Raw genomic sequence first — 144,179 nt, 5'->3', positions numbered from 1 at the left:
GACAGTGGTTCAGCTGTCATTTCGGGTGCTACGATGCGATTGGCCGGGGCTGACAGGTCAGGGGGGTTCATGTCCAACAGAGCAGTGTAGTCTGTGTGTGTGCTGTGGTACATAAGGGGACGCAAGGGTATTACTTCCCAAACGTCACAATCACTGAGCTATGTCTACCTCTCCACATAAGCCTGACATGCTGTGACCTTACCCAGCCCTGTGGTATTTGGGTGTAATAACCTTTTATTGATACACAGGGGAGAGTGGTATAATGTAAAAACAGTCCCTACATGCTGAAATTAAGTCTATTTACGTATGAAACCAGGGTAGCAAACTGCATAGGACCGTCTATAACTAAACAAAAAGCCTTTAGGCAATGTGAACTGTATGGCCCTCTATACTTTGTACTTCATTGGTACGCACTGATGTCCACTATGTCACCATGCAGCCTATACAGTTGACTCTTGCATAACTGAGGGCAGCTCCTAAAACCTCGGACCCATTTCTGAATATGTTACACACCTAACTACTACTCCCACGCATGTCTCCCCTAACACCAAGACACCATTTTGCCCTTGAGCCACTCTCAGCCTAAGCTTTTCCCAGTGTAAGTCCAAATGCCTCCCGCAATGCACGAGGTGACATTGAGAGGCCCCGGTGTCTCGGCGGATTTGGGGTATCCATCCAGCTGCCCGCACACAAATAAATAATGCAATGGCCGGCTAATGCAGTGGGCCCTGACGCAGTGGCTGACGTTGCCTGCAGCTACCTTTGGGCTGGAAAATAATTACCATGCAAAAGAGGGAGGAAAAAGGCCCCCATACACAGTGTAATGGGCTAAAATGGGGTGATACAATGCAGCTGCCCTCCACAATTCAGTGCTTCTCTCTCCCCTGCTCTTTCTTTTTCTCCATCACTGACACTCTACCTCTACCTAGCCAACCAGTGGCGTCCATTCCTCTAAGGAGCACAGAGAGATGAGAGGCTGTTAGTGGCACGAGCCTGATGTTTGTGGATCTGAGGTTTCCACTGACATAATGCCACACTTGTTGTAGCAGATACAACTATAGAAGATGTAAAAACAAAGGAGTGAATTTAAAGCGGTACCAGATGTCTTTTTGGATTCATCAGCAGTAGATTATAAACTTGTATGTCTAGAATATACAAGCACTTTAATGCTCAACAATTTTTGGAATGAAGAGAAAATTCTCTTTATTTTGATATTGGAATATATTTTTTTAGAGAAAAAAGTTATATCAGCCAAGTATTGGAAGTCTTTTGCTCCTGTGCACCCGTGTCCTGCAGTGTGTAATATTCCACTTAGGCCTTGGCATTGACATTGGGCTCAGTTTACAGTGGAGCAAACAGATGGGTCGGTATGTTGACTAATCCAGTGCAGGCAAAGACATGCTGATCATAAATAGAGGGCTGATCAATGCTCTGCTGTTTACAAAGGCCTAACAGTGTTTGCTGAGAAACCTTTAAACACCACCCCTCTGCTCTCACCTATCAGCATGATTATAGGGACCTGGAACAAGGGTGTCATTTATCTTGTCCCTCAAAAAGACATTAACTATGATGCACTCTTTGAGAGTTTGGCAGTCCTTTTTTTTCCTTTAACTGTCCTTTTTTGTGAATACAGGGAAAAGACACAGTGCTCCTCTTTTTGTAAGTGAGGAAGCACAATATTGGAGGTGATATAACATTCAGCCAATGTCCTGAGAATCAAGGACGATTTTTATGAGTCAAGAAACTGATGGAAAATTGGATTGGGAAAATCTGGTCATTAACAGAATTTGAGACTATATAACTTAAAAATGTGAATTGTCCCAGCCTCGACACTATCATACAAAAAGACTGCAATATTGATGCAAGTATACAGGGTGGGCCATTTATATGGATACACCGTAATAAAATGGGAATGGTTGGTGATATTAAAGTCCTGTTTGTGGCATATTAGTATATGTGAGGGGGCAAACTCCTCAAGATGGGTGGTGACCATGGTGGCCATTTAGAAGTTGGCCATCTTGGATACAACTTTTGTTTTTTCAATAGGAAAAGGGCCATGTGACACATCAAACTTATTGGTAATGTCACAAGAAAAACAATGGTGTGCTTGGTTTCAACGTAACTTTATTCTTTCATGAGTTATTTACAAGTTTCTCTTTGTTCACAGCCATTGACATGTCGAAGAGGTTAACACGTGAGGAGCGGATCGAAATCGTGTTGATATCTGGTGAACGCAGTAAACGGGTCATTGCAGCAGATTTCAATGAAAGACACCCTACGAGACCACCCATCTCCCATGCTGCAGTTAGCAAACTGCTTGCTAAGTTCCGTGAAACTGGTTCAGTGTTGGATTTGCCAAAATGTGGACGCAAGAAAACTGTCACTAATGAAGAAACATTAGTGGCTGCCCATCAATGTGCTGCATTTAACAGCCAAAAATCACATGATCGCCTTGTAAAAACAGTAAGAACAAGATCTGGAAATGTGGCTTCATCCTCAGTGACAATAATAGACAAATCTGATTTTAAATCTGGACTTACCAATGGTTGTATATTTCACTATAGGGGACCATATGTACTAATACCTTATCCAAATGCTGAAGTCAGATGTTCCATGTAAGGAGAGGAGATTGTAAGTGTAGGTTATAAAGATGCTGGGCAATGCATCAGTGACCTGCAACATGCAATTAAATCAACAACAACATGGCTGGGGAAAAAAGGCAATCTAGTTATAGATATGGCCAAGTTCTGACCTTAACCAAACTGCGATGCTGTGGCGGTATCTGAAGATGTTCCGTCAAGAAATCCTAGAAACCCTGACAAACTGAAAGCATTCGTCTCCACACTGTGAATGTCATGTAACATCTGATGGAGTCCGGTGGTCCTGAAAGATTTTGCTTATTATTTCTAATATGTTCAGCAAACAGTGTTATTAGTTTATTATGTTTTGACTGTAATTGGGGTGGTTTAGATGAATCAAATCAAATCAAATCAAAATTTATTTATATAGCACATATTAAAAACAACAGTGTTGACCATAGTGCTTCACAGTCAATAAAAACATGAGACAGTTAAAACAAACAATAGAAGAGGACAACAAACAATAGGTAACAACGCAACAAGCTAAAACAGCCAACTAGACAGAATCAAAAGCCAAAGTAAAAAAATAAGTTTTAAGATGTCATTTAAAAGACTGGATAGACTCGGCAGTGCGAATATGAACGGGGAGGTTATTCCAGAGTCTGGGTGCCACGGATGCAAAGGCCCGGTTGCCTCTCGACTTCATTCGAGTCCTAGGTTGTGCTAGGAGCCTATGGTTGGATGATCTAAGTGCCCTGTTGGGATTGTATGAATGGAGTAAATCAGAAAGATAACTGGGCGCTAAATTATTCAAAATATTAAAAGTGAACAAAAGAATTTTAAAATCTATACGATATTTAACAGGGAGCCAATGTAATTTGGCTAAAATTGGAGTTATGTGTTCATGAATTCTCGTACCTGTTAAAAGACGCGCAGCTGCATTTTGAATTAACTGGAGCCGGCAAAGAGAGGAGTGTTGGAGGCCCGAGTAGAGGGAGTTACAGTAGTCCAATCTGGATGTAATAAATGCGTGGATAAGCTTTTCAAGATCTTTTAAAGATGAAGAATGACATCATAATTTGTGAGTAATAAGAACTGAACATTTTCTTCTAATTTTCATTTAGAAGTTTAAAGGAGTCTTAAAGTTCTTCACGCTCACATTTCAAGGTCACAATACCATGAAAACTGAAGTCTGTAAATGACATATGGCTGCTCTTACACACATCTTGACCCCCATCACTTTGACCTCACTTTCTGATGAATACGGTGGGATGTGGGGTAAGCGCCATGGAGACGGCCGGGCATCCTGGGATTGGAGTATGCCGCCTGCTACCAGGTCCCCTTCACTCTAGGGGCCTGTCAGTCAAAGTAGAAAACTTCCCTTTGAAGCTCTGTCAACTCTCTGGAGTGTCTCATTGCCCCAACCCCAGCCCCCACCACATACTCCTTGCCCCTTCCAGGCTCCACACCTCCATCTCTCTCATCCTCCCATGTGCTCTTCTCCTCTCCCTCTGTTGCCTCCTCCCTTCCCCTCGTGACCCCCACTTGAAATCCTCTGTCCACTGTCCCCCAAAGTTATCCCCTTATCCCCCCTTATCTCTGTCTCAAGCTATGCAATCCAAAAATTAAACTTGGGGGAAAAAAAGAGTGGCACAGAAAAGAGCTTAGTTTCACTTTTGCAAACCAAATAAGGTTTAAAATGGTAAGGCGTTATGAGAGAGTAACTCTTAAGCCCTGAAACAGACACGCAGGGTGATTCCCTACGGCTCGCTTGGTTCAGTCGTGAGTGACACTGACAGCTCTGGTGTATTTTCTTGTTCCAAAAAATAGGAAGAAGAGAAGAAAAATGAAGCTGCATTCAAAATTCTGGCACACGCTGCTTGATAATCGCTTATTAAGACATAATTTTCACACAGATTAGGTGCCAGCAACAGAAACCATAGCAGCTGTTGGTGTTATCAATTAGGACATTGATTTTATAAATCCGAATCACAAAAATGATACATTTTGACTTATCAGCAGCGCTGCTTACGGTAGATGCATGACGCCAAGGTGTGAAAATGATGTGCTAAGTGCTGATGTTTAAGAAAATGGTTTGAAGGCACATGTATCACAGAGTGCAGCTCTCATACAGAACCAGAGCATTAGACTTGCTGATAGCTTGTTTAGGAAGTGATGAAATGCGTATTAGATTTGTTGCGACTCAAACAGCTGTGTTCACACCTCATACTGGCTTGTTCGTGTTGCCAGTGGATTTCACATAAGTGCTCATTGACTTCCCAGTTACCCACACTAAACTAAATGATGTGTGTGAAATCTCCTATGTCCCATGTATCTGCAATGTGTATTTACTGTACATATTTACGCGTGTCCACATGTATCAATCTCAGGAAGTGTATTAAAGTGTAGTGTGTCAAACCTCTAAAAGAATTAATTTAAAAAAGAAAGAGACCAATAGCTCAAAGTCTGAGGCTGCTGAATATGAAGTCTGAGGCTTAATGAAAAGTCGGAAGGGACAGAGATAAAGGTAGAAGACTGAACAGTTTTCTCTCTGAGAAGCCTTGGGCGCTGGTCAAAGAGACAGAGCACAATTGAGGCTTCTCCGTTACCTAAACAAACCAAAACTGACCAATTAGCAAACGCTGTTTTCTATTTATCTGTGAAGGTTCTCAGTCATCCAGGTCATCGTAGTCAAAGGAGCTTGCAAAGAAAAGCGTCTAGACTTCTTTAACTTAAAGAAGTCCAGACGCTTTTCTTTGCAAGCTCCTTTGACTGTTTTCTATTTAGCTCATTTTTTAATTAACACCTCTGGCATAACCACTTCCCTCTAAAACCAGTGGTACATCAGATCTGCTCAAGAGCACTTTACTCATTCTTATATCAACCTGCAGTGCAAGTTTAAAATTTAATGCTCTCTGTGATGTCACCCACAGCCATAATCGATTTGGGGGTCTAAGATTAGGGGCCTTGGCCATTAAAAAAATGACAAGCATCCATCAATCGACAGATTCTATGGGGGTAGTGAGTCACACGAAACACATAGACAGGCATTGTACATTTGACCCTGCGAGTGCATTTGGCTGCACAGCTTCTCTCCTCCTCTGCGACAGTGCCGATGTGTCGCCCCCTTCAATGCCGACACGTGGCTGGCAGGCCAGCTCATGGCCACGGGGTCTGCTGCTTTGAATAACGGCAGGTTAAGACATAATCATCCTCAGCGAAGAGAAGATTCACTTTGACCTCATCACCTCCGTTTCCTCATTCACAAGCCCTCAGAGAGATGAGGGGAGAGACAGAGACAAACAGACACAGAAAAAGAAAGAGAAAGAGCGGGAACGATAGAACAAATTACAGTGTGAACCCAGAGGCCAAAAAGAGACAGAGGGAGCGATTGAGGGTGAGGATAGTTAGTCCTTGCCTTTGATGCTTAACTCTTGTCGACAGTGCAAAGACTGAGAATCACAGAGATGTGCTGTGGAAAAACCTCTCTGTGGGTTGCCGCACTACAACCCCAAGGCTGCACAATCATTCTCACATGTTAATGGGCAGCCATTTGGTTACTAAATCATCTGAGGGCAGGAGACTGAAGTGAGCAAAGCGCAAGACAAATATTCAACTTATTACAGGAAGCCAGTAGAGCTCAAGTATGAAAACAGTAAAACTTTTCTGTAATAAATAGACATTTCGTGCATGTAGCCACACGTAGTAGTACATTCACAAAAGCACACGCATAGTCGTGCATGCGACATAAAGGGTTACACAGTAGGGAGTGCCACTGCAATTGATGAAGAAAATTCTTCTCATGTACCCCGTCCCACTTTTAGACCTCAAATTCTCTCCCCTGCGCTCTCTCTCATGCCCTATCTCTCTCTCGCTCATTCTTTCTCTCACTCTCTGGTCCACTAACCCAGTTTAAAAGCAAGCAGCCAGACACCTCCTCCTGCAGTTTGTCTGGGACAAGAGACAGCCCTTAGTAGGAACAGGCTTCTAATGAATACACCCTGACCGAATGTGTGCGCATGTGTGCGTACGTGTGTGCTTTTATGAGCACGCAATATCGCTAAACTCCTAAAACTGCTCACAGATTAAGATCTCAGTTTACACGCACTGGTCTGCAAACACAGCTGTGTCTGTGTTAGTAGATAGCAAATCCGAGCACTTCCTTCCACGTCTGAAATCATTTAAACATTTATTGTAAAAATGAGTGAAATCAATTTGTGTTAGCCGCTCTCTAGATTTAAACCGCAAAGGGCTAAATACTGCTAAACAAGCTAATGGGTTTTGCATTCAGTGGAGACAGCGGAGTTGCAGATAATGCCAACATGATTGTTTGAATTGCAAATCGTAAAGCAGTATTAGGATTCTCCTGGTCAAATGAGTTGAGCTGTTCAAAGTCTTCGAGTAGTACGTTGTTCACTCATGAATATACAACAGCCAAGCAGCATTTAGGATTCAAGAGACTTGACTTGGCATTTTATGTTTTAATTGTCTTTGAGCAGGAGGTCAATCGACACAAAACACAGCCGCGTTGTGGTGTGAAGCTACTGTAGGTAAGTGCATGATAGCTCTGTCGCAGGTGCGTGGAGCAAAATGCAACTCAGTCTCACACACACACGTGGTTGGCCACTGGATGATTTTTAAGTTAATTGATTTGTATCCTCTTATTAATTTCCTTAGCCTTCTCTCTCTCCCCTCTCTCTCTTTCTCTCTATCTGGCTTCATCAGCAGTCTGTCAATAGTCTTCGTAGCCACGCTCAATCCTTTATCACCTCCAAAACGCCTTAATCAAATTCCAATCAGTCACTCATATGGCCCATCAACACCCAACTCTGGCCAAGCACCGCACACAAACACGCACCCACACACACGCGGTTGATAAATGAAGAATGTAAATGTAAATGCACTTTTACTCGTACACTTCTGTTAGTCCTAAAGTCGCACTGGCCAATCAATAAATCTTATGATTATGTTCTATTTAGTCCTAATTACAGTAAAATGATTAGTTCTTGTTTTGACATAGTGGAAAAAGATATGAGGGCCGGTTTTATAGCTGAGAACCCATTTAATTAAAATTTGCCATGCTTCCAACAACGTAACATTCGTCAAACTGAACAGTTTCATCCGGCACATCAGTACTTAAGACTGCATCAACTTTTTCTTCATATGACATGATAAGGTATCGTGATTTTAATCGTCATGTTTTATTCAAATACTCTTTTTTAATCTTCCTCAATGCAACAGGATCCATTTTGTATAATTTAAAAGGTCAATCAATACTTTATATCCACACTGGGGAATTTAAGAATGTGCACGCTCAGAGATCCACAGAATGTGTAGACTACTGAACGTCGGATATCTTTTACTTACGTACACTTAGCTTTTGTGTTATAAATTCAAAGGAAAGTGGATGTCAGAGCTTGATCATCTGCTGTGCTATCCATACCTCAGTTGTTTTTGACACTGAGAAACTGAAAATGTATTTATTAATTCATAATAGCTTATTACAACTTTTATACAGACAGAAATTACTATTATCATTTTATCATTCAATAGATTGCTGCATTCTCTCCTATTTTACTATGTAAATGCATCTTGCAGACAAAAGGGCGGTCACCCCTCCCTCTCTAGCTCCCGCCTTCCCACCCTCCTTCTCACACATGTACCAGACGTAGTCCCTTCCCCAGTAAGCAGCCCCACCCATGTCCAGCTCACTACCCCAGCCGGCGTCTACCAGCCCTGTTTTGTCATCATTAAACCTCCCCTGCTTGCCCCGCTTTCCTTAATATATGTCACCTGCATGGGGTTGCCACTACCAGCAGTGGAGGGGTTAACTCTATTTTGTCCAGACCTCATGCCTGTGTGTGAATACGCGAGTGTGTGACTGAGCGAGTGTAGTAGTCCGCTTTGTGTACATGTCCACATAGGCATGTGTTCCTGTACGTGTGTGCCTGTTTGTTCACTTGTATGTGTGTTTGTGTGTCCATGCAGGACCATGGTCTTCTCAGTGTGTGTGTGTGTGTGTGTATGTAAAGGAGAAATTTGCCTGTCCTTGCCTAAGTGAATGGCTAGGATTAAGCTGACAGCCCACCTTAGTGATGGCGAAATAATTGGTTGTTCAGCTCTGTCCTTGTCAGAGCGCTGACAGTTCTGCAGATGTCCTGTGCGGTTCTCCAAAGGTTAGGCTCAGCTGGGGCCGCCATTCATTAATCATTCCGCTCTGACAGTGCACCGAGCAGCCTGCAGCTGCCACCCCGTCCCCCTCAATTTCTGTCACCGCCTTGCACCACCACCACCAATACCCCCCCCCCCTCCCCGCAAACCCCCTTCTAGGTCTCCCTCCACTCTCTACTTGCATGTTTATATGTTTGTGTTCCTCATTGTACACACAAACAAGTATGCTTAAACATAAATTTGCATGAAAAGTCAAGGGATGTATACAAGTAACAGCATGCTCCGTAAATGAGAAGTGTGGACCGGACAAGCAGTTCACACTTAAGCGGGTAAGGAAGTAAACAAAGCAAACTACCTAAGGAAGTCTTTTCAGCTAATGATCTAACTTATGCTTCCTTCAAATGTGTTACTGAGCATGGCAGCCAAGAAATGACCATCTCTTGTGTGCATGTAAGAAGACACAGGAATCCTCCTGCATTGTAATATTAAAGCACACCTGTTTTACTCATAGCTTTCCTTGCACCACTATCCCATTAAACAGCCCAGATATTCACCAATATTAACCCTTATGAGCTATTAAACTACATAGCATTTATCATAGATAATGGTGCTCCTGAAGCAAGTCAGCTCATGAATTGCATAGTTAGACTCCGGCGTATGACAAGTGATATTTTATGAAGTATAAATAGAGGCCATATGTTTTGTATGAACATGTCAACTTATTTAATTTAAAAGGGGCAACTGAAAATTACTGTTATGATGTGTGTGAGGGCAGACACACTGTAAAATTATCTTTCATGTGCAGTAAAGGTTCAGGCTGTGTCAGCAACATTCTTCTGACCCCTTTCCCTTGCTCGCTATCTAATGACCCTATCAACCTATTTCGTCCCTTGGTCCAACCCATTTTCGTCCACCTCCACAACTCTCTTAGGGGTGTTGGTGTTTGTATCCGAGCATTTGGTACAAAGGAAGGATGAGCTGAAAGGAGGAGGTGAGTGAAAAGGAAATATAAGACAACGGAAAGATGGGGAGAGAAGGTAAGGGGTGTGGAAGGGGGTGGGGGTGGGGGGGTGGGGGGGGGGTGCACTGGGCACTAAGTGGTAGGAAGATCTAAGGAAAATCCTCCATTATGTTCTAATTGCTCTTGAGTATTGAACAGCAAGCTACAGACAGGTCTCTAGCTTTGTGTTATCAAAAACAGATTCAGAATCAGAAATACTTTATTAATCTCAAAGGAAATTAAGTTCCTGTTGTTTAAATATTTGTGAAAGAAAAAATAGTAGCTACTGCTTCTAAACGACATTTAGCATGTTACTGAAGAACACTGAGAGAAAGCAGTAATCTTGGAACCAACTGACATTTTTTTCTAACTTATTAAATACATTTTTCATACTACTTTCAGAAGCATTAGATAGTGTAGTATATGTATAACTCCTTGGCAAGTTAAATGTGGGAGTTTGTGAAAGGAAATGCAGAGGTATTTTCAGCGGCTGGGCAGCAGAAGGTCAGATCAATAAATGAAAGAAATAAATGGGTGGGTGCTTGAAGAATAGGCTATTTCAGCCTCCCTTTTCTAATGCCTACTTTAAATGTTACAGCAACACCATAAATGCCTTAAGAACTTTAAGTTCCTTCAAAATGCTTTGGCCTTTTATTAAACACAGGTGTATGTCCTTAACCTTTAACCTAGAGAAAAAAGAGGAATGGTATGTAAGGACCACTTACATATCTCTGAATGTATATATTTCTACTACTTCTGAAGTTTATGGTGAGTTAAAAGCTAGTAAAATAGTTTGAGCAAAGATTTAGACTGTGATTACATATAAACCCGTGACCTCTGCAGAATAGCTCAATTTCACAAGTATAAAAAATGTCTATTAATAATACAGCCCACTGAGTAAAGTTGGCCAGCACAAATACATAAAAACTACTCAAGTGGTTTTAATCAAACTTTGTGGAAAGGCAATGAAGAGCACTTTCTTTACAATTACAAAAAAGGCCAACAGCCTTAACATGGGATCTGCTCTCTGAGTAGCTTTTCAGCTGAATATGATATTAGTTATGGTCAGCAAAATTCCTAACACAAAACCCATCAATAACATCATTTATTCGAGAAAACAATGTAGTAATTTCAGAACCCAGCACTGACCCTCCTTCTACACATCTGTGTAGGTTTTTGGCCCCTAGAATGATAATAAGCTGTGTGCTGACATCGGCAGAGAAACGGAGAGGACTGGATGTTAGATAGGTGAGGTGGATGGAGGCACCTAGTTGTGCAACTCTAAGAAAATCCCTCTCTTCCTTCATCAAAACATTATTTTTCCCTAGAGACAAAGTCAGCTACTGCCTCTATACATGCACAACAAAACAGATGTGGATATAAATGGTAGTCGGTATACAGGAGCAGAAGACTAGTGACAGCAGAGACCATCATTTTATAGCCTCTGCTCATAAAGTTCATTTTTTTCATAAATATGCAATTATGTTGGTTATACTGTTGGCCTGCTGGATGGGAGAGGAATGGAGATTTATAGCATTAATATTCTATACATTATGACCATGCCAATGGGTAATATTCTGGCAATTACACTAATGAACTCTCAGCACACAGTGCCCCATGTTAACATCACAGCTTGAGGGTGGACATTCTTTTTAGCTCTAATCTCTACCCAAGTCTACAACCCTACATCAATTCATATCAGTCACTGGTTACCAAGATATACCAAAGAATCTGTTTCCAGGTACAAGGACATCTAAAACTGGAAGACATCACCTCACCTCATGCGGTAATGGGCATGCAAAAATGATGCATTCTTCTTGAATTCAAAAGGAAACAAAGGTAAGAGTATCTTTGACTTGCGCCTTAGAGATTATCTATGTATTATAACTGTGTGTGGATCATCCATTGCAAACCCTTTTCCCCCCCAGTGACTTATAGTATTGGAATATGAGCGCAAAAAGGAGGCACATACAGTAGATGACGAGCTCTAGTCACATGGTAAAGGATCTCATCAGCCTCTATGTATGTAGATGTGTATGCAGAGTGAGTGATTGCCCATGGCTTGAAATTGGTGTAGAGGGTTTCAGGGGGAATTGGAGGGATGGGTTTTCTCTCTCAATCTTTCTCTCCCCCTCTCTCTTTTCCTCTCTCTATGTCATGCACACATAGGCAGACAGCAGCAAGAAAACGCTTTAACAGAAACACACAAATACACACAATTATTGGACAACATCCCCTGCAAGACATGCACGCACATGTACACACAACCTGCTCTCTCCCACAAATCTCCCTGTATGCACATGCACACTGAGCCAGGATGATTAAGGTCCTATGCAGAAGAGATTCTGAGTGGTACTGTACCGTGGCTGCCTGTTTTCCCTGATGAATACAAGCCACAAGCTCAGTATTCTCCAATGGGGAGGAAACCCGTCATCACAAATGCAAGATCAGGGGTAATTACGTTGTAATATGCCACATGAAATGTTTCTTTGTTGTAGATATGGGATTCCCTTCAGTTCAAAATTAGAAAAGATATATTTCACATAGCTATGACTATTGCTGCAAAAATATATTTAAATTTGCGACTTTTATTTTCAGTACAAACATTATAATGGCCAATAGTGCTCACTTTCAGATGTTTTATATCTCTCTACTATTTCTGTGTCACTGCCATCCAGTCCAGCTGGCATCCAAATCAATCACACCTCAGTATTGATCAATGATTCTGATCAAGCGCGATTATAGGTATGGCAGAGATATCAATGCAATGATGGATGATTGATAATGGAACCACAGTGATCGATCAGTGGGATATTGCAGATAAGATGCTTGCCGTATTGTGTTGCATGGAAATTTGCATTTACTGCAATATTCTGTAGGTTTATTTTCTTATATTCATATAACAAAACCAACCTGCAAACACTCGTTTCTCTTTGGAGTACACGACACCTAACAGCACTGCAGTATTTCGTGTAAGACATGTAAGACAATATTACCAGTTGATTTTTTTTATTATTATTCCAGATGAGCCTCCATGTTTGATTTATCAACCCTGTGTATCTCTGCTGCCACATATTGTGACCACTGGTCCATCATCTTCCCCCTTGGCGGATTAGGCCAAGGAGGGTGATTTGTTACCCTTTTGGGAAGCTGTCTTGGACGCTCATTTCCCCCTACTGCATATTCTGCCCCTCTGCTGCCATGCCCCACATCACCACTCGCCCCACCCCTCCATTTTGATGAATAGCCAGCTGCATGAAGGCGAGCAGCCGATCGCACCATCAAGGTTACCGTAACCTGGGCTCCACATCTGGGGGCTACCTGCCTCCAATTAGCACTGCAGAAAGAGGGAGAGGAAGGATGGGAGTGGAGAAGTAGCAGTGGGGAGAAGGAACAGTCCAAGGATCCTCCTTTATAGGCTTTAAATCTGCATGGCAATATCTGGAGACTGAGGCTGGATGGGATTCTGATTGCTCCTCCTCCATTGCCACAACACTCATCCCGCCAGCATCCCACCCCCCACCCCTTTCCCCAACTCTTCTCCAGCAGGTTGATGTCTCCCTGCCTAGCTTTTGTCACTGATCACCCAGCCCCTGTATGCCCTGATTACTGGCTGAGCAGCAATATGGATCGGTCTGAAGGACAAGGGGGACTTATTCCAGTGAATCTTTCTCCTGCTTTAGAGCACACAGGGGACTGGATTTTAGAAGTGGGAATATGAATGGATGTATTTATCTGTTGATTGGATGGATTGGAGATTGGTTTAGCAGCACATTTGAGCAATATCTACAGTATCTGCACACAGAGATATCTGAGGGAGGGAATTGGACAATTTCTGTAAATGGGCTGTGAAAATACATGGAGACAGCATTTATAATGTATCTATTCCGATACATAATACATGATGAAAAGTGAGAATACCTACTCAGAACACTTTCATAGAAGTACACATGACATGCACACTCAACAAAATTAAGAGGCTGAACTTGGACTGGTCAGTGGTTGAATTGTTGAACAAGATGTTTTCACCATACCAAAAACTCATTGTTAATATGATTATTTCTGTTACTTTTACTTTTAAACTATCTGAAATCGTCGGTTTTGCTGCAGTGTGTTACAAATGGCCAGAAAGTTGGGTGTAAAATTGCAAAAATTATAGTATACACTTGACCTCGTTCCCCACCGCTGAGCAACAAAGCCCAAAGAAATATGAAATTAATCAAGTTTCTCAGAAAAAATTTAGGCATAAAGACAGCACAAACAGCTGCTGTTACAATGTTCTTTAAAAAGTCAGATTTGAAGACAAAATTAAATATGAATCCTACCACAGCTGATTATCAACATCACAAGTCCACTCAGTTCTTTGACGGTGATCGTACTACTGGGATGTAGATGAGCATTCTAACAAGAATGACAGCCATCGGTAAAGGCATGAACTGCAAGGTTCACTTCATAATGCTAGCAGCTAGAGCAGGGCGATATGACCAAAAATATTTATCACGATACACATTTGAAAATTTGCAATAACGATATAACTGACGATATAATTGACACGAGACAAAATACTTTACAACTTCTCAACTTTATTAGTGCAAAAAAAATAAAACCCATCAATGCATTTTCACTTAAACAAGCAGCTGTTTTTTATGTGCATTAAAGTTATATAAAAATTTATCATTTTCCAAAAAAACACAGTAATAACGACAGCCCGCTAGCATGTTCTACCAAAAATAGTGCTTTGTTGTGTATCTGACGGACGGAAGCCAAACCAGTTCCACACCACTGAAGTTGCAGCATTTTTACAAACCAATTCTGGTTCATCAGTTTCATTCAACGATCCGCTTTCGCCCTTCTCATTCTCCGTCGCCGCCATGCTTTTTCCTCCATGTGTGTATGAAAACAAAGACACTGCGCACGCGCGTTTTACCCATATTCTATCGCGATATTTAATTTTCTTATTAGCCCAACATTACACCAGTATTACCGTGAACGGTATGATATGGCCCAGCCCTACTAGCAGCACAAACTTTTGCAGAAAAACCCTACAAAGGTCAACTTTTGTTGCATTTTTGACAGCCAATACAAAGTATTTCTAAATTTCAAAATTAACAAAATGTAGATCAAGTACCTGAAATCATGATCCATATCTGGCAACATTACATTACACGACTGATTTGCATATAAGTCAGTGAGTCTGTATTTACCTTACCTAACAAACGTATTTGCTTTTTCTTTCTGCTAATTTTGCCCATTGGATAAATAAAAATATATTTTTTGGCTGAGTAAATTAAGCCCTACTTAAAAATATATTTTTATTATATTTCTGGTGATTTTCCTTTGGAGGAAGGCCAAAACCTCTTGGCGGTGCCAGGAAAAGCCCTGAATTAACACTAGCGAGAGGATGCAGCCAAAAATGCATCTCAAGTGCATGAATCAATTAAGGAATTAAAAGATGGTATTTTTAAGACAATGTAAGAATAAAAGTTTAAAACAATTATACATAATGTACTCAAAATTACAACGGCTGGCACAGCTCAACGACAAACATGGCGTATCATCCAAAGTAGAATAGGCCAACTTGTCTGTGTTAGGAGGTACTGCCAACTTCTGTTTTTGAGGCTTTAGATTTGGAGTGTGAACATGCTGAATGTGGATTATTTCAATGTTTTTTAGCAGATGCATCCAATCACAGTTCCTGCAGCTCCATCATCTGTCTTTAAGGGCAGCTACATGCATGTGAAACATTCCTCAATACCTTAGATAACAAATATATACAGGCAGGTATTCAACAGCCAGCATAGATGATGTTATGATTTTAATCTAAAATAACTGAGTTCAAATTATTGAATATGCTGCAAACACTGTATTTTGATATTTGATGTTGAGACCACTTAGGGTACTTGGCTGATTTATTTCATCTACTTGTAATGTGCAGATCCCCCCCCCCCCCCCCCCCCCCAAGCTACTAACAAACTAGTTGGAGAACAGTTAAGACTTTAGTCGATCCCTGATCCCCTTGACTGACTAGTGAGAAGAGAAACTCATCTGGCAGTTACAAAGTACAGTTCTCACATTTCTCATGCCCTCCTGCAAGCATCGTTAACAGCCAGTGAACCCTCTCGCCTTTCCACACCACCCCAACCTACTTTCTTCACAGCCTACAGTCTACAGGCTCCACTTTCTCACAGTCACTGCATCCCCTCCTTCCCACAAGTGGCCAACAAATAACCCCCACAATAAAAAAAATATAATCCATATCTAGAACTGGAGAGTGAAAACATTGTAACTCTGACACTATCTCAGGCTCCCGCTTTTGTGTGCTTTTATATTTGCACACAAAGCCTGAACGCAGCAGTTTTCCTTCTCTTTGTAGGGATGTCGGGTCTTTGCTGCAGACCAGCGCCACTAGAGAACACTGTCTCAGCCAGCGATTAGAGCCTGATGTACATGAGGGCCACTTCACCTCTGAGATTAGATAGAAACAAAGACTGGAATCTTCATATTGTGCCAAGAATGGAAAAAGACAGGAGAGGGAAAAGGCGTGAGGCGAAAACAGACGTGCTGGAGAGCTGACTGGAGTGACTTTTTCTGGAAGAAGAAACAAAAAATTAAAAATTCACTGCTCTTCTTATGAAGCAAGACACAACAAAGAAATCATCATGATCATGATCATAAATCCTGAATTCAAAGGCAGAAAAATGCTCTTTTTTGTTTTGCTTTGTGCTCAGAAATGATTGTTCAGACCTTCAGAGATTCTTCCCACCATATCAGGTGCTAGTTCAGCATACACATCATCTATTGCATTTGTTGCCTTCTACCAGTATTGTGGATTCAAAGCACTCAGCAAGCAGGGTCAAGGCATTTCTGTGCAGCGAGGTGAAGGCAACATGACCCGCCTCTGCCTATTCTGCCGCTCTCCACTGCCGCCCGCCCCCCACTGCTTAGCTTCATCCCATTTATTCCTGGATGTTTATAACTGTATATGTGTGTCTGCGTGTTCCTGTTCCAATTTCTTTCTCACATCTTTTTCTTGCTCAGTCAACAGGCCCTTGGTTGCCCACCACTGGTTGCTAATTGCTGCCGGCATTGTTTGGTCTCTCTCTGCTTAGTTTAGGACAAACCCCTCATTCATGTGCTGCGGACAGCTCGTTAGGACTGACCCCCACCTTCTACCTCTCTTTCTGTCTCTCTATCCCTCTCTCTCTCCCTCTTTCACTGACCTCCTTAATTAACTGGTAAGGCGCTGCTGGGAAATTTGCACACAAAGGCCTTGTGCCTAGCCTGTTAGCCTCCCACTACCCAAACACCCCCTTCCGCCTCCACCTCTCCTCATCCCCATCCTTATCTTTCTACTGTTTTCATTCCAGCCCATACAGAGGTCATTGTACAGTCACAGAAAAACAAAGATAAAATGATTTAGAACACAAACTGCATTCACACACACATTCATCCATTCGTTCTTTCTTTTCCTTGTCTGCTGCCAGCCCCTCCTGCTTTTTGCTTTCCCCTCTCTTGCTTTTCTCTCCACTCCTTTTCTTTATTAATAGTGGACCTCATTAGTAAGGCTTGTTTGGAAGTGTTTCACTAGTGATACAGTCTTTTAAGTTGCTTGTGTCTGTTTGCTAGCCTTCTCTAGTTAGTTTTATTGCTATTATTCTTGCTCTATCTTGCCTATTCGTCATGCCCTCTCCTCGCCATGCCCCTCCCTCTCCCTTTCAGGAAGCCCTCTGAGGCTTCAGCTGTTTTTTGTGGTCCCTGTGGAGGGCTCCCAAAGAGCAGTTAGCTGGCTGTCAGCAATGAGGCCCTCTAAAGGGGGCCCGCTGAAGAATGCTGGGGGCAAAGAAGTGTAAACAGGTGGACCCTCTCCATTATATGGGACCCCCTCTACACTCACACACTCCACCTTCAACTGTCTTTTTCTATGTTGCTGTCTTTCACACACACATATACACAGTCAAACACACACAGACTCATATGAATTCCACCACCAACCACTGCTTTTTTTTTTCAGGACTGTGTGTTTTCTAAAGCTATCTCTCTGTTGTCGGCTGTTGGATGAACACGCTCACAAACAGCATCCCACATTTCCCCAGGATGCCTTTTTCACCCGAATATTTCATAACATTTTCTGTCCGAGCGCTCAGTGTGTGTTAGAGAGAAAGTGCATGTGTAAATTTGTGCGGAGAAGATTTTGAAGGAACACCAACAGGATCCAGAAACAAGCCATTTTTTCTTCATTTTCCCACCGCTGTTTCCCACTGTTATTTAATGTTTCTCTTTCTTATTTATTTTTACAATTTTCCATTTCTGCTTTTAACAAAAAAAGACTTAATTTATAATTCTGCTATAGCTCATTATGTCATGTTTTACATATCTTTTTCTTCTTTGGAGGGAGTGAGAGTGGAAGTACAAACTCATTCCTAGACATTTTTACATATTTACACTTAGAAAACAAAAAGAAAAAGCAAGCATTACTGCTTTATTATTTTGCCATCGTGTTAAATAAAAATCAGACTTTTTTGGACACTTTTTGTGTATCTCCTTCATATCTATAGAATTTGGGTATGCATGCATTATGTGTCTGACGGGCCCTTTGCCTGCAACAACCTAACCTCCTCTGCCGTGAAGGATTTCACGGCAGAGGAGGGGTACCGCAGCAACTGTAAGAGACAGAAAGAGAAAAACTAACTTCTGTTCGCCTGGGGAGTTCTCTGCAGCCCATCTGTTGAAATTGCTCCACATATTGTGACCTAGATAAAGAAAAAACTTCACTCTTATAGGTAGCGTCGCCTTTGTCTGTGTTTGACACTTGTCTATTCATTTTGCTGGTCTAGTTGTCTCAAAATAGTAGATTTTTGCATAATTTCCACTTTTACATATGATTTCAATACATTGGTCTTAGAAGAATGATCTTTAATGTAAGTAAATCAAACTGAATAAAACACTTTTTTTTAAAAACTTTTTATTTCTAGGCCGCTGATCACATAGCCTTTTTACACAAAGCTTGTTTAAGGTGGAATACTGTTCTAAATAAAGGCACAAGGTGGAGTGAAGGACCTTTGTTGCGCCTTTAAGCTGACGACTCAGGTATTAACAAACTAACTGACAAAAAGTTTAATGTAAGCCACGCTGTGCAATATGAATCTTCTTGAGTCCAACACAGAGTTTATTTTTTACTGACTGGTGCAGAGCTACAGTTCCACAACTGTTTATCTGGGTTGGTGTAGTCATAAGAGTCTGGTTTTAGTTAGCTTAATACTGGCTCTGTGCTCAACTTGCCAGTTCTCAACACTTTCCCCCCCAAAAGATTCCATTCATATTAGTTCATGCTGCATCCTTATTTGGGTAAGTTGACTGGTGTCGTAGCAATATTCACGTTGTCTGATGTTCCTCCTAAATTTCTGTCACTGTTGACATTTTTGTTCCAGCCCATCTTAAGGTCAAAAGACCAAATATATTGTCATAACCTTTTCACATTTGTCGACTTTTGTCTGGGAGAACCCAAAAGTCACACCGTGCATACCATACCAGGCTTTAGACATCTCGGAGACCAATGGCATAATGCGGTGTTAAATATCACTTATAGCAGCATTAGGCCCGCTTGGTGTCATTTGGTGTGAACGAGGCAAAACTGCGATAATGAGTGGTGGTCTGGAAGCCAGTAGGTGGCATGTGTGTTTAATAAAGCTGTCTTTATGTTTTCCACTGTTTTACAATAAGAAAAGGACAGAGCCAAAATGCAATCTACATTTGGCTCTGCAAGACAAATACTACTAGCCGCACTCAACCAGCCAACCTCTGACTAGCCTAGATTGCATTACTGTCTCTTTTCATTCATTCAAAAGTGTGTGCTATCCATCTGTCTTTTCCTCTTTTTCCAAGGACCCATGTCATTGTCAAAAGAAGATGCCCAGGGTTTTTGTAATTGAGGGGAGGATGGAGAAGAAGGGGAAAAGGTTAAAAGAGATATCCTTTGTCTGCATAAAGAGCTAAAATTGACTGGAAGAGTGTCTTTCAGAAACTCCAGGCTGACCTTGAAGGAAGACCAGAAGGAGGTTCTTACTCTCTTGTGGACCAGGATGGCAGGTTAAGTGGGGCTGTCATGGCCACACATTAGGGCACACATACACACCCCCACACACACTTACTGTACATGCACGCACAGTTAGAAAACACTGGTGAGAGGCTTCTATTGTGCACCTCTCTGACAATATTATGTTTGGGCAAGAAGAACATTCATTTGCTTTCTTTGAAGAAAGTGCACTTCTCAGCCATCTTCAGCCCACTTGAGCTAGAATTGGAGTGGACCCCCACCCTCCCCTCAATCCTTCCCGCCGCCACCCACCCACTCATTGTCTCAGCTGCCTCCCCAAATGAGGGCCCCGAGGCCCTATGCACTCTCAACATAGGGAGGCTTGAATGGTTTGGGCTTGTGTGGTGGCTGATGGACTAATACAGCTGTCCCATTTCTACTCCTCTGTTTTTTTATGCTGTCACTGCTGGAGAACTTGCTTAAGGATTAATTTATAGTGAACAAGCAAGAGCAGCGCAAACACGATGATGAGTTAATTTTGTCACTGGTAAAGAATCGAGCAGCATTCAAGGAGTACTTTGTATCAAGTATCCCAATGCATACTAATGCTTCATTCCCATTAATAATGGAGGGAGAATACTGGATGTGACACTCACTTTGATGGAGAAAATCGCAGAATGAAATAAAAAGCTTTTTAAATTTGTAGCGAATGGGATGATCTCTATGCTTACCTACTAAATAATTAAAATAAGAAAAAACAAAACTCTCCAATGAACATTAAAGGTAAATAAAGAAAAAGAAATGTAAGGATTACAGACGAGCACTAAAAAAAAGTTGGGTTGAGATTTTATATGGGATTGTGGGATTTGTACAGATTTATTTAACAGAGATTCTGTCCCCCATGAAGATGTCAATCTTTTCTAGTAGCCCTTTAATCTAATTGCTAAAATTAGACTACAAGATCTGCCCCTGGATCCCCTTAAATCAGAAAGTACTTTCCGAGGCCACGCACAGCCATCACCTCTAAGCAGAAAGTACAGGAGACATGGTCATAATCACAGCGCCCTATGCCGCCTTCTCTTTGTCAGCCGCCATGTACCAACATTAAATTTTAAGTGTGAATGTGATTATAGTGTGGCATTCATTTTTAATGGGCTTTGCCTCTATGTGTTTTAGCATGCAGCAAGGCCTAGCAAACGGCTGACTCAGACCCTTTTTCTGCTGATGGCGCATATATTTCGCATATATACATGCACTGCTTATTCTTCCTTCTCGCCAAGCCCTCGTAGTCTTCCTATTCCTCTTGCTGCTCTCCTTCATCTCCATCCCTTTATCATTCCGGTGGTAGGAGATGGGCCAAGGGGACCTAAAGCAAGGCAGTGCCCTCAGAGGTCTAACTATCCAATAAGGCTGGCCAAAGGTTTCACCGTGTGGGGCACCATGTCTCTGTTGTCCTCTGCAGAAATTAAATGGTATGAAAGTCCAGAATCTGGATGAAGTATTAATGAGTTACATCGGGTTACAAGGTAAGCAATTTTACTGCATCAGAAACCAGGCGAAATCAGAGAAGGTAAGCGTTAGAACCATTAATTTGAGCTTTTTCTCTTCACCTTTCTGTAATTCTCTTGTGATTCTTCGCTACCTAATTCTTGACACACTACCTGACCCAATTTGCCCTTGATTCAATCTGTCAAAGTGAAGATGGAGGCTGACTTGAGGGAGACAAGGGACCTGTAATGACTGCCCCTCCGTCATATAAAATAACCAGTCAGTCTATAAAAACATGCTACCTATATTCCCACACAGACTTAATAATGCCTGTAGGAAAAAGGAAAAGAAAAAAGAAGAAGAAATAAAGTAAGGGTTCACGTGAATCACAGAGGGAGCGATAAGGCCTGGAAATTAAAACAGATATATAGCCAGTCCGGTATGGAAATCAATAACATATTATTAACTGAGAGGCCACCCAGAGAGATAGGTGAGGCTTAAATGCATATATATTCATAATAACAATATTGAGATATATTACAAATAAAAGGAAAAGGGGAGTAAATACCAAGCTGGCTTTTATTAGCTGCCAGTCTCACTGCCAATATGTGCCGTGACTCTGCTGTCCAAAACAGTAACTGTCCAACGCCGGATCAAATTAGAGAGACTGACAGGCAATAAGAAATTGGTGAAGTTAAACGTGATTCCTGCAGTCGTGCACCCAGAGCTCTTTAAATATTAGAGCGAGGGTGTCACGGGGTAGCAGAGGAGGGGGGGTTGGGGTAGTGTGCAGGAGGTAGACAGAGCTAAGGTAACTCCTGATAAAGTCTAATAAAAGCCATGTGCATTTTTTGTCCCTCTTCTCTTCCTCCCTCTGCTCATTCTGTGCCCCCAGATTCTGATAAGCCTCGACAATGACACTGGCATACCAAGGACATACAAACAGTTCACTGTCACTCCGGTTCCCTTTGTGCTCCGTGTCCACATTAAATGCCTTGGCCGACTAGCTCACCAGCACTATTCATTTACTCTGGTATAATTCAAACGCTAGATATTGAATGAAAAGTCAGTTAAACATTAATAAAACTGCCTTAAAATGTATTTGAACCGTAGCTGTAAGCTTGCATAAAAACAAATGACGAGAGGTCCGAGACCTTGTACTCTTCAATTCATCCACTATAACAGGATTATTTACATCACTGCAGCACTGATATGACATCATCACTCGTGTATCCCCTGTTCAAACTCACTTCCTTTCCCACCGGTTCTCTTTATTATTTTTCACTGCCTTCTGTCCTGACTTGTAGCACGGGGCCACACATGGAGAATCGGTTGTTCTTTTTTTGAGAGGTTTTTTTTTTTTTTGGAAGACCGAGACAAAATCCACTCCACACCCAGATGCAGTTTGACTGTGCCTGCCTGTGCAGTTTGTTTTCAAATGAATAGCTGAGAAAACATGGTGGCCTTTTGACCAGCATATATACCAGCCCCCCCCCCCTTACTGCTGCGACTGCTATACTTCCCAGCAGGTCCATCATTTCCATTCTGTCTTTCACTCTCTTCCTCTTTCTGTTTTTCTGACTGGCTCTTTGAACCAAGCATGGGGCCCGGTGGCATTGTAAGGCATGCCTTCTTCCTTCCCAAGTTTTGTCTGTGTGTTCTTCAGTCCCATTGAGGGCTCCCTAGCCCTTTCCCAGTGTACAGCTCCTTTGTAGCCTCCAGAAAGGCCTTCATCTTGCACTTGTTTTCTTCAACCCCCCCTCTACACTGCAACCACCCCTCCTTTTCTCCTCTCCCTCCCTTCTGAAAAAGACAGGAAGTGAATGCAGATGTCGGACCCACCTGAGCTCATTTCTCATTCTCTTGTTCTCTCTGCCACGATCTCTTTCTTGCTCGTTCATTTTTTTTTCCAGCAGACCCCCACGGCTGGAGAAGTTGCTACATCACACGCTGAACACATTGACATACTGAACCTCACAGTGGAGGCTGTCCATCACAATAGCAGCATGCTTGTTTGTTGTCTCTCTCTTTTGCCACGCTGTCTAAACCTGTACTTGTCTATGATGCTACAGCACGCAGGCAGGGGTATGTATTTTCAGCTAACATGGTAAAATATGGATTCGCTTTTGTGAATGGACGAATAAAATCTGATTTTCACAGTCGTCACAGTTTTATAGTCACATAAAATAACATTGTAAAATGGGAAGGGCAATCAGATTTTAAAGACTGTATTTTTAATCACCACCTGCTCACAGGTGACATTAATAAAATATCTACTAAAGGAGAGTGGCGAGAGCACAGGCATTACTGGAGGGCAAAAAAACAGAGAAACAACCCTCCCTGCCAGAATTATTTCCTTTTTGAGTGGGAACTGCCATCAAACCACTGCGCCTCCTCAAATCCATTAAAACGTGAGTGTGTGTGTGTGTGTGTGTGTGTGTGTATATTCACTGCCTTGCACCACCCGCAATCCATGGGATGTCCCTGGGAGGAGTGCCATTCCAGGAGCGCCATTCCCCCAGGGATCAGAGCAAGAGGGCACGATGCCTGGTGCAGACACATGATGGGTGTCTGTCTGCTGTCACGCTGCCCACTGACCAGGCAGCGCATGGGAGGGAAGAGGTGCTGGCACAAAGCATCGGCAACTGGTAAAGTTGGCACGGGGGACCCATAGCATTCTTTCACATGCCACTGTGGCATTCAGACAGGGCGTTTTTTGGCAGGAGCCTCTGGTCCTGCTTCTGTTTTTGTTTCAGGCGGTCCCCGGTTCCCTGAACTGCAAATGAGCCTGGAATTTAGTAGGCCATCTTTCAGCAATGTGTTGCCATGACTTATAATGGAAGGCAGAACAGACGGGTCAACAAGACTTTTGTGTTACAGAGCTTTAATTGAAGGGCAAAGTCAACAGAATTTCACTGCTAATTGCCGTCTCTGTACCCCCTATCCACCCCTGCTTCCAAAAAAACTGGCAGTTGATATGAGCAGTGTGTGGCCTCAGTGAGAACACAGGATCAGTAAATTAACCTGGTCTGGTGCCTACAAAGTCAGACAAGCCACAGAGCAGTGTGGGGAACTTTAAAACACAAATAAGCTTCACGCAGTACACTTCTGACATAGTATAAAACGTTCTCTAAAGAATTATAATGCACGCATTGTTGCAACAACACCAAAACTATTGATATGTCATTTCTGATATGGGTAGTAATGTGACTGCAGTATGAATAATTGCATGTTTGTGTCTCTTTTCATCACAACGTCTGAGCTATTTGGAGAAGAGCTGTTGCTGCCTTAACAGTAAGCACTGTGCTGTGCAATGTAAAATAAATAAAGGCTGTGGAGAGCAAGATGGAATAAGAGTTGCAGATTTCCAAGGATCGGTGCAAGAGGAAGGAAGGACGAAAGGAAGGAAGGAGGGTGTTAATAGAAGACAGAAAGAACAGGATTGTGTACATTTCTGCATGTCAGAAAAAGAGAGAGAGAGAGAGAGAGAGAGAGAAAAGAGGAAGACCGAGGGCATGTGTGTTTGTGTGTAAGTGCGTGTGTGCGCTATGGTACAGAGATGGATCACCAGCGCTTGTATCTTCTCCGCGGCCATGCCTAGCAGAACGTCAGCGGCAGCCTCCATTTACATTAGGGAGATTTAAGCTGTCTCAGGCAATGGTGACAAGTCAAGGTGTTTCACTTTAATTACACCGGGCAAGGTCACCCCCTAGCTGGCTCACCCTCACACAGGAGGAGAAGGAGGAGGACGACTACAACGAGGTGGCGGCGGCGGCAGAGGTGGGGGCCCATGCCTGTATTTACATCCCACCACCTCCCCCCCTTTTCCCCCAAAAAGCGTTATCCTTTAATACACCTCCACTGACATCATGCAAAGCACACACTGTCACACACACACACACACACACATACACACACACACACTGGAGGTACATGTTAAAAAAAATGGTGACTATGGATTTAGAGAGAGAAATGCCCTGAAGATAATATACATCGGGGCCTCAACAATCGCAGTACACAAACAATAAATTTTTCACTACTTGCAAACTGAATCCAACAAACCTCAGACACACACAAATTTCCCAGCATGCCCGTTTGTTCCAAATAATCCCTAGTGACAAAATAAACGCCACGCTGTATGAGGTTATAGCTTTAATGGTCCATACGCAATTGAGGTGACATAGTGTATTACACACCCTTAATGTGACACCTATTGCCCACTGCACTTTTAACCAGGTCTTTCTGCTTTTTCTTTTCTCTTCAACTCTCCATTCCGGCTCGTGTGTCCTGGGGCCACGGTGTTGTACAGTGGAACTGACAGACTAGGAGTTCGCAGGGCGCCTTTATGGTGGGAGCTAACCCGTCTCACTGCCCAAAGAGGCAATCCATAAGAGAAGGAAGAAGAAAAAAATTAGAATTAAATGATATTTCTGTTTATTATAATATATTTCCTTTTGTAATCAAGTAAAATGCTTTGAGAATAAAACACTGCATACCAGGGAGTAATTGTGTGGCTTAATGGACTTGTATTGAACATGTTTTTAAAAAATTACAAAAGAATTCATTGATTTGTACAGTTGGGAAAACAAAAATCGAATTTTTTCGGGAAAAAACACTCCATAAGCTTCTCCCTCGAAGTCAGCACATGCTCTTAACCCTATTCTCATTTGTGCAAGTATTCTGCACAGATTTGATGTCAGGCTGTCAGTTAAAGCAGCCTTACCTTTCTTATCAGCATCACAGCTTTACCCGTGAAAACTGCAGTCATTTAAAAAAAATAGAAGAAGCACTAGGGTGGGAGTGAATGAGAGAAAGGGGGAAAAAGAGAGAAGAGGTAGAGAAAAAGAAGGAAGTGCCTTCGGGGGAAGTTATTAAAGAAGGTGCAAGCTGGCTGGCTTGGCAGCAGTTCAAAGGGGTGGATCCCCTTGCCTCCCTGCACCCAAATGGCAGTTGCTGGCACCACTGCTAAACACACAATGCCTTGTGGCAAAACTGTGTCTTTCATTGACAGATGAGTGGGGAAAGGCAAGGAAAGGAAGGAGGGGAGGAGGGAACACAAAATGCTGTTATTCGTTCTTTTTCTTTTTTTTTGAGGTGGAAAAAAAGACAACCTGAAAGAGGTGTTAGCCCCCTAACCAGCAGTGAAAGTCAGAGCTCCGCTCACACAAATACCCACAGATACACACACGCACAAAGAAAATGTGGTTGTGAGGTATGAGTGTAGGAAGGTGTGATGAATTATGACAGAACAGTCGGACAAAATTATAGCTGCTTAGGAGTGCAAAGACTCTATAATAAAAATAATAAAACTGAAAAACTGCAGCAGCTAATGAATTTATACAGACTTTATACAGATTCCATCACTTTAAAAAAAATCGCTGATGTGACATGGTTCTGCTTAGTTGCGTTAAACTGTATTAAGACTAAAATTAAATGGAAAATAAACTATTTTTTAAACTATTTAAAAATAAATCATTTTCTCTCTCTGCTTCTTTCAGGTTTGACTCCACACTTCCTGCCACAAGGTTAACAGATTTTATTGGATCCAGGCTCTTGAGCTTCAGTCAATGCTGCTGGTCAATAGTTCTTATTAATAAATGGATTTCAAGGGATTTATTTTATTCACCAGAAGGTTAAACATTCAGTTGACGTTAAACCAGGCATTGCTATCAGAATATGAACCTTTGCCATTAGTGGCACAAGGTTTTGGTTCTGGTGAATACCTGATACTTGTACGATGTAAGTACTACGGCATTCGAGGAGTGATCGTCAACACCGGTTACAAAAAGCCAACGAGATACGCACGCAGTACACAGCTTCAGTGTCACTACGTTCTCACACGACCGCACAAACATCCAAGGAGAGCATGTGCATTAAGCACTGCACGCACTGTCAGGTCAGTTTATAGTTAGATTTATGCATAGATATATAATAAGCAGACTTTATGTTAGCCCTGACCCTGCAGGGCTAGAGCAAGGCCAAAGAGACACAAAAAGCATTACTAATAACCTGTCCCATCAACCGCTGAAGAAGCCCAACCAACGCTCTGGAAAATGGGATGCTGGATGAAGAGGATACGGATAAAGAAATAGATAGGAAAGCGGACATACTGTAATATAAAGAAATAAATGGAAATAGAAATATAAACTAGTCTAAGGAAACATAAAAGAATATGTGCCATGGAATTAAAATGTCTGTGTGTGTCTGCAGGGTACGGGATTTAAGTGCTTTTTGTGTGTTCGTTTTCTCTTTACTTAACAAACAACAAAAAAGCAAAACAGGCATTAAATATTCAACCTGTTATTAAAAGCTAAAAAGTGCAAATTTTAAGTGTTGATCTCTATACCTTCACCATAGTGCTTTGAGGTCTTTCTATGTGGAGTCTGAATGTGCTCCCTGTGCTTGTGTGGGTTCAAACTTGGTACTCTATTTTTCCACAGTCCAAAAACATGTATGTTAGGTAAACTGGTGAGTTAAATTGGCCAAAAACGAGAGATAGTGTGTACGTGTATAGGATAACGCACTAGATGAATACATGGTTCAAATGTTGCTTATAAAGTGCATTGAGTCATCAGTAAGACAAAGTAAGTGAAAATATATGAAACCCAGCCCATTTCTTTACCTTCAATGAACTGTAGAAGGTGTGTCTGCAATAATACAACAATTAACTGTGATAAATTGGTGAAAATAACAAATATTTTGCCATCTACTGCAAATCTGTTGCAATAGGTAGGATTAGTATATATACAGTCTATATAATATACAATATACATTAAATGTACTATGATTATAAGTGTAAATAATAACACTGCTTTTTAAGCATTTAAGCAAATATAGTTGCAGACACTTTTACTGACATGAAGGCCATTTCTGGTTATTACTAGCTCTGCATGGCACTCATCTTTATTTTTATGGGAGTTCTTACCACAGACAGTGACAAAGAGTTATTCAACCGGCATGCTCAGAAGGAGCTTTGCTGTGAACATATGAAAGCGTTCTTCTGGAGTCCCTGCACTCAACCCAGAGCTCCTGCTTCTAAAGCAGCATTGTGTGTTTGCCTTTTCTCGCTTTAGCAGTTCTGGAAGATGCAATATTTACTCATTCCTAAATAAAGCAACCAAAAGCTAGTCTATATAAAGTACTAATTACTTTAGACTTTTCACAGTTATTCATCTTTGGTTAAATCCAGTGTGAATATTTTCTGACGGCCCTTTTGAACTGGAAAAAAAATGGGGGTCAACTTTTGTTTCAAAATGTGCTACAATGAAGGCCACTTGACTCGAATACACAATACAAATATGTAAAGAGAAAAAAATGCATGCATAAGCCACAGAGGCATACTTGGCATTTAATGGCCAGTCTCAGTGGTACCTCAAATCCGATTGCATATCAACATCTCTGGTTTAGAAACATGTTCTAATACTGCAGGGCGAAATAAATATGTGACCTGTTCTGAGCAAATAATGTACTGCTGCGCGATTCAACCAGAGTAAAAGTTTACCTTTTGGGCAAGTTGATGACTGTTTGCTACTTCAGGCCTATAAAAGCAGGGCTGCAACATTTCTCTCTGTGACAGGCAGCTGTAAACAGGTAAGTTAAAAACTTAGATTCCAGTGTTGTGCAATCATCGCAAGTCTGTGGACATGAGTCAGGATAAAAGACCTACGATGCTAGCTGTGGTGCGTCTTGACATTTTGCAAATAATGGCTCTTATTATGGCACTAAATATATATGCAATATTTGAGCAGTCATCGTTTAACCCTGTCCATTAAACTGCAGTTTAACGGTTTTCTGAGTACTTTCTGTTAGACTTGTTGATGGCTCTGATTTTTCAGTCATCACACATTAGTCATCACAAACATCCTGATTCTTTTCTGTTGTTTTTTACATTGTATATCTCAGTCATGTTTTCAGTGATTATTTTCTTTTGTTGTGGGTTTCATGTTGGCAATGATTTTGTGGTTACTGAAAAGAAAAATACACAAACCAAATAGGAAATGAACCTATTATAGAATAGAATATGTAGCTCAACTTGATATAAATTCTGTTTGTGAGCTTGTAAGTGAGGTAGTTAACATCATAGATTCAGGAAAAACATCCATGACAACATACAACCAATGCTTCACATGATAGACATACATATATATATATATTTTAAAAGCCCTAGGAAGAGTCTGTTGTGATCTGCTCTATTCAATAATTATGGACAACATCTTAGTGCTAATTTAGGAAACTGAACTAAGAAAGAACTAATAGCACAATATGTCCTGTGAGTATTGGGGGTGTCTGCATATTCTCCCCATTTCTGCGTGAAACGCAATCCGTTGTCAAGCCGTGGCAAACTCAGTCACGCTGCCATTGAACTCCGAACAATGACCTGAATGTAATGACAGATGACACATGGGGAGTGTGGACGGAGTGCACGACAGAACCCAAACTCCATCTGTTACCCTGCCATATTTTTTTTGCAAAAAAGAAGCATGTCGCACTGCTTTAATCTGTGGCAGCACACGCAGCACACTTCATTTAAAAAAGGTTGTTTTTTTTTTAATATAATTTAAAGTTGTAATGGGTTCATAAATCATCTAAAAAAACAATCAGATGAACAGTAAAAATGTTAAGGCTAAAACAAATACTGAAACTGTGACGCTTTTTTTTTAACACATGCAGGTTTGTCACAGAGCTACTCACCACAAACTTTATTAGTCACACCTGTTTAACGTATTGTTAACCCAAATATCTGATCAGCCAAACACATGACAGCATCTCAATGAATTTAGGCATGTAGACATGATGAACTAAACTGTGAAGGAGCATGATTTAGGTTAATTTGAATGTGGTGTAAATAACATAAAAGCACCGCTCCATCCAGCCTTATATCTTGGTCCTCTGGTTCCTTAGCACACATTGAGCCCCTCAGTACCAACTTCTTAAGCATGGCTTAAATCTACTTGAGTATTGTTACTGACCATGTTCATCCCTTTATTTCCAATAGCTTACCCATCTTCTGATAGCTGCTTCCACAAGGTAACGCAACATGTCCTAAGGCTCAAATCATCCTTAACTGGTTTCTTGAACAAAAAAATGTGTTCTCTGTACTTAGTTATCCACCACAGTTAATGGATCTCAATCTAAACAACCTCTGGGATACAAAAGATTCAGATCATGGATGTGCAGCTGACAAATCTGCAGCAACTGTGCCATGCCATCATGTCAATATAGATCAAAATCTTTGAGAAAGGTTTTTAAGGCTGGGCTGAAGGCAACAGGGGGTCCAACCCAGTACTAGGTGGCCTAATAAGTGTCTAGTGGGTACGCAAATATACATACTTGTGCCAGTTAATATTCAGTTTGATTGTCAGTTTAATGTGAATTTAATTTAATTTAAAGCAACCAGTTGGAGTTTAATTGTCGACATGTACTCCTTTTAATTCTAGCGGTACACATGTTTTTCACTCATCTCTGCTTTACTATGTCAAACACTGAACAGCAGAGCTAAGTTTTCATCTGAAAAGAAAATTAAGCTGACAAAGATTGTTTCTTTTACAAGCAGCCATCACAAAAATTGAGGTATGGTGACATTTGCATAAATCTATGAGGAAAAAAGTTACCATGCAAGTATATCCAACACGCATATGTATTGGGAAACGCTGGTAATGACAATATGCATCCAGAAATAATTTACACAATTACAAAAGAGCCCAATGACAATGGGTTTTGTATTTTCAGGATCTTAATCAACATAGCTGACTTTTTATAAATCTGAGAATTTTAAACCGAAAGATAAGCCTGAACATTTGTTCCCGAGTATGTGAATACCTGCATTTCTGTAGGTCTTACCCTTAAAGACTTGTCATGAGTGAGGGATTTTAGCCAAATCGGCCGAGATGAGAAGCTTTTCATAGTGAGCACAGCTGCCAGTAAAAGAGGCTGAGAGGGAGGGGAACAGTGGCTGTTTTAAATGTATTTTCTACAACACTTTCTCAATTAAAGGCCCTTTTTACACATAGCACTCCGCTAATAACATAATGGCGAGTAGAATGTCATTGAGTGGTGTAATGTACCTAAATCCTTCACCAGCATTTTTAATGCTTTCATAATTGGAGCCTACTTTGGAACATAGTGGCACACAAGAGGCTGCGGCGGAAAGGCAAAGAGAAATGATTTGTAAAGATGTCCGCCTTGGTGCTAATGTAGGGCTCTTTGCAAAAGGGGAGAAAAAAAACATGTTGCTAATTGAGTTTGCCTGCAAAAGTACATTTAAAACTCATCATTTCATTTTACAGTCCTTTCTGTGGCACATTGTGTTTAGAAAGGCGAAGGGGAACACTAGTGGTGTTTCACATCCATTTGGAGGTTAATGGTCAAGTTTCGAGCTTTTAAATGTGGTAAAAACTACACTGAAAGGATTTACTTTAATTAATTGCAAAGTGTGGATTCCCCCCCCCCCATACCCGTGAACTCTTGCCATTCAAAACTTACCTACAGGAATGGCTCCACTTATCCGAGATAAATAACAGTTTTAGTCTTTTTTGCTTGCAGACACAGTAATATGATCATTTCACCAAAACATTTTGCCTATATTTAAAGATATTTTGGAGTAATCAACACATAATTTGCGACTAAATGAGTTCTGAAATGTACCCAAAATTGTTTTTGCTTAGACCTGTGTATCTGCCACCCCTTACTTTTCTCTTTTCATTCTTTTCTTTGTTTTCTAGGAGAAAGAAAGCAGTTTAGAGTGGACCATCTCTGATTTGTGAGATTATACTGAGACCATACATTACCATCCACCACAATGACCCCTAGCTCTGTCTAAACACAGGCCTTAATGACTCATGGTTGGTGGGCACGCTCCTTGGTTATAGGGCTCCGCAGGCTGTGGCCGGGGCAAGAAGAGGACACTAGGCATCAGGATTGAGTGGACTCCATATAGACATTAGTACCCTTGCTTCTGGGTTGTATTGCATCAATGTCAGTGGGTAAAAACATGTCCTCCATCTTCAAAACCACACCCTGAGGGACGAGAAAAGCACCTGCAGACCCCTTATCTATCAAAAGATAATGGCCAAAGTCAAATCAGTCTTTCTCTGAAAGCACTCAGCTGTTGTGCTGCGGCAGGTTGTGGCGAGTCGTACAAATTAGCCGAGGCCTCTGTTACTTGTAGATAAGCTATTGTCCTGAAACAGCACTGCATCCTTTTTAGTGGCCCCGGTTTTTTGCACTAACAAATGGAGGGTCTACGGCTAAAATATCCCCCCAATAAAATGAAACTAGGAAAAGGGAGCTCGGGGTGAGAGAGCAAGGAAATAATTTACGGCGGCATGATGAAGTGTCTGTTTCTCCTGGCAACAAACAACTTAACAGGTGCCTTAAGAAAAAGGAGTTGTCCTATTCCTAAAAGCTTTTTTGGTCATTTAACCTGCACATCCAATCAATCAGCAGGAGAAGCAGACTTACAAGCACACCCTCACAGAAAATACACAAATACACACAAGTACAGAATACGGCACAAAAGGTTAGTTGGTGTGAGAGAATCGGGTGGGGGTCGAGTGTAGGGACGCTGCCGCGAAGGATTCACAGAGCAAAGGATTTCATGTACAGGAATATATTCTTTTCTGTTACTTCGGTGAGAATATATTTATTTTGAGATGCAAATTTTGAACTAGCAAATTAGCAAATGACACTCGTGTTAAATACAAATTGGAGGAGAAGTCATAGGAGTTTTGACAGATGAGCGTGATGGCCCTGAGAATGGCACAGAACCTCACCAGCTGGTAGTGGACCTGGCGCCAACTGCCCATCTAGCTTGGCAGCTTGCTCTAACATGCCAGTCAAGACCTGTGAGGGCTCGGCTCACGACCAGTATGATGCCAGAGGGCATCAGATGCCAAACCTTCACAGTCTGCTCTCAGATGGAGCAAGCAAGGCATTAAATCTAATGAGAAAGAACTAAAAGTAATTCCAGAAAGAGGTGAAAAAATATAATTAGACAGACTGGAACTAATGTAAAAGAAGAGCAAAAAAGCAAGTTGGTTTGTGTCACTTGAGGACAGAAATTAATGCTGGTAATTGTTTTCAATAAGAGAACTCAAGGGGACTGCCTTCATGAATTAACTGAAGGAAGGAAGTGCAAAAGCAACTTAAATTTAGGCTAAATTTTGAATTATAGAGCATCAACATATAAACTAGTTCTACTTGAAGTGTTCTTAATAGCTTCATGTATTTGTAAGACGCAGCATAACATGTTTTTAAATTTGTTAAGGAGCCGCAGTCATATTGAACAGATATCAAATGACACTGACACACACTGGCAGAGATTCCTACTGAACTCCAGCAGCTGGTGGAAAAAGCAGTCAGATCAAGAAAATCAAAAGCAGGGAAAAACAGAGACATAGGAAAAGAGAATGGGAAATCCAGAGACTTGTCAGTCAGCGCAATGAACACTGACAAGCCAGCTCTGTGGATAATGTTTCTGTCACTGAGAGCTCTAATCACAGTGTTCTTAGTCAAAACCAATCCCCTCGTATCTGAACACTTGCAAAGTGCTGGGATGTTTACAGCAAACAGCTGAAAGAAACATAAAAAGAGGGTGTCAAGACAGGCAGACCCACTCACTTCTGTGCCATTGTCACCAGTTGCGAGCAGAAATTTCAGCAGGGGAAACACAGACAGAGTGTGAAGAGTTTGAAAGTGCACAGCAAACAGAAAGAAAGAAAGAAAAAGACGGCAGGGTGGTTAAACACACCCAAGCAGGTAGTGCCTGTCAGAACACATTGCCATCCTCTAATTGGGTCATTTTTGATACCCCCTACCATATAGTGCCAGCGTATTGATGGGGAGGTGTCAGGATGCCAAGAGCCTGCGAGGCCTCACTGGCACCGAATCAAAGCAGGCACAAATGCTGCCCGCAGACAATCTGGCAAGCCCGAGCACACACAGGCGCAAGAACATCCAAAAACATGGCCCCACAGCTCCCGCCTGTACCACCAGGGTGTAATTGGTACATGGGCATTCCAGAGCATTTTCAAAGAAGGGAACTTAATCCACATGTGTACTATGAAATTGGCTATTTTGTACCCAGCTCCCCCCCTCGCTTCCTCTCTTGCTTTTTTTATTGCCCTCCCCCAGTTTGCAACCCTAGCACTGATTTAGCACTCAGACTACAGCTTGTTTCTCTCCATCAACTATCAGCTGCCATCTTTCTCCCTGAAATTGCCCCAGGATTGACCACGACATCTCAGCCTGTGAAGGCGGACAAGGATGCCTAATCTTTACTCGGTGTTCAGCTTGACAAGATTTCACTCGTCTGAGTTTGTTTGTGGCTGTTTAAGCCTGTATGTGTGTGTATTTGGTATGTTTGTCTGCACTGTAAATATGCAGATCTGGAGAGCCTTAAACAAATTAGATTTGTTCATCGTGCGCTTGCACATAAAACTGTGGAGTTGGCTTTAAGGGTGTGGGTTGTGGACTGATGCTTACAGTAGGATGTGGGTGAGCCAAAGGAAGCACATCCCACTCCTCTTCTTAGGCGCAGAATCTTAAAATCTGAATACACCCAAACATTAACATCCTCTCATTTGTTTGTTGTGATCTGCACATTCCTACATTGAAGAACAGTGTCTCATCTTCTCTCCTTTTGTGTGGTGGAGTGTGCCTTCCAGCCAGCCTGGCACTGACTGGCACATGGAGTAAACCAACTCCAGCTGCTTTCTGACCAAGGGGAACTTGTTTAATTAACCACGCTCCGGTTCCAATGAAAGGGTTGATTTCGCCCCCAGCTGTTGACCAGTCTGTGGCTCCCCGGGGCCCTGACGGAGACTGGCACATCACCCCTGGTCCGGTCCAATCCACGTTTCCCAGTCAAAGATGGACTCTGCCTGTCATGCCAGAACGTATCACGCCTGAGTCCTCCTTCATAAATTAAACATGAGATCTGGAGGAGTTCTTTTAAAAAAGGAAAAAGACCCAGAGGATGTTTCTCTGCTCAGATTCACCCACGCTGTTTTTCTTTCTTTCTTTTTTTCTTTTTCCGATGACTCGGACTCACTCAGACATGGAAAAAAGGAAGAACGGGGGAAAGGTATAAACAGGTGCAGAGGTGAATGAGAAAACAGTGCCCTCGATGACTTTCTCAAGAGTGCATTTGTGAATACTTGTGTGTGGGTAATCCATGGTGGCCCGACGGAGCACTTCAAAGAGCCTTCTGATGGTTGTCTGGCCCTTTCCATGTGCTTTTGGGGACATACTCATATGTATGAAATAAACTCAGCTTTTAAGCATTACTCATCCATGTGCAGGTGGTTTAGTAAACAAAGTTTCACCTTGAAAAGAGGAGTTTTTGTTTTGTTTCCACTTTACATGTAATAAAAAAAGTCTCATTTTCCAATTATGATCAGCATCGACTATTCTCATATCCATATATTCTAGAAAAGAAACCACATATTTGAAATAAAAGTGTTTCTTTCTGACAAATATCTGTCATGTCTTTAAGTGTTAACACCATATCGCAACATCATCACGTCAACACACCTTCCACTCTTAATACTGGTGCAAATGGTTGTCACTGAGGCAATCAGGTGCTGGGGTTTGTTTATACCTTGTTTAACCCTATACAATGTGAAACCACGGTGAGATTAAGTTAAGAAGGCAAATCAGACAAAAAATATTTGGTCAGTATGAACAAGATGATCAGAAACAACAAAAGCAAGTCACTGTGCCGCTTAAAAGTTCATGCGAGTTCATGCACTTAAAAGAACAGCTGGCTTTAAAGTAGCTCCAAGTAAAAGGCCCGAAGTTATGTGACAATTGGCAATTGGTGGAATAACACATCATATTGTATAGTCAATAGTTAGGGGATTTTTTCTGGCCTTATTTATAATTTCCACTCTGCTCTGCTTCTTCTAAGTGCAGAATCTCGACAGTGTTAATTACACTGTCATAGGATTTCCACTCTGTTCCCACCTTTGTTCTAAATAAATCTGATTTTACAAGAGAAGCCGAATGCCAAACTGACATTTTGAAAGGTAATGTCACCACCCAGCCATATATGAAGTCTTTCGAAATCCAGTGAGAGCCGGAGTAGCAGCAAGAGAGCTCATTTCACTAGCATCTGGATGACAGGTCCTACCATCACCAAGCACAATTGTCACCTTTACACGTTGTCATGAATCTTGTGTCCTTGATGCTGCGATAATGCACATTGAAAGGGTTCCACGTCATCACCTGCACCCCTCAGCGGCGTGAATATAGAAAAAAACAAAACAAAAAAACACTGAGCATCAACGCCCAAAACCAAGTGGGTATAGGTTCTATACACTTAGTTTTTCCAACATTTGCACAACTGTCAGAAGAAGACTGCAGTTCTTAATGATCTTTGAGTATTAGTTGGATTGGCATTTTCTGTTCTAACCTATTGCCCAACTCATGCAGCTTCCACCCCTCATCCTCAAGCCCCCCTTGTCTTTTTCTTTTTTTTACTGTAAGTCCATGGCAGAGTCCACGGGAGCCCCATTTGCCGTGACATATGACGAACAAGGCAGTCAGTACGAGCGAGTGGCCCTGTCTGAAGCTGTGACTTAGTGTCGTCCCTCAGTGCCTCTGGCAGCACAGGGACAGAGGGATGAAGGGGATGGAGGACGAGGTAGAGAAGAGGTACAGAGACAGAGGAAGGGTGGGAGTTGAGGCAGAGAGAGGGGGATTCAAGCCAGAGTTTTTGCCCTGGAGACACACTGGCAGTCCTAAGATTAGAGGGGTAATCAATCTCAGCGTGGAGCCGGCCAATCCCACCGCCCCATGGCCTGGCAACCTGGCCTCCCCAGGTGGGGGCAGGGCTGCAGGGAGCAAAGGGACACTGACAAGGGGGACAGAGAGAAGAGGAAGAGGGAGAGATGAGGGGAAAGAATATTCTTTATTAACAGTCATTTGTCCTTTAACAAGCCTTGGTGCTAGACAGGTGATGAAGCATAGCACCACAAACATATGATTACTGTCATTGTTGTTTACTGGCTTAGCTGCTTCTGTCACCTCACTAGGGAAGCCTTGCTTTGGGTGCCATAACCACACAACCGCCCTGAGCTACGGAGGACCGAGCTTGTTCATAGTTAGGCCCTGTGCTGATGTAGCAGTCAATATCTGTAGACAAACAAAGCACAGTAATCAGAAGCAATATCAAAATAGGATACTATTTTTTATTTTAAAAAAGCAAATTTGCATTTTACAAACTAAATATAAAAATACAATTTAAGCATTTCAAGGTGCATAGTGAGTGTCGACTGGCTTTCACACCAACTACTTTGTAAAAATCTTGCAGAAGCACATGCAAGGGAATATCTTTTGGCTTTACTGACAACAAAGGCTATGAGAAAAACTGTGCTTTTTGTTTGAAGCAATGCATAAACATTAAAATTTTCCATGCATAAAGAGAAGGGGAGAGAAAAAATCTTTGAATCAAAGCACTGCTCAGGGTTAAAATGTCTTTATTATATTGACATATTCGCGCTTTACGATTAAAAATGCCCACGCGTACCGGCGTGTGCCTTCTTCGGGGCATAGTACAAATGAACTGAGGAAGGTGTGTAGGCTATACATGTTCAGTTAATTAGTCAGTGAAGAGCACAGGTGCCTGTAATGAGTCAAACATTAGCAGCAGAAACAATATTAAACCTCACCTCCAAAACAGTTCCATTGTCTGAACACGCAACACAGCTGATTTTGCGGGTGAAGAGGAGCAGCACGGCTTTTACAAAATAGACTTTTAACAGGACACACCTACGTACACCTATAGTCATATGTTTGTACCTCTTGTGTAGTAAACAATGTGGAAGTTACTGTGGCGATCTAAGATCCTGTTAATGTGATAACAATCAGAGCTGAAATTCTTCTGTTTGTCAGATAGTCTGTTTGAGGAAAACAAAAAAAGCAACGGCTACATCAGATTCAGTTGCGTAAATTCAGTCGAGTACAGCGCCAGTACTTAAAGGGTTGTATTGCTTGCAGAAGAGACAAAAACACAGTACGCATCAATCTCTATAATCGTGTAAGAGAGAGTGCTGGACATGAAAAGCCTCAAGTTATTTTGCACTTTCATAGTTAGTTGTGTAAAGAGGGCAAATTTACGGATCAGTTACCAGTATTCACTTACTCTCTGACACATTGCTATCAAATGTGTAACAAACACTGCTGTGTAAATGAAAGCATTAATGCATGATCAAGGACAAAGATGGCCCGTTTTTCTGCCAGTGGTTTTAGCAAAGGTCTACAGAGCATATCTTCAGCCTTCTTCAGCTAATGAGACCCAGAGGACTGTGGACCAGTTTGAATTACTCCCAGTCACCTTAACAAATTACCATCAATGTCTCCTAATCCAGTGCATGCATGCAGATCAATTATCATCCTCGACGTGTTCAGCAAAGATGAAACCAGAGAAAGAATAATGTAATGTAATATAATGCAACAATGGAAGACTGCTAAAGGTGTAAAAGAGGAGAAAAATTAAAGTAAAGGAAGGAAACATCCTCATGAGGCCCTTTACGGATAAATGAAATAATTAGACCCAACTCCCCAGTGGCTTAACCATTTTATTTTACTTCTAGAGAAATAATTAGGTTTTTTTTTTCCTTTTTGCAAAGCTCCTGTTTTTTTTCCTCCATGTTTAATCTTTAATCAGTGTGGAACATTTCCCTTTGGGTAAAAAGGTGCTTTATAGTAGGATGTAATATTCTGTGATAATCCAGAGCTGCTTTGCATCATGAGGATGCAAGCATCATGTATCAACCTGCATTAATAGCTAAATACCGTAACCCTCTTTATCAAACTAATACATTCATTATCAAACTAATTCACTTCTACATACACACACACACACATATATATAATGTGTCTGTCTGTGTGTGCGTATATATAGATATAACAAAGCAGGTGGTCCTGAAGTAGGAAGATTTGTTTTAATTGGGCCAAGAGGTCCGGTCTGAGTCCCATTTGTGGTATGGTAGGGACTTAATTATAAGCAAACTTGGCTACCTATCAATACACCACAAAACCACAGTGAGAAAAGAAGGGTTAAGAATAATCTTGATGCCCCGTGGGTCATTGCACACTGTAAACAACATGGATTTATCCAAAAACAAAACAGAGAAGAAACAGAACATAACAAGTTGTACGAAATCAATATGAGCCAAAGAAAGAATCAAAGGAAAATCAGCCTAAATTGGAATTTTTGTTTTGCTCGGTCAAATATCGTGCAGCTGGAGATGAACCTCAAGAGAGAATGGCATTAACAGAGTAATACTTAAGAAGCGATAGCTAGACATAGTCAATTCAGGTCCTTATGACCCTACACGAAGGCACAAAGGCACAGATTTGAGGCACACTCTTAGGTGCCTCTCATGAGCCCATAAAGCCATTTTAAAGTGGAGACAGCCATGACTGCTAAGCCAAGGGACTGAGGGAGAATTTCAATCTCTCGGTGTGTTGTTCGCCTGCAACAGTAGACCACAATATCTAGGGCTAGCAGCTCAGTTCATCTGTGATCTGTGCTTCCAGGCACTGGCATTAATTGAGCTCATAATTGAATTGTTGTCTTCATTAGTTCCAGTCCCCTGCTTGCGAGTCTCAGCTACGGATTACTGGGGAAAATGTCTGTGCTAACATCCTCTTGTAAAGCTTCTGAGAGAGCTTCTGTACCTGCTACTATCCCGTTATGTCACTGATGAGAAACAACTGCCACTCACCTCTGACCAGTGACGATATCTGTGTTCCCGTAGAAACCGTGGCTTTTCAAGACACCAAACAGACACACAGCAGCACAAGACGGCAGCTTGTAGAAAGAAACAATCGACCGAAGTCATTAATATTCTCGTGGAGGTTCAGGCAGATATACAAGCTTCACCTGCAGGAAGCCTCTCCAGGCAAATGCATCACCTCAGCCCACTTAACATTGATCCCGTCACCAAATCTAAAATTGAATTCACAAGAATTAACAATAAAAGGTAACATTTGTGATTTGAATTAAACAATAATCTTGTATTATATTAAAACACTCGGAAAAGACAAAAATGATCCAAATATCTTAAAGGAACAGGCCAATAAAATTCCATCCTGTTTGATTGAGAGGAAAAAACAGGTACACAAATAAACATCATGCATAGAGACAGGCCAGACATCAGTACTGTGATGTGCTTGGGGTCGTGCAGCATGGTAGAGAAGATAAAGGGAAATTAAAGGAAAGGTCCCTGACCCTCTCCGATAGCTCTAAATGCCTTGCAATTTTCCACAGGAGACGAAAATCCTCCTCCACAAATGAAGGGCTGTGTCTGACCTCTTCCAAGAGCGCAAGAAGTTTAAGAGAGGTTTACAAAAAAAAGGAAGACTCAAAGAGAGGCAAAATGGTAATTTGACTCGCGAACAGACATTTCTAACCCCTTTAAGGTGCATTTTAATAACTCCTTGGCAATTTGCATCTCCTGCGCTCGGCCAATTATTATGGCATGCGTCAGATTGAGGCAACATCTATAGAAAGTCTGACACTGTCAAACAGGGAAACAAAATGAAGCCTAAAAAAGCAGCGTAACTGCAAGCAGGCCGAGCTCTCAAGCAAAGACTCGAGGACAGTTGTTCCCCTCATTAGAGCATCATTTGGCAATAATTATCTTTAAGTGCTCTCAAATATCTCGGAGGTGAAACAAACTGTGCAAATCTCCAAGAGAAAAATTATGACAGGTAACTAGAAAGAGCAACAAAAGTGGTCGTGAGACATGCACCGAATTGAGTGTCAGAGAAAATCAACATCCCCCTAGCACCGACAATAGGTTTTATATTAAAAATCAAATGAAATTTAGGCAGGTATTTTGTGGGTACAATTCGGGTAGGAGAGGAGAAGCACTGGGGATCAAACCGCCCTTTAAAAATCTAACACAATCTGCCACAGACACCTCACATGTGTCAACCTAAGAGTACAGACACCTTTCCCCTCTCACCAAATCAGATTCACCCATTTCCTGGGACCTAACAGCTTCGCAAATAGGAAGTGAATGCTCCGCCCTGGAACAAACAATGCCCGAAAGCATCAAAAAAATTGATCTTATATGAATATTCAATAAGGGAAGACAAGAAACTGAATTCCTCATTTTCACCTTCCTTCCCTTCCACCATTACAGCTTTTTCTCTAACTGCATAATTAATGTGTGAACAGCAATGTGTGAATTTGTTTGCGTTCCAAAATAAGGAATGATGGGAATTTATAAAAAGAAGACAACTCGATTGCTTTGTACTCTTTAGAAAAATAAACATAGAGGAAGAAGATGAGGGTTTGTAATCCGGCGCCTTAAATTACAGAATAGATACAAAGATACTTCTGCAATTTCTACAAAGGTAGCAAAAAGGACATGCATTTTTCCTGCTCTGTTTGGAGATTTAAATGCATGCAGCATTTATCTACATTTTTCCAAACAATATTTTTACTTTTGAAATAAAGTTAGAGCTGGTAGCTTAATGCATTACATTGCCTTCATCCTCAGTTTGCCAGTGGGGATAGCTTACACCGGTCCCCCATACAGCAGTGAAAAATGTCTAGCCCCCTACTCCAAGTTGTCCCTCTGACATCAATAACTTTTTTTTCACCTTTCAGGATTGTTGCTCCAGTCATTTATTTACTTTAAATACATCTGTGCCATTTTCTTCCAAATATACAACAGATATGAACACAGGTGAAAGACTGGAGGTAAGGGTTTCGTGCGCCAAATGATTTTTCTTTTTTTCCAAAGGCACATAGATACCCCGAGGAACAGATTTACTGGCCTAGGCTAATCTGTCAAGATGTGATACATTCAGAAGTTTTGCAGAAAATAATCTTGACAAATTAATGCATTTGTGATTCCTTACCGTGTGTGTCTGTGTGTGTCTATGTGTGTCGTGAGCGAGGAAGGAACTTGAGGGAGTTAGTATGCTGAGGGTAAGTCAGTGGGCAGGCAGGTAAGTAGGAGACGGGGCAGAGTAATCAGGCTGTCCATAGCCCAGTGGCACAGAAATCTTTCTCTCTCTCTCTCTCTCTCACACAAACACACACACACACACACACACACACACACACACACACACACACACACACACACACACACACAGTTCTCCAGTCGTTCATTTTCCTAATGATCTGCAGAGCAGCTAGAGGCAGGGAGCCATGTTGACTGGGAGACCTCTGCCTTAACCCTCACTCAGGGCAGCATTACTAATGATAGCGTGTCAGTCTTACTCTGCTGAGCATGTTGGTCAGTTTGTAAACTTCTCTTCTGTCATTTGAAACAACAACTAGTCACACACCATAATTTAACTTTTGTGATTTAACTTTTTAGTTTAAGAAATTAAAAAAAAAAAAAGAAATACACGTGAACTAATATACGATGCACACGAGTTACAGGCATCGCACTTCAACTGTCCACGTGAGAAAAACAGAATGATCCAAATTTCCCACAATCCCACATAATTAAGTTACATCTTGCTCACATGCGTTAAAAGATCGAATCATCAATAAAGCATGTGTTATGCAAGACAGCCAATAAAACACAAGCAACAGTCATATTTCAGGTATGTTCACCCGTTGTTTGTTGTTTCATGACAAACTCATGCAATGAGCAACATGCGAGAAAATATTCCATAAGAAGTCCAATAAATTCAGTCAGTTTCTCTAATCTACACTAATTATTAAAGATAAAACAGTATCATCATTTTTCAGAATTGTTAAAATGGTGAAATAGTGCACTGATGGCAGTTATATAACAGAATTTTATACATCATTCATTTATATGAATACTGCATTTCCTCAAACAGGAAATGACATGCATCCGCATGCCCAGCTTTTCATAGTTTTTAAAAGGCAAAAAAGATATTGAACAATATTTTAGTATCTGCTACGCTCCTGCCCTGTTAAAGTTTATGCATTATAATGTCAGCAAAATCTCAGCACTTCCTTTATCTTACTAAATTTAAAGCACTCTAACATATTAACTGGACAAAACCCTTCCTTTGTTAGCAGATCTGCAGCAACATGATTAGAAAACTTTCTTTTGTTTTCCTTTTTAGAAATATAGGACATAAAATTATCTATATTAAATTACCACGTTTTACATGTTATTCTTCAACACCTGAGAATATGTGAGAGAGCGAGAGAGCACACATTCAGGGCGAGAGGGACATGAAACTAGTGGCACGATGTTCAGGTAGGAGGTACAAACCAATTCATCAGCCTAATATTTGACTGTGTGCTCAGTTATAGTTTACTAATGTATGTAAACTTGCCAATACAGCAATAGTGGTTATATAACCTTGGAAATGAGTTCACTCAGCTGTGCATAAACACAGTTGTGCATACATTGTTGTATCTTTCCACTAAACTAAACAAGTAGCACTTGCTACTATAGCTCCAATTAATACACTGTAAACATTGTTAACTTTAACAGATTCACAGAATGCCTAATACCACATTTACCTTATAACACTCATTCCCATCTACTCACTCCTCTCTCCTCACTTCTGTTGACTAGTAATTCTCAGTAAATATTTCTGGGAGGGGTAAGAAAAAAAAAACTTTCACCCACCCCACGTTTAGGCAAATATCAGGACAGACGTGGAGGCGAGTTGGCCCTAGGTGGCCATTAGGATGCAGCAAGCAGCGTTTCCATGCAGACGCCATCTCCACATGGAAAGGTCACCTCCCTCCCTTTGCGGGTAAATACACAGACGTATACAAATGTGGTTGCGTGCTAAAATGGCTCACCTTAAGAAGGCATTAGGCTCTCTTCCACTGAACTTTACATCTCTCTCTTCCATTATCTTAACCAATGGCATTTCAACCTCTTCCAAAGTAGTGCAATGCTGCTAAACTACGCAAAGCCATTAAATCTCCATCTTCAAAAAACAAGTGTGATTTTCATTTGTGAACTGGGAAAGGAAAAAAGCGCAGTAACAAACAAGGGTATGGTAATGTGATTCTATGACTGCCACTGGTGTATGTCATACAAAAGTAAGTAGACAATTTCGCTCTAATAACGCTACCTGAATTTAATTTCAAAACTGAGCACACGCAGTCTACTAGGCTGTCTGTTGCTGTCATTATGAATCGGCAGAGCAACGGGGACTGACAGTGATTGACCAACAGTTCATCCTGTTTGACTTGAGATGTGACTCAGTTATGTTTCGTGCGCTTTTATCCCCTTTGAGTCCTGTGCACTTCGGGTTCACTATAAGGCCCTTAGCACCAAACCTGCCAACTGGGCCCTGCAAGCATTGTTGCTGTCAAGTTGCATCCAGACAGGAGACTAACCCACAATGTCAGTGCCCTGCGTCTACTACCAACACACCTGAGCTGGGGTACACCTTCTACTCCAGCCCCAGGCATAGCCAGGCTCTAGCTAACTCTATTGTGCAAGAGGGTTAGGTCATACAACAGGAAGCCTTGTTTTAGAAATGATGGGAGGGGGAGTGGAATATTTTAGACTGGCGTTTTGGTTCTTATTCCATTCTGATGTATCCCTGTCCATCTCTTTTCCTCTCTCTACTGTTGTTGTCCTATATTAGTTAAACATGCCAAGTAAATAAAGATTAATTCCAGTCCTGTCATTGATTTTCTTCTTCAGTTAATCATCTATTTCTATCTCCCTTTTTTTTTTAATCTAAATTTGTTATAGTTGTCCGCTCCTACCTGCCAGTTATACTGATTTTCCTTTTACTGTCATGTGTTATCCGTCCCCTTTTCTCTTCTTTTTGTGCCAGTCTTTCCCGTTCTCCCTTTTGTTGTCTCTATCTTATCATCTCTCGCTGTCCCAGGGGATGACATCTTACCCCTGGCACCAGATCCCAGTGGATAGACAGAAGCCCCACCACGTGAGTCTAGCAGCTCTGCGGTTAGTTTCTCATGCCATGCTGAAGTCGTGTTCCCGTGGCACTCTTTCCCACAGGGAATTCCCACCAGAGACAATGGGCAGCTTATCTTGGTAAACAACAGCTTCCTCCATACCATCCTACAAAAAGGTACAGATGAGAAAAGCACAAGAAGAAGTGCAAATATAGTATAATACTGCATAGCAGAAGAAACTAACAGCCACAATACTACCTAAAGCCAACTCAGACACATCCCTCTCAGTGCTTTAGACATTTAGAATCAATGGCAACACAATCACACTCACAATATGTAATTGTGGCTCCAGCTGCCTCTTTGATTTAGTCAAACAATTGCTTTAGTTTGCTGGAAAAATCAATAAGAACTAATTTTCAGTATCACCAAAAGGAAGGGAAAAAAGTCTCATCAAGAAAATGCATTGAATTATGGCACGGCTAGAATTCAAGTGCAGTTTAAAAAAAAAAACAAGTAAGGCCTATCTGATGTCACGATTATGTCAAAGTGTTTGTGAGAGTGGCTGATATAAAAGGATGGTTTGGTCTTGAAATTCATATCCACTTACTGCCAGAGCAGGCCTGTATACCTCTCCAAGTAATGGCTGTTTACAAGATAAAAGAAGAGGAAAAATAGCCACTTTTCCCTGCTCAGACATGAAATCCTCTTATGAAATTAGGCTGATAAAAGGGCCTTGTGACGTCGGCCATTTTTCCCCACGTCAAGAAAAACGTGTGTGTGAGCATTATTAATGGCATCCTTGTGGCATGTCATTTTTCTACATCTCCGACGCACTCCTGACAATAAAAGCAGAGGACCGGGCCTACTAGGCGCTTTGTCAGAGCAACCAAGGAGTTGCCGTGCAGCCCTGTCAAGCTCCCTGATGCAGCTACAACCCTGGGAAGAGCCACAAAACCTACTTTGCTGCGTGCGTAAGAGCCAAGGGTTAATTTTTGTTAGTTCCTCGCTGCCTTCAAAGGGGGTAGAGTGGAAAAATGAAGCCGAGCTGAAACAAATAGCAGCGTCTGGAGATACGTGTGGCCTTCACTTAAACAGAGCCATAAATCAGCAGACTGACATGAGCGAGGGAGGGAGAGAGAAAGCGAGAGAGACGAGCAAAACCAAAAAGTGAGACAACAGCAGCATAACATTACCGATGTTTAGCCGCACCAACCTACAAGATTAACTCTTATGACTTGCATATACTGTACTTCTAAACTGGATGTTCTTTTATTTTGTTAGTACAAAGGCTAGCTAACCTAGCTAATATGCATGTACAGCACTATCCTATAAGTGGCCACACTGACCCTGTCAACGTTGCCTTTACTAATTTACAGATTTGACACTAGAACTATAATTGTTATTAAAAAAAGAGAAGATTTGTTAGGGTTCTTAGAAATATTTCATCAATATCCATGCGAAACAGTGCTTATGTGTTTAAATGTTAATGTGCACATCTTCAAACCATACATGCGTCCTTAATGGCTGTGCATTTCAGCGTCTACCTCTACACAAATAAGCATTAGCAACCCTGTTTGGAGCTGCAAAGCAGAAAGGGGTGAACATGCATGTGGATTACATATAGCGAGCATCATCGGGCTGTGATACTTTTAATGAAGTCCTTTGTGTTTAAACCTGCATGCATGAAAAGTCCCACACCGTAGAAAGCGCTTACACACTGGGCCACATGGTTTGCCTAATTGCTAATTCATTCTCCGTCAGTCGGTAAGCTAAGGTAGGGGCAGAATCTAAGAGATCTCTTATGCATGGCCGTGCATGTTCCAGCTGCAACCCACCCTGTGTCCCTCATTTTGTCCTGACTTGTGAGGGATTACCGCAGTGTGGGCTTGTGCTGAGCTGGCAAAATAGAAAGGGATAAGAGGAGGAGAGGAAGCTATACCACGCTGAATGTGTCTGTGTTTTACATACAGGCCAAGTCTTCAAGAAACCTGTACCGGTCTGATTTGGACCCTGCTGAAAGAGAGATTAATGTATGTCTCATGCTATAGAATGAATGTGAAAGACAGAGAATGGCTTTTACAGAAGTACCACAGCAGATGTGGTTTAGATGAAGCTGGATAAATCAAATAGGATAGTCACAGTTATTCCAGCTGCACACTTTGAAAGTAAGCCTAATAGCACATTTTCAACAACAGAGCATCAGGAAAAAGGAGATCTGGTGTGTTTGTGTGATATAGCAAAGCAAGCAATTGCCTTCTGGATTTCCACAGTTTAGGCACAAAGTATGTGCAAATTATTTCATTCACCTGACACCAAAGAACAGCGGTTGCCTGGCACTTTCAGAGAAAATTAAATTAAGCGCCCGGAAAATGTTAGAGGAAAACTTGGAGGATATAGAATGGATTTATGGCTTTAAATCTGATGGAGCTTGATACTAATGCGGTATAAATCCTTGCCTTTCATTATAGTATTATATGAAACGCATTGGAATGGAGCGATGGATCCTATTTGACATTCCGTTACCAGAGCAGTTGTGCACAGCTTCACACTTAAGCCCTTTAAAGCTAATACATAAATGTAACATTACATATAGCTGCAGTGCTCCACAGCAGTTTTTTTCCCTCCTCTGACTGAATCAGCAAACACATGAAATTATTCTCCCAAATGGTTTAATTACTCAAACAGATTGAGGAGCGTAATGATGTTTTGCCTCTCCAATGGCAACAATGCTGCTAATCGGCTCAGCTATTATTCTGACAATGAAAATGAATCATAAGACGCTTGTTCCTTTTTTACAATATGTTAATGTTACACAGTGTAGTCAGATGGGCTCACGGAAGAATTTAGAGGCAAGCTCAGTGCAGTCAAGTGTGTTCGCTGAATTGTCATATGTGAAATCCAAAACAATGCCCACCAAAATTGTTTCCTTGCCTTTTTTTTTTTTACTTGTAACAAACTTATCAACACATGGAGACACAAACTAATTCAGAGTCTGACTGGCAAGGTCTAAGAATCTAACTATTGACACGTGACTCTAGTAAGAAGTGACTTCAAGTGAAACACAAAGAGTTTGTAAAAGTACGTCTTTCTTCATTAATGCATCCAGTTCCAATTTAGTCCACAGGGGACCAAATAGGAACGCTGATTCCTTGCTGGCCTGCCTGCACCGAAGGTGGTGGAAGCTAGATGGGGTCCATTTTGTCCCATGTCATTTGGTGCGGGGGGGACGGCACAGATGCATTGTGCCCTATGGCGTGGCTGTGGCGGCAGCACGTATGGGCTCATTGTGCTGCGATTATGTAGGACGAGCACGCCGCCTGCTAATCCGCCTGTGGGAGGGTGCATGCCTGTGAATTATTGCACTTTGGGAGAGGAAGAAAGAGAAGAAGGAAGAGGCAGAGAGGGAGATGAGGAGCACAGGAATAAGAAGGAGAAGAAGAAGAAGAGGAGGAGGTGGAGGAGGAGGAGGAGCGAGAGCCACAGAGAGAGAGAGAGAGAGAAGCCCCCTTGGCTGTGATTATGAAATGGTCTGTCACAGATTAAGGCTACAGGGATGCAGGCAGAGATGAGCCAGAGCCTCCCACAGACACACTGGCTAGTCAGGCTGCTTCATTGAGCTTACCTGAGGTTATACACGCCTCGCATCCATCGATGGATGTACAGCACACACACACACACACACACACAAACACACATGAAGGAGAAGAGGGAGGTGGGGAAGGCAAGAGGAAATGAGCGGGAGGGAGAGATTGAGAACGAGAGGAGAAAGCGTGAAAACAAACATGTTCCAAATAGGCTTGCAATTGAGAGAGAAGGGAAGAAAAGGGAAGAGAGGGAGAGAAAACTGTGCCCAAGGAAAAACACAAGAAAATAAAAGGGAAATGGGAGAGAGGGAGCTTGAGACTGTTGGCAGCCAAAGAAGACAGTGACTAAAATAAGACCTGTGTGGCTATTGTCTGTTTGCAAGAGGGCTTTGGTGATAAAAAGCCCACGCTATTTATCTTTCTCTTGCCTTGCCCTCCTCGAGAGCACAGATACCTGCAGATGTTTTCTCAACCACAGAAAGAGGAGAGAGTATGTCAGAAAAGAACTGAGCGCACAATGTGTTCACAATGTGGAGAACTGCGCTTCTTCTGCAGGTTTGTATAATTACACTGGGAGTCCTTATTCTAAGCATCTATTATTTTCATGCCTGGAAGCTTCAGAGGTGTGCAGCGTGGTGAGAAGGGTCAGAAATACTCAACTCCTCACTGACTGATTGACAGCTACAGCCTGCACTGTTCTGTCCAATCACACGCTCCACTGTCAGGTTGATTCTTCCCCCGGCTTCAAGTGGAGAAGAAAAAATGTTGCCAGAGTTTGTTACAGCAGAAACATCCATGTTTGATTGGCAGGCCGCCCTTCTTTCAGGACAGACAGAGCCAATCAGCTTAATTAGTCCGATGCTATTTCCAGGTTTTGTATCTACAAGGCTGGGATTTGTGAGTAAGGATTTAAGTTTTAGCCCGTTGTTTAAAGATTCACTGGGGCTTGCAGGTCTCTTTCACTGTAAGTCAGATGGGGAGTAGGTATACATCAGTCAAGCATCGCTAGGAGTTTCATACAGGTGTAGTGAGGTGGGTTTTTTTGTTGTTTTTTTCCTGCAGGTGTGGTGGTAACTCATCTTTTTTTCTATTTGTTTAGGAGAGAACAGAAATGAGTCATAACTCTGTTTTCTGTCGACAACAACTCTTATCTCTGTGCCACACTCGGAACTATTTAATACAGTATGATACTAAAGGAATATGCTTGTCAGTTTGCTGAATAGCTCCTTTCCCTACATCACAACCAGTCATGCCCACTTCGCACACTACAGGGCAGAGAACGTGTAGTATTCAACTTTTCCTTTAAGCAGACTTATTTCTTTTAATGGGTTTTTGTGTCTACATCATGAATGTCTTTCATGAAAAACTGGAATTTCTATTCACCAGTATCCATTTTTAACTAATCAGGTCTCAACTCTTGCATGATATCATTTTCTATTCCCTCACATCACGCCTGTTGACATCATTTCCCTAACAGAGCAACCATTCATGTAAAAGTGACAGGAGAAAAAAGTATTCACCAAATCGCAATTTGTAATGCACTGATTATTTATCTAATAAAAATTTATTTAGATTTTAGATGCCATTTATGAACAAATGCGTATACAAGTTCCTGCATGGTATTTTAAAAATCATCTGTCTAATGGAGTCATGCTGTTTGGCACAGTAGTTTGACCTGAATTAGTTTTGGGGGACACCAAAATCTAACCTCAAGGTGATAGTCCTTTCATTGTCCCATCAAGAAGGTGAATAAGGTGAAAAAAAGAAGAAAAAGAAAGGGAGAAGGAGATAAGAAGACAAAGATTAAAATAAACTAGCACAAAAAATACTTTATTAAACCTCAAAGTTGGGAAATTACCGTGTTACAGCAGCCTGAAGCCTGAAAAAAACGATTCAAATAAATAAAACATATAAAAATTATACAGTAAGGACCTTAAAAAGAATGTGGTGGTATTAGATAGCGGAGTTGAGGCAGATGTTAGACAAAGTGTTCAGCTGTATCTCAATAAGTAGTGCACACTGTATCAGCTGATGAAGGAATCTAAACAGGTGTTGATTCAAAGTGGATTTAAACAGCAACAGCAAGGAAAAATTCCCACAGCAAGGAATAAAACATTCCACCAGCTGGAATATTTCATTTTTCAAGTATTTTTACTTTTTTTTTTTTTTTTTAACAAAGGGGCACTCTTTGCAATAAACACAACTCAACTGCACGTACTTGGAGTGAAAGTGGTTCAAATTGCCGTTACACTACATCTATTGTATAACAACAATGCATTTCTCTTATGGAGATGAAGGAGAAGCAATTAGTCACATTCAGAGTCTATTTATTAGTAATGATGCACAGTTCACTGGATTTGTATACAAACTCAAGGGCATATAGCAGCATATCTTCTCAACCACGTGACAAAACTGTGGCCATCCTGCTCCAAACTGGATACACATACGTTTTCTTGCTGATCGCACGGTATTAAATGAGAGGGGATAACCCTTTGAAAGCAGTGAGTTATTACAACATCTCGGCCTGACATGACTGTAACAACCCAAGCTGATGCCAGATAATTGCTCTTGTGCTCGCCACTTAATGAACATAATTACTGTACCACGTTCTTCTGTATTCACCCCGTGATTAATTGTTACAACATTTCTTTGTTGGGTTCCGACAAATTACCCCCTCATACCACCGTTGCCATTTTCACATCAGGCAATCATAAAGTACGCAAGCAGGCACTCATAAAGACAGCCTAGAGCCACTTGAGAGCCATGTTGGGATTATTGGAGGAGGCAGAGGAAGTTAAGGACTCACCAATCAGTCACTTATTATCATTGAGGAAAGGTTTTTGAAGCTGTCATTTCAACCGGAGAGGAGAAGAAGGGGATCTCATGAGCACTATATCCGGCAAAGGCAGAAAGTGTCAGTTATCTCTTCACACACATGCATAAACACACTCTGAAGTGCACTGTCTTACGCGAGCGCACACACAAAAAATAGAAAAAGGGGGGAAGGGGGGGGGGGGCTTCTAAATAACTACAAATGCTTCAGCACTCACTGATGCATGCACAGCCACTTTGAGCTCCATGACACCTGTCAACTCAAAGGAAAATATGTCCACACAAGTCAAACAAAATAAGTTCTAATCCGATTCTCAGCCTCACGTTTGTGGGCAATTAGCTTGGGTATTTTTCACAGACGACCTAATTGAGAAGCTGTCACCCAGTTAAGCAAGGCCTGTCTTAAGAGCATTTGCTTAATAAGCCATGGCCTAATGCAATAAGGTGCCTATTCCCAATCAGCCATGACAAAGACTAATTTATGCCAGGCCAAATGAGCAAGAGGGGAGTCTAGGGGCTGAGTAATGATTGTGACCACTGGAAAGTATAATAAAAAAAGAAGAAGAAGTTCGAGAACACCTGTTCTAGACCTAATGCATTTCTTTTCCCGGTGCAAGTAAGAGCAGAGCATGTCCGCTATGGCCTCCTGTTGAGAGCAATGTGCTTCTTTTCGCGGCTTTGTGCCTCCATGCACATATATTCATGTATTTATACGCACAAACACGATTTCATGTTCAGACACATGTATATAGCACGCGCAACCCACAGCGCTCCTGTGTGATTGATTCAGCAGAGCATCAGATCGCTCACCGTGACAAATAGCTGGCTGACAGCCGAGCACAAAAAAAGCCCACACCCTAACACCTAACCTGTGAGGGGACTGGGGGCAAGGAAGGGGGCTGACCTAGCAGCAGGCCGCTGGGGCAGTCGCCATCATACAACCTTTTTTTCCTCCACTTCCCTTTTCTGCCTCGGCCCAAATCACTTTTTATTCCTTGCACTATTCCCTCTGTCTCAGTTTTGGGCTTTTTTTGTACTTCCCACCTTTTTTCCTACACTTCCTACTTCTGCATCCTCCTCAGTATCTCTGTAAGGTATTCTGTCCCCCGATCTCTCTCCCTCTCTTTCGTGGGGAGTGATAGATTCCCCCTCAGTTCATTTATCCTGGAAGCAGAGGAGACGGCAGTGTGATGTGATCCATCTCGCCGGCGATGGAGGGAGCGCGGCGTCCCTGATCACAGGCCCTATCAATCTCACTCATAGGGGCCGGATCAGCGCTGCTGTCAGATAGCAGACACACATGGCCTGTTTGAAATGCTAGGACTTCCTACTGTACCTAGTGCACTAGCACTCACAGGGGAACTGAGTGTAGCTAAGACAGGGAGACCCACAGAAGGGATGTTGCTGTTTCTGAACCCCAGGGAGGGAAACACTTAAGGCATCCAGACGTAACTGGCAGGACAGAGGTGAAATGAGTTAAAACAAAACTCCTTTCTTTTCCACTGGCTTTATGTGGAAGTGATGTGCAGAGTTCAGATACACTTTTAAAAAGTTGGTCTGCGTTTTCAAACAATTTTTCTGCCATTAGTGGAAGACGGGATATTATTATTCCTTCTTCTGTGTCCTGTTACCATTCAAGTTACTTTGAGTATTTTAAATCAAATCAAATCAAATCACTTTTTATTGTCACATCACATGTGCAGGCACACTGGCACAGCACATGCGAGTGAAATTCTTGTGTGCGAGCCCCACAAGCAACAGAGATGTGCAAACGAGCAAAATACAAGAATGGCCAACCTGAAACTAATAAATATATGTACAATATATAATAGTGTATGCATTTCTGGATGTGTATACTAAATATTTTCCTACGTGTGTGTGTGTGTGTGTGTGTGCGTATACACATTTTTACAAATTAAATAGTAAAAAAATAAAATAAAATAATAATAATAATAATAAAATATATAAAATATACAGAGTTGAATATGTGCAAAACAAGTGGCATTTATATACAGTGTGGAGTGCATAATGTTGAATGTTTTAGATCCATATGCTAAATTTTGAATTTGCTGATTTGATTAATATTTTGGCAACTTGGACTTTCAGATGAACAAATTCAGCAATCTTTGCAGTTATAAATGGTTGACATTGTATCACTGGAGTTCCTTTACAGTTTGTCTTTTGGGTATTAAAAGTTGTTATACTAGAGTCAAGGGTAACCTAAACAATCACATCAAACACAATATCAATAATCTGATGATTCTATTAACATGACATTAATTTGAATTCTAATTAAGCATGTGGAACTTACTGTGGGTCAGTTTTCTGTCCAATAAACAATCACTTCTTTAAAAAAAAAATGCCAACCAGAGTAAAATAAAGGGATTATTTCAGCAATGATGTTACTATTCAAGTAAATTACTGTTTCATAATCACAGTTTTATTTTTTGTTGAGAAATGAAGTGGTGAACGTTAACCATTCACCCAGCATTCAATCCTTATCAGAAGAGCAGTTTATTAATACAACTTACACCGTGGTACACACTGCACGCTTCGAGTTTTGTCAGGTATCGACAACATGAAGGTTGCTATTTGAACAGCAGCATTTCAACACATGTCAGCCCACATTTCCCAATATCCTTGCCATATGCTGTATCAAAACACATCAAACTCTCCTTGACACTCAAGTACACAAAATCACCCTCGCCCGTGACATAAACCACCCTTTACACACACTCCCCTTTACACACTCTGACACCCCTCAAAAAACACTTCCCTACTGACGTGTAACACTCTCATGCACTCATCCACAGACACTTCATAACCTGACATGCATCACCCTGACACGCACACACATGCACACATCCACACACATCAAAAGCAGTGGGCTGTAAAGTGCTGTCCCTATCCACCCCAGACAGCGTCGACCAATCAAATTAGGCCTGATCAAAACATGCCATTCAAAGCCAGGGCTGGGGGTGGGCATTCGGTGAAGAGCAGCCGAAGCTCTGACCTTGGGAGCAATTAGCATGACCAGAGAGAGTGAGAGACAGAGCCGGAGACTTAGGGAGAGAGAGTAAGGGGGGGGGGGGGGGGGATGAGTAGAATAAAGAAATAGGTAATGCAAACCCACCCTCCTCCCCACCCTCCCACCACCTCACTAAATCTGGAAGTAGGGGATGGAGCCCTCTGAGGGCCCACTCAGCACAAGGTCCTGTTCTTACCCACCTCTTCCTCAGAGCCTCTTCACCTGAGCTCCTCTAACTCTCTTGCTGCCTACCAGAGTTACCCGGTGCAACCCCTGGGCCCAGGTCTTCCCTTGAGGAAACCAAGGCCTCATCTCTGCATCTTCCTCAAACTTGATCTCATTAGATCTTGCACATCATGTTTATTTTTGCATATCACTGGGTCCAATACGATTGTTGTGTGTGTGTGCAAAAGAATGAGACTAATACTGACACTTTGCTGAACAGACATTTTTATTTATTTTCTAGTAATTTAAAAAAATCTGTTTCTTCAATAATATCAATATCTACAATATTTACTAATATATATCTATATCTATCTATCTATCTATCTACTAATTAGGGGTGCAACGATACACAAAATTCACGGTTCGGTTCAATATTTTTTTGATACAAAAAAATGTTCATGCATTTTTTTATTTTTCATTTATTAAAATTATAAATATATATTTTAACTCAAAAGTACAGTTTTAAAATGTTGTGTTGCTGAAACAACAAAATAACAAAAATAAATAAATCTATCTGATCGAGAAATCGCTCATCTTTGGAAAAGAGAGTTTATTACAGAGAAATGGGTCTTTCCAAAATAAAAGCTATACCATATGCTTCTTCTGGGCTATATTCTCAGCAGCATATTAAACATATCAGGTCCCCATAAATAGAATCATGTACTAACGGCTGTCTAAAGGACTCGGGTAAAGTTTGTAACATGCGTGCTTGTTGTTTTTGTCTGCTTCCACTTGTCTTTGCACTAGGATGATGTCGGTGTAAATGTGCAGTCATATTCGTTGTGTTCCCACTAGTGCTGTCAGCGTTAATCTCGTTAAAATGACGTTAACGCCATAACGCGGCAAATCTTCGTTAACAAGTTACCGTGGATCGCCCCGTGCGTGGGGCTGGGCGGCGTCAACACGTTAACAAGCTAACTGCGCTAACGCACTAGTTCCCACCAATTGAGCATTGCGTGGCACATCTGACATACTGTTTTACTTTTGTCCATGACGCGCTTACCATCAGGGTCATACTTCACATGAAAACCAAGATAGTTCCAAACGTCACATCTGAATGAGGGTGGGGGAGGTTCAATTTGCCATGTTGCAACGAGCTTAGCTGTCTCGCTAGCTCAGTGGATCTGCACTCGACAGTGCAGCCTAGGCGGAGTAGTCGAACGCAGATCCACTGAGCGCTCAACACAGACAGCATCGTCAGAAGAAAAGTTGATAAAATAAATAAAAAATTTTGTATCGTTCGATAAATATGCGTACCGAACCGAAAGCACTATATCGAACGGTTTAATATCGATACGAGTATTGTTGCACCCCTTCTATCTATCTATCTATCTATCTATCTATCTATCTATCTGTATGACACTTTAAATTAAAAGAGCCCCTTTTCCTTTGAATGCAGCACCATTTGTTACCATTAGCAAACTGTTTATTTAGATGTGTTACTAGTAGAAACGTCACTCCTGACACTCTTCCCGAATCTCTGCACCTCCTTCGCTTCTACCTGGGAATCTAATTTCAATTGACTGCCAGACAGAGAAGGTTTGAGGTTAAAACCATACTGTAAAAAGGCTGGGTAGGACTGCCTAAGAGGGGTCCGCAGGTTCAAATTGTTTTCTATAAGTCACCTCTGTGGGGGATTTGTGTTTATCCCTGGCCATTGATTTGCTGCTGGGGTTCATTGGGTAAGTGGGGAGAGAAGGGGGAAGTAAGGTAGAGTAAATAGGGGAATCCAAGAAAGGCTGACGAAGGGTCTTCACCCTGCTCTTGGACCTTCTGAGGGAGGTGTTGGGACGGAGTTGCTGAATGAAACTATGTTTTATCTCATCATTTTTAGGTATACATCAGTGCTGAAATGAAAAATATAGATCATTTAGACCCACAGAACATAACATAATTCATTTAAGCAATTTATCAAGTAAAAGCCCCTGAGGTGTGTTGATCATATTGTCATAAATGAGGATTTGTTTTCCTCTTTCCTGTATACTGTTAATATTTGTCTATATTTGATGGGCATTTTTTTCCAGATTTCTTAGGATGAAATGCACTTGCTTCACTTGGCTGCAAGTAAAACGTACACTGGAGAAGAGTAAAGTTAAAAGTTTACATGATTTTTATTTTTAAAGCTAAGAGACCAAGACTTTGGGAGGGTTGTTTGCTTTGAAAACACACACTTTATACTCCAGAGAGGCCATAATCCCAGCCTCTCTGGAGTATCAGTGCATTGCTACATATGTATTGATTTAACATGTAGCTTTTTATGTGCCCTCTTTCAACTTGCAACCTCCCACACACCGCATTTACCTGACTGCCTTGCTTTTATACCTCTTACAATATTGGTACACATATGCACCGATAAACACCACGCTTTTATTATATTATGCTAAACACTTGGCATCAATTCAACATTGTGGTTTTATTTCCGTCTTTTCCCTTTGTCTATTCTAGTTTTGTCTTTCTGGTACAATAGGATATTCCTGATGGGGGGATTTCCATTTCCGTGCATTGTTCTACCAAGCTCTTGTCATTCTGCGCCTGTTGTTCTCATCTCATAATGCTGCTTTGGAGCTCACCCCATGACTCGCCTGTTTCAGTTTCACTTAGTGGCTTAATTACCGCTGAGCGTCTTTAATGCAAACCATGAGAGACAAATGGAAAACAAATACAATCAAGACACTGTCTTATTAACCAGGTTGTCTGATCCTCCACAACACCTCTTTTGCTAGACAATACCTCGTCTCCTTGTGTGTTCTGTACACTACAATGTGCTGATGGAGACACTGCGCAGTAAATGTAAATACAGGTTTGCATATGCACACAGTACAACACTGATTTGTAATGGGGAAAAGGTAAGGAGGCATAGGGATGGCATTGCAAAGGACTGTTAGGTTAATCAGCAAAGTAAAGAACATCCAAAATCAAAATAGAAGGAGGGCGGACATAAACGGAAGAAAGAAGAAAAACAACAATTGAAATGCATGCGATCCAAAAAATGTTATCATATGTGTACCTATAAGAGAGAAATTAGAAAAAAAAGACTCCAAAGTTTAAATCACTGAGAAGCTACATCTCTTGTGTTTTTGCAAGATACTTTAAAAGGCTTTACAAGTAGCCGTTATATTAAATTCCACACATAACAAAAATGCACGTTTTAATTTCTGCTTTGTCTTTGAGCTAAAACTGTTTTTAAAAGGTATTCCTAGTAAAACTGCAACACGGACGAGTTTAAATAACTTTGTGCAAACTTCAAAACCCAGCTGCTAAGAAGTTACAGTAGTGAACCATCCATGGATGTGCTTCGGAATATGCTTGATCAGCCATGCATGTTTTGGATTTCTACTGGTGTGTATTCATTTGTGTTTGTTTAGTTTGGGGAGCGAGCCTCAGCTTGACAGTCATCTTGAGGGGCCTGCTTGCCATACCCATAAACAAGACGGGTCCAAATTAGCCGCTCAGAAAGCCTGTGGCCTTGAGTGGTGCTGTCCTACCCCCCAGCTACATTATTGAGCAATGCTAATGATCCAGGCTCTACTCATTTACTCTCTTTTCAACGCCGTTTCACTGGCTCTCGGACCAGTTTTAGCTAAGCTCATGATGTAGCAAGGTTTATCATTTTAGATTTCGCCCCTTCTTCTTAAAAAGAAAAAAAAAGGGGGCAGTGGAAAAAAAAAACAAAAAAAACAAAAACACATACCCAGTGGGAGCGAGACTCTTCACTCTGTCTCTTGCTGACTGACTCTCTCTCTCAAGGTTTTGGTAAGCACTGCTGCTCCTCCAGGTTTTAATAAGCAGTGGAGCAGAGGGCTTGTGTGTGCGTGTATGTGTGTGTGTGAGTGCATGGCTGGTTGTACGTGCGCGAGTTTGAACAGTGAGCCGGTAACGAGACATACACCCTGTCTACCACCACTACCAGCACAACCAACGCCGCGCCACTGTTTACTCTAGCAAATCCTGAACGAGGCCGCGGTGCTCCGAAGAGAGCTTTGCTCCTGTTAATTGGTCATTAAAAGTAGTGGTTTGTGGGCCTCACTAAATCTTTAAACAGGCCATGAAATAATAAAAGGGGAGGTTTGTCACCGCTGTTCGCTCCCCAGAGCAGGCGGAGAGGGAGATAGGAAGAAGAAAGAGGAGCAGGACTCGGCTTTTGATCATTATCTGCAGAATTAGCATGACTGATAATAATTGCTCTGTTCATTTCAGACCTTGTAAATACATTGTAGATGTGGGGCTGAACGTCGGCAGATGAAAGGAGGTTGTCACTGATGTGTGAGGGGGTAGAAAGAGGTGGGCTGGAGGGGAAGATTGTGGCAGTAATCATGATTAGTGAGAAGAATACAAAGTCTTGTTAGACACAGGTTCAGGCAGCGGTAGATTGTTGTTCTTTGCGCTGAACCCACAGCACTGCACATGTTTGACAGTGGGTACTTAGGTGTGTGCGGTTACATTGTTATACTGTTCTGTGTAGGAGGAAAGACTACTGAATAAGCTGAAGAGCCAGCGATGAATTTGCACAATGACAATCCTCTGACTTAATACTAATGATATCAAAGAAAGTTGGCTTTATTAAAAAAGAAAGAAAAAAACCCGACACCAGCAGGATGGAGACAACAGGCGTCAAAGCATACATGTAAACACTATCTCACACACACAAACCATACTGTGTATTGTACCCTCCTAAGCCCTGTGAGAGTAATGATTCTGTTATACTTGCATGGCTTCTCATATATTGATTCGGACCAGGAGGAGGCCCCTCCCACAGGGGCCCCATTCCTCGGCTCCCTACTCGGCTCCTATTGTGCCTGCGTGTGCATGTGTGCAAAATACCAGCAGTTGGTGTGTCAGCAGAGACTTTGTGTGTGTAATGCAAGATGGAACAAAAAAAAAAAAAAAGAAGGTTGAAATAAAGAGAGGAATCTGGACTCTGAATCTCTCTGACATCTTTAAGAGTAACGACCAATCCCCTTACACCACATCCACCAGCGTGTGCACATAAATTCACACACAACATATGACCGTGCACACCCTCATTGTTGGGGTATCAGTTCAAGCCGTCAATAATGGCGCAGTGGACTGTGAAGGGACAGGCATGACCCAGACTGCCCATGCTGTTATGTCTGCGTGTGTGTGTTGGGTTCCATACAGTCATGCAAGCGCACCCAAAAGACACGCACACACAGATTAAGAGAGCCTGATCGCTGACCCACATGACCTTTCCCTCTTCACCACCCTCCTTCTGTCTGGGTGCTCGCCCGTGTGTGTGTCTGTGTGTGTGTGAACCCCCTCTGTCTCCCTTCTTCTCACTCGTCCACCCAAACCTCCCATTGTTTCCTCTCCTCCCCTCCATTGTCTCAGCTGAGAATGGAGAGATGAACAGCCGGTGAAAGAGGGATGCTGATGCAGAGAAGTGTCTGCTGGAAAGTTCTTCATGCTGTGGAAAAAAAAAGAAAAAAAAAAAAAAAAGAAGAGGTTTGCTGATGTGTTTTTTGCCAACACTCAACTTAGGAAGGTGAGACCGCAACAGTGGATAAAATCCATTTGGGAGCAAATTACCTGCATCACCACTATTCATTTTTTCTGTTTAATTGAAAACAGATTCACACTTTATTTAATTAGAAATTAGCATAACTCTTTTGCCTTTTTATTTAATGCACAAAGACCTCGAGTAATTTTCATGTTTTAAGCCGAAGCGCTCTCCCAAGTTTTACATTTTCAGCCCTGAAAGTGTTGATAAAACAGCAGACATCCTCAATTTGTTTTCCATCCAATCATACAATTTTTTTCTCCTGTTTTCATTGCAGCAACTACTTTACTGTATTTTCTGAATGCCATCCATCATGTTTAACTTCCCCTTTATTGCAGCGCGTTGAAAATGCATCTCACTTAAAACGAACAAAGCTTAAATTTGTCTTGCCGCTACGCTGACTGCCGTATTTCACGTGATATGAACACATGAAGGTAAGACATGATTCTACCACAGAAGATACATTTGACCTATGAAGTAATATTTTGAAAACGCTCCGGCAAATTCACATGACAGCTAACTAGGTTTTGGCTGCCATCTTCAGGCTGTTGTGAGTATTACTCCCCACAAGCCACAGATATGATTTAAAAGCCCTACAGCTAAACATGGTGATTGTTCCTTCATGAAAATTAGACATCCCCACCCCTAATCGCTTTTAATTTCATTCAAGGATTTGTAGACACCGTAACCCTAAGACTTACGTTACACATAATCATTACGTGTGGCATGTGTTTACATAAACGTACATCAACAGCTCAGATTCTTGTAGATTTATATGCACCTTAATGATTTTCCTCAAAAGCGTGAACAGTTAAAGTCTGAGAAATGAACAGCAGAGCAGTCACCATATGAATATACGGCAGGCTGAAAGCAAAATAATCACCGTGGTTAAATCTATCGCAGAGATTTTCAGAGAAATAATAAGTACATTCCCAGGTAGCTTTCAGGCCAATTCAGCCAGGTTTACCACTGCAGTGACTCTGGATGTGTTTTTTTTATATACAAATCTATCTGGAACATTAGATACAGTGAAAGGAAGTGTGCTCCAAATCATTCTCTGAACCCTCGGGGAGTTGTGGTATTAAATAAGACCTACATTTGGAGCATTAGTGGAATTCAATATGGGCAATGTAATTATTCTGCTCAATAAGCCACTGGAGGAGGATATTCCATTTGCTACAAGCAGGTAGATTCAGGTGCTGTTTTATGTTCACACAATATCATCCAACTCGCTACTAGAAATATTACACAAACATCTGCCAAAAAAAAAAAAGAAAAACGCTTTGCTTTTAGTTCATGATTATAACTGTTTATCCATTTTACTGTTGCTGGAAAATGACAAAGTGGAAAAAAAATCATTAAATTCTAACATTTGAACATTTTACGTGGCCAGTACTGATGAAGCAATTCGCCAATTGGTTAATTTAATTTAAAATCAAAACTAATTCGTGAAGCAGAAAGGTTAAAAAACAACCTTCTCAAATGTAAAGATTTGCTGATTTTTCCTGAGTTTTTGACTCTTGTATGTAACAAACTTAACAGACTTAATCATCAAAAACAACAATAATCTGCAGGCCAAAAACCCCATTTATCAGTGCAGTAATATTAAATGAATTACCATCTTAAAATAAAGAGAGCAGAACACATGTCAACGGATAAACATGAAGCTACAGTACAGTGCTAGAGCCTATCTGCAGCATCACCGACCCAAAACATAAAGAGTGCGAGTTTGAAAAGAGACAGGGAGGGGGTGTTGGGTAGGGGGGGTATGCGTTTCATGCTGTCCCAGTTGCCTAAAGTGATTCTCTCAATAATGTATTAGAGTACTTGTTTATTATTTACTGTTTACACAGCTCTAGTCATGCTGCTTTTGTGGATTGACATTCTCACCCGCACCGTCTGCGCAGAGCAGGCGAAACAACAAGCAGCGCAGACAGACAAGCTGGTCCCGCCAGCCGAAGCAGGCAGCCAACCAAACCTGGCAGCCACCCGCTCCACGCCACGCTCAGTTGATGCAAAGGCACTGGACTGAGAAATAAAAGACATCCCGGTTCATAGGAGCCGTTGTACATGCATCCTGAGGTTGTCAAAGAGAAACACACACATACACAGTGGGGGTTTGAAAAGGGTTGGGGGAGGAGGTTCTGAGGGCACTGAAGGGGTACTGATATTAATATTTATGCAGACACCAAACTGGCCAACACCTCCCTCATCTGCCTTACTCATGTTTTTTGTTAATTTTATATCTTCTTTTAGCAATCTTTGTGTATGAATTAAAAGAATGGAAATGGAGGGTGAGAACCTTACCTGGTGAACAAGATATGGAAGAGTTATTTAACCATTTACAAACTACACAAACACGCACAAAGAGTGAGCGAAAGGTATACTATAAGACTATATGATATCATACCAGGATTAAGTGTTTTTTTAGCTCAAGAGTATAGCAAGTTTGGCATAAAACTACATTTTCTCTTCAAAATGTAATTAAAACTCAAAGGAAATCCCTTAAATCTCAATGACTTGAGGGAAATGAGTGACAAATACTTAATTTTTTTCTCATGCCACATAGGCTCAAACCTTAAAGCAAGGCCGAACCCGAAATTCAAAGTTCAAAAAATGAACAGAGATGTTTTAATTCCACAAAAGCCAGGTTAATAATGTTTTTGCAAGCTTTTAAAGTTTCTTTCAATTCTGTGGTGTTTGTATATTCAGTAGGAAAATTTCAAAGTCCGATCAATTATGAGAAAAATTTGCAAATTAGCTCATTTTGATCAAATCTAATAATTAAATAACACCAAGAGTGATGACAGTGAAATATACGGTACTAAGTAAATGTGTTTCGATGATTACCTTATCTTGGATTAAAAGAAGTATCTGGATGTTAAATATAAAAGACAAATTAGCCTCCAATTATCTGTTCATACATGCACAGCAGATGTCTCCTCACAGCACATGTGAAGTGTTTATTGGGGGAGGAACTACACCAATAAAAATCTGGTGATTACAACCAGAAAAGTCTATCTCTGGTCATAGCAGACAATAATTACATCGTCTGGTGCAGACTTTAAAGCCGATCAGTTCCCAGGCCAATTTCTTCTGGAAAAAAATAAAAATGTGGAGGTAGACATTTGTGCGCACACATGGGCACACTCGCACAACAGACACTTACTGTACCCCAAAAACAAAAACAACCACAAGCTCTCTCTCTCTCACATACACACAGCATTTTCAAAGTCATAAAGCGAGGGGACTTCAAATGCAGCTATTTGTTTGGGGCCTGTTGTCGTGGGAATAGCGAGTGCGACTGTGCTGGTTCATTAGAATTCCTTTCAAGTTGTGGAGTGCGGCCTCCCTGTGTTCCTCTCCCCATATTCCCTGACCCCGACGCATCTCCATGGGGCTGAGGTAGGGCGGGGCACAGGGAGAGGACGGGGAGGTAGGGGTTGGAAGTAAAGCACAGTACATTGCACTGCAAACATACAGAGGAGATAATAAAGTACACACTGCCTGCACCGAAACACACATCAGAAATAGTTCTTTGAACTGGATGTAAAGTCAGAAAAAATAAATAATAATAAGGCACACGCTTTCTTACCATTTAATGCAGGTAAACAGCCACATACACAAACAGACACACAACAGAGAGCTCTCCTCCCTAACAGTGTCACCTCGCTGCATCACCCTCTCAGGGATGCTGGGGGAGGTTCGCCTCAGCAGGCACAGCTCAATGCTCGGTCGCAGGAGAGCCTGCGATGTTGTGTTCTTGCCACCAGAGATGGTGGCAGAGAAAATTGTTTGTGTAACACACCTGGATCTTTCTGGCGCACTAATAATTAGACCTCTCAAGAGCAGCTTAATGTTGCCTCGAAAGTCCTCAACGCAAGAACAAATCCTGAAGCATCTGCATTTGACGACGGTTAAAAATGAGCGAGTCGCATTTCAAACGTAAGATTAAATAACGCACACGTGAATTAAGATTTCGACTGGTAGGCAGGAAAGAAGAAATCTCCTTGATATCCAGTTATTATAGTGCTGCTTAACTAACATGTATCTTCTATGAATAGACGTGAGATGCGCTCAATTTTACTGAAAATTTAAATTTAAGTTCAAACATTTTAACACTTGCCTCTGCGAACAAACAAGAGCAAATATTCTCGAGTGATTAGAATTTTACATAGAAACACAAACACTATAATGTGATGGAAAAATACTAAAGATCATAACCACAAATGTTCATACAGATGTTGAACAGTGAAGAATTACAATCATTTATACCGCTGGCAAAATGAAAATGTATTTTTGTGGGCTTTTTATACTTCCAAACCATTACTGGAGCATTTTGGTGGAACTGTGATAATGACATGTTCATCACGATGAGAAACAATCTTGTGAAAGCGCAAAAGACACAAATTATTGTTTGGGTCTAAAACATAAACCACTGATTGCATATCTGTGAAGACTGAATGAGCAATATGTAATAATATTAGTAAAATAATTTAGACAGACAAGTCAGCCTTTCTTTTGGAATATTAACTGCATTTAAGGCATTTATTATGTAAGAACATGTGGAATTTCTATCACAAAGTAACTGATATTAGTTAATTTGTTTGCAGCATTGTCCAGTTCGCCGAGTAAAAATGAAGTGAACCGTGACCTGTATGAGGTTTTTTTTCTCTCAGTTGGACGGAGGTCACTTTGGCAGGCTGGGCTCCCGGACGAGACCCCAGCGGGCGCCAGACTGCAGGGAGAGGGACGCAGAGCTGCTGCCCGTCACAGCCCAGTGGTCACCTGACGGGGCCCCAAGGCCTGCCAGACTGACACCACCGCCGGCCAGGCAGGAGGCAGAGAGGGGGCAGAGGAGGGGTGCATGGAGGTGGAGGTTGGCATAAGGGACAATCAGTATCCAATGCATTTATCTATTTCACATAGTAGGGTACTGTTGGAGATGACACTCAGAGAAGAGAGGGTCAATAGAGCGCCTACAACTGGAGTATATGAAGGGTGGAGAGGGTTGGAGCACAAGACAGCAATTACTCAGCATATAATAGATGGATAGCAATACATGCAATATGAAGCAACAATGCCGTTGTAGAAAAAAATCTGTTTGATAAAAAATTATTATCTGTGACCGAAACGAAAAACTAGATAGCGGAGAAAAAAAAGGAGAGTGGAAAACTAGTTGTGTATGTCCCAGCATGTGTCTGAGGCTCGCATGGAGGAGGGAGGAGGGCAACACTCAGAGAGTCTCTCAGGCGTGTCCAGAGCATGAGCCAAGTACCTCTACTATGTTCGAGTCCACACACAAACACACACACACCTGCTCTCTCCCTCCCTAACCTCAACACTTATACACAAACACACAATGTAAACACTTCCCTGACACACACTCAAACTTTTCCCCTGCAATTATAAGGTTAATGTAGACTCGTAATCAACTCATCCGTTTTCTCCAGTTGTTCCTACATGAGTGATTCCCAGCTTTAGTCGTCCTCACATCCCTTTTCTCATGGAGGCCCGCCTGCCAATTTTTTTCTCATACACATTTTCCACACTTCACAGCTCTCCCTTTATTGTTTAACATGATATCTTTCACACAGGCAAGAAAACTCAAGAGACCGCTCCGTGGTTAGATCTCTGTTCTGGTTTCTAAAGAAATACTGAGATCATTTAAACATCACAGAAACATCACATGATTCCCATTTTATCAGCCAGTTGATCGACTGTTAAAATTTGTAATGACTCCCATACACATTCCTAATAGACAACCACCTGTACCTACCCAGCCCAGAGGGAGAATCAATGTACACAGAAGATAACTATCTTGAGGTAAAATAAATAAAGGCATGTCACATACTTGGTGGAATTGTCAATCTGGTATCAGAATGGGAGCAACTTGCAGATAACACTGTGAAAGTCTGCATTTAACCTAAACTACAAACTGTATATGGAGGATGGAAGCAGCCATCATAGTCATTTGAAAATGAATGTAAAGAGCAAAGTGGGGAACTGGTTGAGAAACTGAGGTACGCTGCACGCTCATAGGTTGGCGACTTTATATTCACGATGTAAGCTTCCCCTGAAGCACCACCGGCTTTTTCCATTTGTTTTTCCTTCATATTCTACAAAATGAACATCAGTAAGACTATAAACTTATAAACTTGGACTTCTTTGCAGGCAATTAGAAAAAAAGCGCGTTTAAGGCACTTCTGCACTGTGGTCGCTTTTCAGACATGAAAAACAACATCCATCTTTTTACATCTGATCTTTAGGTACCTGAGCCATTTATTTATGTAGGCACCAAAACTATTTTGCTGCTTAAAAACAATCAAACAAAACTAAACAGATAGTGAAAATGGAAGTAAACAGTGAGTCAAAACCAAATGAAAGCAAAAAAAAGATGGATCTTGAATCCAGAATCTCCTGGGTGAAAGTTGTCTTGATATGAGTAAAAATGGGCAGCAAACCCTTTTTAAAAGGAAAATAAATATAATGTGTAAATACATGAGTCTAACACGTTGAAGATATGAAAAAAAAATTAAAGAGTTTTCCATGTACATGCTTGCAAGTCTGCATTATGAGCACACACCCTCGGAATGAAGCAGCATTTGATGGGGTGAGCAGATTAAAACTCGCCAAAGAGCCGTGCGTGTTCTACACTTCGGCGTACTCTGTAACTTTGCAATTAAATAGTAAATGGATCAATGTTTGTATATGTTTGTGTGTGCATGTGTGTGTTGAGGGGCCTCAGGGGCCTGTCCTAATGAGCTATCTGTGTATTTCTAACAAGAGCTCGGTGCAGCGCCCACGGCACTGTCATCCTGGGCCGCGGCTGACCTTGCGCCGCTGCTAGGCTGTGTCGTTTGCTATATTTATGGCACCACCGCCACCTTGCTGTGTGTTTGTGTGCGAGTGTACATTCGCCAGTGTGTGCATTCCAGGAGGGCGGGAGTGCAGGGGGGCTCACTCAGGAAGCAAATACTGTGTATATCAGCATAATGAATCAAGTGGCAGAGAGAGAGAGAGAGAGGAGAGAGAAACAGAGAGGGAGAGAGAGGGAGGGTGGATGGAGAAAGCCATTTTCCCTCTTCTGTTTTCTACCCTCCCGGCAACCAACCCCTGTGGTGTCTATTCTCTCTATTCGCCTTATTCCCTTTTTTCAACCCTATTTTCTATTTTTTTCCCTTATTTCTTTTTTTTCCCCTTTTCTTGGATTGATCAGATTGCTTCTCCCTCTTTTAGCAGAGCATTAAAAGCAATCTTTCAGGCACTGGGAGTTTGGCTGGACAGAGCACACAGGAGCTTATTTCACTCCCCCTCTGTCTCTACTCTGGACATACGACATCAGCCCGGCCAATGAGAATCAGAGTTTTGAGCATTAACAGCATACAGTAAAATATATGCTGGTAGCATGCATCAATTCATGTTAAGCTACTGTGCAAGTATGCATGCAGCTATGTGAGTTTGGCACTAACCAAGCCAGCTGAATCACCAATGGAATAATAATAATGCATGTGCATGGAATCATCTGGACCCCCTGTTCATTTCTGTGGAGGGGAGGCTAGTGCACACACTCGCACACAAACACACACTTAGATACATACACGGCCTCAATATGCAAAGCTCCCCTGTGCTGGGTTAAGGGAGAGGGGCGTGCTGCTGTGAATACTCATCTGAGCCTGGCAGAGGGAGCTGTGTGTATCCCCCCATAACCTCGGGGCGAGGGGCAGGGGAGGGCACTCAATTTGCGTGGGATACACATACACAAGTAAAAACACACATCTGAAAACACATTGGCACACACGGGGACACAAACAGAGAAGTCAGACGAATACATGCTTGTACACCAACACACACACACACATTATAAACCATGCGTACACACATTCGCACATGCGGGCGATAAGAAAGGGAGCACTTTGAGGAGGGGGGCGCCGTGACCAAAAGTAAAGTTTTAATTCGGTCCTCGGGGACACTGCTTACTCATCCAACTCCCCCAAGGACCGACTTCCTCTCAAATCTATTCAAATCACATCTCTCCTCCGCCTTTTATTGCATTTCTCATATCCCCCCATCACAAAGTGACAAATCACCACACACTTCACAGAACCAACATCACTTTCTCTCCATTTTGGGGGACAGATAGATTTGGGGGATTTTTACTTTTAAACTGATTAGAGAAACTCACTTCCTGCTGGTATTTCCATTATTTTCCATGAGCATCGCTGTACAGGAGTCAGTCCAAAGAAAGCTAATACCTGAGCAGTCGAAAAACCTGGAGTGTTTTGAGGAGGAAGAATTATTTACTTGGCAAATTTGTAACTGCCACATAAAGTCCCACCGCGACTGTAAAAGAGGCTCACACACTTTCAATTCCCCATCTTAAATGCACATTGAACACTAATTTCATTGCACACTCCCTCTAGAACATGCAAACACACAAGTATAGGAACACACTCTGCAACTCAAGTCCCACACTTCGTGCCAGTGTTCTGCCTCCATTCTCAATAAAGCAGGTGATGAGAGCGTCTAGGTCTAATTAGTTTATGCAGACGTATGAAGCTGGTGGGACAGGCAGCATTGTTATTATTTCTCTGCCAGCCCACTGCAGACACACACACGCACAACAACAGTGACACTTACAACGTCGTCTGCCGTATCCCCAACCACGCTCATCGAGGATGGGGGTGGCAGTGGTGGTGGTGAAATGGTGGGGCGGGTGAGGCTGGATGAGAAAGGGGGTGTCAGTATAAGGAGAGCCGGTGTGCAAGTGTGAGAAGAGAGGGAGAGAAGCGCCACTTGATATATTCGTAATGTTCCTTAATATTTTCATTTTGATGTAATTTGTGGCCCCGGTTTTTTAAATATCCGCTCTGTAATAATGTTTAATTTCAAGGGTCAGTCTGCCAAGGAGTATATTAAAGCTGATAAAACTCATTTTCCACAGGCCCAATATCGCGCCCAGATCAGGTTAGGAGGCCAGCCTCCCTGAATATTTCATCTTTTATCATGCCGATAATGGGAAGATGACAGAGGCGCATTATTACAATGAGAGAATTGCTCATTTTCCTGACGGGGAGGGCTGCCTGGCTGCTTGGCTGCCTGCTTTCCTGACTGCCTGCATCAATGACTGGCTGGGACTGCCGAAAGCCGAGGGCTCCACAGAGTGTTTGTCGCAATAAAAGCAATTCTTTCCTGGGAGAGGAGAGGTGACGAGTGGAGAGGAGGTGCAGGGAGGGGATGGAGGTAGAGAGAATGAGAGAGAGGTAAGAAAGAAAGTGAGAGAGAGAGAGAGAGAGAGAGAAAAGCAACTTTCTTCAACCACCTCACTTATTTGATTGCAATGAATAATAAATGTGTGGGCTTGCAGTTGGGGCGGGGTGGGGGGGCACTGAAGCAACAGCAGAATGTGTGTGTGTGTGTGTGTGCGTGCACACGCTTTGGTTATGTTGCATGGAAGGGGGCTAGGTGATAATCACAGATTTGAAGAGGGTCTCCATTCCAAATTAACCAATTTAATTGAGCCATTAGGAAAGAACAAAGCTGAGGCTATAGGGCGAGATGTTGTGGAGGGGGGGAGGTCGCCTCTAACCGATCAGCAGTTTTGAGAATGGAACCTGCCCCGCACGCAAATGACTAACTGGACCGTTTCTGGCGCCAGAGCGGCTTAATAAATGGACCCAATCAAGGCTGTTCTGGAGACCACCTGTGTCCCGCACAGGTCAGAACTATTAGACCCACATTAAAGGGCCGTGATAGACGCAGGCGCCACTCCAGCCATGCCAATAATGAGGATAATAAGAGTACCATAATGGCATATTTATGGGTTGGCTAGGAGAAGCAGAGGACTGGCTGCTATGTTTTAGTTTATTCTGAATTGGAGCGAAAGAAGCGGGAGAACTCAGACCCAGAGTCAGGCGAGAGACTGTGCGGCTTTAAGAAATTTACAATATCACAGCCCCCGATTTCAATTAGCAACATGATTACAGGACTTAATCCTTCACACATAAAGCCTCTAATGAAAAAAAAAAAAGCAGCAAAGGAGAAGACCAGGAGTGATCAGAATAAAATTACTCACAAGAGACCTAGTTATGATACATTTCCATTTCCACTGGCTGCGCTGTGCGAAAGATCTGTCACACACCAGGTGGGCCTATCTTGGCATTTAATATGTTAATCTGTAATCTTCCTCTTCATTCAACTGTTCTACAGGCATCACACTGAAGGAATTTTCTCCTTTTTTGTCTGTCTTGCTAGAACTCTAATCGTAGCGGTTCTCACTGACCCCCACACACTGGGTACAAGAATGAATGGTGGGAAACGCTGATGCAAGTTCTGCACCAGCTAATCATTTAATATACTGATCAACTTCAAAGACAGTCCTCAAATGTAAAAAGTGCACCGTGCAAGCATTTAAAAGAGAGAGATGAGTTATGTTTCAAAAAGAGTGACAATTTATACGTGTGTCCATTTGTATTTATGGGAAACACGATACAATTAAATAACCAATTAAACTTCTGTCTGATTCTCGTTCATAATTCCCATCCTTTTATTCTATGAGTGCATTGATACATTCGAACAAAAGAGGACGTTTCTACTTTCCAAATTAATATTTGGAGCATTAATGTAATTAATTAATTAACAAATTTCACCTCCAGATCCAGCTATTGTTTATCAGTAGTTAGCAGCCACATGTTTGGGTACAGATGTGATCATTATCATCACCATCACCCCACCACCACCAGGCAGAGATACTTTGGTTGTTGTCCTGTACCTTATCCTGTCCACACAATGATTGGGTACATTATGAGTGTGTGCTACACATGAATTTTATTTATCATTTATTAATCTAAGAGGATCAGAAGAGATTTAAAGTCTTGTGAAAAATAAATGTTTTCCTACATTTTGTGTTTCCTGTGAAAAACTAAGTACACCCTGTAATTCAACAGCCTGGAAAGCCACCTTTAGCAGCAGTAACTTGAATTAATTATTTTATCTATAATTCTATGAGTCTCTCACATCATTCCAGAGAAATGGCAACAACTTTGTTTTCGTTCACTGACGTTTGCTCTTCACAGCTCTCTGAAACACTGTGGCTGGACCTTAAAACTGCCCCATATTTGACTCCAGAATACTTAAAAGTTCAGATGAGTTCACGGTCCACTTGGTGACTGCTGTAAAACAAGCCCAACTCATCAACCCTCCACAGCTGGGCTTGATATGCTTGGAAACATAGCACTGCACAATATGGCCAAACATTCCCACTTTTAATCTGATAGCACGCTGTTCCTGAAGTTTTGTGGTTTTTATTCGTTTTTTGTTTTTTTCTTCCTTCCTCTCAGCATTGGATTATCTGAGCTTGGGGTGAGTTTATTGGGATCTTCCACTCCTGGGCACATTGTGGGATTTTCTTAACATACACCTGAATGCTCCAAACCAGCAAACTCCCAAAACATCTGCTTTTACAGAGGTTTGTCACATCTGTTGATGATCAGTTAATCAAGAGTATTTGATTAGCAGCACCTGACTGCTACTCACTCTCTTAATTCCTGTGAAAGCAGTAAGTCAATAATTGTATACCCCATTCTCCTGTAAGTTTGCCTCGCATGCTCATTGTTTCGATTTTTAAAATAGGCCGTCAGGTTTCGGAAAGATAACATAATTGCATATTATGATGAATTGAAGTTAGAAGAGTTATCTAGACGATGATATCTTAGTAAATGAGATGAGTGGATGCCTGTTGTCACAAAGCTCTGAGAGAGAAAGAGCACAGTGGAGGGGGGGATGGGCAATGACAGCAACAGCAGTTCGTACAATCTAACATCTTTAGTTTAACAGCTTGTCAGTTGTATAGTTTTTACTGTAGAAGAAAGAAGAAGAAATGAAGAAAGACCTATGACAACCCAACAACCCAACCATCCATGCGCCCTTTACTAAAAAGGTGCCAGACACTTTGTGTGCATCCCTGTGGAGAGGAAGAGGAAGTGATGAGTACCCCAAAGGGCAACGGAGGTCACCAGTGACCAGCGTGACTGCCAACAACCCCAGGGAAGAGTAGGATGGAGTCAATGTGTCTGGACCCCCACACCATTGCAAAAAAAAAAAAAAGAGGAAAAAAAAAAGAGGAAAAAAAAATAACAAAAGTCACTCACTGTGTCGGGAGGGGTGAGTATGAAGTGCTGGGCTGAGCTGGGGTGGGGGTTAAGGGGAGTGGGTGATGGTGGGTACCAGACTGGGGCACCTCGGGGGACTTTTGGGGAGGAAGAGCCATGCACCATGTCTCCTGCTACCAACCGTTGTTCCCTCATTTGATTGTGAAGCCATGAATAATGCATGGCAGATGGGACTGAAGGAGGGGGAAGGATGGAGGGGTGGGAAGGGGGACCTCAACCTTAAAGGGGCCCTGCCACAGTGGGAGTCATTACCGATGAACAACCACACTGATGAGCCATGGAGATAGAGAGAGCTAGGAAAGAGTCAGCTAGAGAAAGAGAGAGAGAGATGGGGGATGAATGCAGCAGAAAAACAAACAAGAGATAAAAAAAAAAGAACGAAGGATGCCCATGAAATCAGGCTTCTCAAATGTTTCAAGCATGCCGCTTATTGACTGTGTTTTCCCCTCCTCTGTTTTCATCACTGTAGATGATCTGTTGTTGTTTTCATCTGTACATTCAACTATCCATAATTAAACTCTAGAAAGTACCCGTTTTTCTGTTTGTTTGCATTTGTTTTGGTGTTTCTTGGTAATAAGTTTTATCTGCACACAGGCTGGTGGTGAGTAGAAGAACATGTATAGTAGAAACCTTAAATAATGCAGTCCCACTGATAGGATGAAAGTCTAAGGCAGAGCATCCACTACATAGGGTTGATTTATGATTGATTAGAACGCTTTAAGAATTTGATACATTCTTTTATAAAGAACATAACATTAACCAGCAATGGGTCACATATGGCACAATGTTTTACCCCCAGGGCATCATTTACAGCCATGCAAGTGTTTATTGAAAAAAAATAAACAGCTTCATGTGTAACACCAGTGGGTCTGTGATGTGGGCAGTGCATATGTGGCTTTTCTTAAGGCAGTGCTGTCAAAGTTGATCATCTTCCCAACTTTATGGACTTTTAAGGTTGACTTTGTTTACACCAATGGGTGGCTTTTCCTTCCCGTTTCTGCCAGCTCCAGAGTTGCTTCTTACTTTACTGTTCCCTGCAAATCTAATGAGCCAAATAGTACAACAACATTTTACATTGTGTAACTGACTTAATAACTACTGCTTCAAGACTCTCTAAAGGAAATTCAGAGTTTTGTCTCTAAGCACATTCAACATAGTAAACTCAGTTGTACTGTTTTATAGAGTTTAAACTGTTTTTTTTTTTGTTTTTTGTTTTTTTTGGGGGGGGGGGGGGGGGGGGGGGTCAGGATCAAAGCTCAGTGAAGGGATAGTGCCCACAGCATAAACTCTCCTATTACATTAGAACAATATGCAAATGTGAGTATGTTACTACAGTTAATACACCTACAGGGTAATGGAGTTTCAGTTTTCCAGATAGTTCAGCAAATACAACCTCGGTTCTCTTTTTTAAAGTTGTTGGACAGCTGAAGATCACCATCCCCATTGGCCCTAGAGTGACTATTTTACACTAACTTTTACAAACATTTCATAGGATTGACCAGAATCTTACTGGTGAATGGGGGGGGGGGGGAGAATAAGAATTTTCTTATTCAAATTATCGATATTAGTTGAGTACTCAACGATTCTCATTGGGTTCCCTTCGGCTCCGCTTTGAAAGTCACTCTCAGTCAGTCAATCTCTAAGCATCACATCAAAGACCTTACATTCACGTAAATAAAATGCATGCTCTGTAGTCAAATGTTATTATTTGCACTCTTTGTTGTGATCAGTGTTTGGGTTGTTACTCAAAAAGACGTTTATGTATTACACAGAACACTTTTCTTAAAAGTAATGCAGTACATTACTCAATTGCTATCAGGAGAAAGTCATTTATTACAATTCTCCCAACATTACTTTTGTGTTTCTCTATAAAATTACCTAAAACCCATTTAGCAATATAAAACATAGGCTACAGTCCCACACACAAGAATAATCCCTATTCTAATGGGGACACACATATGGCTGCTCATCTGTTTGTAACCTCTTGAAGTCCAGGGTCAGGCTGCTGGGCTTTGGTCAGCATTCACTCAGCTGTAACATCACTTTGGGTTCTTGGCTAGCTTAGTGCTAGCATGCTGTCTGTGCAGGTGCTTGCAAAGAGTCAAAATTGTGTTAGCAGCATAATGTGGTTGTTTTTGTTCTGGATGCAGCTTTCACTTTACCATCCCATCTTCAATCTTTTGTGCAATAAAAATAAAAGTAAGGTCCACATCTATGACTGTGCCACTCTTTTCCTCGTTTAGGACACAAACTGAAATAAGCTGATTGTAGCACAAGTGAAAGTGGAATCAATAAGTAAGATTGATAGGCAAGCAGATTAAAAAATTCCAAGAAACTGAACTATCCATTCCTACTGGTGAATGGAGCCAACTATCTCCATCCCTGGCCTTTATTCTCCTGTGCTGCTGGCATCTTGTATACCATTGTGTGGAGTGCATACCCACTAATTAGTGCAAACTAACTTGTGCAAAATAACCTGCGTGCTTAAATATAGTAGATAAAGGGCAAAGTGATGACGTAGCAACTCTGTTTCCTGATCCAAGTGCCTCTTGTGTTGGATGAGTGCCTTGCTTTTTAAATATGCCGGAGTGCTTTGTCATGTAACCTGCAACACAGATTGATTTTACTATGAATTTATCAATAATTATGATGCATTAATGGTAAAACAAGCTAAATATCACCTTGACTGGAAATTCGAATTACTCCAAACATCATCAATCCCTGATATCATCAACCTGTCGAACAGCCCTATTTGGGACTCTATGCCAAAAGTTAATAAAAATACAATGTAATGATTTGCAAATAACAATCAAAACAAAACTACTACACTTAAAGCTTTAAAACTAATTCATTTGGTATGTAATTCGCTGTATATATAAAAATAAATAAATAAAAGTTTTATGAAACAAATACATTTCAAGAAGGTTGGCGCTGGTTTAACAAAAGACTGCCAAACTTTGATAATGGTAAAAGAAAGACGTGACAGAAGATCTCAAAACTAGTTAATTTTATTAGTAACATGATTATGAACACAAAAAACATCCCAGAGAAGCAGAGTCTTTCAAAAGTAAAGAGAGCCAAGGTTTCTTGGCTCTGTGAAAGAATGTCTGTCGTTTAAATATTTCAGAAATAAATTCATCAACATAAAATTACAAAGATTTTTTGGCTGAAAACTAATATTGAATGGAAACTAATATTGGGTCTTGAGTCAGTGCTGGATAAAAAATACAAACTCTCCTCTTTCCAACGTTACTTCACTTCATTGATATTTGCACCACAGCATTTCATTCGGTTGATGTCTGAACCTTGACTGCGCCATTGCAACACCTTGAAACTTTTCTTTTTCAGTCATTTTGTTGTAGATTTCCTGGTCTGGTTGGAATCACTGTCCTATTGCATGACCCAACCCCACCAACATCACTGTGCTTGACATGCTTAGTATGAGGCATTTGTGCTGATTTGCCATTTGGTTTTTGCCAAGGTGGCGATGTGCTGTCAGCTGCCCAAAGGACATTTTTCCAGAGTTCTTGTGGTTTCTTCTGATGCAACTTTCCAAACAAATCCTCTTTAGAGACAAGAAGCTTTCTCCTGGCAAACCTTCTAAACAAACCACATTTTCTCAGGAGCTTTAACATTTACCATGCAAACTAAAGTCTGTAGAGTCTGACATGTAGCTTGTGGGTATTTTGCAATTTCTCTGAACATTATGGTCTGTCCTTGGAGTGAATTTGCTTGGATAACCATTCCTGGGAAGATTGTAGTATGGTGTTAACTACTACCTAAATGCTAGGGAGTAGCAAGCTACCAAAACATCTGCTTTTATAGAGGAGGGCACATTTGATGATGATGATCAGTCATCAAGTGCATTTGGCTACTACTTAACCTCTTAATTCTTATGAAAGCAATAAGAGTGTACAGTACTTAGTTTTTCACAGGAATGCAAAAAGTCTTGTGAAAACTTTCACATACCTGTACGTGATGAGGGACATGTCATGGGTAATTTGTACATCTGTGGAGACCCCAATAATTTTGAATGATATCTACTAGATTTGAAGAATCATATGCTGAAATGCAGAGAGTGTCGTTATCAGGGAAATATTTGCTTGTTTCAGCGAGACAATGACAGACCACCTTTTTCATGTTTTTTAAAAGCAAGGTTTTGTAGTTAAAGAGCCTGGGCACCAAACTGATCTGCCTGCACTCCTGTCAGCTATTGAAAACATCTGAAGCATACTAAAAGAGAGTACACACAAAGGAGGACACTGTTTAGCATCAAGCAAGAATGGAAAAAAAATTGGCTTTGAAAATTAGAGTAAACTAAACCCTCACTTTCCAAACATGGTGATGCAACACACTGGGAAGTTGCTGGGATAATACATATGTGTTTTTCAAGAAACAAATAAAAAAAAAGATCCATCTCCGTGCTCCTTTCAAGAAAGTACTGCCTTTAAATTATTTTGAAATCATCTTATTCTATAATAAGTACCTCAGCTTTTTGGAAACAGCAAATAATAACCAAAACAAACAAACAAACAAATAACAACAACAAAAAAATAAACAATCTTTTAAAAGCAGTTAGGAGTTCATTAAATGTTTGAGGTCAAAATTTAAAATTTTGTTTTTGTTGCTTTTTGACTCTAATCTATTATTGTAAATTGAAATTCTGAGGACTGTGAAGTACGTAAAAGCAGTGTGACGCCTTTAAAAACCACCTGATAACGCAAACATATTAAACAGTTAGCATATTATTAGAATATTTTAATACATAATTAATTAATTAATTTTAAGGGAGCAACTGACACACATGTAGATAAAGTGTGCTCACATTGGACAACACCAAAAACTCCCCCCACCACCAAAAAAAAAAAGAAAAAAAAAAGAAACTCATACTTGCAAATCCATAGAAACACAATTTCTTTCCACATATGCAAGTTGGAGGAACAGGAGGTGGGTGGGAGAAGGAAATGAGCAAAGCCATCCAGCAGTATTGCTGCTTCTAGCAATATGTGTATGAGTGTGTCAGTGCAGGTGTGTATGTTATCTTATGTGTGTTTGAGAGCCGTTCCTGCGGCAGCAGCTAAGGCGCTGTAGCGGCACTAGGTGTTATCACTCATTCTGATTCCGTATTACAGCATGACGGATGGGCCCCCGCGGGCCGGCGAGCGTCGCCACACGCTTATTACCGTAGCTCTTAAGTGGGAGTTGATTTAGCTTAAATAGGTTGTTTCATAAGGAGAAGACACCGGCGCTGTCACCACTGCTCTGCTCCTCACTACAGCAAACCACCACTCTAATTGAATAATGCCTTCTTTACATACCTATTAGGGCGCTTAGGTACAGAGTGTGCCCCAATAATTGCTTATACAACCTGGCTAATTTGGCCTTCACCCTGTGCATGCACAGACACGCACACATGCACAGACAACCCTTCTCTCCCTAATGTGTAATATTCATGTCTCTAATATCCATGGTATGTGCATGTGCTATACTAATTTTAAAGTATTGAGTGAAGCTCATTACTATTGCTCCAGTGAACAAATAGTCCTACATTTGAGTAATAAATCCAGGACTTGATACTGCATATCTAATTTGATATTTCTTTAACCTGAATCCAATGGAATCGCTGGATTCTGAATGCTATAAAAGTGCAAATAGACCTACAATCTAAAGGATTAGTGTTTCATTTGCATATCACAGAGAGATATTTCAGCATGCATGTTCCAATAATACAAGCGCCATGCTGTTTAAGCGTGGAGGTGGTTACGATGGGAGGAGGCTTGGATAAAAGCACTTCGATTAACTAAATGTTGATCCATTTCCCTGTCTCCGTTGGCTTTGAGAGATTATTGCTGATGCAACAGTGCGATGGCATGTGAATTGTGCACCACTGTGCAGTGGAACCTGTGCCAGCTCTCTGTAAGTGAACAAGGCACCATGGATTCTTGCCAGCAACAACATACTCCCAGGGAAGCTGGAGTTGGCCGTCAATCATGAGCCCTCAAATGGAAATGCACCCTATTCTCACTAACCCACTACTTCACTCAGTTTGTCAGACAGACATAAATTCATACACATGCAAACAAACAAACACACATATACAGAGACACTGAAAGCAAAGGGGGGGAGGTGAGCACTTTGAGGGGAAAGTTTGATAAGAATGTCTTGATTAATCTAGCAGCTGCACAAAATTTAACTGAGATTTCAGGATATCATGAGCAGCATGGGAATTTTACCAGCTCAGTTGCCTTAGGTAAGAAGTGCTCAGGTTAGAAAATAATTTTACTCACTGGACAGAATTCTAAATAGATTTGGTAAATGCTAGACGTGCTATACAAGTACCAACCCCCAACCCTCCTTTAGTAAGTCCCAGTAGTTTTATATTAATTACAATTATATTCAGAATAAAAAATGGACTTTATCTTTACACTGAGCTGAGATGCCCTTGTCCCACTTATACAAATTTCCTCTCTGGTTATGTTAATATTCAGTTTCTTATTTTAAAAGTGGAGAGTGACGAACTAGTATTCAGTGTCTACAAAACCCTTTGAGGGCTTTTTTATTTTGGTTGAGTACAATGAGATGTTATTTCGCTTGAAATAGCCAGATTTTTGGCATTCCTACACAACGAACAGCTACTGTGCTGGTGTACTCTGTCAAGTATTCTGTCAATACTACGAAAAGATGACATGACAGGACACTGAAGATGATGGCTAGGGGTGGGGGGTATAAACGGTATATGGTAGAAACGATAAATTAAACGATAAATATGGCCAACGGTAGAGATTGTGACTATACCGCTCTACCACGATAGCACATGTTGATGGTGTCATCGAGTTGCGCCTGTTTTGGTCGAAAGCATTGCAGTGGCTGCAAACAACATCATCTGCAAATTATGCCGGGCGACAGTAATAGCAAAGAGACGAAGCACTTTTGGAATATGGGGAAAGCCAAAAACTGTGCTTCCTCCACTTCACTACCATTGATTCATTAATGCTGAATTCTCTTGCAGCTGCTCTATTCCCATCTTGTTGCAGTATATTAATGACTAACCTCATATTGTGGATGGATTATCTCAGTTGTTCTCCTAACTGAAGTTTGGTCCGTTTATAGCATTGTGCCATGCAATTGCATTTGTCCCTAACCACCAGGAACCCTCATGCTAACTTTTATCGAGTGGAAAAAAATTAGCATTCATCCTTCAGCTTCACTGTGCTAATGTTATGCTAACGTAGATGTTTTGCTAGCGATCACGTAGGACATCATTATATACCAGCTACTCCGACTTCAGTAACCCTACAAAAGTCACTGCTGTTGCGTTTTCTGTCTTCATTTATGTTGGAAGTGGTAGCAGAGCTGTACGTTTTCATTTTTTCAGAAATCTCTCAGTCAGAACATGGCATATCATGTTTAGGTGGAAACTAGCGAGCTAACTTCCTGCTAACTTCTAACTCTGTTCAATTTAATAAATTCTGTTTTATTAAATTCTGTTTTCATGGATGTCTGGATGTTAAACTTAATTGTTACACCTGGTAAAGCAGCAACGCTTATCATTTTATTAAAGATGAAAGAATTTAGACAGTTTTTAACTCTCAGTGATGCCGCAGTGTTCGTTTGACGTTGGGACCTGAAGAAGACGGAGTTTTGGACCCAGATTACTCTGCAAGGCTCCTGACTACGGCAGCCGTAATACTCCGGCAATCCATCAAGCAGTGCGCCTTCATAGCTTACCAAAGTCGTTTCAAAACATTTTTGACAGATTTCTGCGAGCTGTGTACTACATAAAATCGGTTTGAGGTCAGTAAGCACAACCAGAATTCATACATAAAGCACTGTCGATTTTTGAGAAAATTAAAGGATTTTAAGTTTTAACCATAAGATTTTACACACCTTATGGTGTGTAAAATACGTTATACAGAAGAAAATAATATATCGCTATATATATATATATCGTTATCGCACATGCTTCAAATTATACTGTGATATGGATTTTAGGCCATATCGCCCAGCCCTAATGATGGCTTTATGGCTTGCTCCTTTAAAAAGACAAACCTAACTCTGTGTTATCTGAGGTACTGGAGGTTTTTTATGTTCCCAATCCTGGTCTTTGTCTCCTTAATGATACCTCTGAAATCTCCTTAAAACAAATGCAATGCAAAATGTTGTTCGCTGGATTTACATCCGCAAAGAAGACTATTACAAAGCAATGGTTCTGTCCTGACATTTGTATGGAATCATTCTGGAGACGATGTCTTATCCGTGTTATTGGTTTTGAACATACCACAGCAAAATTAAATAAAGCTCGACCCACGACTGTTGACGCTTGGAAGATCTTCTCATCCAGAGTTATCTCCTGGAAGAGACAATAATTGGTTTTAACTTTGTGTTTTTGTGTCTTTTCTTTGCTGTCCCTATGCCTTGTTTGCTAATGTTTGCTTTGCTACTGCAGTTTACAGTTGTGCTGTATATGTCTGTACCCCCCCCCCCCCCCAACCCCGTTTTAAATCAATAAAATGTTGATCACAAAAAAAAAAAGACAAACCTATCCCTTATCTGATTGGCTAGTTGTATTTACTTTGTTAGGGTTGGATAGATGATTTGTTATGCAGAAATGTCAGTACGTGAAGCAGTACCAACTCTTGGCAGTCTTGGGGGGGTTGTAATAAATGACCCACCAATAGGGCTTATGTTCAGTACAGTCCTGCTTATTTATTGCAGATACACAAAATCCTTATATGTAGTCAGGTTTATGTTTATTATTCCCTTATTATTTTTAAAATCATAAGCCACAATCAGCAACAGCTATTGTATGTTATTGCATAGACATCGTCATAATCGCACCAATATTCATTCTCTATCAGAGAGTTAGTTACCCATATGGAAAAGATATATATAAATCTTATAAAGTTTGTATCTGTCTTGTGTGAAACTTGTATGAAAAGCATACAAGAGTGAAAACAGATATAAGATCCCTTGAAAAATTATATAAATGAAACTTGTATGTTTTGGATACTTACTGAAACAATATATGAAAGTAAATCACATAAGCCTTATATGATTCACTATAGGGCTGCACGATATTAGGAAAACCTGCGATGTGCGATAACTGTGATCAATACTGCGATAACGATATGACTTGCGATAAAATAAATAGCAAAAAAAAAACAAAAAACAAATACATAATTTCCGTTTTACTGCACAGTTTTATTTAATGAAAGCTGCTGTATTAGCAGTGTAACAACAAAGTGCAGTCAAACATTGAAACATTGCCCCCATAAAAAAATTTCTGAGGCTTGAATTCTGAAAGACATCCTTCCCGGTCTCTATAATTAGTTTTAAATAAACATAACTTAAATTATACTGCAAATTATCTCTATGCAGTTGTTCATCATTTTACCACTCACCAAGTAGTTATGATGCAAGTCAAAACTGGAGTGGAAACTTTACTAGATTAAACTATAGGTAAGAACTTGTCTGCTGTGGGAACACACCAAAGAACAATTGTCTACCTTTGTGGTCGTACTGGCCAAGACTAATATTATCAACAATTAAGAACAATGTAGGTAGTGTATTTTTGTAATTTTTTGAAAAAAAAAAAAGGTTTCTCTATCTTGCATTCATCCTTCCTGAGTGAATGTTTTTTATGGCAAGTTCTTGTTAAGGAAAACCAACATGTTTACTCTCCAAGGTTTTAAACATGTGCGCTGACATGTTACTATGTTTCCTGATGTACTAAAAAGTCTCTCTGAAGGTGAGCTACTTGCAGGTATGCAGAGATACTTCCTTGCAAGCTTGCTTAGCTGTGGGAATGTCATTTTGTGGAGTTTCCACCATGCCAAGGGGTCTTCCTCACTGTCTATGGCCGTGGATAGCAAGTAGCTGTTAAGCTCAGCTTCAACAGCTTGTGAGAGATGCATAAAAGAGGAGGTAGGGATTGGAGCTGCCTTGAAGAAACTGCCCAGGGACTTTTTTGCCTTCTTCAGGGGACGACTGGGTGGATCATCTGTCTGGGCCTCTGGTTCAGCGGAGCTTCTCTCCTGGAACAGAAAGCAGATTATAAGAAAAGTAAACATTTTGGACTAAATATGAATTGAAAGGTTTTATATATAAGCATGCATGAATACCTTCTGTGCCACTGCTTCCATTTCTGACATCACTCTGGTCTTGATGTCTGAGACTCGATCAGTGCTGGTGTAGCTGACTTTAAATCTGGGATCCATGAAGCACGCCATGTCCATAAGTTCCTGGGTAGCTGGATTTTCATATTTAGTAATCAGGTACTCGAGGATTTTCTTCTTAATTGATTTTGTCAAATCACTGTCTTCTTCCTTCTCTGCAAGCACCGACGTCTTCATCAGATGAAGGACTGGTTTTACATATGAAACACTAACGTAGCTCTCACCAGACAGGGCATCTGTAAAGTCTTGCAGGGGGTGTAATGCCTGGTTGACAGACTCCAGTACCTCAAGATCCTGCCAAGTAGGAATCAAGTGTCTTGATTTCTTGTCTGCTGAGATGACATCAGAAATGGCCCGCTGCTGCTCCAGGACTCTCTCAATCATCTTCTGCCTGGAACCCCACCTGGTTGGGCATTCTGTGATCAGTGTGTGCTCTGGGAGGTTGAGCTTCTGCTGTGCTTTTTTCAGAGCCATCTTTGCTTTCCAGCTGTGGCAAAAATGTCCAACTAACTTTTTGCAAAGTCCAATGGCTCGGGCAATGCGGGCATCATCTTTGATAGAATTTTCTGGAGAAATAAGAGGAAACAAAAAAACTGTCATGTTTAAAACCTTTTTTTTAAAAAAAAAAAACTAATTGAAATTTATAACTAAAGTTGTCTAAAAAGGTAACATTATCCTTATCAATATCAATTTGATAATAATGTATAGCACATTTTCATTGCTAAAAAGATCTGCCTTGAATAAAACTTACCGATTGCAAGGTGCAGCCTGTGTCCAAAACACTGAAGTCTGACCCAGTTGTTTAGCTCCGTGGCTCTCACAACATTGGCACCGTTGTCTGTGGTGATGCACACTTGTCGATCTTCTTTAAGATCCCAGCTGGCTAACACCTCACGTAATACATGGGCTATATTTTCACTAGTGTGGGAGTCTGGAAAATACACAGTCTCTAGACACCGTGTTTTCAGTTCAAAGTCTTCGGTGAGGAAGTGCACTGTGAAACTCATATATGGTTCCGTTGTACGACTTGACCATAGGTCTGTAGTGCTTGCGTAGTTTTCAGCTTGGCTCAGTTCAAACATGACGGTCTTGCGGCATGTTTCATACATTTGTGGAATGGCGACATGTGAAAAGTAGTTTCGTGAGGGGATGCGGTATCTCTGGTCCACTTTATGTATCAGACTGGTGAAGCCCTCTCTGCTAACTGTATTTATAGGCATCATGTCTTTAGCCAAAAAATGTGTAATGGCCTCTGTTATTTCTTTGTACCGCTTCGACGTTTTCTCATAAGGAATTCCACTTGGAAAACTCTGATACAGAGACGGCTGTTGGACTGCTGCGCTCTTTGTCTTAACATTAGCAACCTTTGTTTGGCTAGCCCTATCTTTCTGGAACTCTTCAAACAGTTCTCTGTGGTTGTATTGAAGATGATGGTGGAGATTAGTCGTGTTTCCTCTGGTGGTTGCCACGAGTGTTCGGCAAGTTTTGCAGAGTACCTGTGTTTGGAGAACGTCGTCTTTATCAAATCCAAAGTACCTCCAAATAAGTGAGGTACTATTTTTTTTTTTAGCCACGAGTTCAGTAGCATTCTCGTCACGCGTCTCGCTCTCAGCCATTACAACTCTGACTCGTTGCTGCAGCGTTGTTCGCGCCCGACCTGCGTAGGAGGCGGGCCTCTAATCCATTTGATTGGTTAATGCCGTGAAGGGCTCTATTCGACTGGTCAAATGTGTAAATGGATTTCTTTGATTGGTAAATTCTTTACAGCACGTGTGTAAACATTTTAAGGTACCCAATTATCGCAGTTTACGCCGTCTTTTGCGATGGGCCCATCGCGCAGGCTGATATCGCGATGACAATAAATTTTCGATTTATCGTGCAGCCCTAATTCACTATATGAAGTAGGCCACGTCTTATTCAAGTCCAAAAGGTCTGAGATGAAAGTATCACAGACCAACCAACAAGATTTTACTTTCTTGGAAAAAAGCTGCTATTACTAAGTAACATAAATTTACCATTAAATGTTAGTAATATTCACATATTCAGTCTCAATCATACATGCATGCACACACACACAAACCCTCCACCGCCTCCCTATACAAACACACGAGCAAACACACGAGCAAACACACACACACACACACACAAAAATCTACTCAAATACACATGGGAACAATCACACACAAACATTTACAAAATGTACATTTGTATAGTCTGTACACATGTGCCCACACATGCTCACAGCCCTGTGGGTGCTTTGGTGTGCCAACCCGCTCTCTTTCCCATGCGTGTTGGCTGTGCCCTCTGGTTGGCGGTGATTGATGATGGCAATGGTGAAGCAGATCATTTGGATGGCCCCATCTACACAGGACGTAAATCAAATCAGCTTTGCTAATGATTCTCAGACGCTCATCTGGCAGCCATGGCCAGAACCCTATTGCATTTTGCACAGAGGGACAAAAGAAACATCAATAAGTCCCAAAACTGTTTTATTTGACCACTCGTTTCAGAAATTGATGTTCAATTCCTCAAAGATTTCATTCTGAAAGATAGGTCCCCTCTGTGTAGGAACAATCATCACAAGTCATGCATGTGTGGTGTGTGGACATGTGTGAGAAGCTCTATGTGCATACATGGATTTAAATATGACGCAAGGTGATGTCACAATGCTGAATGGGGAGAAGATTGCTTCGCTTGGATATCCAATATCAGCTCAGCACGGGTGACAAACTTAAATGTGACACAGCAATCAAACAGGTAACGCTGGAGAAAAGAAAGAAAAACAGAGAATGAAAACTTTAGCCTCCAGACAACACATGCAGTCTCTGAATCGGTCTGTGGATCCAATCCTGTTGCTAGCTGTGATGTGATGGATAACCCTGGCAGGCGAGAGGACCTCAGCCCTCAGGCCTCCATGGGTGACCCATTACAACTTTTCATTAAAGCGTCTGTCTGATGCACCGCCTTGATTTGTCCATAATTTATGATGCCATTACAAGCTAATTAGTGCCAGGATCCCTCTGCCCTGCTCAGCACGCCAGGCCCTTGGCAGTTAAGAGGGCACAAACCCCTGGCATTGGTTTCCAAATACTAGCAAAGGCTACTCTCCATAGACAGTTACTTTTTGTTCAATGCAAAACACTTTCACAACAAAAACTAAGAATAAACAAGCAGCTCCTTTACAAAATGACATTCTACGTCATGCATAAAAAGCATCAAAGTTATTTTCAATCATTATCCAGGTGTAAAGCAGAAATCTGTTCTTAAGCTCTTTGAATCTGTTTTGGTGCGTGCGACTCCCTGTCATCACTTCACAACTAAACCGTGGCACAAGATTGACCTTGTCCTTGAATTTGCTTTTGGTTTCTGCAGGCTTTGATCTCTGGTAGCTATCACTGCCAGTGCTCACTCTCACTTTATCCTAAAGCAAACCACAGCATCTGCTGCTGCAGTTTTTATAGTCTTTGCAATAATCACCACGCGTGCAGCACAGAATTCTGCATGCTCTGGATTGCTGCAAATCCAGAGCATCTAGAGTACCAGTCTAGAGCACCAGATTAATAGATGGGATTATCCTAAGTGCCCCGTTAAACACGAAATGAAAATTTGAATTTCTTTGTCTTTACAGTTATTTGATCTTAGGTGGAGAGGACGTGCAAACTTGAAAATGTGAATCATCTGAGTACAGAACAAATGTTTAACAGCAGCCTAACAGAGCAGAGAGTGACTGTCCTCAGCAGCTTGTCTAAGGATTGGAGAAGGGGGGGGGGGGGGGGGGGGTGTCTCATCAAAGCCAGTGCACCCATGCATGAAAGTCAATCCACTGCTTGTGTGTGTTTTATTTATTCATTAGTGACACGCGGCTTGAAAAGGAAGAAGAAAAAAGACAAGAAAGTTCCATTCAAATAAGCATGGCATCCCTGGAGCAGGATTGTAAGAGAGAACAAGAAGGGGGAGAGATAAAGTGTGTGCGTGATTGTGTGTGTACGTCTGTGTACGTGTTTATGTGTGCGTAAAACAGGGTGCTAGAGAAAAGGGAGATGAGGGAAGAGTGGGATGACTTCTTTTAATTTGGGGAACCCCTCGGGGGAAATCGAGCCCGTGAACACGCAATTACGACAGTCATCAGTGAACCGCGCATGTGAGGAAGTGGGGCATTGAGCGTAAAAAGAAAATATCAGGATGGAGAAGGAGGAAATGATTTGAAGTATTATTATCTCAAGTCTCAGTCACCCTGCCCCCACTGATAATCAGTCAAATACAGATCCCAGTGTACAAAGCACACACGTCTCCCCGTGCTTTATTTTGGAAATGATGAATGTAACTAATACACAGGTAATCTATTACAATTAACTGACGGCAATGGTGGTGGGGGAGGGGCAAGGCCATCATCATTGGCCAATTATCATCTTATTATGGATGTTAAGTGGCCTCATATTAGGGTCAATGCCCCTCATTTCAAGGGAGAAAATAATTGTTAACCTCTGTAATAGTGATACACAGAAACTATTTAACACACCCCAGGGGTGCAGCCTCATCAGCACATCGACAGGAAGTTCAAATTACTTTTAAACAGAGGACTGCACTATTCCTGTGTCTTTACATGACAAGGGCAGTCAAATATCTTATGTAGATACTGCAAGATATTATATTGTTGTGTTATAAAGAGCTTGGGAGAAGTTTACAAGTGAATTTAAAAAAAAAAAAAAGAAAAGAAAAAAAAGAAAGAAATCAATAATCAACTAAAAAACTTTCAACAAAAAAACTTTCTTGTAAACTGTTTTTCACCTGTAATTCATTTTTACATCTCCTCCATATTTAAAGCAAAAACAAATGCAATATAAAATACATGTCTTTGAAGTATTAATATAAGCTCCATATAAAAAATGTATTGTTTACAACGAGTCAGACTAATTACTTTACTGCTGCATTTGACAAAATAGCTCAGCTGCATACATTTCACACAATCAACAGAGACACACGGTCAATATTAAAGAAGTCGGGAATTCACTGTTGCTGAACACATGACCGAGATACAATTACAACAATTTTAGGTAATCGCATTTTGGACTCATGGCAGGTAGAATAAACTTAAAGGGAAGTCTGAGATTTGGTCCCTTTCAAAACAGTGTATGCAATGGAAATGGAAAGTCCTCTGAGGGTATATGCTGCGCTGCAGTCTCCCTCAACAGTGCACAGGAAGAGACGAGAGACCCAGCTAAGTGTTTTCCAATAACTTTTTCTTTTGAGTCAGGTGAAACTAAATCCATTTAGTTTGTAGATAACAGTCAATCTTATATGAATGACTCTCCTAAGTCAACCTGGGGTATATGATTTTAGGAAATCACTATTTGCAAATAACTTTCAATTTCTTTCCAGCTTAAATCAAGTTTTTCAGGAAATTCTCTTTGTGGTATATTGCATCTGGCTGAGTGGCCTTTATTGTGCTGGCTCTCAGGTGGGCTTTTATATGGGAAGGCTGGACCCCGGGGTCCTGTGTCGCCTCTGGCAGATATTGAGACAGACACTGGAGTGACGATCTTTCCCAATAGCCTGACTGCCTCATTCAGCAAATTCTCTAAGTGAGTTACCTGTCTAGGAGGGTGGTTTAGATAGAATGAAACACTCACTTGTCACTTATATTAACCCTCTTATACCCCTTATCCCCCACCAGCACCTCCCACCAAACCCCAGAACCTCATACTATTGCTTCCACCCTTTTTTCCCCACCTTACAAAATCCCCATCTTTTTTTCTTTTCTCCCCTACATTAACCCGCAATTCTCCCCATCACACCCCCTGAAGCCAAAATCATCTTCATTTTGCATAATGCTCCATTTAAACTGATAGCAGTGACATAAGGAGGGTGAGATGGAGAAAATGGGGCATCATCAAGCTTTGTTCGCTCTCTCTCTCTAGCTGGCTGGCTGTGACCCCTGGTGGCAGTTATGATCCACAAGGTCAGTTGGTCTGTGGTCCCACGAACCACACAGAACTTCTTCCTCCAGTAAGCCAAACAGTCAGTCTACGACCCCTGCTTAGCACAAACACACACACAGTATATACTACACTCTGCTCATCCATCTACCAATCCTTACTCCATTCAGCCACCACCTTGTGCTAGTCAAGCGTGGTTCTGTGAAGCAGGAGGAGCAATGTAAGACACGAAATCTATTACAGTGTCAACATGACACTGCCTCATGGCATCCGTAAATGTGTTGCATGGAAGTGTTGCTTTTTTTATCAACTAGTTACGGGTTATTTCGACATAGTGTGGCCATCTAAGTGGAAAAAAATATTTAAAAATCTTGAGTTCTTTCGCAAAAGAAATAGCTGAAAAACCTATAAATGAAATAATACATCAATTTTTTTTTAGACAGACAAATTATTACAATTATTATTCTGGTTTTTTTTTTTAATTTACTGTCCACTGTAAGTGTTGGGTAAAATGAGTTACTGTGATCACATTACTATTTTTAGTAACACAATAATTGAACTACACTAGCTATACTAAATCCTAAATAACTAAATACTACATTCAGTAATCAAATTACAATTATATTTTTTTACTTATATTATAACAGTTCAAGAATTATTTACAAAACAGGCAGATAGAACAGAGAAAAAATATATCAATGCTTTTTTCTTTCTTTATCATTAAGCTTGTTGTTGTTTGTCTTTAAGCGGCGATATGGACATTACTTTTGTTTTTATTGCACAAAAATACAAGATCCTACGAACACAACATCAGCACTTTGCAAACTGCACAGACAGGATATATGCAGCATTGGTGGCTGCCGGTATTTTTGAAACTTATAGCAGCTTCGGCAAATTCAGCTCAAGTCATATGGGTAAAGATAAAAAAAATACATACATACATATATATATACGCAATGTTTCAAGGTACAAGGTCAGGGTTACACGAATTAGTAAAAAGCATTCGTTTCCATTGGATCATCTCCAAGCTTGAAAACAACATACTAGTTACTGGGTCTTTTTTGAGCCCTTTAAAGCATTATGTTTTTCCAATACAACATTATACGACTGCACAATGACACAAACAGTTTAATATACTACATTAGATTTTCCAAATTAACAATGCTGACATCAGTTTAAATGAAAACAATGCAGATTAGAAAACAAAAACAAAAAACAAAAAAAAGGCTGACGTCAACACTCACTGCCGCCAGACCGTCAGCTCGTAAAAAATGAACAGAGAGCAGGTCATTCATAGGTTGTTAAGGGTTAAAAACTAGAAGGATTACACTTTTTTGAAAACAAGTAAACACTGTAGAAAAGATCAAGATGTCTTGTTGTGGAAATAGTTTGCTGCCGACTTATTTCCACTAGTTATGTTTCCTTAATGATGAACATTATGTAAGTTTGTCTTGATGAGCACATCTCCCGGATGTCACCAATAAATGTATAAAAACAAACAAGATTTTGGATGTACAAGCTTTTCCCCAGGCTTCAGCAATTTGTAAATATAGAAAGCACTCTGTTGATCCTAAATCAACTCATCGTAGCTGTCAACATTTATTCTGTTTATGCATCAGATATTACCAAGAAACAGAGTAAATATTCAGAAAGAGGTTCGGACAAAAAACAATGACAGAAGCAAGCACTGCCGACATCTCTATCCATCTTTCCCCGTGTGACGCGTTCTTAAATATTCCAATCGAGAAGTGGGCAGAGACATAACACAACCTCATGAATTCAAATGCTGGATGCCCGGAATGCCAATGGTTTCAGTCTTTCCTGCTGCTACCAATTTATATTTTCCATATGGGTCTTTAAACGGCAAATGGAAGTCAGTCTGTGCCCTTTTATCCCACCCGCCGCCCCCCTGGGGAGAACAACGGTCAAAAGTCAAGGAAATTCTGATTCCTCTGCAGAGCACACCAAGGGCACCTAAACACAAACCAAACAGCTCCCACCATGCCTGAGCGTTGGCAAACTTGTGCTCCCTCCCTCAGAGATCTACTAGTATTCTAAATGGTAATTATTACACACTCACACACATACACGCACAGCGCATGGTCTGCACAGATGAAATGCAAAAGACAAAGAGGAGAAAGGGAGGAGTTCAGGGAGAAACTGAAAAGAAAATGAGGTGTAGTGAAAAAAAAGGAGGTGAAATATAGCAAACTAGAAAAAAAAGAGAAAAAGTAAGAGGGAAAAAAAGTGGTGGGTATGTAAATGTAGAGTCAGAGAGTTCAGGAGGAGAGAGCGAGTATAATGTGCTGAGCTGACCTGGGGGCCGCGGGGCTGAGTGTCCAGGGGCCGGTGGGGGACGGTGGCCAGATCTCTGCGGTTATCATTATGTTGAGGGGGATCTCTTCTCCATCCTTCCCTCAATCCTCCCTCCTCTTCTATCTCAGACTCCATTTCTCTCCCAGGGCAAAGGTGAGTTGGGCTGGGGAGCAGAGGAAGGTGAAGGGTAACGCAGGGCGAGCTCGGGGTCGGTGGCTGTCGTTAGCAGTGCAGCTTGACCTGCTCACCCATAACTTGAAGTTTTACTCCCAAAGTTTTTTCCATCTTTTTTTTGTCATGCACGATCTTGTTCTCTCACTGCTGCCAGACCAAGCTAAGATAAATGAAATGTCCTCCCCTGAATTTTAATAGGTCAAACGTGTCACTGCGGGAACTTGTTGGAAGTAGTTTGCCAAAAAAGTCTCGGACTCAAACGATAGAGATGATCACAGAATTCTTGCGCATGAAAATCATGTTTTGTTTTGTGGGTGGGGGGAGTGCATCCATGATAACAGTTTTTTATGAATGTTTTGTGTATAATACATTATAAGTACTTTAATAGGAAACAATACGCAGACGTTTCATGGTCTGTGTTAAAAGAAAGACTGAATGAATTTGAACCTGGCAACATACAAAGAAGTAAATCCACATGTACGACTTCAGCTGGGAAAAAAATGCTTCAGACACATTGTGACTATTCTCCCACAAATTTTGCATTCTCCTGATGTTACTGACAATCAAAAATAGGACAAACTTGTCCCTCATCACTGTTTGAGGGCAACTGATACAGAGACAGGAGGAAAAGCTTGGAGAAATTGGCAAAAGTAGTAAACAGCCTGATTGATAAATAGTACTTTTCTACAACATTCACCTATACAAGCACTTTTTCTACGCCTAACTGCTTTCTATCTAAAATTCACGCACATTCATATAAATGCATAGAAGACCAACTTGGGGTTCAGCATCCCAAAGCTTCTTAGGCATGCAGACTGGAGGCTTAGCCATACAGGGATTGAAACGCCAACCCTTTGATTACTGGATGACCTGTTCTACCTTTTTCTTCATAAGTTCTGAATTCGACTGATTAATAAGACCAGATGTTAAAATCCATGAGAGCATAGCACAATATAAAGGCTATGGTTACGTATCACAGTTTCTGCCTTTCATCTGCCTCCTCAGTGACATCCTCTCAAGGCTTAGGCAGCTATGCTCTCTGGAACGCTTGAGAAATCATATGCAGTCACAGTACTTCATGTAGCACTGACCCAAATGCACTGGCTAGGTCTAGAAAGACCACATGCAGGTCTTTCTTTTCTTTATCACCCGTGTCTTCCAAGCATCTTGGAGAACTGTCTGTCCGTACCTTCGAACTGAGGTGTCAATTAAGTTGCTTTTTTAGCAGGAATACAAAAAGCTTTGAACCTCATTCCAACTATTGGTTGTTCTCTTCCTCCTTGGGTGTAAGGGCCAAATATGTGAGGGCTTCGTAAAAAAAAAACTAAAACTCCAGCATCTGTATTTACTCAAGTAAAATGAGATGAAAGGTCTCATAATAGCTAATATAATAGGCACAAGGTTTTATACGTTCAGCATTCCCAATGCTTTTTACCTCCATGTGTCAAATACCTAGTGTCAAATACCAGAGTCCATCCCCCTGGTGACCCTGAATTGGATAAGTGGAAGAGAATGGACGGTTTGATGGTTTCACAAGGATACTTTAGACAGGCCTGTAGGGCTAGACCTGTCTTAATTTAGCACCAAATAAATATTGACAACTTACCCCCAGGCTACGTAAAGCTTAAGACTGATGTTACCATGGTAACGATCACTGACACTTGCTTTGATTAGTTACACTCAACCAAAAAAAGAAAAACAAAAAAGAGGAGCATAGTTCACAATTTGTGTGCAAACCTTCTCATGGAAAGAGAAAAGTGTTTGTAGAGATCACAGAAACCCGTGGAAAATACACAGCAGTGAGCTTGTCACTCGTTTTTGTTTGCCCAACAAACTATCCTGCGCCTGACTAAAGACACCAAACAGGTGCCACGTTCAAGGATGACAATAGCAAGCAAACCTACCTGTTAGATACTGAGATAGCAGCGGTCAGGTGGCTGTGGTACTCTCAACTCTGCGGCTATAAATATTATTCTGTATTTATCTTGTCTTCATTCCCAGTCTTACTGTTTCTTTGCATTTCTTATGATTTGTAATAGCTGCAATAAATGCTGAGCAAGGCCACTGCTGCTGTCAGCCTGTGTATTAAGATACCTGGCATATTAAACATACATACAGACAGCCTTCATTTCAGCTTGTTATTAACAATTTATAACAGCCTAACAACCACACTGTGGTTCTGTAAAACATGCCAGCAGTGGATTGGAGCAGTTGAAACGCTCATTTCATATTTAAGCTTTCTGGGCATGCTAGTTCAGTTTATATCCAGCCCCATAATTCCATTAAAATATCTTATGAGTGTGTTCATAATGCATTATAGGCCATGACCTTTATACAAAGTCTTAGCCGTGGTTTTTTTATGAATCTTGGCATCTGTTCAAGCACGCCATAAAAAAGAATATACAAACACAGTCCAGCTTTCTCTGTGCATATATAACATGGCATAGCATGCAACAAGACAGGGTCTGTGCAGAGGTGATTAGAAATTAAAACAGTCTAATTTCATCTCTTTTGTAGCGCTGAATGATTCCACAGTGTCTAGATGCTTTTTGTTTGTTTAGCTTTGTTTTGTTTTGTTTTTTTTAAAAGGGCAGATGAGCGAAAAAACAAGTTCAAGTAGTAGATGAGAAGGTATAAGGACCCTTACACCTTAGATCTATGAGATCAAACACACACATGCCTGTCTAAAACACATAGCACTTTCCACAGATTAGAAATCATCCCAGTTTACAAAAGCTTTGCTCCACAAAAGGTGTTCTTTTCACAGATACGCAGCCGTCGCCACAAAGAAGAGCCCCGGGCGTTTCATTGTCAAGCTCTTTCTTTTCTTTTCTTTGCCGCCAACAACACTAGCCTCTTTATCAGTGCAATTACAGCACAAACAGACTCATCATTGGCCCAACTGTCCTCTCCTATCACCTTTATTTCCACAAGCAACCTAATTAGTCCTAAAGAGAGAAAAGCCAATAAGCAGAGGAGAGCAGAGAGGCAGAGAGAGAGAAAAAGCTATCATGTCCATTTGTGTGGGTTCACAAACGCAGTTGTATGTGTTTGGTGTATTTTTCCACTCTGTTTTTCCATTTCTTTTTGTTGTTGTTGTTGTTGTTGTTGTCCTCACTCTTTCTATCTCCTTTTTTTTTCCACAGAAAGAAAGCCTTCAAAGGAGCGATTGTGCAGAGCGGCTGAAGTGGTCTGTTGGTAAGCGGACAGCAGAGCAACACAACAAACATGGCTAGCACTAATCAGGGCCCCGGCTAATGTAAACAATGTCATTTTTTGCCCTTAATGAGCCAATTTTCCGCAGATATGAGAGGGCTAACAATTGGGGCAGCGCCTTTGATGTGATTCATCTGAAGGTTTGTTTGTGATCGCTTGGCACTTTTTGTTGGAAGCCCTGCGCCCAGCTGCTTTCATCTACCCCTGAAAAGAGAGAGCCACGACTCACTTGGGTATAGAGAGAGGGGGGAATAAAAATAATAATTTTCTTTTCTTTCCCCCCTTCTTTTAAAAGACAACCACCCTCCCCTTTTATTATAAACTAGTCCCAATCAGCTGACCTCCTTGTCTCCTTTCCCTTTAACCCCCCCCCCCACACACACACACACAAACACAAAATTTGTGAACATGCATACAAGACTGAAGCAGAAGCAACCATGAGGGATCTGAAAAAAAAAAAGAAAAGGAAAAAAAAAAAAAGGGAACATGGTTCATGCCGGGTGTCTATAGTGATCAAATAGCGAACTCATTAAAAGGCACCCCGGTGTGCGAGCAGTGGACACTGACAGGGCCTTCATTAACATGGTGCTGACAAAAGGTGAGGCAGACCAAAGACGCAGCCGGCAGGCCAGGTGTGTGTGCCGCGGCGCTTTTCAAGATGGCACCATAGCCAGAGGCGGGCGGGCTGGCAAAGAGCACTCCATCAAATGGCATACTGACCAAGACCAAGCTGGTTCTGGTAAAGGAAAGAAGATATACAGATAAAGAGTTTCCGGTGTGTGCACGGAAAGTTTCGACGTTCACTGCATTCAAGTCAAACTTTTCCTGCATCCAAGCGATGATCCATTTCATCAAGTGAGTCTCTCCACAAAGTTCGCAGTCCGGTGCCGATTATCATAATAAAGTGAACTCTTCAAAGTTCAGTAAAAGGCCATAAGAACACACAAATAACAACAACAAAACAGGAAATAGGAGCGAGAGAGGGCTATTGATGTAATGAAGGTAGTCAAAGGTAGTATCCACGGGCAATACATCGCCTCATGTCCAGGCCTATTGCAATCAATCACTGGAGCTGAAGTGAAGTCAACTCCAGGCTAGTCAGTCAGCCAGGCCCCCCTTATAACCATGTATACACACATTATATACACACACACACACACACACCTCTGCCTGCCTCTCTGGCCATGAGTCAGGGGCCCTCTGGGGCCAACCACACACTCACACACATACACACACTCTGCACCTGCTGGGCCCTGCAGTTACCAGCTGTCAACTCCACGTGCTCTTTGCCGTCTGTTTAGTGTGTGTGTGTGTGTGTGTGTGTGTGTGTGTGTGTGTGTGTGTGTGTACAAAGAGTACAGGGTTGCTGCAAAGTTACAAGCATCAGTTGGGCCATGGACAGAGAAGAAGAAATGATGCGGGCCGTTCAAGGACATTTACTTGCTTTCAACAAATGTTTCAACAAAAACCAATTAAATGAGAGCACTTGGCTGCTTTTTCTATAACGAGGGATAGGAGGAAACATTTCTTAACCCACAAACACACATTAAAGCCAAAAACTGAGACAGTTAGGTACTAAGAAAGCTCCCCAAAGAGCAGACACCTATCTCCTTCTTCACAGTCAGGTCAACCTGAACAGTAAAATGTCAACAACAAAAAATAATAAAGTTTTTATCAACCTCACAACTAATGATTTCTGAGTTCTTTCTAAGTTCTCTTCTGTCTCTCTAGTTGCACAAAAAAAGAAAACTAAAATCATTTTTTAAATATTATTTTCCAACTTAGTTCTTTGCAGTGCTGCAGAAGTCTTGGGAGAAAGCTGTATAAGCTGTTACAACATGACATAGCAAAAAAAAAAAAAAAGTGCAAACTAACCAGTGATGGGTTCATTCTCAGTAGAAAAAGTGTTAACCAGTAAAACTGGGAAAAAAGACCCATTACAGCATTTACCTCTAGGGCATGACCTTAATCCTAAGCTCCCTCCCCATCTCTGCAAGGGACAGAGAGATAGGAAGCTAGGTTACAGCAACAATGAAAAACGTGTCTGTTTTGGGGGGAGAGAAGAAAAAAAATCAATAATGTGTTGTGATGTGAAACTGATTCCCACTGGATCTCGCTGTGTTCTGTACAAGCCTATTCTCTGTGTGGCCCTGAGGTAAGTAGTGTACTTTGTTACAGTGTGTAGCAGTAAGCCTTGGAGACCTGTGCAGCGATTAAGCCGTACTGGAGCACATTAGCTCAGGCCATGTCATGGCAGGCTGAAATGGGTCTGGCATGGAAGGAAAAAGGATGAAGAGAAGGGTACATCAGAGGGAAGTAGATGAAAAAGGGTATCAAAAGGGAATGAAATGAATGAGGAAAAAAACAGGGCAGGGAGAGAAGAAAAATGTGACGGGGGCGGATAAGGAACAAAGATAAAAGAAAAAGGAGAGGAAAAAATGTGTTGGAGAAATGACATTTGTTTGACTTCATGTCATGAGGTTTGCACATCATCATACAAGGTTTCATGCCTACACGGATGCATTTCCACCTCCAGAGAAAGAAAAGGCGCATAGCAAACCCGAGACACTTCGTGGTGTCACAGCTGACAGCAAAGAGAAAGAAAGTAGGGATGGCTAGCAGGAGTGATGGAAGGGTGGAGAAGGATGGCGCGAGGAAAAGAGAGACAGGACAGAAGCAGAGAGAGTGACAAATTCCCCGCTGATGACTATTTACAGGCTATTCCCTCTCACCACGGAAACCCGAGGCCTCAACCCCGCTTTCTCATTTTCTCCTCTTTATTTATCCATTTCCTCCCTTCTGTGGTAAATTTGTCACTTTTGCATAAGGCTGCTAGTGTCAGGGTGGAGGAGGGAATGGCAATATGAGCAACCCTAGGTGTGATGGAGAAAGTGGGGATGATAATAGAAGAGGAGCTGATGGCAGCATTTCTTCCCTCAATCTCTGACCATCTTCCTAAATTCCCAACCCCCCTCTCTTGTTCTGTCCCCTCTTTGCCCCTTTCACCCACCTCTCCCTCCATCGCTCCCTCTCCTACACCGACCCTCCTCTCTTTCACGCCTTCCTTTCTCTCTCCTCTGCCTCAGCCCACCACTCCACTTCCCTCGTCTCTCCAGGAGGCAGTTGTCAATCAAGTGCGTCTCCCACAATCCCTCTGGAGCTCATTGTGCCCGCGGTCGCTGGCGGAGGCAGGCGTTGCGAGGCGGCAGAGAGCCGCAGATGGAGGGAGTGCTGTCAATCATTGTCACTAATTATTAATTTCTGTCACTCAGGCCCCCATGGCAGCCACATAGCGGGGGCCTCTCACTCTCTCCGTCTCTCCCTCCTTTCCTTCTCCAGCCTCCTCCTCGCTACTCATTCAGCTAGTTGGTCTGCATCCCTCTGTCCCTCCCATGCTCAGTCCCTCTCTACCTCCCTTGTCCCTCGTTAAAGTCTGTGCCTCTCCTTCGCCTTTGCTTCTTTCATTTAGGTCACTTGATCTTTCCATTTCTCCTTCCTCCCTCTCTCACGCCGCACTACGGACTCTTTCCCCTCTTGTCCCCCTCAACACTCCCAGGGTGAGTTGATTTGGTATGCCAGCCTGGCCACAAAAAGTTCAACCTTTCATTATGTGGTTCACGTGCACTCAGAACTGCCCCTTCTCCTCTCCCATCACCAGGTCAGTCCCCCTGACTCTCTGCTCTCTTTTAATTGTATTCTCCCCTCTCACCCCTCTCAGACACCCTCCCACTACTTCAACACACAATATCCAGCTCCTCCTCTAATTCATTAAAAATAAAATAATTTTTTTTTTTTAAAAGACCTGCTTAACACTTTCTTCTATTTTCTCTTTCCCCCCCCCCCCCCCCCCTTTTTTTAAAGCTCAGACTCGGCAGGTCTTTGTTCAGGTTCTGATTTGATTTGGTGAACTTGGTGTTTTCAATTTGCACACCGCCGCTTTCACCTGTGATGTCACAGTGATGGCGGCTAATGAGGGAGGCCTGACCCGCATGTAGCTGCGACTGAGGACGGGGCCAGTCCACTTCGCTAAGGGTTCTGATCTGCTCCTACCCTCACCTCATTACCAGAGGCGGTGGGCTGGGAGGCAAAGAAGAGAGAGAGAGAGGGAGGAAGTTGGTGATTAGGAGTTTGAGCACACACACCCACAGTCATTCACAAATATTCATGAAAACACTGCATACACACAAGGCCAGATTCTTTATATTCTCATTCCATATATGCACACACATATGCTGCACACACATAAACAACTGCCTTTACAAATAAATACACTAAGATGCATTCTTACTAAACACACACTTTTTAACCATACAGCCTTTGCACGCACATTCATCCTATAATATGCCCACACAAGCATTTTTTGGCCACAGACACTGATGCATAAACACGCATATAGTGTATCTGCCTAAGACATTAAACATCATGTACATCTGTGTTTCTACACCAAAATAAAAAGCAAAAACATGTATGATATCAACAACACACACATTTTGGCGTACTGAAGGTTTATGTCAATCACTACAAAGTTGTGCTGCGCATCCAAACTTTGTTCATTACCACACTTCTAGTGCAGACGCCCACATTTTAATGATACCAAATGCGCCGGGCTGTGTGTGGATGAAATCAATATTACATGAAGACATTTAGAATATTTCAATTTGATGGCACGTTGATAAATAAACTCAGCTTTTTGGGTTTGAATCCAAAAATGGGAGTGTGCATATGTGCGAACTTCTCTTAATGTAGGTTAGATCAGGCAGGAATACGGGTAATTTAATCAACTTAAAGCTACATGTGGGGAAATGAACACTCCACACAGAATATGGACCTCATCTCCTCCTGGATTACTATTCTCAACAGACCTGTGCTACTCTAATGAGGGGCAGAGGAAGAGGCCAGCTGGACACCACTGATCCTTCACCTCCCTTCCTATCTATACCTACTGAAACCATCCACCAACCCTGCTGCTCCTCTGCTCCCACAAGCCCCCGCGTGCCCTCCAGTCCTGCTCTGCATACAGCCATTAGCACCCCTCTACCCCTAACCTTCTGCTTCTCTGCACCCACCACTCCCTCCACCTGCCCCTCCACTCTCTCTCATTCTTTCTCTTTAGTGTCTGCCTCCATCCTTTCCTCCGTCTCCTCTCTCTGCTGTCACTCCGTTTTCCTGGGCACCTGTCACTTTTCCCTTTCACTTTTCCCCTGTATCCCAACCTCTGTTGTTTTTTTTTCCCTTTCTCTTCCTCCATCTTCTCTTTCTCATCTCCTCTTAGCTGTCACTGTCTTTCTCTCCTTATCTGATTGTCTTTTCACTCCTTCCATCTATACATCCTTCTTACTCTCTCTCTGTCACCACCTCCTCCCCAACCACCTCCCTCGTGTCTGTGTTTTTGTGTGTGTGCGTGTCAGCATTCAGCACCTCAGTGGAGACAGGGTTTATTGGGGTAATGCATTTATCACTGCTGCAAGCCAGGGCCTCACCTCCTCCTTTGAGCCAGTGAGTAATGAAAATAGGATCACTTCTGACAACACTCTGCAACACACACTCGGACTCACACAGATGCACTCTTACGCACACACACACACACACACACACACACACACACACACACACACACACACACACACACACAAAAACACATATTCGTGAATGTTCCTCAAAAACGCTTGCATTTAAACATCAACATCAATGAAACGCAAACTTCCAAGGAACCGAGGAGATTCTTGTGCTCATAAACTCAGAAACGCTTGCCAGCTCTCCAAATCAGCTCTCCTGTCACAAAAAATGCCTTCTAGTATTTTTTTTAATAATAACTAGATGTAATTACTAATTCTTATGCTTTCTTTTAGACAAAAGTAGTTAGTTAACCCAATACTGTAAGCAATAATTATTAAATAACTGCTTATTTAATTACACAGAAATGAGAAAATTTGTTCTGTGATAAACCAAATTCACATTATCTTGACGTTAACATTGATTACATAAACAATTACACAAATTCCTGAGAGGCAAAATGAAAAGTAATCTATCAAAAAAAAAAATCTATTGATGTAGCTGACCTAAAACTGATATTAGAAAAGTGCTAAACACATCAGCATTTAAGTGATATCAACATCTTTCAGCGAGGCTTGAAGCATCTAAAATCATATTCAAATTTTAGCTGGAAAAAAAGAGCAAAACAAGAGAATTTTGCTCAGTGCAGGTGGGAAAGATATTATCTTAGTAAATAACTACAGGCTACAACATTATTAGCCCCATATCACAAACTTTGCAGCGGCTGAGCAAAAGTGTAGAGATGCCGCTGCAGTTTTTAATACCGCACAGTTTGGACACTAACAACTTAAACTCTGCACATGATAAACTTGGAGAGCTGTTCAATAATTTCCTGATAGAATACTTAAAAGAGCAATTTAAATAATAAGTGAAATTTACTAAGTGTACCTAAATGTTGGCCATCTAAACAAAACCTTAGTGTCTACAGACATAACATTATGACAGCTTGGGTGTTTAGCAGGATTCGCAGACCTGTCGCCATATATGCTTTGACTGAAATTCACAAATATTCCAAGACCATCTCCAAATGAGTATCTATGGATGTGACAAGTCTGTTAGGGAATCTGGTGTCTAATACCTATAATATGCACTCATCCGAAAACTAGAAATATCCTGCAAAAATGGACTATACAAAAGCATCAATTATGTCTATTTTGACCTTGCAGGTAAGTTTGATGTATATCTCAGTAATCTGTGTCTACACATCATTGAAAATAAATTGTTAGGGTACCAAAATAACCAAAATCTAGGTGAATTTCAGCCCATGAAAATATATGCAACTGCCAAATTCTGTCAAACAATCACAACCACCAACAATGACAGTACTGAGCTAAGCCTCAAATTCAAATATTGTGTTGCAACTTAAAAAAAAAAATACTCCACTGCATATAATTTCTACTACATTATGAACTTGGAAGACGACAAAACTTTCTTCCAAATTCATTTTGCTGCATTATAACACCACTGGACTCACTTGCCACAGTTCTGAACTAACATCTTTTATCATGTGGAATCGAAAGGCAACATGTCTGACTATTTCAGCCGTGGTTTCCTAGGGAGAAAGAAATCAGGTAAGGATCAAGTGTTAATGGCCAGGGGTGCCTGTCTAATCCCATTTGGTCTGGCAGTGTCGGGGAGGTGGGGGAGGTCTTCACCAGTTTAAAACGATACCATCACCACAGGTATTCGAGCCGGGCTCAGATTGGCCTTGACAGAACAAAACATCGCCGCAGCAAATGACTCAAGCACCTCCCATTACATCAAACTCGAGAGGACAAGGTCAGATCGGCAGCGACATAAAGTTTAAGCTTAGAAAACAAACTTCTCTTCAAACTGCATTTTCTTAAACGCAGCGTATCGTGGCGAGGGAGATTGCTGCTAATACACCAAGTAGTGCGTGGAGAGCCTAAGTCAAAGGACTGCTGACTAATGTGCCGAAATGGTCGGGAATACTCTGTGGTATTGCAGATGGCAGAGGTATTTGTTATTCATATGGCCCTCAAGGTGCATCCACAAGGTTTGCGTGAAAGTGTGAGTCTCGCACGTGCACGTGTGCATGTCTATGTGCGTACGCTTTTGTGCGTGCAAGTGTGTGTGTCTTGTGCAGAATCCGCAGTGCTGAGGATGCCATTAATGCTTGCTGCTGATCGCCCTCCCACATTTAAATAACAATAGTGCAGTCAGAGAAAGCATCGGTGTGAATCCAACCCACAAAACACCCAGGAGCTGCAGGCCCCACTCCTGCTGTGTGCGCGTGTGTATGTGTGTGTGCGTGAGTGCGCACTTTGTGTGTGTGAGTTTAGGTGCTCTTGCTTGTGCTCAACCCACCACATATATGCGAGTCTGAGAAAAGACAGTAAGACAGAAGAGGGGAGAGAGAAAGACAGGGAGGAAGAGAGGAAGGCAGGCTGCAGCAGAGTCTAAAATACACAGCCACTGTGTTGTGCAGATGGGTTATGTGATGAGAAACTGCAAGTCCACAGAGATTTCCTATTAGCATATACTGGTGACCCTGGATCCTTCAGTGCAAGAGCTGCTTGTCTTTTAAAATGAGTCTGGCTCAGATGGACTGAGTGCTGACTGAAGGTTTTCCATCTTATTTTTGCCTCAGAAATAATAAACAGTTCAGGTGTCCTCTCACTGCAAACTCCACTCAGCCACTATGCAAGGCACGCCAAGTGACAGCAGATACTAAATTAACCAAATTAAAGACATTTTGAACGCCACTGAACATGCCAACATTCAAGCAGTGATCTTGCATGATAGCGCAAAAAAATGGGATAGCACATTAAAAAAATCAAAGTAAGTCAATACTGTCCAATATTCCCCTGTATGCTGTTTTGTGTTAAGTTCCAACAGGTTTGTGGATCGAATTTCCAAATATGAAAGAATTGAGGAAATCCTTCAAGACTTTCTGCTACTGGGCAAATTATTATTTTAAACATGGGTACTGATCTAAAATTTCACAGCTGGCACAGCTCTACTAGAAGATATTATCAAATTCAAAACAAAATTTATTTTTGTTTTGCTTGTTTTCTGCTGTTTTAGTCCAGTTTGGTTTTTCAGTGAGTTCAGAAAAGATTGGGGGAAATTTTCTTTGGTAACTTCTGTCTCTTTTAGATTGCAGAAATTGTTTTGCATTTTACTGTGATAGGAAATTAAAAAATAGGAAATAAGACATCTTTTGGTCAACTAGACCAAAGCAGCTAGCCTGAATCAGCCATATTAGTTAGTAAGTTACTGTTAGATGTATCTCTTTGACAAAAAGATACAATTAATAGCATCCGAACTACCCAATCAGTGTTTTATTTAACTATCCTGTAGTTACTGTAATCATTGTTGGATTAATTATCAGTTTATTTCCTACAATTATATCAAAAAAACTAACAATTAACCCAACAAACAGTGTACTAACGGGAATTAGTTGAACGTCACTACAGAGTACTTACCAAAACGCACCATGTAGTCTATTTAAAGTTGAATTTAGCCTTGTTCGTCTTTCAATACTGGTGATGACAGCATCCACCTGTGAAATACACAGTAATCCCGTCAGTATTGCTGGTTGGAGCCAGAGTCCACTCTCCACCCTCAGAGCTAAACTTTACTCCGGTCTGTGGTTCTCATTTATTTACATCGTAGTCTGACTGTTGGTTTGCTAGCTTACACACACTGATATTAAACTAGCTTTTTTTTTTTTTAAACTTTATTTATCACATTATAGACATACAGTCAAGTAAAACAGGGATCACATAAAAGATAACATTGTGGTAGTACAATGAGGAACAGAAAGAGTGACAAGGACAGTGAGACAAAAGTGAGTACAAAAAATAAAATAAATTAAGGGGAACATAAATAAACAAAAGTTTGCAAGAGCCAAAATCAAGTTAGCAGTTTCAATCGGTTACAGATGTTAACAGTCTTGAGAGCCTTAGTGTTTTTTGATGAGGAGATTGTCCTTATATATTGTGCAAGTTCCATTTTTAATACAAGAAGTTCAGGCTTTCTGCCGAGGACTTTTTAAACTAGCTTATTGTGCTAACATTTTAGTAAAGTTAGCTCAGGCAGCCGTCGAGCATGCGCACTCACCAGAGGTCAACTTCATTTTTCAGCTACCGGTAGCTTCGAATTCATCACGTCTGTTTTCCGGTTCAAGTGAGAAACAGGTGAAGAACAGGTAAGTCTTTAAACTCACTATTGCTACATAAGACCACCTGCATCCAGTATGCCGTCACTCCACTCTCTACACTCCTTTTTTCTATGTGCCCTTCATGTTTGTTGTTGTCCAGTTTCAATTGAATTTAATTCATATAGCCTCAAGGCACTTTATATTGTAAGGTAAAGACCCTGCAATAATATAAAGAAAACAGAGAAAACCGCAGGAAGGAAAAACTCCATTTTAGCAGGAAGAAAACCCTGGCAGAACCAGGCTCAGGGACAGGCGGTCATCTGCCAGACCAGTTGGGGGTGACCTGTAGAAAAGAGACGGAAATGAATAATAACAAATAATTAAATGCAGAGTGGTTTGGCATTCAAATGTGACATTAATAATCGTATTCCAATATTGAGCGATACATTATGTGTAAGTTACCTTTTTTATTGCGCTATAGAGCATTTTTTTTTTTTTTTTTTAAGCAAAAAATTAAGTATTTATACTTACCAGGCATTAGTCTGATGGGCCTGTATTTTTTTCATTATTTCTAATGCTTTAAGTGATGAAATTGATTATTTAATTATAATAATAATTACCTCTTGGAAACTTGAATTATGAATTATTTTTTGTTGTTACTTTTCATGTTTGAATTTCCTTCATCTTGCTTCTTTCAGTTATATAAATTTGTTCATCCTTTAAGCATATAGATCCTATTGACACCATGTGTGAAATATATATATAAAACAATTCCCCTTCAGTAGGCATCTTACATAGCAATATTGTCATTTTTTTAAGATAAAATTCCCTAAAAGTAGTTTTCAACATGTTACAGTAAGCAAGAATATGTCGGTGTGACTATATATAACTTGTGAATACATTTTCAAGGTTTCGAAATGTGTAAATGTGTTGTTTAAACATTATTTCCAAACTTTAGATAACCAACAGTGCACCATAATCCTGCACACATACATCCCTCATATACTTTATATAAGGCTGACTCATTGTTTGTACTTTGTGCGGACCTGAGTGCACGTGATAAAGTGGAAAACCAGCATGCTGCAAACTCCAGTGTCTCACCTCTCTATTACGCTTCGTGAAAATGTTTGCTGTCACAGAACACCCCCTCACAAATACAAATGCACACACTGACATGTACTGCATGCACAATGTGTATTTTTAGCACATGTACACACCCTGACTGATCCCACTTCGATTTTTACAAGTAAAAGTTGCATGACTGTGGAATAAAAAAAGCAACAAAAAACAAAACAAAACAGCAATTGACATAAATAAAGCGCTGTTCCTTTGAAGGCACTCAGCAAATAAATTAAGAATACTTATAAACTTCTCTCCCCATGCATCCTCTTTTCCCCCTCCACATCTTTTGATGTGCCACAAATTGATGCCTAACAGTCACAAGAGCACAGAACACATGACAAGAAGAGGAAAGAAGTAAAGAAAAGGGGAGGCGGAGAGAGAGGGGGGGAAGCAAAGCAAAAGTGGGATGCCGCGGGTGTACATAAGTTGAGAGGTTTGGGAGAAGAAAAAACAAAAAAAAAAGACAAGAGACAAAAAGAGTGAGAGGCTGAGTCTAATAAGAACCAAGAGACAGCGTGCCGATGTCTTGTGGTGCCATTTGAATACAGGGCAGCAGCAGCTGGAGTCTGTGTCGAACAGCTCTGCACTTCACACAGCATCACCATCAGGAGAGGATAGCACTGGTACTACTCTGCTGGAGTCTTATACTGCTTCACACACTCCCACAGACCAGCCTCTGTGTGTGTGTGTGTGTGTGTGTGTGAATGTGGGAATGACTGGAGCTCCATGGTTCTCATTACTCAGCCACTGTAATGTGCTCGCCTTTCTAGCTTACCATATTGGGGCTGGTGTTCCCACTGCTGGCTTACAGAAAAGGAAAGGACCAACCTCACCTCTGTTCTGAATGCATTAGCACACATCACATTTTCAATCTGGACCTCAGCGCAGGTTCCCCGCGAGTCTACTGAATAGTAAGAAAGTATATGCATGTAAGTGCGTGTGTGTGTGTGCAAGAGAGTTTAAAAATACCCATACTCCTGCTCTGTGCTGATAAGTTGTGTTATGAGAAACTGCCAGGGCAGACAGCGGGGTCATTAGCATGACTCCCAGATTGAGTGGTAGAGGGAAAGGAAACAGGGAAGGGAAGAAGGAAGGAGGGACGAAAGTCAGAAACTACTCCCAAGTTTCCAAAGTTTTCTGGGAGGGAAACAAGTGAGCACCCAGTCAAGAGTGTGCACAGTGTCCAAAGACAAACATAACCCTGCGACCCCTGCTCTCTCAGCCATCTACAGTCTGATCATCTGGCTGCTTTGATCATCTGCCACCTCCAAAGTCCATCTATTCATAAATGGAAGCACTATTTTTATTTTAGTATCCATGCCCATTGCCTTTCTTATAAGTCGCATAACTTTCTGCACCAAAGTTCCTTGAAACTCTGAAAAAGGCATTTTCAATGACTTTATGCTTCTTCTCCAATATAGTTTTTTTCCTTCACTGCATTTATTAGGTTTTTCTATTTGGACCCAAGCGCTGGTTTCATTCAACTTTCTTTTCTTATTAATATCCTGAAACTCTAACACAGTCCTATTTTGTGCCCCACCCTATCATTAATAACATATAGTAAAAGCAGCATTGTCACGGTGTAAAACTTCAAGAACAATTTGCAACTCTTTTGGGATGCACAGAAAACTCATGCACCCAAAGGGAAATCGTTTAATGTGTTGAATTCTTGCTGTTTAATTTGCAGGTCTTAGAAAAATGAATACAGATTAGAGCAGGAAGCCCTTTTTGCTCCACATTAATCATCGCAGGCTGTCTCCGATTTAACTCATGACCTAACTTGTAGTTTTGGGATTGCTTGACTATATTAACAGTATATAAAGCAGTTAGACACGGTTGTGAGACGAAAACACTACTTGATGCTTCAGTAAAAATCAATAATGCGATATGTAATAATATGCCAGACAAAGGGGGAGTTTTCTGCATCATTACTCTTGATTTTTTTCTGTACTTCTCCCTAAGATCTGAATATACATTTTATTGGTTTATTTAAAGACCTTCTTTTTATGACTGCTGTTCAGTGGTCCCACATTCAACTACGTGAGTTTTATTGAGTTAGTTTAAGCTTTTAAAGTACTGTGTATGAGTTGTGTTTAGATTTGTTTTTGCCCCAGTCAATAACACACTTAAATATGACCTTAGGATCTTTGTTTTCTTATGTTCTGTTGCATTAAAAGCTCCCAACTCTCTTTACTCAAGCCCACTCCATCACTTTTAAACGCACTTCGGTGCGGGCATTCTCAGAGGCCTTTTTGACAGCTATAACAACGCTAGTCTTTTGCCTTGTGCCGTTCAGCGCCGAGCAGCCTTTGTAATGTCTTGGCAGTAGCCGCTTCGGTATTCTTCTTGCTCTTGTTATTCCATTTAGGGGCAACAAATCACGAAAAGCAAACCTGTGGTTGTATAAGTCGTGCTGGGACCGTAAAGGGAAAACATAAAAAAAAACAGACGGGCATTAATGGAACGGCTAATAAAGTCAGTTTGTGTGAGAGTGTTGTGAAGGATTTACTGCTGACACACTGGTTAATGCACGAGCAGGTTTTCCCTCAAATGTTATTTTTAGAAAGGGTCTAGGGTCTTTTGGAATCTTGTCACTTGTTAACCCCTTGTGTTCTCAAGAATTAATAAAGCCCTATAAAAATGATTTTTTTCCATTTGTTACCGGTGGATTGATATGAAAGGATGCATAAATCCTGAGATTTATGCATCCTTTTTAACTAAAACAGGTTACATCAAACAAACATCTTGAGATAAACTGTTACAAAACACAACCTGTGGCTGATACATTTTTTTGTTTAGTTTGAAGAGCAAAACAGTTATGATAAGGTCAGCAAATCTGACCTAAAACCTCATCATGTAAACTAGGGACTTTGTATTAATTATATGTCACAAAATGAATACACCACACCTCAAATGGCAAAACATTATGTCAAAGGTGTTGGCCGAAATGACAAAATAAAGTTATGTTAAGTAATTAGAAAGCACTTTAGGCACAAACATAACGCTGTGTCCTGGTCATAGCTTTCCTGCAGGTCTTCACCTGGACCCCCTTTTTCTGTTTTGAATTTTAAAATAATGCCTTCACGAGTCAAGGGTGGCTTGAATATATGAAAAATTTCTCAAGCAATAGATGGAAAAAAATATCAGATTTTTTCCAATATTCTCTTGAATCTGAGATATTCAGCCTCTGTTGATTTCACTGGTCAGCTTTTTGCCTTCAGAATCATTGCAGCCACACAAATTCCTTCTTACACAGGGATGAGATGCTACAAGTCTGTAAAATGTATTCAGATATTGTATTTTAAAGTTACTGTTCTATTAAAGCAGACAGCTTCTACATAGCGAACGACAACAAAAAATATTACCGCTCAATCTATCATGTGAGAGTGCATTCAAAGTATGTCACGGACCTGTTTCAAACACTTTTAAAATCACTGCTTACCCTCTCACACCAAACATGGTTACAACGGCAAGACAAAACCTCGTTGCAACGTCACAACTGTCTGGCTTCTCCTCTAACACTAATGAGCAAGTGAAAGAGTGGGAGAGTACCCTGATTAGTCTGGCAGCATCAGTGTCAGACACTCTGCGGGGTGCCCACATCTCAGTGTGTGTTTGTGTGCGTGTGTTTTTTTGTGTGTGTATTATATTTATATTCCTGCATTTGTATGGCTGCCAGTCTCTCTGCTCTCCTTTCCGTGCCATCCCTCCCTGTCTCACTTTCTTTTCTCTCGTTCTCTAAGCTCCAAGAACTCTGATCCTTGCATTCGCTCAGTCTGGCAAATGACTGCAGGGGCTGACAATCCACTGTCAGCATGCACCGCCACAGTCAATAACGCTGTCCCATGTCACTGCACTACACTGGCTAAAGCTCACATTTCTTATCCCTCCCAAAAACTGCTGCTTAACAGCCCTTCTCTGCCTTTGCCAATCCTGCTAAAAGCATCACCACAGCCAGCTAATATCCCCCACCCCTCGAAAACCCCACCCTGACACGTTTTTGGTTGTCCAAATGACCAGAACATCCTTGGTTGAAGTGAACGCTGCATAATTTAAGTCCAAGAGTAGCACCCAGAGAAATATGAAACCAAATGTGGTGCGCTTCCACGATGCCCCTGAATTCTAAGCAAGTGATGGGTGACTGATCCAGCTGTCTTTCTGTAACAAGATGAGGTCATGTAGGCTATACTCAAATACACACGTGAATTGCATACGCGCATGCACGCATGCATGCAAGGGGTGCAGCGGAGCTCAGAGTGTTACCAAGAAATTGTAGTCTCCATGATAATCCACTTCTCCTCCATCGTGTTCTATTAACTTCACAGTGCACGCACGCGCGCGCACACACACACGCCCCCTTCTCTCGGCCCACACGCTCGCTCACAAATGTCTGCAAGTGTCAGGACCCGTGTTGTCCAGCTCCATTGTATCTGCATGAGGCTGAGATAATGGCATCTGTCGCTGTTCCTTTTGTCAGCGCTGTCCCTGGCCCCGTGCTCACTGCTGGTCCCCATTAGCTGGCTGCTGGCCCGCTGGCCCCTTCGTTCCACGCTCTGCTAGCTGACCAGAAAATGCAGGAGACGCCTGTCCCTTCCTCTAACTTCCACTGTCGTTATCCTTTTCCCCTCTCCTCATACCGCTTCTCCCATTGCTGCACATTAAGGGTAGTAGAGCAGTTTGCTGTACTGGTTAGCTTCTCAAAAAAAAGCAGTGAACACCTTATGACAGGTCTGTTTTGCTTTAATGATATGTTGCAACAGAAACCTCAAACTAGGTTTTCTGTTTGTGTGTTGGCTGTGGGAAAATCAGGTGATGTTTTTGGCATGGATGGGTTTTTATTGGATACCAAAATATCCCCATGAAAGTTGTATTTCCTTACTTAAGCTTTGTCCACCTGACTGATTTTTTTAACCTAGGTACCAGAGAGATAACAAATAAAGCCTCCAAAATGAAGGAGGATAGTTAATGAGTAAGCAAAGAAGCTGGACCAAGGTAGTGACTTACTGACTCAATTACTGTCCAAATAATGCCTTTATTACTTTTCTGTTATGATTGGCAATCTGTTATCCAATTACCCCAATTCATTTATTACAAAGACACACAAATCTCTTAAGTTAGGCATCTTTTTAAAAGAAGAAAGGTAGAAACAAAGAACTTTTGAACACCCTTTATCCTGTTACACGACTAGGCATCTGGTTTTTGTGATTTACAAGATGCCTTGTGCATATTTTGGAGCAGTTCATATTTGTATTACACGTTATTAGGAACTCCAGTTTTGACTATAAGCAAAGCCGAACTGCTATGATCGTGCTACTAACTGCCTTGCTTACAGTTTTTGATGTCAGATCATCTCAGCACCAGCTTGCCTTGTCTATGCTGGATAATTGTTCTCACTGGAGCTCCAGTGTAGCCTGTATTACATCTGTCACCTATCTGCGACGTCTTACTTAGCCACATCATTTTTCCCTCATCTCTCATAAGCATGGTTAATAAAATGTAAAGATGGGAGATAGCACACCGCTGACTGAGTTTTATTAAGAACGTAATAGCAATATCGTCGTCGTAATGATACTAAGAGATCTGAGATGATGGGCGGACCGGCGTGCGGAAGTGGGCATGACATCACAGGCAAAAGTATGTTCTGCTCGCTTTATTTCATTATTAGTTAAGCTTACTTATTAGGGACAGGGGAAGGAGGAGTGTTGCCTTTGATAAAGCAAGGCAATTTCAAGACCTGCTGCAGCGCTAAATTACAGTTGTACATCATACGGCTCGCTCTCTGCTGCTTCCTCAACTTCCCCACAGTCTCCTTTTTCTCCAGCTCTCTCTGACTGGAAGGTCTCCGCGTGTGATGTTGATCTCCATGTTGCCTGCACCATGGAGCAGAAAGACCGGCCAAAGAGCGAGAGACGGCAGCTGAAACAGCAGACAACAGCCCCATCTACAGATTCTTTTCAGTCACTGTGATACAGAGTGGACACGAGGTGACCCAGGTGTTCCAGTAAACAGTAGCTCATGGATATTATTTTACCAATATCTTGATTGCATGTAGTTTACTTCAGTCACTTTAAATTCAGCCTGGGTAAATGAAGAGAGGTTTTTGGGGTTGTTTTTTTTTCCAGCAAACTGACAATAAATACACCTGCTCGGGATGAAGTGCACACATCCAGGTTTTGCATTATTAGAAGCACGCTTTGTTTTTGCTGCTACAGTACAAGTGCAATAGCTGCTTTTTAAGCTGTCTGCAGGCATGAGACACGTTAACCACCAGACAATTTTTGTTCCCTCAAGTGCTTTTTCTGTATTCAGATTTTGTTGCCGCCTCAGTTTATTTGCTACTATTTTTGTCTCGGTGTACTTCGCGTCAGCATATACAGAATTAAATACCTTTTAATTTCTCGAGCTACGCTGGCATATAAAAGATGCTCATATTTAGATAAATTAGATACATTTTGACTGTTGAACTTACTTATGTGTGCATCTGTTCTTGTATTTCAGCTGTTGTGACACTTGAATTTCCCTGCATGGAATCAAAAATGTTTGATATTCATATTGGAATTAAAGGACAACTAAAAATGACTGTTTATTCTTTTAGAGTGTCTTCATTTAAGTATATCATGGGCTCTTCATCTCACCGCAAGGTCTTCCAGGAATATGACTTCAAATGACCTTCAAAACATCATAAGCATGACCTCTCTACTTCTTCAAATGTGAAGTGACATGCAGATCAACAAACCATCCGGCTGACAGGCCTAACCTATCTGCCATTAGTCCGTCAAGGTATCACACTTTGCTTTAATTCACCATCTTTCACAGTGTCACACTTTATATTCCTTGGCATGGGTAGGCTACATGTGGATGCATAATTTATCTCAAATTAGCGCCTATTTGAGTAAGAATCAAAGCAAGGCGGCTAAGGTTGGAGGAGAGCTTAAGGAACCGCAGGGAAACCATCGGCAGGATTAATGCGGGAGATTTTTATAAGAAATTACTGGCTTAATGAAGTGGATAAAAAAGCTGTCAGTGTTTTATTGCATCTAAATTGTGTGGAAGTGGTGTTTAGCTGTCTCGCCTACTCCCCACATAATGGGTCGTGACAGTAGCTGTGAGGCTTATTTAACTTAACTGGTGAATAACTTGCATGGTGAAGCTATTCACAGAGTTGTTTTTATATGCACTAAACCAGAAAAGGGGGGGGGAGGGGGGGGGTCTTTCTCCACTCATTATTATGCCATCTGAACAACAGCCAACTTTAAGAAAACTGACAATTAACAGTCTGTCTTGTTTTATATTGGAGTAGTTTTGTTGAGCAAATAAATGTTAAAATCGGTTATTTGGCATTTTAACATGAAAACATTGAATCGACATAAAGATGCCTTTTTTAGAAATTGGATGCGAGTAAACACCTGCGTTTCCTCAATACTGAGTAATCCAATTTATTCTATTGTCATGCTCATAATGCAGAACCAATAAACGAAGCAGCAGTTCTCGCTGTTGTTATAGACGCTGGTGACATTTAACAAGCTGTATAATTCACCGCACAGGTGAAGCAATGAATGCACACTTTCTGTATTTTTAACAAGTATGAAAAAGACTTATTGGTCTTGGCAAAGAGAAAACTGAATATCATAATAGTGGAGAGGAGGCTTGGATGGTCCTGCAGCACCATCTTGTGTTTGTTTGCACTTTTGCATTAGATAGTGAAGAAAGGGTTGTCAAGCAGAATGCAGACATTTCCACACATGTTGCAAGTTTCTCAAATATCTCTTTAGTCAACGAACTAATAAAAGCACAAGAACACACTTTAAATTTTCATTTATTTCACACAGTATAGCATCACATTACATGAAATCAATCATCCACCACAGTTCTGATGTGCAACAATGAAGCGGCGACTTATTCTCGGGTGACTAATGAAACAACTTCTCGGGCCAGTTTCAAGGAGCACCAGAATTACCTGAATAACTTTGCTGAATAAAACCAGGGACACCTTCAAAGCTAGAACTTAGTTTTACTCAGAAAAGTTAGCTAGATAATGTGGTAATCCTGGTTCCTGAGTCAAATTCCCGATCTTTAGGTGCAACCGGTACGAGTTTTTACCTCTCAGTCCTGACAGAAGCAAACACAAACATACAGACATGAACAGTGCATTTCATTTTAATGGCGATTATAATAAAATTTGGTCTTTTTCTCCTACTTTAGCAGTTTGAGTTTCTTTGTTAATTCCATTTCCACTCTCCCCTTTTCAAAACAAGAAGCAATGTTTTGGTTGATAACAATTCAACTGAAAAAAACACACTGATGTATGCATGCTTGGAGTAATGATTTGCTCTTGTGACTCCCGCTCATCAGGACTAAACTAAATCAGGTTGCTACATGGGTTAATAATTTTTGGCGGGACTGTGACTGAGTGGAAAAGCATGCAAGCATGCTGCAACCAGTCTGACAATCCTAAACCGTGAGTCCACCTGTTCATCAACCTTCCACCTCATTCATACTTAACAAATTTAATTAATTTTTTTCTTAAATTGTGGCATAGTGTAACTGGCTCCTATTCATTCATGGTGGCAGTGCTTTTGCAATGTGTATGTCCAAATTTCCAGTAAACTCCTTTTTCTATTCATCATAAAGTCAATCAGAAGCTGTTCCTCAGTGGAGCACAAGCACAGAAGAGTTATTTTCACTGAATGACAGGAGTTTAATCATGCTAAACTGCTCTTAGCTAAAAGGACATATACGTTTTCTGTTAAGTTCCTTCACAATAACGCGCTTGGGATTTAATCAAAACCTTTCTCACACACACTCACACACACTCACTTTAACTGGACAACACAATCCCTTTTTAATCTGCTCACAAAACCTTATTTTCCCTTCACAAGTCAAACCAAAAGCAAGTTTTGGGCAGCATTCAGGTAAGGTGAGGTGAATGGTGGTGAGAGAAAAAGCTTGCACTACAGTCAAGCTTTATCTACATAAGGCCATCTCTGAACATGTCCATCGTCTTTTTCAGCACAGAAGTGGTCGGGGTGGGTTCATCACGAGACAGAAGCCTCCAAACTAACAGTTTGTCCATATGAAGAGGTTATAACAGAGGGTTTTATTCCCCCACATCACATTGTTCATACAGAGGAAACAGCAGCTAATTATCACAGCCTTTGACTGCTTTAAGAAATCCAAAGAAAGATCCTGAACCTTTTCCTGTTCAGGTGCAGTTTAGTCTCTCGGCTTCCTCAAAGCTAACACAGTGCTTTGCATTTACCTGATGCCTGAATTTCCCTTCAATCGTCCATCTTGGCCTGACCCCTCTGTGCTCCACTGCTGCTCCCACACTCTTGGCTTGAGGCATTTCTCAGTGCTTTAAGTGCTGGGAGCATGGGATAGTGACTGGTGCGCTGGTGAGCCCCAGTTTTGTAGTCTTTTCTCTACAGGCTCCCGAGACCTTCCTAATCTTTCCTTTCCTCTTCCTTCTTGTTGCATCTTTTTGTTTTTTAATTTTGCATCAGCATCTAGATGGTGTTGCGTGGTGTGCCATTGAGTGCAACAGCCTTGGAGCAGGGTGAGCCCATTGCCTGTGGACCAGCTGAACGCGGAGTGGAAACTCCCACCTCGAAGACTTCATGGATAGCCTTCCGGAAACAGTGGAAGTTGTAGTCTATTAGTCCTGTGAAAGCGAAAAACAAAAAACTATGTTATTAAACAACTGATCAGTCCAATGACTGTTTGCTCACTTCCAATGAAATGAACTGGCACTAATTTTTTTAAATGGTAGTTTAGAGCTGGGCGATATGAGATTTTTTCATATCACAATATGTTTTTTTCATTTCAGGCGATAACGATATCTATCACGATATAAGCCAAATAACTATATTTGTAAGATTTAAATGTGCCGTTGCTCACAAGTAAAATGTGAAATAATCAGCAGCTTGTTTTTATTTAAATATTTATTTCCCATAATAAGTTCAACAGGGTAGATGTACTTAAGGAACATGAGACTTTTTCAGATAAATAAAGGCAAATATTGCAAACTACACAAAAGGCAGCCGCTAAAGCGTTTAAGTTTCAAAATAGGACAAACGAAACAGACTAAATTGTCAATTCCACTTAGAAACAAAATATTAATTCTAAAAATAAATCTTAATTTGTTTTACAGAAGAACAGACAAAACTGACTAACTTTTGTCAATATCAAATAAACTGAGAACTAAAAGGAAATTCTCAATCTCTCCTTGTTGTATAGCTGAGCTTTTCAAACAGTTTTAACAGTTACTTTAGTCTGACAAAAGCCAAATGACGAATTAGCGCTTCCAGTCAGAGACTGAGGCTACGTCCACACGTACACGGGTATTTTTGAAAACGGAGATTTTCCATTTTCGTTTTAAAAAATAATCCCGTCCACACATAAAGGCAGAAATGAAGGAAAACGCTGCTGTGAACATGCCAAAGCAGCAGGTGGCGCTAGATTCCTAACCGTGCCTAAATGTTGGCCAATCAGAAGTCTAGAAGCCTCGGTGGGAAAAAGTAAACAAAGCTGGGGCATAGAAGCAGAACTGAGTCGTAAGTGTGGAGGGACAGTAACTGTGTGTATATGTAAGCATTTAAACACTGCAGAGAGTAGAATTAACAGTAACAGTATTGTAGAAATTCATTTCACCGAAACAATAACGTGGCGCACAGTGTGACGCATGCACCAGTTTATTGTATTTCCAGACTTGCTTTCGGCACAATTTACAGTGCACGCTACTCTATTTTTGTCAGACTTGAAATAGCCGAAATACCTTCACACTACGGAACTTCTATGGCTCTTCCGTTTGACAATCTCTCCGGTATTGGAACCATCATCTGTTTTCTCTTCGGTCACGCTCGGTTGATTTTTCTAGTCGGCACACTCATTTCCTCCATTACGCGCTGGCTCCATTACCCGCTGGCTGCTTCCCAAACAAACACACGTGCGGCTTGGCACTTGTGCTGTACGTAACAAGTCACGCGACGTGACGCTGCGGCTGTGATTGGTTCGGCTCTGCGCTACTTAATTTGGATTGGCTGACCTTTTTTTTTTTTTTTTTTTTGAGGACAAGAGCGGCGAGGTCTATCGCGATAGCTTAATTTCTCTATCGAGTAAAAGTTATATCGCGATACATATCGTTATCGTTCTATCGCCCAGCTCTATGGTAGTTATATTTTGATGATGAGGGAGAGAATATTAACAAAAAAAATCCACACTCTCCACCACCATGGGCAAGACCAAAGACCTGTCAAAGGACATGACAAGCAAGAACGTAGAGCTGCAAGGCTGGATACAAGACCATCAGCACGAAGCTTTGTGAGAACGTGACAGCTGTTGGTACAGTTTTTTGGAAATTGAATAAAATCTAAAATCACTATGAATCGCCCTCCGTCTGGAGTTCTATGCAGGATTGGGGTGAGGATCATGAGAAAGGGGGTGGATCAGCCCAAAACTACATGGGAGGAGCATGTTAATCATCTGAACAGAGTTGGGATCACCAAGAACACCATTGGTAACACAGTATGCTGTAATAGATTCAAATCGTGCAGGACCAAAAATGTCCCCCTGCTCAAGAAGGCACATGAACAGGCCCATCTGAAGTTTATCAGTTGACATCTAAATGTCTCAAAGAAGGCTTGGGAGAAAGTGTTGTGGTCAGATGACACCAAAATTTACCTTGGCATCAACTTGAACTGCAGTGTTCGGAAGAAGAGAAATGTTGAATATATCCAAAGAACACCATCCTCACAGTCAAGCTTGGAGGTGGAAGTATTACGCTTTTTCTGTTTAGGGTACAGGCCAACTTCTCCACACTGAGGGCCCAATGGACAGGGCAAGATATAATGTTAGACAGGAACCTCCTCTCAGCCAGAACACTGAAGACGGGTCGTGGATGGCTCTTCCAGCATGACATGACCCAAAACATTGTCAACAACGTAGTGGCTAAAGTCCATTAAAGTCATAAAGTAGCCGAGCCAGTCTCCAGACTACAATACTGTAGAGGGAGCTGAAGCTTAGAGTTGCCAAACTGGAGTCTTGCTTTGGGATTCAAACAGTAGCAGTAACAGTGCTTCTGAAAGTCTACAAATCTATAGAATTGCCATATGCTACTGCCAATTATAAAGATTACTCTGGAAGCAGCACGTTTTCAACGAGTTCTGTATTTACAGCTTTACAATTTGATATAGATCCTCTGCTAAGGGAACATTTTATATGTGGACTTGTTGAGTAAATGTTACACTAACTCAAAACTCACTGAAATGTGCATGCATTCCCTTTGGTGATGCAGAAAATGTAAAAGTGTTTTTATAATTTATACTGCTGTTGGGATTTTAACAATTCGCAGCAAAATTTTCTGGCACAACTTCACCTGCTTCCAAGGTGCATGGAGAGGATGAAAGAATTCACAAAGCAGGAACTCCAGCAACACTTGAGGGAAGATGAACAACTTTAATAATTGACCAACGCGTTTCGGCTTGTGGCCTTCATCAGGGTCATTAGGGATTTTAACAATTAGCATACAGAACAAACAAAAAGAACAAGTATGCGATCGGTAAATTGAATTTAACTTTTATTCCCATGTGTCCTTTGTTAGGCTATGGGACAGTAACCTTTTAATGTTTAAATGTATGATGTTTAAAATTTCAGCGCTCTATTAATGCTCAGCATTAATCTCATCTCGTTTGCTGCAGTATTGCATTTTAATGTTAGATTTTTTTATGTTCCTTATAGATTCTTATCAGCATTTTAATATCATCTGATAATGTCTCTCATCAGAGTAGGTGACACTCACAGAACCTGAAGCACTCTGAGACAGGCAGAGAAAGCCCACAACCATAATGTGACATCCTGAGGTTTAGGCTTTGTCCAGCCAGCTGATGCAAAGAAAGCCCAGCTATGTTGAAGGTCCTTCATAGTACATCCCATAGCTTGTTTGAATACACAAACTGATCCAGGGCTAACATGCTATTAAATGATCAGGGTCTCAAATACAAATTACAAATTGATATCTTTTTCCTTTAGCACAACAGCTTTAGCTTAAAGTTTGTGATGGGACAAACTTTTAATTTCACTCAAGAATTCATCGACTGTGTTGAATTCTCAAGGAGACACACAATTAAGTATCAAAATAAACCCACTCTCCTACACTCTCCATAATATGGGGGAACAAACTGCAGATGGGCTCAGACAATCACAAGCCACAAAGATATTCACCCAAACTGCCATCCAGTATGTTGCTATTTAAATTAATTGTAAGTGGTGGATCTCCTGTTTTTGGAGCTTGAAAGTCAATTACTGCTTCCTTTTATTACTCCCAACTTTGGCTATCTTTCTGTGTAATGTACTTCAGTGCATGATAACATCCAGGTTTACAAATTTCACTCCATCTGTACACATGCAGACACACACTAATACTGCACTGATAAACAAAGTGAAAGAAAACATGAAGACATTTGACACAAGCCAAAACCATTAACCAAATTAAGCCGAGTGAGCAGCAGAGGATCACAGGTCATCTGACAGCTTACCTTTGCGCTCGAAGCTCTCTTCTCGCAGGATGCAGACAAGGGCCAGGAACTTTGTGACCTCTTTCAGGTACAGCACAGTGGTGTTGTTGAGCTTGATGATGGCCATGGACTCCTTGTCATAGGCACTGCCGCTGCCATCCTCCTTCAGACTAGTGAAACACAACAAAACACTGTAACATTCAAAGAGGAAATGGGAAATAAACTGCAGCTTGTCTATGAGGTTATTAATTGTGCATAAATTAAGTCGTGCTTCAATGAAAGCACCCTCAGACAGCACGTGGGTGAACTCCGTCTCTTAAAGGCTTAAAAGATTTCAAAAGATTCAAGCAAATATGACGGTAGTTATTATTATGCAAATGAATACAGAAAGTTAATATAAAATTAACTTTGTAGACACCACTGACCAAAATTATGTTTATCAAATCATGGAGCACTCATTACTCAACTCTGACCTCTTTTGGTGCATCACTAAAGCACAAAACTCACCCATAGATGCAGGAGACATCGATAACCACATCAATCATATCACAGCACAGTTCATAGGACTGCATGTCCACAGGAGAGCTGTCTGTGGCGATGTAGATCTTACTGACCACGTCAAATAGAAAGGCCTTCTCTATCCCTGAATTCTGTCACCAACAAGAAGACAGACAGAAAAAAGAGGCAGTCAAAAGTGTAATATGGTAAAGAAACAGGAAGCTACTTCCTGTTACAATTAATGTCTGGTAGCAGATCCCTTACTGAGAGAATAAACTAAGTTACAGTTTGTTTGTTTTTTTACAAAGGCTGCAAAAAAAACCCAAAAAAACCAAACAAAACAAAAATCAGATTTTTGATTTGTGTATGATCAGGCTGTAAAATTCAAAAGTTTTTTTTAATGGTCTAAAAGCCTGAAATAGCAAAATAATATAAAGCAAAGAAAATGAGCAGACTCTGAAATGTCATGAGAATAAATGGTTTTTTTTTTTTTAAAATAAAAAATTAATATATTTATGAGAACATTATGAATACAAAATGAATGGGAAATGAGCAAGTTGTGGCTTTTTTCGTCATTTTATCGTGTATTATAACATATATACACAATCAGATCTCACAGTAACTCAGGTATGAAGACAATGTGTCATAAGAGCAAGCTAAAGTCAATGCTTTATACTTAAAGCCTTTACATGTGAAGACAACTGTCAACTCATAACACAACAAGCTTAAACTGATGCAGTCTAATACAACTGTAAAATAAATCCTGCATTTATTTATATATATATATATATATATATATATATATATATATATATATATATATATATATATATATATATATATATATATATATATATATATATATATATATATATATATATATTTTTTTTTTTTTTTTTTTTTAAAAAGGCAAAAAGTTATTAAAGCTGTTTTGAAGATGCTGCCAATTTAAATTTACAATAACTTTGGAGCATTTTGTTTGTTTTTGTTTACATGTTTTTCATATAAGTAAAGAGGCAAGTAACTGTTAGTTAGCCAAACCTCATCCAAAATAAACTAGGCAAACTAAATATGAACTTGTTTACTGAATGTACTGCCTTGATACAGTAAATCTTACCAAACCAGTTAGTACATTTAAGGAAGAAACAGCTGTTCTCCACTCAAAAGTCATACCCTGAGATAAAACAGTTAAAAGTTACAGAGCGACTACTACTACCAGTGTGGGACAAAGTAGCATTACAACTGAGGATCACAAACATCTTCAGAAAAGGCTGTAGGGACAGTGGAGGAACTGCCAACACTAATGTGGCTTCCGTGCTGGCAATGACTCACGCCATGAACGCTGTCACACATAAATCACTCCATCAGTGACAAAGTTGCAAGAGAATTCTTATGCATAAAGGATTGGTTTTTGTGTGCTTACAGAAATGAAGATATTTAGGAGGTTCTCCAAGGTGGGGAGCTGTGGGATGAGCTTCTGCACCACTTTGCTGAAGGCTTCAAAGATTGAGTGGTCATAAATACTCGTCAAGTAAAAGCTGAATGATGAAGAAAAAAAAAAAGGAAGCATATAAGCTGTTACAAGTAGGAAACACTTCTCACTTCCTCAAAATGCATATGAAACCAGGTAAAAATACATAGAGTCACAAGATCACATGACAAACAGTTGCAGAATTGTAGAAAAGAGATGTGAATCAAAGCATTAAAGCCTGATTCAGACAAAAGCACAAGGATAAAAACTTAATGCTAACTTGGCAAAAAAATTCCGACAAATAAAAAAAACAAAACAGTCTTCATAAGGCTGCTGAAAACTAGGCACACATGACTTATAGACATTGGTTAGTGAGATGTATAAATAAAAAGTTTGTGTCTGAGAAAACAGTGGTGTGAGCCAAATGGAAGTGTCTGCATACACTTGGCAGGAGCTCAACTTCACAATGTATTACGGTGAAGAAAGCACCAGAGGCAGAGATCCACTATATATCCAGGACCGCTCAGGCTGTCTAACCGGAATAAACAACAATCTCACTCCACATAAAACACCCCACAGTGTGCCAACACAGTCCTAAAAATCAACAGTAAAGCTGCTGCAGAGCTGCCCAGGCTTAACCCCGACAGACTGTTTAATGTGCTACACAACACATTTAGACTTCTTATACAGTGTGTCGGAGCAAAGGCTGCAATTAACATTAACTCATCTTATTAGAGCTGCAACATAAATTTCAGTATCTAGTAATTCTGGACTAGTTTAACTCTAGAAAATATCACAAAAATGAATCATGTGGTAGCCATTTGAAACAATGCATGTCTAAGACACTTTGGCCTTGACTTTACTTTTCAAATTAAGAAGTTGCGATACATTTTTATACTGTCTGACAAAATGTCTATTCACCTCCACAGATCTATGACCAAAGTAAACCCTTTCCTGACAAGTTTAGTCTTAAACACTACTTTCAAATCTTAATGAATACAACATATTGTTCACTTTGTAAATGATGATGATGATGATGAGAGATTAGATAGCCTTTATTTGTCAGTTGCAGTTGCCCAAAAAAAATACAGACAAGCAACATGGGAGAGTATTCCAGTGTGTACAGCTGATCTGGGACCGCTGCAATCTTCGATTGCGCCTCCAGCTGATCCGGTGTCCACATCGGATGGGAGGTAAGCATGGGAGGAGGCGTTGGATCCGGGGTAGGGAGGGTGTTTCGTGTGTGTGCATGTGTGTATCCTGTGTTCAGCTAAGAGAAAGCGTCACCACGCCCAGTTAAGCGTCAGTCAACAGTTTCCAGTGGACCCAGGTGGCCTTGAAGGAGGGACAAAGAGTTCCGTCAACAATCCTGTTATCATGGGAAGAATTTGTTGTTCCAGTCAGCTTCAACTTTGGCAAGCCTTCAGCTGGCGCCAGGGGGGCCGCATGAGTGAAGATCGTGAATGTTTGGGTTTAGTGCGAACAACTGCATCCAACTTTTACAGTTGGTCTAATGTCCATCACTGGTCACCAGTTCTGTCCATTCCCGTTGTTCTTCTCCAAGATCTTATCCATATTGCGTTCAAAACACAGTCTGAGTACAGCCCTGCCAATCGTCTATCATATCGGCCAGCCTTATGGGATTTTGAACAGCTGTAGCTGCTTCTTGTTCTTCGATAAGCCAGGTCAAAGCCAGCTCCAATCAGCCAGAACTCTGTTATCATGGTTCCAAATTGGTAGATGTTGTTCATTGTCCTCCATCGAGAGTGTCGCTAGACACGACGCAACCGACCATCGAGTATCCGGCAGCAAACGTCTCCGCAGGACAATCGGGCTCTCCCAAGCCTAGCAGGGTGTCAATTCCATTACAGGACCAGTTGATCAAATCCATAATTCTTTAGGTTTTAGAGAACAAGACTGGGAAACTCTTTGAGGGTTAGAGTTAGACGAGACTAGACAAACACATATGATGGTCCCTATTAGAATCAAAAGCAGAAGTACTTAAAGTATCAAATGTCCATGTTTGTTTAGTTACTTTTACCTCCTCTTGTTTCAAAATGGTAGGATGAGTATAGCCAAAACAAGTAACTTGAGGCTTCAAAAGATGAATTTACTATGATGGTGAATTTTTGACACCAACCACACATCAAAACAAACCAAATAAAGAATTTAAAAAAACTGAAGCCATGACATCCATTGTGCGAAATGGCAAAGTATTAATAGCATTCTATGACAAAATTTAAGATCATTTCTTCAATCTAAAGACTACTAAATGAACATATTTAGTCCTCAGGCTATATAAAAGTTAAAACTTTTAGCATTTATATCAGAAAACAAACAAACCATGGTGTGCTATGTGCACACAAAGATGAACCAAACAGCAGATGTGTACTTTGGCTTTCTTTCTGCATCTCAAGTTTTTCTGCCCTTTGGAGCCTTAATCACAACAGCTCTGATAGCTGTGGCAGAGGCCACTCTTGCTTCATTAAGAGGTCAAAGAGGAATCTCACAGGAACACTAAAACTATGCAGACAATGTTGAAGACACAGACTACTGGATATATAATGACGGAAACAGAAGCTACTTTTAGGCCTTATTATTAGCAACAACACCAATTACCAAATGACATTAATAAAAACAACCATCCCAATGGCTTTTCTACTGCAATTATTGAAAAAGGGAAAAACAAACAAAAAGCCACTCTGATTGAAGCAAGAACACTTTACCAAAAAATCCAAAAACTATTTTATACCATACTCTTAAACCATTTTTATCAAATAGGATGAGTGGGGCCAAGTATAAAACGTTTGTGGAAGAGGTTAAAACATCTCTCAGTCTCATGTGTCATTACCAGTCAGTGAGGTTGTCTTTTTGTGTCTGCACTGACTTGTATTTACTCATGTCTGTTTACGACAACGTGATTACGGATGTTAAAACTGTCTTGAATAAAGCCAGTTTTGTTGAGAGACTATGCTTTGTCTGAGAGATTTGGAGTAAGCGATTAACTGCTGTACCAACTTATTAATGGCCATATAAGCTGTGGCTTGTTTTCTTGATTAGTTAAATCTGTTAACAGTAGAGTTATTGTATTGCATTATTGAGTGTGTGAAACTTTGTTTGCTGAAAATCAAATATAAAACAGGATGGATGTCTTCCCCCCCCCCCCTTATTCTGGCTTTTACAGATGATAAAAATAATCACAAGTTAATCGTACCTGAGATGCAGCTTCTCTAAACTGGCATCTACCAGATCATCATTGGCTCTCTGATGGATGTCTCTTTGGGTTTCGATCTTGTGATCGTCTGACAAGCCGTCAACTTTGTGGATAAACACCTCGAAGTTTATCTCTGGATTGACCCTGTAGGCCCGCGACACAGTGAGATGAAGCCTACTCAGAGCCTCCACATAATCATCCTATAACAAAGAAGATGACACAAAAACAGGCATGTTCACAAAGTGAATCTAAAACGAGATTTAAAGCATAATCTGCTGTTCTGGACACAAAACCAGAAACAACATGTAGCATAGAATATTTAACAATTTTAATACTACCATGCTGCTTTATTCTTACAGAACACTACATCCATAATCTGCTCTTTTTTTAACCTTAAAAACTTTATGAGAAAAAATTTTAATGTAGTAAGAGTGTATATAATATCCAACAATGTCCTTCAAAAAAAAAGAAAAAAAAAAAGAAAAAAAAGTTATCACAGTGACATAAACAGGAAAATCAAGATGTGCTTCTTCTTAAAGAAGTGAGAATGACAGTCTTGTGAGCTAAGCCCAACATAATTATTAGCTGTCACTTCAGATAACATGGAGGAGTACATTCTCATCAGTTTAAAGTGAGGTTTGAGGAAATGCACCTCTGCCTCGCCTCCCAAAACAGCAAAAGGAAAACAGCTCTCCTCTCATATCACTGTGTGACCAACTGCTGAAGCAAATTGAATCTGATGCACCTTGAGCACAAATAAAGCCATGCAATCAGATGAGCTGTGGTTTATATCGCAGCTGAGATTACTTCTTGAAAGCACTCAGAGTCATGTGGACAGCGCAGGCATAAAAGCCGTGGCATGTAATTGTCTTTTATTCAAGCCACTCTGGCTGTTCATCAGCCAGCTCATTCTTCAGTGCTGAAATGGGTGTATACTTGGATGCCTGTTTTCTTCTTCTGTACAGTTTCATCTTAATAAAAATGTAAGTGGTCGTGATTCTGAAAGCGGTCTGATTTTGCACTTCTACACTTTATCTTATCAAACAATTCTTCCTCTTTTTTTTTCTCTTCACCTGAGCATCAATAACAAATATCAGAGCCCCGGTTCCTCTGAAGATCATCTCGTAGTCGAAGGTGGGGTCAAAGAAGTCGACCTGGCCGGGGAAGTCCCAGATCTGGAAGTTGACAAAAGAGCTACTGGAGATGTCATCCTTGTAGATCTTGTTGGTGCTCTCCAGAAACAAGGTCTCATTGGGAGACATTTTGTGAAATACCACCTGAAATGAAAATTGATGCCATGTTTCAGTTGAATAAATACAAACAGAGTCTAAAGTGAGGAACCGGATTTACGTTAATTAAATTTAGTGGGGAAAACTGGTATATGATGACACTCAGCAAACAGTGGGATTATGAGAAATTGCACTTTTGTAAGAGGGTCACTGAAACTTTAATATAGCAGTGACCACAAATCTGTGGTAATTCTGACACTAGCTGCTGGGAAAAAAAATGCATCTGTCTGTTCTCGTTACTTCATCTTTATTTATTGGAAATACTGGGGACAGAGGACACAGCGCTAATCATTGTAGTCACTAGACAAACATGCGCTTCTTCAAATTTTCAATACTGCAATCAATTCTTAACTGCCACTGACATAACAAGTATGTTTTTCTTAAATCAAGAGTGTTGGATATCAATTTAGTTTTATTACAATTCTTTATTTCTAAAGTCTAGTTTTTATTTTTATATTAAATAAATACTTCAATAAAAACTGGGGAGCTAGATCATTTGGAAGGGGCTCACATACGAGCTGGTACTCCTCCACACTGAAAGGAGGGACTTTGGTGATTTGAGAATCTGACTAAGATGCCTTGTTACTCCTAGACGAGTAATTTCAGGTATGTCCTACCAAAAGGAGACCCTGGGCAGATTCATGGAGATTTGATATGTTTAAACTGAGATGGTTGTCCTCACGGAAGAGTTTGAGGAGGTGGCCATAAAGAGGGGGTCTAACAGATGTGTAAATAAAAAAATTTCAGTATAATAACCTTGTTAACTTTTGTTGCGGGTGTGAATTTAAACAGACTTGAAGTCATCCAGCAACGTTTTAAGTCCGATGACCGTACATTTGTATGTGTGAAGACACGTGTAAGGTTTTCTTCACTTGTGGTTTACAAATGGCTGTTCCATAATCCCATTATTAAAATATTGCAGTCATGTGAAAGATTATCACAATAGTGCTGTAATTTGCTTTATAGTGTTACTCTAGCACAAATTAACACAATCATCCAGACATCACATGTAGAACAAGAGGGAAAAGGGCAAAACACTGCAGACTCAGATCCATTGCAACACGTCATTCTCGTCAGCATTTTTCAGCTTTTCACGCTGCGGAAAGTAAAGTGGCTGCTGTACATTGAACTGAAGTTAACAATTAATGAGAGGAAGGCTTAACAAATAGGGTAGAAAACGAAAACTCTGTATATTTTATATATTTTATTATTATTATTATTATTATTTTATTTTATTTTTTTACTATTTAATTTGTAAAAATGTGTACACACACACACACACACACACACACACACACACACACACACACAGGAAAATATTTAGTATACACATCCAGAAATGCATACACTATTATATATTGTACATATATTTATTAGTTTCAGGTTGGCCATTCTTGTATTTTGCTCGTTTGTGTTGTTGTGTTTGCACATCTCTGTTGCTTGTGGGGCTCGCACACAAGAATTTCACTCGCATGTGCTGTGCCAGTGTGCCTGCACATGTGATGTGACAATAAAAAGTGATTTGATTTGATTTGATTTGAGATGTATTGGACGTGTGATGTGGTAGGAGTATTTGCTCCCCTGCTGGCATTTTAAATCAATGTGTCGTCCACTGAGGTCACCGGCCGATGAACCAGCAAAAATCCAAATCACATGATTCTCGGGCCCAGTTGGCAGCTTACATCGAAATGTTAATCTTCGACTTGAGGGTGTATGGATTATAGCAAACACAGTGCAAGTGCACATATATGCACTGGCACAGAAGTGTGCTTCGTCACAAGAAAGTTTCTCCATGCACTTTCTGTAGGTTAGGTTTGCAGCACGTCAAGCTATATGCAGTCTTTTCATACTTCCCCCTTGGATTTGAACATAAATAATAAAATATCATAGAAGGGTCAACTACGTCTAATCTATTATTAAACAACAGTGCAACAACAGTGAAAGTGGCAGGCCAAGAAACATATTCTGAGCAGCCTATAGATGAAATATGAAATAAAGACTAGAAAAAGGGAAAAAAAATAGAAAAAGTGGAACCAGCCTTGAGGGTTTGCTGCATGACAGGTGGTTGTGGTCATTTGATTATTTACAGTTACAATTCCATACTTTGGGGAATTAACAAAATTAACTGAGACTCAGTTTCTGGACTTTTTTAAAGAATCTTATCATTCCGCCTTATACTGTGCCTATTTTTAATTATGTTGTAGTTAACTGGATTACTAGTAATGAACTTTTTTTTAAATTATTATTCTTTACATATATTAACCTTTTTAAAAACTTTTTTTCCTGTTTTCTTTTAAGGAAACAGCAAGTCATCTGCCTCCGCCTGAGCCCATCCCTAGCACCAACCCACAATATCTACAAGTCCCTTTTCTGTTATCCACACTCCTGCTTTTCCTTCTCTCTCACTGCCTCCGAATGTGCCTTCCCCCTTTGCCAACAACTGCAAAGTTTCCACAGGCGTTGGTGGCTTGTTGCCTCTGCCATAACTTGTAATATCAACTTTTTTTGGCTCCAGGCTTACAGCAGTCACCAAAGCTGACAGAGGTTTTGCCTTCATATTAAATGTCATCTACACTCATACAGGGTTTTACTTTGTGGGGTGAGGGTGGCGTTTCCCTGCATTTAGCTAGCAAAAAGTCTGTGTTAATCATCATCCATAGATTTAAGTATCTTTGGCCATTTAAAAAAAAATAAATAAATAAATCAAAAATGCATTTCAAACTTAAGCAAATTAAGCATCACTTTTTAAAAACATTTTATAGACAGTCATTAATATGCTTTAATGGAAGGCCAAAACTGCTTATGAAATTAATAATTAGGAATTCAGGTGAAAACACAGGTGCCGCTGGTCATAGCAATCTCAGAGCAGCTACTGAGGTCATCTCCTAACAAGGAGCTGTGTCACTATACGGCGGGCTTAATTTCCTTGAGCATACTGGAGTTCTGGCTGTTCCTGATTTTTTGAGAGTGTGGGAGCGTCTGAATAGTCCATCATGCACAGGGGCAGTTACTGGAGGGGGGTAAGTAGCGGCCGAACAAATTTTTTATCCCTCTTTCTGAGATAAAATGGGTACGACTCAGGTAAAGAGGCCTTGCACGTGCTGCACTGATTTAAAAAGTGTTATGGCTTGCAGACCGAAAGGTGTGGTCGCTCTGATATCATGTGAAAGGCACACTCCAAATCTATACCGCACAGTTGGGTGGGACTGACATAGACTTTCTTTTCTGTTTTTTGTTTGCATGTCGGATAAGTTGTTAACCAAACAGTCACATGCTGCATGTACACACGCACCATTAAAGATGCACCGAGCGCCTCTGTTCAGCTGGTTAATAATTCACTCCTGCGGACACACCGGTGTTAGTTCACACAGATAACCAAGTGACCATTAGCTTTCTACAAATTTTCTTTATTATGACTATTATTGTTATTATTTCTTCAATTCTTACGTAGCTGAGCACGCCGTCAGCTGACTGATAACCGTCATCGCTCGCGACATGCTAACCCAACTCGGTAGCTATTTTGGCTAACGTCCCGTTTATACTCGCGTGAGGCTGAGGCAGGCGGCGCTCGCCTCGGAAGGCTAACAGTTTAACATCTCCGCCTACCTTCTGTATCGACGATTTGCCGCTTCTCCTCAGGCCCATAAGCAGGATCCTGGGTTTGCTGTCGGACGGTGCCGGGCTGTCCTCGATGTCGGCCTCCTCTTCACCATAACCGAAATCTTTGGGAAACGAGTCCGCAACCCCGTAGCTGTCAGACAGCTGTTCCACCTCGTACTGAATCGACATTTTGTCCTAAGCACGGTCGCTTCCCCCCTTATTCCCCCCGTTTACTTTGTCGGTTAGTTGTTTGTTTGTAGCGGGCCGTTGGTAGGCACCATGAAGTAACGTCACCCGATGGAGATAGTTTGTCAATAACGCCTGAGCCACTTGGAAACGCAGAGCGTGATCCCACACATTTCCTTAGGATTTCCTCTCGCCCTGAAAAAAAACCTCACCATTTAGTCCCGCCCTTTGATTCTGATTCGCTGCTTTGGTTACAATTCGACAGGTGATTGGCCGAGCAGCCTGCCACTTTAATGAGGTTCACCGCTGTCACCTGACTAGTACTCGGACTTGTTTTATGAACTGTCGCTCGAAAGAGGAGAAAATAAAACCTTTCATTTTTTTAAATGAGCTATTTTAAACCACCTAGAGTATTTTTTTTTGTGGACTAAAATAATAGTCACAAATGATCTTGGGTTAAAAGGGAACATTTAATGAAGACGAACCAAACAGAGTGTGTTATAGTGTTATTCTGTGTTGTTACCAGCAGATGGAAGCAGGCGCCTACTACAGTGAAGCGAAGGCTTTCATGAGCCTTCTGAAATGTAGGAATTATTTCTTTCCGCAATTGCAGGACAGATTAAATAATCCATGTTGAGTAAATAAATCCATTGTTGTGTAAATTATATTGCCTATGCAATGCCGCATAGCATACGGCAACTACAATAACTCTTAAAAAGTGTACCTAGTGTATCTGTATAAAAACTGCCTGAGCTGGACACACCTAATTTTTTGATGGTTTATTATTGTTCCTAAACACAATGATATTATTTTGTTGTTGTTTTGTTTAGCAGTTTTGACGCATTATTTGCCCTCCAATCGCAGAATGGCCTAAGAGTGCAATTTTAAGTGCTTTGTAAAAGAGGGAAAACAACAGAAATGGAGATATGTAAGAATTTATCACTGGTTTCGTGACGAGGAACCTTTGCACGTTCTTACATTCCCGAGGAGCTCCTGAATGCAGCTTTGACTCTGCGGAGCAGTTGGTTGAGCGAAGAAGATAAACGAAAGTAAACTTTTACCGACCCGGCCGGCGGTGTACCTGATTCTCAAAGTTAGGTGCTCCCATTTTAAGCGGAACGCTAAATATAGGAGCTGTCTACACGAAAAAGGCAGTTTTCTAACCGACATTACTATGGCACATTATAAAGTAAGCGCGTGTGCTGTCATTGTATTCATTTTACTCTGCTGTTTTTAAGAACCCGCTTCATGTCCTGTGTTTCAAGCACAGCTAAGCTAATGTTAGCAGGGAGGGAGGCTCATCGGGAGGTCGCCATCGCACCTGTGACGGCTTGTATTTGGGCTTTCTCGGTGATGGGGGTCTGCAAATGTTTGTGGGTAAACAGAGTTTGGAGAACGTAAATAAACTAGCTACGGCTACAAATTATACTTTCTTTATTACACCTTTGAAGTCCAGGGCATTAAATACGAGGGAATTACAAATAGTGAGAACACTCTTAATCATATTGGCCCACTCTAATAGGCAAGACGTGACAGCTTAAAGGTACTTTATGATTAGCTGGTAATAAAATGTCTTATTTTTCTTCCTCCAGCAGGGTCCAGACCCCAAGAGGGAACAGTTTAGGAGATACTTGGAGAAAGCTGGTGTTGTTGACAGTCTAACTAGTGGTAAGGTGCATTTCTTTTCTGTTAAAGTCATTATACTAGCTTTGGGAGCTATTCGCAAAGTATTGCAGAGCATAACTGAAAGCTAGACCCTCTTCTGACAGTGCTGCAAATTATTATCTGACACCAAGTAGCCTTGAGGGGAAACGTCGAAAACCTTTTCACCAGTGTCAGGCTTTTTAGTAAACACATCTTAAGAACATGGATTGATAGCTAATGTAATGTTGATAGAGAATGTAAGATATCAAACATACATTTTTTGCAGGATTTTCCACCTATTAAGAATTTTTGACTTGTTTTTCACTGTAAGAAATGGTGCTGAACTTCTCAAATTCATTAGATTATAATTTGAGTTAACGTAAATGCACAGTACAAGGACTTTGCTTGAGTAAACAGTCCAAATTTGCCATTTAACTCACGAATTATGTTATCAGAGGTCAAGTAAACAGAACTAAGAGTCCATCCAAGTATTTACTGACAGTCAGTGATAAGTAGAAAGTTTAACTCTTTTCTCTCCCCTCCTGGTCTTCAGTTCTTGTGTCGCTATATGAACAACAAGAAAAGCCCAACAACGCTTTGGAGTATCCTTCTAATTGCACAAGCTGATTCTGAACATTATGAGCCTGCAACATTATGATCTGTGTGTTGAGGTGAACCTTCAGCTGATATTTTCCCTCCCAGCTACAAGTCTGAACAGAAATTACACTCGCTGTAGATTCTTTAACTGGCTCCTTCTACCAGATTTGTCAAGCAGCAACTCGGTGCTGTTGGGCAGACTTCAGAAGATGCTGAGGCTCTGCAGCAGGAGGTGATTAATCTCAGGCAAAAGTGTGCACGCTTGGCAGGGGAAAATAAAGAGCTTAAAGCAAAGGTAAGCCTCCAGTGGTTTGTAAAAAGACTTTTTTTCTTCTTTTTTTTTTTTTTTAAACCTCATTTAGATTTTAAGATTTTTGAAGCACAGTCATTATAATTAGATACAGAATGCAAAGAAGACATGGTGTCCTACAGCTGGCCAGAATAAATTAATGCCAAGATACCACAAGTTGAAATAAAAAGCAAAAAAATGTTGTGCAATGATTTCACAATACATCAGTACATAAGTTAATACAACACAAAAATAGATCTTTTAGTCTTCAATTATTCTAAAGTTCAGAGTACAAACTTTAACATGCACAAAAGTAGCGCGACATATCCAATATAACTTGAAATGAGACAAAGGGAGACAAAATGACCCCATGACCTTGGAGCAGTGTGTTCGATTGAAGCATTAACAAGTTTTAACCAGCGTTACAAATGTAAACGAGTGATACTTTCCTGAAAACATGCAGCTGATGCCTCCCAGTTTGTTGTTTGTTTTCAATATTTAACGTCATATTTGGGAAACTGTTTTGCTGGAAAAATTTGGATCATGCATAATTTTTCAATGTAATCTTTTCCATACATTCTTTCCGATACCAATCACATAATCTCCTGAAGTGCAATGAAAAGGAATTTGCTCAAAAACTCCTTGTGACTGTCTGGTAGTTTTGTTATGATGTAGTGTGTCCAGACTAGTAAGGACAAAAGAAGCAAACCTCAATCATGTACCACGTCCTACCTTTGTCGTGGTACAGCTCTATTCCGAGGCTTCTGGTATGAGTGTTGTATCGCTTCTCGTGGGTCAGTGTGTTGTCTGCCATGATGCTTTTTGATACCTGTCTGTAACAGTGTGTATTTATTTTTTTTATCTGACAGTCTGCATGGACACAAGGAGCTCCTGAAAGGCTTGTGAACTCGACTAATGTTGATGTTTGGGTTTTTTTTCTTCTGTCTCTCTAGCTCCAGCGTTATGAATCTGTACCTGAAGATGGAGGCACAGCTAACTAGACCCCAACCCAACAGCATCTTGTTTCTACGTTGCTATCACTTTAAAAATTGAAGGCGAGACAACACTTAGGTGAAAACTAAACATTTTTATGTTGCTGTTTTGTCTTTTTTATAAATCTCAGTTTCTACTTTACTACTTTTGATTTAACTTATTTTGTACATGAATGTATATAAGTGTTGGTTTTTTTGGTTTATTTAGTCTTTAGTATAGCTTTATAGTAGAAACTGACTTTCAGCATGACGAGTGGGTTAGTAATAGACAGTAGTCATTAAGCTGTTTGTTTTACTTTCCTGTCTTGTTAAGAGGACACACACTGATCAATGTATGTGTGTTATTTACAAAAATCTGGTGTAGGTGCACAAAAATATATCACATCTAAAATAAAACATGGCCATGTAATCACTGTGTTTGTTTGTTTGTTTGTTTGTTTTTCCAATTTTAATCAATTTATTTACAGCAAACAATCAGTGAGTTCTGTAATGCAACAGAGTTACTGTGGTCATTTACAGCTTTGTAGGCTCATTAACACACATCCTCAATCACCCGCTGAAAGAAACCAGATATAAAACACATTAAAAAACAAACACCAAGCACAAAGACCTTGGGGACCAGAGCACATTAGGCTTTCTTCCACACTTAAAAACCTATTTCTCCAAGTGCATACAAAAACCAAAACTGTGAAACGGGCGAAGAAAACTGACAGTATTGTTTTTGTTCAGATAAGTGCTTATAGTAATGTGTCATTTGAGATTTAAAATCCAGTCCAGATGCTGTGAAACCTGAAATTACATTAGAAAACTTCCAATCAGATGTTCTTCTGTTTAACAAGATTTTTTCTGGAAATCCACAAATTAAACGACTGGTAGAGGAGGGTTTAAATGAATAAAACAGCCAAAGCACCGTTGTCACAGCTCACCTGTGTCTACCCAGTGCAGACATGTCTAAAGTTACTAAATAAATAAAAAATAATAAAAATAAAGCAGCTGGTGTAAAGTTTCTCAATGTAAAAGGAGCGCATTTATAGGCTGGACCGCTGTGTCCTGTAATGATTTTTAGATTTGCAGATCTGAGATTCGTTTGTTGCTTCTGTTACCACTAATGTTTCGTAGTTGGAGGAAGCTATATCCTGAGCTCTAAAACTCCCTTTTAACAGGAAGAAACCTCCAGCAGAACCAGTCTCAGGGAGGGGCGGCCATCTGCCGCGACCAGTTGGAGTGAGGGGAGCTTTATTCTTCTGCCATCCCTTCTCTAGTATCCAGAGCCCATCAAGAGCGTGCCCCATAGAAACCAGAGAGGGAGAAGACCCAAAAATGGTCTGCAGCACCCAGTAGTGGATCTACTGCACCCAGGCTGCTTGGTATTGGAGAGAAAGTCAGCATGCTCATTGAGCCACACATGCTCGACTGCAGCCATAAGGGGAAGCACCCTAAAGACGAAGACAATGGTGAGCCAGATTTTTCCTATGGAAGTGGAATGGATATGCACCAGCTCTAAAATCCCCATGAGGAAGTTCCAGCCTCTCATCTTCACTGCCACGATGACTGATAGTAAGTCAATAACAGAGAGACAGTAACTAAATAAAAGCAAAGAAAATCTGCTGAATTAGTTCAAACAGCAACATTTGCAGCAGTATTTTAGACTAATGGTGCACAGTATAAATTTTTTTTTGGGTAGTTAACAGTGGTATTGTCAAGATGTAATATATCTCAGCTTAACAAAATGAAATGTTAACAAGGAGAAAACATCACGTTTGCAGAAAGCTGCATTTCCAAAGATGATTTCAAGCATATGATGATTTGCTGAAGAGGGTTACGACCTGTCCAGAGATCACATCTGCCATATATTTGAAATCATCTTTGCTGTCCATTTTCTCCAAATGTGACATTTTATCCTTGGAAATGTTGACGTTTGGACTAATTCAGCAGATTTTCTTTGCTTTTAGTTGGTTAATGTCTCTCTGTTATTGAATTACTATCAGTCATCGTGGCAGAGTGAAGCTGAGAGGCTGGAACTTCCTCTGGGGGGTTTTAGAGCTGGTGCATATTCATTCCACTTCCATAGGAAAATCTGTCTCACCATCCTCTTCGTCTTTCGGATGCTCGATGTCAGTAGGTGGATCGAGGATGCTGTGGGTTTTTGTTTTTTTAAATGAGTCTTTAATTTCTTTAAACATAAGAGTGCTGGCACAGATTCATATAGAGTGCCAAATGTAAGCAGAGTATCAAAAATATTGCACAAAACCAACCTGAGCCCTCTTCCCCAGCATCGTCGCATGACTGAGGGATAAATCAGACTGCTTTCCTCTAACTAAGAAACATCAGTGGTAACATGAGCAGCAGGCGAACCTGAGACCGGCAACTCTAAACTTCAGCAGTTTTCTGAATTGCACATCGATGTTGTCAGTGTGCTAATTTCCCAGATGTGCTTATTTCTACACATTACATTTAACCGCAACAATCAGGTGAGATTTAGCAATATTAGTCCCTGATCTGTCTTAATGCAACTTCTCCACATGTAGCAGAGCTTTAAAAAACACTAAAGTAATGCAATATTTATACTTTTAATTTTATTTGGGCTTATTTTTTTCAAACTTTTTCCCCCCGTTTCTGCATTTATTTCTATCAAAACTGCAACAAAAACATATTAGCATCACACATATTAGTGCATTAGGTAAGAATGGGCGTGCCTGCATTGGGCCAAAACATACTTTGCTGACTTTGGCCTGAAATAAAATAGGTTTCCCACTGGAGGTGGTACTGACAAAATGTTTACATCTAGTGTAGCTCATGTCTGTGTTTTGTGATGTTTCTGACTGGATTTTTCACTCTGTGCTTAGCTTTAATTATCAAATGAAGATTAAGCTTTTTTTTTTTTAATTTATTATTATTTTTATTAAACCTGTTTTTTACTTACTGTCTGTACAGATGCAGATTAGTTGCCATATAAGCAGCTGTTTCCTGGAGCTGCCTGTATATTTGTTTCTATCCTGTTTTTTAGACATTACTGAGTAGTGTGGCACAGTGCGTCCTCTGCTGGTCATATTTGTAACTGTTCTTGGTGGGGTTGCTGCTGTATGAGACTGATCTCGTTTAATTTATTGAGGAGAAACTTCAGTACATCTCCAATATGTCAAAGGGAGAACTTTTCAGAAATGATTCTCTAAAAACCATAATTTTGATCACGCATCTGCACATAAATGGGAGATTAATTCCAACACTTTATTACCCAGAAACGTTTAAATCAGATCACTTATTAGTAGATAACCTACTGGCTGTATCTATATCTGACCCAGGCTATGGTGCTATTAAGGAGGGATGGTGACTCTACCCCACAACAACAACATCTGGAACACAGAGAGCAGAATATGTAAATGCATACCACCAGCGGACCTGATCAAAACCAGGTTTAACCAAGTGGAACACAAAATAAATCTTCAGAAGTTCCATATTTAATGTGAAAAAAATATTTACAAATGTGACTTGTTTATGAAAACACAGTGTAGAAGGTCTGTTTGGTCTTTTTGTCATAGTTTACACACAATCTTAGATAATTTACAGTTTCAATAACAAAAAATATTTTTTGTTTAAAAAAAAAAGTACATTTCTAAAATAACATGCTTGATAGTAAAGCGGCTTCATAGCTAAAGAAAACGCATTAAGGACACTCACCCTGTTCTTCCAGTCATTACATCAGTGTAAACATATAGTTATGGCTGTCACGTATAAAAACTCTTAAAATGTGATGTCAGATGTTAATATGATGTTTTCTTCTAGTGCATAGTGTTTTTAAGCAGTGTAAGAAACTTTTCTATGAACAGTGGATCAATGGCAGTCCTCGATGATCCAAATAAAAAGAACACAGTGGAAAATACAGAAAGTCAAAACAAAGCACACAAGGAAAAAGTAAACCACATATGTTAATTAAGTCATACATAACTGCCCCATCATGTTCAAAATGAATGCTTCCCTAAAAAGTAACTGTTCTCTACAACAAATCAGTAAAAATCTGCTTCCTGAGTGACACAAGAATTTTAGAGTTTAAAACAGGACCTGAGTGCAGCTTCATGCTCCTACGGGGCTGGAGAAAGGAAGATGTTGAAGAACACAGCAAAGAGAACAAAGATTGTGTAGCCCACTATACAAATCCAGAAACGTGGGTCTTTGAGTAGCTTCTCATTGTAAGCACTGAAGAAGACGTAGCCGACGGTCATCCCTGCCACAATTCCTCCAAAGTGAGCAACAAAGGACACCTAAGAGAAAAGACGACATTTAGTCTTTCACTCTATTTACAATGTAGTCACGCTACTGCCCCCCACCCCCACTGGAAAGCGACTCAGAAAACTTGCAAGACCAGTTTAATAACCAAATAAAAAGGTTGTGTTCTGGTTGTGTGGAAAGCTTTGGCATGTTTTGCACAGAGGAGCGCGTATCGGCATGAATAATCAAGTTTCAGCAAGAGCTACTGAGCTCGTCTGTAGCCACAAGGAAGTAATGCTATCACAAAACAAGCTTGCTGCTGGGGGAGGTTAGCTGACTTAGCTGGATCTGTCTTGAGGCATCTTCTGTGTCAGAGGAGATTAACAAAAGGCCCTGTTTGTTTATGGCTTTTGCACAGCAGCAGCAAAATCATACCTGTAAACCATCTTCATATTTGACAAATCTTCTGTAGAAGGCAAACCCGAAATCTAAACCAACTGGGAAAAAGCAAACAGTTTTAAATCAAATGTTTCTGAAGGTAATTTCCTCAGGTACAAAAACACAAACAGGCCAAAACACAGCTAGGAGAACCTACCAAAGACCACAATGAAGAGGATACGAAACACTCCAAGGAGAGGAATCATCTCTCTGAAATTCTGTAGATTGAAGCAAACACCAGATCAATACTTAGATTTAAACTTAACACAGTAATTTACATCTGCCATATATTTGTAAGTAAAAGGGGCATTGGATGATCAGAAATGTAAATGTACAGCTATTTTGTTTTTCTCTATTTTTGGTCATAAAAAATTTAATTACTAATATCAAATAAAAATTCACCTAATGAGGTCAGCACATGTACAAATAATCCTTATGAGCCAAAAGCATTCCCAGAGCTCTAAATGCTCTGTTTCATCATGACCACTTTGTATGATGTAAAATGAAAGCTGATAACTTGAATGTGGTCATTTCAGGCAGACAGCAGTGGCTGTCAGTAGCTAGCACAAACGCTCTGTTTGCAGAGGTCAGCCAGTGATAAGAAAGCTGCCTTAAAAGGACTGAACCTAAAATGGCTTGTTTCAAAGAGGGGATGAACTAAGGGACTGTCCTAAGGCCCAATGTAGGGCTAAAAAGAATTTACACTGTTCACTATGTAAAGTTACTACCACTGCATCCAACAACAAAATCATGGAAAAGGAAAAGAACAGAATAGTTCCCCTTTAATTAAACAAGCTGTGCGAACTATTGCTATGAACACATCACTCACTTCCTCTCGTTGATTTCCAAAGTCATCCTATAGACTACCATCCAATGTTGCCCAGTTAGATTTAGAGATGGACCGATCCGATATTACGTATCGGTATCGGTCCGATACTGATCTAAATTACTGGATCGGATATCGGAGAAAAATAAAAAATGTAATCCGATCCATTAAATATCACGAAAGCACCTCACAAAACTTGCAACACGCCGTAACTCACCTCAGAACGTTAGCAAGTCGGAGCAGTATGCATCACGTGATAGAGCGGCTGTGGCATGCGGGACCTGTTGGTGGTCTGGATAGCATTTGGAGCTTCGCTAGCAACCTGGCATTTCATCTCTGACAAAGTTATCCCCGAGAGAAGTAAAGCAAGTGTGTAAGTCCATCTCTGAATGTTTGTAAAGCATTCCTGCGTTAAGCTTAACAAGCGATATATGGAGCGACTGCCTCTTCTTGCTGCTACTTCAATCATGAAACTGCTTAACGATCAGCTGATCGGCTTTTCTGTCTCGAGTCCGTTTCTCTTGTTTGTTTTTGGCCCACTTTGCACCAGAAAGAGGAAACCAGCGGCTGAACAACAGCAGCACGTTTAAGCTTGATCAGCTGTTGTTAGAATTTATTTAATATTACTTTCTACACCAGGATCTTTTTCTACAGCTGACGCTGGTAACTGTGCAGGGGCGGATCTAGCAAAGTTTAGCCAGGGGGGCCGATAGGGCATTAACTGGGAAAAGGGGGCACAAAGACATACTTTTCTTTCTTATTCTCATTTAAAATGTCGAGCTTTTAATAAATAATTATCTGACACCCAAAGTTTTAATTTGATGTCAAATGAATAGAAGTCCATTACTGTATATAGTGACTATTAAGTCTAATATATATACCCTAGTAAGCTATAGTACTTTTTCCTTTGGGAAGGTACCATCTGTGCAGTCTGCAATTTTGTTGAAGAAAGATGTTGAATCTATTTAATTATTCTTGAAAAATAATTGATTTCTGTGCATTTTTTTTCACACTGCATCAAATTAAGGTTGATTACGTCGATTAAGCATCATGAGGTGGAGCGTGAGGGGTGGTTCCCTATTTTTTATTTATTTATTTTTGTTGTTGCTGGGAGTTGGAACCCTATTAGTTAGGTTGCTTAATATTTACGCTAAGTACTCTTTAAAATACCAGAATAGGGAGGATGGTGTAGGTTTGAGTTTATTAGATTGATCAGTATTGCTGAACTATGAAATATTTTTTTTTGCATACAGGTATAACAGAATAGCTTTAGTGTAGTTGTTGTTTTAAACTTGAGTATGAACTTATACAAAATGCAGCAAGATATTTAAAAAACAGTTTTGTTGATTAAAAAACACTATATCGGATTCATATCGGTATCGGCAGATATCCAAATTTATGATATCGGTATCGGACATAAAAAAGTGGTATCGTGCCATCTCTAGTTAGATTCTCCCCCTGACACTACTTCCTCTTTTTCAGATTGCACCTTCTGCTTAAGATACAGTCCACCTGTGTGCACCTTCCTCCACTCATATGTTGTTGTTTTTTTGCAGTAGGTATTCACCACAACCATTTCCATCCTTTTTGCAAAATCCACCACGATCTGTTTTTCTGCATTTCTGTCCTTGATACCACATCTATGAACACTTCAGCTCTTTTCCCTTCAGCTATGTATCTAATCAAGCCTGATCCAATCACCAATATCTACCGCTCTGACTTAAATCTCTTCACCCAACTTATTCCCAAATTCTTCTTTCTCTTCTGACACCCAACCTGTGGGGCATATGCACTGACAAAATTCAACATTACTACTTCAATTTCTAGTCTTTACCTACAAGACTAACCTGTAGATCATGTCTCTTTACTACCTACACCATATTGCATTGTCACATGAAAAGAAAATACAGATTTCCTGATGAACTGCTGATGAACTTACCACCACAGCGTTCATGAAGTAACCACCGAGTAGGGCATAAACACCCCCAGAAGCCCCCACCAAGGCACTGAGAGGGTCAAAAATGGAACTGGCCAGAGACCCTAAGGGAGAAACATGCACAGATTTAACACTCAAACACAAACAGGAACAGGAAAATTAACTTCAGAAAGGCTGAGTCTCAGGAAGGGAGGCTTGCTGACATCTGGTAGTTAGAGTCCCAGAGGACTGGGGTCATGGACAGAGCCGTCTCTGCCATACTGCCTAGGAAAGTAGACATCGTGATGCTTTGGCTTGGCCCTGCCATTGCAACGACTATTCCACACAAGTTTGTGAAGTGGAGAATATCCCTGATTGGACATCATATATCAAGATTAAGGACCTATACCTGGATTAAGAGTCACATCTGGGCAGATAACATCAGACTTGTACGATTATAACTGGACGATAGTCCCAGATTAGCCTCAGGGACATAGCAGCAATCCAATTTAAAGCCAGACCAAACCATCATGGCACTTTGTGTGTCCTCTATCCTCTTTCAGTATTCCACCAGCAGGTGGTTCTCTGTTTTGAGGCTGTTAAGTGAAAGAAAAAAGGTAATTCTCACCTGCAAGAACACCAGAAAGATAAACCATCCCCACTTCAAATCCTTTGTGCACCAGCTCCAGTGCGATTCCTACCACCAGTTGCATCAACAGGTTGCCCAAAATGTGCTGCACACTAGAAAATACAAAGTAGGCAATAAGTTCTTGGCCATTGAGATGCAGGACAGCATGATGGACAAAATAGCATGAACACAGACAGTTCTTTTTTAGATCGCTCATTCTGAAGTGTTAAGCCTGTTTAAACTGGTTTTATTAGTAAATCAGTTCCACAAATGTTACTTTAAGAGACTAAACTTGGTTTGTTTGTTTCTGCACATTGTTCCAGAAGGATACTAAAGCAGTTTGCAGGCCAGATTCAAAGCAATATACAGTGCGTTTATTCATGGGGGGGGGAAAGCCAGGGCAACAACACACCTCAGGTAAATATTTTTAATATTTTTGGACAATAAGAGTGTCCGTGGCAATAAGCTCTATATGATTTTGTCTACACACAGCATACACTTCATTGTTGCTTTTGGTCTTTTCAGAGGTTTTTGTTACAGAATATCACCCGCCTTAAACCTTAGGGTTTGTTTTCTTCAGTCAGACTTGGTTAGACTGTTGTTCCTCTTTGCTAATAGCTTTCCTGTGGAGTCATGATGTTTGGTTTTCCGGTCTTTCTGCAGCTTATGCACTAATGACTTCTTTCTTGCTGCATCCAGTACATTTGCAGTGGTTTTACAGCCATGCCAGACAATTACTACCAAGATTCCATGCAACTCTTTAACATGACCTGAAGCTCAACTTGAGTTTGCATGCTATCCATGTGCCTGCACTGGTTTCCTCTTTGGGGGGGGGGGGCTCAAAATTAAATTGGTTGTAGGTGTGGGAGGTGTGACTGTCTGCCTCTCTCTGTGCTATCCTTGTAATAAACCTTTGATCTGTCCAGGGTGTGCCCCCATTCTCGACCCATGGCAGCTGGGATAATATTAGTTATCCATCTTCATGAAAAATTGCTCACCTCTGTGGTGAGTAATTTTGAAGGGCTACTGCTGCAGCTAAAAGCTCAACGTTAAAAAACACAAGACAGGATGCTTTAGGCAAAACCTGCAATCTCAAAAGTGACCGCTGGGTTTAATTACCACCCGTGAGTGGGTTTTATCCACATTTTTTAAAAATGTTTTTCTGGGGGGTTTTGCACTGATTAGAGCCTCACTCGTGTAATTAACATATTTAAAAGCTCTACCCATGCTTACCCGGCGTGGACAAACATGTAGGAGATAAAGCGCCATGCCTCGTTCCGGCATTCAGGCTTGTAGGTTAAAGGGCTGTTCCAGATGCCTTCATCCAGGGTCACCCACTGTTTCTGTGGCTTCCACACAGCATAGTAGATAAATACAGCCAGCTGATGAATGAAATAGGGTGGATACAAAACATTAGACATGAAGTATGAGAGTCTAAAACACTGTAGAAAAGATATCAGGGTCAAGCTAAATCTAAAATAGCTGTGAAAAAACAAAACAAAAGGATGAGGGAATTAGACATACAGATGTTGAGGTTTGCTTTACTGAGACATGTTTCCCACTAACTTGACCTCAAAACTCCTCCCAGTCTGATGATACAAAGAGTCTACATGGTTATATCTCTATGAGTATAAAGCAACAACACGCTGAGAAAGTATCCATGGGCATTCAAATGCAGCAACACTGAACATCTGTGAGCCACAAAGAAAGCTGTTCATTCCTAAGTTTGAACAAGGCAACATGCAAACAGAGGCAACAGGCTTCACACCAGCTCTCACATTACAATATAACCAAGTAGAAAACTGACTTGGTTATCTCACAAGCCCTGATGTGCTCACAGAAACTGAAGCATAAACAGACAATCTATACTGCACAGCAAGCCACATACAACTAAGCCTTTAAAAATACTCCAAAGGACACTAAAAAAGTGAAGAGATCCAGTTAAGTGACTTCAAGGAGCAAAGGTGAATCCTAACAAACACCACTCAGCTACAGCTGCCAATCAAAGTACCAACACGCCTAACTCCAGTATCCAGATAGGCGAGTTATACTGAAATTCACCACCTCTAGTGTTGTTGTGACGGGGGACAGTATCTGCACAGACCAGGCTGTAAACATGAAAGTTGGGCATTTTAACATGGGAGCTTTGTTACATGTGGCCAAGTAGAGGAAGTCTTCCTCTTGGCACTTTGTGGCTCTTTAATTTTCAGCCCCGGAAATTGAGGCTGGTATGTAAACAAGCTCGGTGGCGTTAGCTCCCAGGTTAGCACTCCACCCTCTTGTCTAAATATGATCACTTCCCGCTCCAAAAAACCAAAATGGCAGAAGCCATAAAGTTCTGGCAACAAGGCCAGAAAGAGGAGCTCACATTGGCACTATGAGAGCTTACAGTGATGTGTGTTTAACATAGAGGCGATTTTAAATACACTCCCTGTAACCTTGACTTAATAATGTACATCATAAATAACTCTTTGAGGTCAGAGTAAATCAACTGATGAGCTACCAAATTCCACTGGATGTTTTTAATTTAACTGAATCTGAATGAAAGACACACTGGCTTTCTGTGGAAAAGCTTCTTCCAGCAGTGAAGCTCAGTGTAACCTGAAGCTACCGCTGTTTTCACTGATAACAATGACTTGATGAATCTGGACATTCAGAGGAGGCAGTGCAGATGTTGAAAGACATGGAAAGAAAGAAATGCCCAACAAAGCTTCTCAGTTTAAGGCTTCATCTTTGTGAAAACACACATTTTCAAAGATATACAAACAGTCAAATAAGACACAAATAATTTCTCATTAATATCTGCTATCCTATCCAATTCAATCCAACTTTATTTATAAAGTACTTTTAAAAAGCCAGCACAGGACCAAAGAACTGTACAGTAAATAAGTTAAGAACAAAAGAACAACAAAACAGTACTATTAACAGTTACCCTGAATGTATTTAATACTAATGTAAACCAAAATCACTGTCCTAGTGCCTGTACAGTATCAGTGTGTGCATATGCAGAACTACCTCTGCAATACTGATGAGGATGATGAAGATGGGGGGTGGAAAGCAGTTGGCACGTTCCAGGTACTTTTCGCGCAAGTGTTCTGGGAGCATCCATTTGGAGACAAGACGGTGGAACTTCTCAAAACATCCCATCTCCAAGACACCATCTGGTTGCTCCTCTTCATCCCCCGGCTGCCTCTCATCCGTTTCCACAGGAAACGGCTCCTGCTGCTCCAGGTCATCGTCCGCCATCACTGCTCCGGCCCTGAGTTAAAAGTGAATTCTAAGTTAGTGTAAAAGAAATTTGAGTACTACTGGAAGCGGGAGCTGCTTTTTAAGCTTTTAAAATGTGGATGGAAATTAATTTAATAAATAGTATGTGGTCATTTCACATTTATTTATGTCTTGACAGCCACGTTCTGTTAGATTCTCTTTTGCTTTCATAACTACCTGAATTCTTTGTCACACAGAGCTAGAAACACCTGCCTCTGCGAGTTTAGCCCATATTACCAAGAAAAGATCCCTCACACCATTAATCCACCAGCAGGCTGAATCGTTGACACAAGGCCAGATGGATCCATGCTTTCATTTTGCATTCTTATTTTTGTTTACACCCAGTAGCCGATCCTATTTTCCTCTGACACCAACAATTATTATAATTCTCTTCTCTTTCCCCCCCTCAGACTTCTTTAGATTTCATTTAGTTTTAAAGGTCTAGTTTCTTGTTTCAGTTTCGCTCCGATTATTGAGGAATATTTAGGTTTATTTTTTCTCCTTATATCCGGAAGTT

The 144,179-nt window shown here is 40.9% G+C and overlaps 4 protein-coding genes and 2 long non-coding RNA genes across 10 annotated transcripts in view; 2 read left to right on the top strand and 4 right to left on the bottom strand.

Annotated features, from left to right (window-relative positions):
• Positions 1 to 37,267: 37,267 nt before the first annotated feature.
• Positions 37,268 to 103,551, bottom strand: LOC146564007 (uncharacterized). The gene is made up of 3 exons (XR_014894288.1): positions 103,293 to 103,551; positions 90,901 to 91,063; positions 37,268 to 37,405 (listed from the first exon to the last, which is right to left on the bottom strand). It is a non-coding gene; the product is annotated as an uncharacterized LOC146564007 (long non-coding RNA).
• Positions 81,389 to 84,502, bottom strand: LOC146564008 (E3 SUMO-protein ligase ZBED1-like). The gene is made up of 3 exons (XM_085291433.1): positions 83,400 to 84,502; positions 82,595 to 83,214; positions 81,389 to 82,507 (listed from the first exon to the last, which is right to left on the bottom strand). The coding sequence occupies exons 1-3, from the start codon at positions 84,262 to 84,264 to the stop codon at positions 82,112 to 82,114; spliced, it is 1,881 nt and encodes a 626-aa protein (XP_085147559.1). The 5' UTR covers positions 84,265 to 84,502; the 3' UTR covers positions 81,389 to 82,111.
• Positions 103,546 to 111,608, top strand: LOC146564006 (uncharacterized). The gene is made up of 3 exons (XR_014894289.1): positions 103,546 to 103,657; positions 103,953 to 104,017; positions 110,913 to 111,608. It is a non-coding gene; the product is annotated as an uncharacterized LOC146564006 (long non-coding RNA).
• Positions 111,609 to 112,891: 1,283 nt separating this feature from the next.
• Positions 112,892 to 129,079, bottom strand: rragca (Ras-related GTP binding Ca). The gene is made up of 7 exons (XM_085291427.1): positions 128,681 to 129,079; positions 124,859 to 125,062; positions 123,786 to 123,985; positions 120,524 to 120,638; positions 119,110 to 119,252; positions 118,624 to 118,772; positions 112,892 to 114,752 (listed from the first exon to the last, which is right to left on the bottom strand). The coding sequence occupies exons 1-7, from the start codon at positions 128,861 to 128,863 to the stop codon at positions 114,598 to 114,600; spliced, it is 1,149 nt and encodes a 382-aa protein (XP_085147553.1). The 5' UTR covers positions 128,864 to 129,079; the 3' UTR covers positions 112,892 to 114,597.
• Positions 127,936 to 132,791, top strand: LOC146564004 (c-Myc-binding protein-like). Of its 4 annotated transcripts, none has more exons than XM_085291429.1 (5): positions 127,936 to 128,094; positions 130,453 to 130,528; positions 131,058 to 131,106; positions 131,267 to 131,396; positions 132,344 to 132,791. In XM_085291429.1, the coding sequence occupies exons 1-5, from the start codon at positions 128,068 to 128,070 to the stop codon at positions 132,389 to 132,391; spliced, it is 330 nt and encodes a 109-aa protein (XP_085147555.1). In that variant the 5' UTR covers positions 127,936 to 128,067; the 3' UTR covers positions 132,392 to 132,791. The 4 variants fall into 4 exon arrangements, with proteins under 4 accessions (XP_085147555.1, XP_085147556.1, XP_085147558.1 ...); XM_085291430.1 differs by having other exon boundaries at positions 127,937 to 128,094; positions 130,456 to 130,528; XM_085291432.1 differs by lacking the exon at positions 127,936 to 128,094 and adding an exon at positions 129,872 to 130,049 and having other exon boundaries at positions 130,456 to 130,528.
• A 2,798-nt stretch (positions 132,792 to 135,589) lies between these two features.
• Positions 135,590 to 144,179, bottom strand: part of rhbdl2 (rhomboid, veinlet-like 2 (Drosophila)) — a 9,769-nt gene continuing 1,179 nt past the window's right edge. For both annotated transcript variants that reach the window (XM_085291426.1, XM_085291425.1), the window contains exons 2-8: positions 143,411 to 143,654; positions 141,629 to 141,777; positions 140,396 to 140,508; positions 139,792 to 139,892; positions 137,184 to 137,244; positions 137,024 to 137,085; positions 135,590 to 136,641 (exon numbers count right to left, since the gene is read on the bottom strand). In XM_085291426.1, the coding sequence (XP_085147552.1) occupies positions 136,462 to 136,641; positions 137,024 to 137,085; positions 137,184 to 137,244; positions 139,792 to 139,892; positions 140,396 to 140,508; positions 141,629 to 141,777; positions 143,411 to 143,641 (897 nt within the window). In that variant the 5' untranslated portion in view covers positions 143,642 to 143,654 and the 3' untranslated portion in view covers positions 135,590 to 136,461. The remainder of the gene's footprint in view (positions 136,642 to 137,023; positions 137,086 to 137,183; positions 137,245 to 139,791; positions 139,893 to 140,395; positions 140,509 to 141,628; positions 141,778 to 143,410; positions 143,655 to 144,179) is intronic.

The sequence above is a fragment of the Mchenga conophoros genome, linkage group LG11 (genome assembly GCF_057382185.1).
Source record: "Mchenga conophoros isolate Kocher_MC1m ecotype Shallow Benthic linkage group LG11, M_conophoros_male_GT1.1, whole genome shotgun sequence".
In the NCBI taxonomy this organism is placed as follows: Eukaryota; Metazoa; Chordata; class Actinopteri; order Cichliformes; family Cichlidae; genus Mchenga; species Mchenga conophoros.
Note: the sequence above shows the minus strand (reverse complement) of the source record. Positions and strands in the feature narration are given on the sequence as shown.

Bases quoted from the DNA above. Each gene is read 5' to 3' on its own strand.
- LOC146564004 (XM_085291429.1), top strand. From the start codon at position 128,068: ATGCACAGGGGCAGTTACTGGAGGGGG. The intron at 131,107-131,266 runs GTATCCTTCTAA...TCCTTCTACCAG, and splicing joins AAGCCCAACAACGCTTTGGA to ATTTGTCAAGCAGCAACTCG. The intron at 131,397-132,343 runs GTAAGCCTCCAG...CTGTCTCTCTAG, and splicing joins ATAAAGAGCTTAAAGCAAAG to CTCCAGCGTTATGAATCTGT.
- LOC146564008 (XM_085291433.1), bottom strand. From the start codon at position 84,264: ATGGCTGAGAGCGAGACGCGTGACGAGAATGCTACTGAACTCGTGGCT. The intron at 83,215-83,399 runs GTAAGTTTTATT...TTATTTCTCCAG, and splicing joins CAGGCTGCACCTTGCAATCG to AAAATTCTATCAAAGATGAT. The intron at 82,508-82,594 runs GTATTCATGCAT...TTTCTGTTCCAG, and splicing joins TGGAAGCAGTGGCACAGAAG to GAGAGAAGCTCCGCTGAACC.
- rragca (XM_085291427.1), bottom strand. From the start codon at position 128,863: ATGTCGATTCAGTACGAGGTGGAACAGCTGTCTGACAGCTACGGGGTT. The intron at 123,986-124,858 runs GTGAAGAGAAAA...TCTTTGTTATAG, and splicing joins TATTTGTTATTGATGCTCAG to GATGATTATGTGGAGGCTCT. The intron at 120,639-123,785 runs GTACGATTAACT...TTCATCATTCAG, and splicing joins TTAGAGAAGCTGCATCTCAG to CTTTTACTTGACGAGTATTT.